General features: G+C 48.1%; 4 protein-coding genes and 1 pseudogene across 8 annotated transcripts; 4 read left to right on the forward strand and 1 right to left on the reverse strand.

The window, feature by feature from the left end:
- The first annotated feature begins 1,426 nt into the window (after positions 1–1,426).
- PSMD9 (proteasome 26S subunit, non-ATPase 9) lies at positions 1,427–23,591 on the forward strand. 3 transcript variants are annotated; one of them, XM_032603016.1, is made up of 6 exons: positions 1,427–1,686; positions 5,753–5,855; positions 8,241–8,452; positions 10,520–10,621; positions 21,990–22,078; positions 22,394–23,591. In XM_032603016.1, exons 1-6 carry the CDS (start codon positions 1,549–1,551, stop codon positions 22,419–22,421), a joined length of 672 nt encoding a protein of 223 aa, XP_032458907.1. In that variant the 5' UTR covers positions 1,427–1,548; the 3' UTR covers positions 22,422–23,591. The 3 variants fall into 3 exon arrangements, with proteins under 3 accessions (XP_032458907.1, XP_032458909.1, XP_032458908.1); XM_032603018.1 differs by having other exon boundaries at positions 1,444–1,686; positions 21,993–22,078; XM_032603017.1 differs by having other exon boundaries at positions 1,450–1,686; positions 5,756–5,855.
- LOC116738993 (60S ribosomal protein L6-like) lies at positions 13,372–14,232 on the reverse strand. Its single transcript, XM_032603015.1, has one exon. The coding sequence runs from the start codon at positions 13,998–14,000 to the stop codon at positions 13,407–13,409; it is 594 nt and encodes a 197-aa protein (XP_032458906.1). The 5' UTR covers positions 14,001–14,232; the 3' UTR covers positions 13,372–13,406.
- A 782-nt stretch (positions 23,592–24,373) lies between the features above and the next one.
- Positions 24,374–92,714, forward strand: WDR66 (WD repeat domain 66). Of its 2 annotated transcripts, none has more exons than XM_032603013.1 (22): positions 24,374–24,474; positions 25,416–25,789; positions 26,443–26,856; positions 32,269–32,409; positions 34,783–34,892; positions 39,920–40,031; positions 40,289–40,369; positions 48,713–48,790; positions 50,094–50,144; positions 53,305–53,519; positions 56,261–56,455; positions 57,180–57,430; positions 57,766–57,917; positions 58,984–59,157; positions 60,170–60,354; positions 67,744–67,858; positions 68,473–68,636; positions 73,337–73,427; positions 73,638–73,781; positions 88,768–88,996; positions 90,077–90,178; positions 91,366–92,714. In XM_032603013.1, exons 2-22 carry the CDS (start codon positions 25,436–25,438, stop codon positions 91,500–91,502), a joined length of 3,495 nt encoding a protein of 1,164 aa, XP_032458904.1. In that variant the 5' UTR covers positions 24,374–24,474; positions 25,416–25,435; the 3' UTR covers positions 91,503–92,714. The 2 variants fall into 2 exon arrangements, with proteins under 2 accessions (XP_032458904.1, XP_032458905.1); XM_032603014.1 differs by lacking the exon at positions 24,374–24,474 and adding an exon at positions 25,020–25,104.
- An 11,008-nt stretch (positions 92,715–103,722) lies between these two features.
- BCL7A (BAF chromatin remodeling complex subunit BCL7A) lies at positions 103,723–134,606 on the forward strand. 2 transcript variants are annotated; one of them, XM_032603603.1, is made up of 7 exons: positions 103,723–105,120; positions 105,562–105,657; positions 112,823–112,904; positions 116,366–116,462; positions 121,035–121,202; positions 128,321–128,505; positions 131,713–134,606. In XM_032603603.1, the coding sequence occupies exons 2-7, from the start codon at positions 105,566–105,568 to the stop codon at positions 131,782–131,784; spliced, it is 696 nt and encodes a 231-aa protein (XP_032459494.1). In that variant the 5' UTR covers positions 103,723–105,120; positions 105,562–105,565; the 3' UTR covers positions 131,785–134,606. The 2 variants fall into 2 exon arrangements, with proteins under 2 accessions (XP_032459494.1, XP_032459495.1); XM_032603604.1 differs by lacking the exon at positions 103,723–105,120 and having other exon boundaries at positions 105,295–105,657; positions 128,321–128,442.
- On the forward strand, positions 119,269–119,471 carry LOC116739381 (annotated as a pseudogene).
- Positions 134,607–141,351: the final 6,745 nt, after the last annotated feature.

The following is a 141,351-nucleotide window of genomic DNA, read 5'->3' on the forward strand; positions in this document are numbered from 1 at the left end:
ATAATTTCAAAGTTACATAAAAGTTTCAGTGATAGTACAAAGAATGTTCCTACATGTTTCACCCGAGTCACCAATGATTTACACTTTGTCACATTTACCTTTTCATTCTCTTGTCTACAAATCTATCTACATATATAGAGAGATTTTTTTCTGGACCATTTGAAAGTAAGTTGCTTCTCTTGCCTCTAAATACTACAGGGTGCATTTTCTACGGACATTGTCTTAAATAACCCAATAGGAGTATCAAAATCAGGGAATTTAACATTGGTACTATATTCAAATTTCCCCAGTTGTCTCAAGGATGTTCTGTATAGTTTTTTTTGTTTGTTTCTTTTTTTTTTTTAAGGGAACCAGGATCCAATCAAGGATCACATATTGCATTTAATTGTCGTGTCTCTTTAGTCCTTAATCTAAGTGATTGCCTAGTTTCTGTGTGGATATTTCACAATAATGACCTTTTTGAAGGGTTCAGGACAGTTGTTTTGAAGAATGTCCCTCAATTTGGGTTTGTCTGCTTGTTTTTCATGACCGGATTCAGGGCAAACATGTTTGACTACGACATAGGTGATGGTGTATCCTTTTCAGTGCAAAATCTTAGGGGGGACATGTTAAGATGTTAAGTGTCACCATTGGGTTAAGCTGGGTTCAAATTTGGGCTGTTTATTTTTCTAGTTGGGCAAGTGGATTATTGAAATGGTTTTCTCAGCTGTCAAATGAGGGTAATAATAATCCTCATTTATGAGGTTGTTGAATTCATACACATAGGGCCCTCAGAACAGTGTGATGCACTGAATTTGATAAATTATTAGTATTACTATTACTGTCATCATCAATACTATTTGTACTAAAATTTATAGAGACCTTAATATGAGACAGGCACTGAGTCCACTGCTCAATACTTTACCCCTCCAGTACCTAGGACAGTGTATGGTACAAAGGAGGCATTCAATAAATATTTGTTGGCAAAATGTCAGCACTATGAGATAGATTGCTATCAATACCCAACCAACTCACAGATGAGGAAACTGAGGCTCAGAGGAGTGAAGTAGTTTACCTAGGTCACTACTGGCAGTAAGAGGCAAGAGCCCAGATTTGAACCCAAGCTTGTAGGCTTTGTGAAACAGGGCATGAGGAATCTATTTTGTAAACCCTCAAGCGCTGTGTAGATGCAGAGCTGAAATGGAGCACCATGCACAGTGCTCAGGTACATACATGCAGTAGGCGCTCAATACATAGCTGAATGAATGAGGAAAGAAAATGAATTAACTAGGAAGAGTTCATCATGTCCTGGTCGCGGCCAGCGCTTGGGTGGGACAGGGAATCCTTCCGTCTTTACACCTCCCCTCCACGAGTCACCACAGGACCGCGTGTTCCCGCATTGTGGGGCTTCCGGTGACCACGCCCCGCCGACAAACCACGCCCCTCGCTTTTCCAGGCTCCGGCGAAAGGCCGCGGTGTTTTGGCCCGCGGGCGGAGCCGTAGGCACAGTCTCCTCGGGCGTCCGCGGTCGGGAAACCCGCAGTCAGGGCTCCCGGGCCGAGGTTCACGATGTCGGAGAAGGAAACGAGGGAGAGCGGAGGCTCCCCGGAGGCCAGCGGGGTGACTGTCAGCGACATACAGGAACTGATACGGCGCAAGGAGGAGATCGAGGCGCAAATCAAAGCCAATTATGACTTGCTGGAGAGCGTGAGTGTGGGCACGGGGCTCCCGGGCGGGCGTGGGAGGCGCCCGGAGGCCTTCCCAACCCGGCCCCCAGACCCGGGGCGGGGACTGAGAGACCAGGGCGGCCTCCGCTTGAGCTCTCAGCTGTGGATCTCTCCCTCCCTGGGAGGCCCAAGGCGCAGCAATTGCGGCCTCTGTGGGCAGCAGACAGTGAGGCAAATAACGTGAATAACTAGGAACAGTTAGAATTGATGTTCTAGCAGGTATTTGTGGAATTCTTGTTGGGTGCTGGGCGCAGTTGTTAAGCGCTTGACATTGGTTAACTCGTTTAATCCTCCCAACAACATTTTGAGGTGAGCTCTGTCATTTCCCCCATTTTAGGGATGAGGCAACAGAGGCATTACTTAAACCTGCCTCAAGTCACAGGGCCAATAAGTTTGCAGAGGCAGGGTGATAATCACCTCTATCATCAGTCCTTGTTGAACGGTTACCAGATGTCCTGTGCTTTACTAACCACTTTACCTCAGAGCTTCTTAAGATTTAGTGTGTATTCGAATCACCTGGAGAGCTTGTTAAAATTCAGATTCTGTTGGCGGACAGATGTGTGGGAGCAGCTACTGCATTTCTAGCTAATTCCCAGCGATGCTGATGGCACTGGTCTAAGAACCCAGCTTTGAATGACAGGAAAGGCTCGGCGTGGGGAAAATCCTTGCCTAGGGTCAGGTAGGTTGGAAGTGGCAGTGGTGGGGCTAGTACTTAGCCACACCCCACTGGCTCCAAAACGGATAGTTTTTCTTAAGCCACCTAGTATAAAACCGCAAATCACTTTGCCGGGGAAGAGTAAATGAATTACATTCTATGTAGGGCGGATGGAATTCATATTAGGTGATGGGAGTAAGATGAAGTATCATATGGAGGTCAGGGTACCATTTTACTGGGCGCTGACTATGTGCCTGAAGGGGGCCGGTTTATGTATGTGTTATGTCGTGGAATCCTCTCAACTACTCTGTGAAGTTGGTTTGTTACCCTGAGGTTCAGAAAGGGGAAGTCACTTGTTCAGAGTCACAAAGTGGGATTCAGATTTTATGCCTGTTGAACCCAGAATCTGTGCTTTCAAGTGTTGTGCCAGCAATTTCTCACACCTTAGTTACTTTGCTACTGCAGGCAGGATATGCTCTATCTGTATACCTCCTGTACTGTTACTCCCTTGATATTTTTCTTTAAGTTGCCTCACTTTTTTACTTAGTTTTATTTTTAAAGGAAATCTTATAACTTCACAGCATATGAAAAAATGAGACTCTCTTTCCTTAAATATAAAAGTGTATATCAAGGTGATCCATCCAACTCTCTGTCACCTGATAAATGGATAGCTGAAATGTGGTCTATCCATACAACGGGATATTAGCCAATAAAAAGGAATGAAGTGCTGGCACACGGCTACAAAAGTGCGTGAATCTTGAAAACGTTATGCTAAGTGAATGAAGTGCATCACAAAAAAACCACACATTTTATAATTCCATTTATATAAAATATCCAGAATAGGTAAATCCATAGACGGAAGATAGATTAGTAGTTGCTAGGGGCTGAGGGGAGGGGGGAGTGGGAGTGACTGCTAGTGGGCCTTGGGTTTCTTTTTGGATGGTGATGGAAATGTTCTAAAATTGATTGTGGTGAGGGTTTCATAACTCTGTGAATATTCTAAAAACCATTAAATTGTACACTTTAAATGAGTGGGTTGTATGGTGTGTGAATTATATCTTGATAAAGCTGTTAAAAACAAAATGGAGAGGGCCAGAGATAACAAGTGATCTGGAGGTGATATAAAGACCAGCACCAAATGGAGACTTTCTCCCTGATTATTGAAGGGTTGAAGATAATTAGAAAGGGAATGGGTTATTTAATGCCCTGTGTGTGAGTTGCCAGTGGTGTGGGTCCCAACTTTGGAAAGCAGTGTCTGATGTGGTATTGACTTGGAGAGGCCAGTCAACTCTTAGTCATCATGGGCAGGCATGAGGCAGATACAGATATTTAGCCCCTGGCACATTTATGCTGTATCTATAGAGAGTCCTGCGCTAAGAGAGTATACGAGACCCCCTTCCCTGCGAACAGGAAACAGTAGGTGTAACCCAGAGGCTTTCAGAGAGAAGGGGACAGACATGAATGGAATCCTTCCCCCGTGTACACTTTCAGAGAGAAAGGTACAGACACGAATGGACTCCCTCCCGCTAGCACGTGTGTACACTAGGCAGCTGGTCTCCGTGCTGATAATTACAGCCATCACCTATTACTTTCTATGTATATTAATTTCCTAGGGCCATCATAAGGAATTACCACAGCTTGGTGGCTTAAAACAACAGAAATTTATTCTCTCACAGTTGTGGAGTCCAGAAGTGTGACATCAAGTGTGACATCAAGTGTTGGCAGGTTTGATTTTTTCTGGGCGCTCTGAGGGAGAATCCGTTCCATGCCTCTCTCCTAGATTCTGGTGGCTGCTGGCCATCCTTGGCTTGTAGCTGCATCACTGCAGTCCCTGCCTCTGTCTTCACATGGCCTTCTCTCTGTGTCTCTGTGTTCCAAATCTCCCCCTCCTTTCTTTTTTTATTTTTATTTTTTTCCCCCTCCTTTCTTTTATCAGGATACCCGTCATTGGATTTAGGGGCAACCTTAAATCTAGGATGATCTCTTCTGGCTGATCCTTCACTTAATTATATCTGCAAAGATCCTTTTTCCAAATAAGGTCACATTCACAGGTTCTGGGGTTTAGGACTTGGGCATATCTTTTGGGGGCCGCTGTTCACCACTCTGTGAATGTGCCTGGCGCTGTGCTAAGCACCCTACATAGGTCAGCTCGTTAATTCTCAGAGCAGGTGGGAAGGGAGGTAAGTGCCGTTATTCCCATTTTATAATTGAAGAAGCTGAGGCCCAGAGAGGTGAACCTCTTAACCAAGGTCACCCAGATTGTATGTGGCAGAATTGAGCTTGAAATCAAAGTCTGACTGAAAATCCCTGAAACATGTCATATAACATGTTTCATTGCTTTTGTGCACCATGCTCTGACTTATGTAGGAAAAGACTTTAAAACATTAAAACAAGGGAATTCTCTGGCGGTCCAGTGGTTAGGACTCTGCGCTTTCACTGCCAAGGGCCCAGGTTCAGTCTCTGATCAGGGAACTAAGATTCCACAAGCTGCGTGGCACAGCCGAAACAACAAACAAACAAACATTAAAATAAATGTATTGTTTTCCATAGGGAATACATTGCCGTGGTCAAAATTCAAAATCTACAAAAGGATACATAATAGAAAGTCTCTCTCCCTCTGCTGTCCCCTAGCCTCCCCGTTCCTCTCCCCAGATGGCAACTGGGGTTCCAGTTCAGTGTTCCTTCCAGGGATGAAAAGCCTGTTTGAAGGCACCTTTACATCTCTTTTTATTTTCAGAAGAACCAAAGTCCTGCCTCAGCTGGGTGCTCTTTGAGGTTTTTACTCCCCTCCAGCTTCCAAGGCCACCAGCCAGGTGTCAGCTGCCCATAGGAAGGAGGGTTTGGAGGAGTGGAGGAAGAGGCTGGCCTTGGGGGTGATGCTCAAAGGAGTCTTTAGTTTTATCTGCACTGCTCTAACTTCAAAAAAGGAGAATGGATTCGTGCATTACTGGTGTTATTAAAAGTCAGTTAAGGGCTTCCCTGGTGGCAACAGTGGTTGAGAGTCCGCCTGCCGATGCAGGGGACACGGGTTTGTGCCCCGGTTCGGGAAAATCCCACATGCCGCAGAGCGGCTGGGCCCATGAGCCATGGCCGCTGAGGCTGCGCGTCCGGAGCCTGTGCTCCGCAACGGGAGAGGCCACAACAGTGAGAGGCCCGCGTACCGCAAAAAAAAAAAAAAAAAAAAAAAAAAAGTCAGTTAAAAAATGGTGCCCACCACAGAGAGCAGTCATGAGAGGATGTGGGAAAGGACCTGGTCTGTGCCAAGTGATCAATATATGGCCTCTCTCGTTACTGTCACCTTTATTATGACTGCAGAGGACGAGAGTCTGGGGAAAGAGGCCCGAGGACTTCATACCTGTGAAATCTTTTTGACCTCATTTCTTCCCTCCAGCAGAAAGGCATCGGGATGAACGAGCCACTGGTGGACTGCGAGGGCTACCCCCGGGCAGACGTGGACCTGTACCAGGTCCGAACCGCAAGGCACAACATCGTCTGTGAGTGACCCTCTCTGAGGATGTTCCCCCACCTTGCAGCAGGGAATGTTTAAGGCACACAGAGGAATCGCCAGTGTTCCATACTATCTGCTTCCTTGGCTTCTGCCTTGATGGGATCATCAGCAGTGGGACGTCAGCAGTCCACTTGCTCCCCAGTTAGGAGGATTCTGGGAGAAATTTGAGAAGCCCTAGCCCACAGTGTGAGGGCGGGCACCGACTTATTTTTTTCCAAATGGTTGGCCTGATGTTACAACACCATTTAGTCTGTTCTTTCTCCGTTAATTTGAAACACTAACCATATTGCGTATTAAATCTTTAGACGTGCTTATGTCTCTTTCTGGGCTTTTTGCTCTGTTCCGTTGATCTCTCTTTTTGGGTGCTAACATCATGCTATCTTAATGACTTTAATATACGTAAGAGTCTGTTTGAGCGATTCCTTATTGGTCTTCTTTTGAAAAACTATTCTCACAAGTTTATTTTATTTAAAAAATAGACTTTTTTAAAAAAAATTATTATTTATTTTTGGCTGCATTGGGTCTTTGTTGCTGCGTGTGGCTTTCTCTAGTTGCGGTGAGCAGGGCCTACTCTTCGTTGTGGTGCGCGGGCTTCCCATTGCGGTGGCTTCTCTTGTTGCAGAGCTTGGGCTTTAGGCGTGCGGGCTTCAGTAGTTGTGGCTCTCGGGCTCCAGAGCTCAGGCTCAGTAGTTGTGGCACACAGGCTTAGTTGCTCCACAGCATGTGGGATCTTCCCGGACCAGGGCTCGAATCCCTGTCCCCTGCATTGGCAGGCGGATTCTTTAAACACTGTGCCACCAGGGAAGCCCTAAAAAATAAACTTTATTTTTTAGAACAGTTTTAGATTTACAGAAAAATTGGGAAAATAACACAGAGAGGTCCCGTATACTCTGTACCTAGTTTTCCCCATTACTAGCATCTTCCCTTAATATGTTGCATTTGTTATAATTGCAAGTTTGTTTTTTGAAATGTACTTTGGAAACATTTTGTTCAAGGAAAAAATTTGTTTTGAATTCTGATTAGAATTGCAGTATATGGTGTATGAAGTCATTCATTCCTTTACTCAGCAGCAGTAGCTTGAGACTTACTGTGTGCCAGGCCTCTCTGAAGGCTCTGGGGTCCTCGTGGAGCTTATCACCTGTGGGACCTTTTCTAGTCAGAGTGACCGTGTATTATACACTGACACCATTTTAAGTGTTCCTGCCCAGGTTTATGTCTTCATTTATTCAAGTCTGGGCTCTTTCTCGTGTCTGCACCAGTGGGTTGAGTGCTAGAGGCTCGTAATGCTTGAGGGGCTTACCTGTTCTCCAAAGTGACAGTAGCAGAGGAACAAGGTCAGGTAGCCTTGCGTGCCCACAGTCCAAGGTGCCTGGAAAGTCTGAAAGTCTGTGGCCTATGGATGCTAGACGTGGATTGGCAGGCGGTGCTGGTTTGTTCAGGCCTCTGGAACTCTTCACAGGGAACTGGCTTTCTTTTCTTTTAAGTTTTTTTTTTTTTTTTTTGGATGTGGGCCATTTTTAAAAAGTCTTTATTTAATTTGTTACAATATTGCTTGTTTTATGTTTTGGTGTTTTGGCCACGAGGCATGTGGGATCTTAGCTCCCTGAGCAGGGATCAGACCTGCACCCCCTGCGTTGGAAGGTGAAGTCTTAACCACTGGACCACCAGGGATGTCCTAGGGAACTGGCTTGAATGAGGTGCCGAATCCAGAGCCGTAGAGGAAGTTGTCTTTAGGTTAAAAAAAAAGTTAACCCAGCTCCCAGCCACTCTGGTAGCCCGGCCTGCAGAGATGACTTGCTTGGCCCACACAGTCCTTCCCAACATCCTGAGTTGACCGTCAGTACTGAAAAAAATCCGAAGGTTTCATCCCCAAACTCCTAATTTCCAGCTTTGCTCTCTGTTGCCTCTCCCAGACTGAATATCACCAGTCACGTGTTGGTAGCCTTGGCATCATTTTTTCTTCTAGAGGCATTACGAGAAAAGCGAAAGCCTTCTTAGCCCAGCCTGCTTTACTCGTGTTTGCCCCTTGTGAGCGTTTGAGTTTGTGGCCATGGATTCACCTGGTCAGTTCCCTCCTTCTGCTCACCTTTCAGGTCTCAGCTGAAACGGTGCTGCCTTTGGGGAGCCTTCCCTGATCTCCTAGTCATTGAAGTCATCAGGTGTCATTGCAATCACTTGTCCCACAGCTGCTTTCCTTGCAGGACTGTAAGCTTCATGAGGGCAGCCCCTCTGTCGTGTTCACAGATAGGTCCTCAGCTTCTAGCACAACGTCTGGCATATAATAAGTGCTCGTTGAATAGTCAGTGAATGAACGTGTGGGTCTTGTGTCCTCAGCTGTCTTCTCGGCCCCTGACACGGTGCTCTCCTCCAGGCTTGCAGAACGATCACAAGGCGGTGATGAAGCAGGTGGAGGAGGCCCTGCACCAGCTGCACGCTCGTGACAAGGAGAAGCAGGCCCGGGACCTGGCCGAGGCCCGCAAGGAGGCCATGAGCCATGGCCTGGGCCAGAGCCAGGACCTCAGCCCTGCTCAGGCCTTCGCCATAGTGAACAGCATCAGCCCCGGCTCCCCTGCCAGCATCGCAGTAAGCCAGGGCCTGGCCCCCTAAATCCACACCCCGAGGGTGCCTTGGGGCAGGGTTGGGGGTGGGAGGCTGTGGACAGACAGACCCACTCTGTCACCAGTGCAGCAGATGCCGTTGAAGGCCCGCTGCAGCCCAGCAGGAGTCAGCCCCTGCTGCCCACTCAACTAGCTGCAGAGAGACCCTGGGACACAGGGTGACCCCGGAGAGGGAAAGAGGCTCTCTTCTCAGGGCCGATTTTAGCTGGGCGTTGAGTAATGGACACGAGAATGACAACAGTAGCTGCCACTTGCTGGGCCCTTGCTTAGCACCACGTATCCTGCCAAGTGAGTTATAGCTTCCCTGGTGTCTTTAGAGAAGTTTTAACAGCTTTATTGGGATATAATTCACATACCATAACTTTAACCCTTTTAAGGTACATATATGATTCAGTAGCTTTTAGTGTATTAACAGTCAATTTTAGAATATTTTCATTATCCCAAAAAGAAACCCAGTGTCAATTTGCCATTACGCCTCAACCGCCCCATCCCCCCAGCCCCTGGCAACCACCGGTCTGCTTTCTGTCTCTCTGAACTTGCTTATTTTGGACATGTCATATATATGTAAATGGAATCATATAATATGTGGTCCTCTATGACTGGCTTCTTCCTTTTAGTATCATGTTCTCAAGGTCCAGCCATGTTGGAGCACGTATCTCAACTTCATTCCTTTTTTAATTTTTAAAAAAATTTTTACTTTTTATTTAAAAAGATTTTTTTATTGGAGTATAGTTGATTTACAATGTTGTGTTAGTTTCAGGTGTACAGCAAAGTGAATCAGTTACACATATACACATGTACATATATCCACTCTTTTTTTCTTTTTTTTAAGATTCTTTTCCCATGTAGGCCATTACAGAGTATTGAGTACAGTTCCCTGTGCTTTATAGAAGTTTATTATTAGTGATCTGTTTTATATATAGTAGTGTGTATATGTCAGTCCCAGTGTCCCAACTGATCCCTCCCTCATGTTCATTCCTTTTTACTGCTGAGGTTAATGTGCTGTCTGGATAGACCACGCTTTGTTTATCCGTTCCTCAGTTTCCATTTTTTGGCCGTTATGAATAATGCTGCCGTGAACCTGATGTACAAACTTTTATGTGTACCTGCATTTTGCTGTTGTTGTTCAGCCTTAGTCTAGTCTTCTTTTGAATTTTATTTTGTTTATTTATTATTTATACAGCAGGTTCTTCTTAGTTATCCATTTTATACTTATTAGTGGATACATGTCAATCCCAATCTCCCAATTCATCGCACCATCCCCCATCACTTTCCCCCCTTGGTGTATGTGGACCTGCATGTAATATTTAATCCCACAGCCGTTCTCTGGGGTAGGTACTAATCTACCCCATTTCACCCATGAGGAAAAGCCTCAAAGACCTGAAGTACCTTGTGCCAGGACGCACAGCTTCTAGAAGGTGGACCTGGGTCCTGCCAGTCGTCTTTAGTGATCACAAGACTGCAGGTTACACACAAGCTCTGTTTTATTCACCACTGTGTGCACAGCATCTGGCACAGAGCTGGCGTCAGCCTGTGATGAGTATTTGTTGAAGGGATGGGTGAATTGTGATCTGTGCTCTTAGAGTGACAGGATCACTCTAGTCCTGGGTCAGTGTTGTGCCCGTGGCTGCTTGCCTGGGGGCTTTTAGGGCCAATGCGTCTAAATTCTGACCCCTGAACAAAATAGGCCAGATGGGCCTGCCTCTACTTGCCCCTAAACCTGGGTCAGGACCCCAGAGAGCTTTTCCCCATTTTCCTCCAGGCCTATACAACTGCCAGCTTTTCTCAGACACTGGGCAGACCTGGCCACCTTTTATTAGATCTGCCCCTGGAGGAACCCCCGGAGGAGGTGGCCCAGTTATCCACCGCCCCTCCTGCCCGAGGTGTCTAAATCCCAGCCTCTTTGCATCGTGCCTGCCGTTCTCCCCTGTAGAAAACACGCTTATTAAATTGGGAGCGTATGGGAGGGTAAAGAACACCAGAAGAACATTTAACCTCTAGCCTGATTTTCTGTTTTCCCTTCTCTCTTTAGGGTCTGCAAGTGGCTGACGAGATAGTGGAGTTTGGCTCTGTGAACACCCAAAACTTCCAGTCGCTGCAGAACATTGGCACTGTGGTCCAGCACAGTGAGGGGGTGAGTTGGAGGTATTACGTGGCATCTGACCAGTAACCCTGGAATTGCCGGGGCCAGGAAACGTGGCCGGGGCCTTTGACGGCTGCCCTCAAAGTGCCGTTTCTCAGGCACAGTCCCCGCTCGGGGCTTTCGCATTTGCTGTTCCCTCTGCCTAGAATGCTAATCTTCTTCCCTTACCCCCTCATCTTCCTTCCTTCCCTCCCTCCTCTTGTACAAATGCCACCTTCTCAGTGAGGCCTTTCCAGCCACCCTGTCTAAAATACCCCTCTCCTGCTTCCTATCCCCGTTTTCATTTAACAAGGTTTCTTAGACATCTTTTCATCTGGGCACACATCTTGCTCTTTTTCACTGCTGCATAGCACTCCATGGTATGAATGGATAGAAATTTGTCCACCCACTGCCTTATCAGTGGACGTCTTGTTCATTTCCAGTTTTATGCCAGTGTGAATAGTCGTGCATACTTGTTCACAACTGTGCACACCTGGAAGTAGAATTACAAGCTCTCAGCAAATGCACACTTAAGATTTTAATAGGTAATTTGAAGAAGTTTTATGAATTTGTACCCTGATCAACAGTATGTGAGTCCAGTCGTCCCTCAGTATCCATGGGGGATTGGTTTCAGGACTAGTGCAGATACCAGAGTCTGTAGATGCTCAAGTCCCGTGGTTGGCCCTCCGTATCCACGGATTGTGCAGTACTGTATTTATTGAAAAAAATTCACATGTAAGCGAACCTAAGCGGTTCAAACCCATGTTGTTCAAGGGTCAACTGTGTATCATATCATCAGCAGTACTCTATTACTGATCTTTTAGTAACTTTGCTAAAATGCCATCTTGTTTTAATTTGTATTTTCCTGACTACCAGTGAGATTGAGTACCATTGCTATGAATTGTCTGTTAGTCTTTTTTCCCCACTTATTGTCTATTGGGTTATTTGTCCTTTTTAAAAATGGATTTGTAGGAACTCTTTCTATATTCTGTATATTAAATCTTTGCCTGTTTATACATTGCACATGTCTCTCCTGATGAGCTCCTTTTCTTTTAACTTTATGGTAACTTTGATTACTTGAAAGTTTTTTTTTTTAATTCACTTGGATATCCATTTTGTTAAATTTATTAATATTATAGGGCTCTTTGCTGCCAAAACCATCCCTGAGGATTAAAATAAAGAAATACAGTACAGGGCATAATAGTGTAGTACTGTTCAAACAGTAGTATATTAGAGCTTGATTTGTGTGCCTTTTGATAATTTCATTCCTTAAAGATATAATAAGAGTTGAGATTCAAAACAGGCTGCAGCCTTCTAGTGTCTGGCAGAATATGCCATTAAAAAACACTTCCACGTAACCATCTCATCTTGTTTCTCAGTAATGTAACCCCAGCCAAACCTTTTTTTGGCAAAGATCCATACTTTGCAGGAGAAATATGGGGCTCAAAGTACAGAGAAATTGCTAAAGCTTTTGGTCCCCAAATGAAACCTTCAGTTCAGCCGGCAGTTCTTGGTTTGTCTTGCACCCACAGCCCCCACTTGGCCACGCTGCTCATCCATGTGTAACTCATCAGAGGGCAGGCATCGGGCCGAGAAACAGTTGGCCAGTGTTGGCGCCCTGCTAGAGGTCAGGCCCTCGTTTCTGCACCGACTGACACCTTCATCAAGTCTGTACTTACGTGGAAGTTTAGAATTTTGATTTTGTCAAATTCATCAGTTTTTTGCTTTACAGCTTTGGCATTTTGTGTCTTCTTAAAGAAATTCTTCTAGTACTTTTGTCTTTAGCTCTTCTTTAATCCGTCTGGAATGTATCTTTTATTATTATTATTATTTATTTATTATTATTTTTTTGGCCACACCGTGCAGCTTGCAGGATCTTAGTTCCCTGACCAGGGATCAAACCTGGGCCCCCTACAGTGGAAGCTTGGAGTCCTAACAACTGGACTGCCAGGGAATTCCCTATTGTTGTTTTTTATAACAGTTTAATCGACGTACAATTCACATACCTTATAGGTCACCCATTTAAAGTGCATAATCCAGTCGTTTTTAGTCTGTTCATAGAGTTATGCACCCATCACCACAGTCAATTTTAGAACATTTTCATCACCTCAAAAAGCCTTGTACCTGTTAGCAGTCACTCCCTATTCCCCCCGTATATACCAGCCCCTGGCAACCACTAAACTACTTTCTGCCTCTATGGACTTCCTTATTCTGGACATTTCATATAAATGGGATCATACAATATGTGATATTTTATGACTACTTTCACTTAGCATAGTGTTTTCAGGGTTCATCCATGTTGTAGCATGTGTCAGGAACTTATTCCTTTCTTTTAAAAATAAATTTATTATGTATTTATTTTTGGGTGCGTTGTGTCTTCCTTGCTGCGCACAGGCTTTCTCTAGTTGTGGCGAGCGAAGGCTCCTCTTCGTTGCGGTGTGCGGGCTTCTCATTGTGGTGGCTTCTCTTGTTGCAGACCATGGGCTCTAGGCGTGAAGGCTAAAGTAGTTGTGGCATGCGGGCTCAGTAGTTGTGGCTCGCGGGCTCTAGAACGCAGGCTCAGTAGTTGGGGCGCACAGGCTTAGTTGCTCCGCGGCATGTGCGATCTTCCTGGACCAGGGCTCCATCCCGTGTCCCTGCATTGGAAGGCGGATTCTTTTTTTTTTTTTTAATGGACCGAATTATTTAATTAGGTTCTTTGTAAGAAGTTTAGAACACTGCTTTGTGAGGATAAATTCCGTTTGTAAGAGCGAACACAGCGGAGGTAGCCCTGGAATTGAGGAACAGCTTTGATTCTTCACAGAATTTGTGAGTCCACAGCTTTCTGATCAACCTTCCGCTTCTCTGTAATCTCGTATTTCTCTCTCTCTGTGTCGAAGATCTCACTTTCCTGGTGCCTAGGCTTATGCAGTTTCTTCTTCTTGAAGTAAGCATCAGTGAGATGTTCTGGGATTTTCATACCACTGATATCAATTTTGGTGGAAGTGGCAATGACAGATTTCTGGTGTGTTCTCCGCAGAGGAACTCGATTGAGGGACAGAGTCCCAGTCACAAGTAGCAAGCCACTGCTCAGCTGCTTCAGGAAAATGACCCTCTTGCCTCCGTGGCGCCCAGTGAGGATAGCCAGAATGGTCCCAGGAGTGATGCTAACACGCAGTTTTCTCGCATGCTTACTGAAGGGTTTTTTGCCGTGACTCAACAGCTTTCGAGGCACATCTTCAGTAGGATGATACCTAGGCATTTTGCGAAGTTTAACCACCTGGGTACCACCATTCTTGTCACCACCAACTGGTTTTGTGACAGTAGCAAGAAGCTTCACCTTCTTTTTCTTTTCAACCTTGGATTTAGCTGCTGAATACTTCCTCTTGTACAAGGCCTTTCTGGAATACATAGCCGATAGGGAATATCTGCCAATTCCTCTGACCAGGACAGGGTTTCGGCTGCAGTGGGGCTTCCGCTTCTTAACCTGCTTCACCTTTTTAACCTTGCCACCCGCATCAGCCTTCTTGGCTTCAGGTTTTTTTCTCCTTAGTATCTGGCTTCTCAGCCTTTTCACCCACCATCTTGCAAGATGGGAAAAAAGGGCAGGCGGATTCTTAATCGCTGCGCCACCAGGGGATCCCAGGACTTCATTCTTTTTTATGACCGAATAATATCCCGTTGTATGGATAGACCATATTTTATTTATCCATTCATCAGTTGGTGAATATTTAGGTTGTTTCCACTTTTTCGCTATTGTTATAGAGTCATACTTCTGTGAACATTCTATGTAAGTTTGTGTGTGGTCATAGGTTTTCATTTCTCTTGGGTTTATAGCTTATCTGAAATTAGTTTTTCTGAATGGTGTGAGGCAGGGTGCCAAACTTAATTTTTTTCCCCAAATGGACAGTAGTTGTCCCAACACCATTTATTGAAAAGTTAGTACTTTACCCACTCATTTATATTGCCACCTCTGTTCTATAATTCTTATGTATGCGATTCTTTATTCTGTTTCTTTGATCTGTTTGTTTGGAGCCTTTCTGGGTTCCCCGGAACAAATCCATTTGTTCCTGCTCTGCTTCCCTTTAACCCCTGGCTATAAAGGGTGTATTATTTGTCTGTTGGTGAGTGAGAAATCACCCCAGAGCTTTAACAGCTTGAAGCATCAAGCGTTTATTATCTCATACAGTTTGGGCGGTCAGGCAGTGTCCAGGAGCCATGTAGCTGGGTGGTTTGGGCTCAGGGTCTCTCATGAGGTTGTGGTCAGGATATAAGCGGAGGCTGTAGTCATCTGAGGGCTTGACTGAGGTTAGAGAATCTGTTTCCAAGATCCCTCACTCACATGGCTGTTGGCAGGAGACTTCAGTTCCTCATCACAAGGGCCTCTCCACAGTGCCGCTTGAGTGCCCCACAGCGTGGTGGCTGACCTCCCCAAGAATGGGCGGTCCAAGTGAGAGCAGAGAGGAGTCAGCAGCACCTGCCCTGACTCAGTCTCTGAAGATTCACACTCTCATTCCACTTTATTCATTAGAAGCGACGAAGTCCAGCCTACACTCAAAGGGAGGGGAATTATTCTTTAGCTTTGGAAGGAAGGAATTTCAAAGAGTTTATCCTTGTGGCATGGTACCTTTGTTACCTCTTTCCTGTCCCATCATCATTTTAGTGAGATTTCTAGAGATGATGCAGATGTAGGTTCATTCTGTTATGTTTACCCAAAGTCTCAGTTTTTCTCTCCTTCCTCCCCACCCCACCCCACCCCCAGCTTGCTAGTGTGTCATAGTTTACTCACGTCTCTTGGGTACCTTGCTGCGCATACTTTTAAACTTTGTAGTTGTCTGGGCTCATTGTTAGTGGTTTGCTTTGTAAATACGTCTTTTTTTTTTTTCCTGGTAGAGGTAATACATACACATGGTAAAAACAGAACCAAAGAACATGGAATGAAAAACCTCCCTCTCCTCCAGGTGCATTTCCTGTCCTCCAAAGGCAGCCACTTTCCAACTGTGTGTCCTTCATACATCAGCACACAGAGCTACTGGTTGCTTTCATTAAGGTCTAATTGACCCACAGCAACATTCCCCCTTTTCAGTGTCCAGTACTGTGAATTTTGTCAACTGTATGTAGTTATGTAAATGTCACCACATGAAGATACAGAGCAGTTCTACAGCCCGAAATGATCTCATGCTTTTGTAGGTAAGCCCTCCCTGCACCCCCATCGCCCGGAAATCACTGATCTGTGCTCCATCCCTGTAGCTTTACCTTTTCCAGAATGTCATATAAGTGAAACTGCAGAGTATAAAGCCCTTTAAGTCTGGCTACTTTCACCCAGTGTCATGAATCTGCCGTTCTTCCACATGGTCACGTGCATCTGTAGTTCATCCCTTTTCACTGCTGAGTAGCTCCACTGTGTAATGAGCCCCAGACTCTTCATCCATTTCCCAGTGTGGGGCATTTAGGTTGTTTTCCAGTTTTTGGTGATTACTCATAATAGCCACTGGTCTTTTCCAGTTAAATATATTCTTAGGCTCTTTATAGGCCTATAAATCCTTTCTTTTTAAAAAAAAACTGAGGTATAACTGACAAATAACATGATGTTAGTTTCAGATGTACAACATAGTAATTCAATATTTGCATATATTGGGAAACGATTGCCACAGTAAGGCTAGTTAACATCTGTCACCATACATAGTTACACATTTTTTTCTTGTGTTGAAGACTTTGAAGATTTACTCTCTAGCCACTGTCAGATATGCATAGAGTATTACCGTATACCAGAATGCACAGTGTGGTGACTATAGTTAATAATACTGTATAAGGCCTTCTTTACAAAAGTAGTCATTGAATGTTTTCTTTTTTTTTTTTTTGAATGTTTTCTAACAACAGAACCTTTTCTTCAAGTGAAATTTCCTGGGGAATTCCAATATATCAAACAAATAAAAGCTGAGCTGCTGGGATAAGCTAGAGGGGGTGGGGGGACCTCACGCCCTCAGGGCCCGGGGTGCTCCTGGAACCAGAGCCCAGCTTGAGAATCAGGGGTCTGGGTTTTTATGGTCTCTGCTCTATGAATTAAAAAAAGATTTTTAAAACCCCACAGCATTCTATTGTTAGACTTTTAGGTACTTTCCAATTTTATGGGAACCTGAAAATTAACACTCTTGTAGACAAAGCTCTGTTTCCTTAGATAATTTTCTAAAGGTGAGTTTCTGGAATGCATATATTTTCAAAGGAAAAAACCCTTAAATTAAAATAATTTTTCTTTATTATAAAAATAATGTGTATTTCATTCAGCCATAAAAAGGATTGGTGTACCGATATGCTAGAACATTAATGAACCTTCAAAGGATTTCTGGTAAGTGAAAGAAGCCAAACAGAAAGGGCCACATATTTAATTAATTAATTTATTTAAATTTATTTATTTAATTTATTTATTTTTGGCTGCGTTGGGTCTTCATTGCTACACGTGGGCTTTCTCTAGTTGTGGCGAGCAGGGGCTACTCTTCGCTGTGGTGCACAGGCTACTCGTTGTGGTGGCTTCTCGTTGTGGAGCACGTGTGGGCTTCAGTAGTGTGGCATGCGGGCTCAGTAGTTGTGGCTCACGGGGTCTAGAGCGCGGGCTCAGTAGTTGTGGCGCACGGGCTTAGTTGCTCCGTGGCATGTGGGATCTTCACTGACCAGGGATTGAACCCGTGTCCCCTGCATTGGCAGGCGGATTCTTAACCACTGTGCCACCAGGGAAGTCCCAGAAAGGGCCACATATTTTAGAATTCCGAAATATCCAGAATAGGCAGATGCACAGAAAGCAGAGACAGAAAGCAGATTGGTGGTTGCCAGGGGCTGGGGGAGAAGGGAATGGGGAGTGATTGCTAATGGGTATGGGGTTTCTTTTTGGGTGATGGAAATATGCTCTGAAATTTGTTAGTGGTGATGGTTGGACAAGTCTCTGAATATATACTTTAAAATGGTGAATTTATTGTATATGAATTATATTTCAATAATAAAAATAATGTGTTTTTATTGTGAAAAAAAATCACACAATGCGAACGTATTTCAAGTAAGAATAAAAGTCCTGGATTTCTCCCTCCCTTGTAGTACCTTCCCTGCTCTGAGTCCTGGGCAAGGTGCAGGCGCTACAACAGGGAAGAAAACAGGTCAACCAAGGGTCCGTGGGAACATTTTAGTGGGGGAGATGAGCATTAATCAAATAATCACAGATGTGTAATTGTCCACTCCAGTGAGTGCTATGAAGGGACAGTTCAAGGGGGCTAGAAGAGCAAATAGTGGGGTTCTCATGTAGTTTGGGGTTGAAGGAGAGTGTTCCTGAAGACATGGCCTCTAAGTGTATTGAAGTTTATCAAGACTGGCAGGGAGAGGAGCCCACCAGCAGGGTCAAGGCCCTGAGGTGAGAGGATCAGAGAAGGCTGATTGGAACCCAGAGCAAGGAAGAGGGGGAGAGGGGAGGAGGCAGGGCCCTTCTTCATTGTTCCCGAGCAGCAGTAGAGAGCTTCTTCCAAGCTGGAGAATAACAGCTGTAAGCAGCTTCGTGCCTTGAAAAGATTTCTCCGGAGGCCAGGTAGAGAGCTGATTGGAGGGCTGACAGAGTTTTAGCAGCCAGGTCAGGAGATATGGTGTCTTTGACGAATGGGCTGGAGGTGCAGGTGGGCAAATCAGAAAGACATTTAGGATGTGCCATAGGTAGAAACCCTCTGGATTTCTAGCTCTCCCAGGGCCATCATTTCCAGAACTGGAAGCACATCAGTGAAGCTCTCACACATTTTCTGGGTGTGGGTGTGTATGTCTACAGTGATTGCTTTTTGAAAAAGAAGTCACAAAGAAGACCTACTCTATGTACTGTTCTCGATGTTTCCCCCTTTGAAGGGATTTCCATGTTGGTACACGTGTACCGGTACACATGTACCATATTCCCTGGCTTGGTTTCTCATTGTTTGTTTAACCAGCCCCCCAACCTGGATATTTAAGCCATTGCCAATATTTGGCCACCACAAATAGTGGTGTCGTGAATACTCTTATCTTGTGTGAGGGTTTCTGTCAGATTTCTAGAAGTGGAATTACTGGGTTAAAGGCAATGCACATTTACCGATTTGATAGGTGTCGTCAAGGTGTCCTCCCAGAAGCTTGCATTAGTTCATGTTCTCTCCAGTAGTGTATGTGAGTGCTTATTTCTTGACCCCTCCCCAACTGTGTTATTGTCAGTCTTTTATCCTGTGACAATCAAGGTGGAAAATGGTGTCTTTTTCTGTTTTTCATCATGCTTTATTTTTTCTGATTCAGAGATCCCATTGATAGATCTGCCTTAATTTTTTAAAATTACGGTAAAATGTACATAACATAGAATTTACCATTTTTAAGTGGCATTACATACATTCACATTGTTTGGCAGCCATCTCCACCACTGTCCCTAGAAATTTTTCATCTTCCCAAACTGAAACTCTACCCATTAAACACTAACTAGTCATTCCCATCTCCCCAAGGTTCTGGCAACCACTAATCTACTTTCTGTCTCTATGAATGTGACTGCTCTATATACAGCCCTCTAAGTGGAATCACACTATATTTGTCCTTTTGTGACTCACGTGTTTCACTTAGCATAACGTCTTCAAGGTCCATCCAGGTTGTTACATGTGTCAGAATTTCCTTTTTAAGGCTGAATAATAGGGACTTCCCTGGTGGCGCAGTGGTTGGGTATCCGCCTGCCAATGCAGGGGACATGGGTTCGAGCCCTGGTCCAGGAAGATCCCACATGCCGCGGAGCTACTGAGCCCACGTGCTACAACTACTGAAGCCCGCACACCTAGAGCCCGTGCTCCGCAACAAGAGAAGCCAACCCAATGAGAAGCCTGCACACTGCAACAAGGAGTAGCCCCCGCTCACCACAACTGGAGAAAGCCCGCATGCAGCAACGAAGACCCAATGCAACCAAAAATAAATAAATTTATATTTTAAAAAAAAGGCTGAATAATATTCTGCTGTGTGTATATACTACATTTTGTTTATCCTGTAATCCATTGATGGCCACTTGGGTTGCTTCTACCTTTTGGCCATAATGCTATTCACCATTTTGGTGAATAATGCTACTATGAAATGGGTATGCAAATTATCTGTTCAAGTCCCTGCTTTCAGTTCTTTGGTTATATACCCATATGTTTAATTGCAGGTTGATATGGTTATTCTATTTTCAATTTCTTTAAAAAATTATTTATTTATTTATTTTGGCTGTGGTGGGTCTTTGTTGCTGTGCACAGGCTTTCTCTAGTTGCAGCGAGTGGGGGCTACTCTTCATTGCAGCGTGCGGCCTTCTCATTGCGGTGGCTTCTCCTGTTGCGGAGCGCGGGCTCTAGGCGCGTGGGCTTCAGTAGTTGTGGCTCGCGGGCTCTAGAGCGCAGGCTCAGTAGTTGTGGCACATGGTCTTAGTTGCTCTGTGGCATCTTCCTGGACCAGGACTCGAACTCGTGTCCCCTGCATTGGCAGGCGGATTCTTAACCACTGCGCCACCAGGGAAGCCCTATTTTCAGTTTTTTAAGGAATAGTCATGCTGTTTTCCATAGTGGCTGCACCATTTTACACTCCCACCAGTGGTGTACAAGGGTTACGATTTCTCCACATCCTCACTGACTCCTATTATTTTCTTTCTTTTTTTTTTTTGCTGTACGCGGGCCTCTCACTGTCGCGGCCTCTCCCGTTGCGGAGCACAGGCTCCGGACGCGCAGGCTCAGCGGCCATGGCTCATGGGCCCAGCTGCTCCGCAGCACGTGGAATCTTCCCGGACCGGGGCACGAACCCGTGTCCCCTGCATCGGCAGGCGGACTCTGAACCACTGCGCCACCAGGGAAGCCCCCCTTTGTTTTTTTTGATAATAGCCATCCTAATGGGTATAAGGTGGTATCTCATTGTGGTTTTAATTTGCATTTCTCTAATGATGAGTGATGTAGGCCATCTATTCATGTGCTTATTGGCCATTTGTATATCTTTTTTGGAGAAATGTTTAAGTTCTTTGCTCATTTTTTAATTGGGTTGTTTGTTGTTGCTGTTGAATTCTTTATATATTCTGGATATTAATCCCTTATCAGATATATGATTTGCAGATATTTTCTCCCATTCTGTGGGTTGCTTTTTCACTATGTTCACAGTGTCCTTTGATGTACAGAAGTTTTTAAATTTGATGAAACTTGTTTTAACTTATAATTTTCTTTGGTATATATTGTACCTACTTTAATTTTTTTGTTAAGGTAATACATATGCATAGTAAAGAAGAAATAATGGTACAGAAAGATAGAAAAGTAAATGTCTTCTTCTCTTACTCCAAACTGCTAGTGCTTCTTTCTGGAAGTAACCACTGTTAACAGTTTATCTTCCAGAAAACTTTGTATGCACCAAGCAACACATATGTCTATTTATTTATTTAGATTAATTAATTAATTAATATTATTCTTGGCTGCGTTGGGTCTTTGTTGCTTCACGCCGGCTTCCTCTAGTTGCGGCGAATGGGGGCTACTCTTTGTTGTGGTGCGCGGGCTTCCCATTGCGTTGGCTTCTCTTGTTGCAGAGCATGGGCTCTAGGTGTGCGGGCTTCAGTAGTTTTAGCACGCAGGCTCAGTAGCTCCGCGGCATGTGGGATGTTCCCGGACCAGGGCTCGAACCCATGTCCCCTGCATTGGCAGGAGAATTCTTAACCACTGCGCCACCAGGGAAGTCCTATGTCTATTTATTTATTTATTGAATTTTTAGAGCTTTTACTATTATTTTTATTATTTATTTTTAAATTATTATTTTTAAATTGAAGTATACTTGATTTACAACACATATGACCTTTTAGGACATATATTCAAATGGATTCATACTTGGCTGGTTTTGTTTTGTTTTTACTAAACAAACTGCTATTCACTATACTGTATTTGACCAATACCTTATTGAGGGATATTTTGGGTGTTTTCAGTTTTTGAAATTTATAAACAGTCCTGGGATAAATGCTTTGTTCATATATCATCTTGTACTTTTGCAGAATATATCTTATATGCACCTTTTAAAGATGCTTTGTTGTTGCTGGGGGCAATTGTGTTCTTCCAGGAAGAGGGTACCAAATCTGTAGCCCCACTGCCTGCCCCCAGAGTGCCACGTCCTCCACATTCTCACTAGTTGTAGGAATAATGCCTAAAATAAGCATCCTTACTACCAGTCTGGTGGGTGGGACTTCCCTGGAGGTCCAGTGGTTAAGAGACTCCACGCCTGCACTGCAGGGGGTGTGGTTTTGATCCCTGGTGGGGCAACTAAGATCCCACATGTTGCGCGGCCAAAAAAAAAAAAAAAGGACAGTATCTCAGCATTCTAGCCTGAATCTCTTTGAGTTACTAAGGAGGTTGAACATAAAATGAGCTCATTTTCCTTTCAGAAGCCCCTGAATGTGACAGTGATCCGCAGAGGGGAGAAACACCAGCTTAGACTCGTGCCGACACGCTGGGCGGGAAAAGGACTGCTGGGGTAAAGTATCCGTGTCCGTTCATTCACACTGCAGCGTGCACTGCATGCTTGCTAGACACAAAGCTGCGGGCGGGAGGTGGGGTCGTTGGGAAATGAATTTCCAGACTGCCTGTAGCAACTCATGATAAATCCTTGTGGCGGGAATGAGATTCCAGGTATGGAGGTGGAGGGAGCCCTGGTCGCTCTGGTTCTTTTATTAACTGGACGTTTGCTTTGAAAGAATGAAAGCATGTAGGTGAAAAGCTCAGGACGGCTCACTTCTGATCTTCCTGAATGGAGCCACAAACTTACACTGTTCCTTTTTTTTCCTTCCAGCTGCAACATTATTCCTTTGCAAAGATGATTGTCCCTGGGGAACAGAAACAGGAAAGCATATTCCCTTGCCCCAGACTTGGGTCTAGTGGGCATTTCCTCCTTCTCTTCTCTTCCTGAAGCTCAAGGATCTGGAAGAGGCTGGGAGCCTGAACTTCTAGGTGGTGGAAACGCTGTGGCCTCCCAGTGTGATCTCTTGGGATTAACGCATTGTTAAAAACTAGATTTGTGTTTAGCATCTTTTGCAAATTAGGCCACGGCCCTACATGGGAATCCTCTGGATTGTGAGCAGGTGGGCGGGAGTTATTCTGGTAGGTGCTGATGTGACTTTATGCTTCTAGAAATTTTGTTTTTTTCCCCCAAATAAACAGTTTTACAGTGTTGATATGAACATGTTATCACCCCAGCTGAATTTCCTGTGAACTTCTCAAACCAAAGCTCAGGTGGGAGTTAGGTCAGCCTCATGAAAGTTGGGCAGAACAAACTAACAATTGTACCAAAGTCAAGATTTGACCAGCAACATCTCTGGGACGTCATCCTTTAGTGAATGGGGGTTCCAGACGCTCACGCTGCACCTGCGTTTGCACTGTGGCATTGCTGCTCTGGATACAGGATAATTGAGTCTCCTGGGCCTGCCCTCGGATCAGCACTTTTGTAGACTGCTAAGGTGTGTTGACATTGCTGATGGGAACCAGCAGTTTGTGCAGCTTCTTGCAAATGCTGATTCCTCCTTCCTTCCTTCATTTTCTCTCTTGAACATGGCAAAGTGAGTTTCAGTGATTCCTAGTGCCCCCGTGCTTTACTTTTTTTCTCTCTTCACCGTATCACAGTGTTTTATTTCCACAGTTCTTGCAGACCACCTTCTGTTTCAGAGGCCATCTGGCACATTCTACTGAGGCATGCTTGGGTTCTTCAGGCCTGGATTTGCTTGGCTTAGATGCGGATATCAGCCCGCCCTGACGGGAGTCAGTACTGGGTGGGCTTCCAGCCATGGGTACTCGTGCTCGGCTGGAAAGCCTTCCTGTTGAGTGTCTGCCCCCAAACACCATGTACTCTAGCTGAATGTCCACGTGGATTTCCCCCCGTGTAGCCACAGTCGTGCTGTGTTTACCAGTGTTTAAATTGTTTTTCTAATTCCACATGTTTCCCAATCTTGTATAAGCCCTAGACTATAATAAACACAGCTTGCCCCATCCAGCAATCCCTTTTATTTTTTTTGAGATGTATGCAAATGCAGCAACCAGCATTGGGGTACGAGGGTGGAGTGGGGATGGAGAGACTCATTCACATCCTCCTAAAATGATAGCAGCAGAGAGTCTTCTGCATCAGTGCCTTTGGCTGGTTTCCTGCAAGCCCCCCGCCCCCCCGCCCCCCCCCCCCGCTTCAGAAACCTCAGGATGGCCACGCAGGTGGGCTGCCTTTTGTGAGGTTCTAGTGGAGAGACACTTGGAGGTGGAATCATCCTAATAGATTTAACAAACTGGTTTGGCAGAAACGTTATGTGATAAGATAACGTAACCTATGAAACATTTAATCCCAGCTGGCTAAAGTTTTCTGTACAACATCTAGTGCCCGGGCGAGGAGGTGGGGAGGACAGCTGTGTGCTGCACCAGTGAGACCGGGAAATTTAGTTTGCTTTTGAGAAAGAGAATTTTATCAAACCGTTCGTACTTCTTCACATAACTTTGTCAAGTCTTCAGAAAAGTCAGAGTTGCTAGGATTGGCCGCTGCAGCTTCTCATGGGATGGCACCAAGGGAAAACATGGGGGAGAGTGGGAGGGGAGGACAGAGGTGAGAGGAAAGCCAATTTCACCTCCCAAGTCGCGGCGGCAGGGGGCGAGCTCGACCAGCTCCCCGCTCCCGCTCCCGCCGCTTTCTGGGCACGTGACCGCTGTCCAGCCTTCTTGCTTTACGGCCCGTCGCCTGCAGGCGGCAGCGATTACCATGGAGACGGGGCTTGGGTGGCGACCGTAACTAGGGAGCCCTTGGAGGAGAAAGCGGCTGCAGCTGGAGGCCGGGAGGTGGACGAGGGGTTCACGCGGCGGGAAGACCCCGGCCTTTGAGGACCAGGGTGGGCGCGCTCTGTGAGTCAGGGGCGGGGGCCCCGGCAAGGAGGGGCCTGGTGCTTCTTGGGGGGCGCTCACCCCACCTGGGCTCGGCCTGGGGCAGCTCCAGGCAGACCTGAGCTGGAGGAATGGGCCACGCCTGGGCTTTGTGCCCCCACAGACGCACACACCTGCTCCCCGCACCCCCCATGAGGAATTTGGCAAAGTTTGGCAGTCGGAAGAGGCTCTGTACTAAGGGCCCTAGACTTGAAATCTTAGCAGTTTTTCAGATGGCGGAACTGAACATTGAGAGGTCTGCTTCTTACTCGCTGTATGATCTTGAATAAGTCACTTCACCTCTCAGAGCTTCAGACTCTTAAGTTTGCTCTAAGAAATAAACGAGAGAACATGTTGGGCTTTTTAACTTTCTAGACTGCTACCATTTCTCAAGCAGTCTGTGCTGCAACTGGAGCATTTTACATGCGTCATTTCATCTAATCTTCACAACACCCCCAGAATTTAGGGTTATCATTTTAATTTTGCCTGTGAGCAGATTTAGACTCCGAGGGGTAAAGTGACTTGCCCAAGGTCACAGAGCACCTGAGTGGTGGAACTGGGATTCAATGCCAGGAGAGGCTGACTGGAAAGCCAACACTTTTAACCGCTAAGGTACCTGCTTCTTCCCCTATTCGTATTATTAGAACTGTTGCTAATGCCTGGGTTATCATTTTGCTGCCTGTGGGAATATGAGTATATATACACTGAGTTAGAGGGCTCTAAAATTATCCTCAGAAAGATGAGGCCCGGGATCAATATTTTTAAAGATTTGAGACAGGCTTTCCCAGGAGTATGGCATTCTTTTTATTCCCATGGAAAGGAACAGAGCTGGTATTGCACATTTCATTGATGGGTTTGTGGACCAGGAAATCAAAATGGAAAACAGAGGGCCCTGCTGACTTTTATGCTCAAAATTTCTCTAGAGACATCTCCAAAGAGAAGAATGTCAGATGCAGAGGAAAACCCACTGGAAGAAACAGAAGAATATGGAGAAATAGAAATGGAAGAAGGAGAAGAAGAAGAAGAAGAAAAATATCCAAATGATGAAGAGCTAGAAAATATGCAACAGGAATTAAAAGAAGATAACACATTAGCGTGGAGAGGGTCTCAGGAGGAGGGGGAAGCAGAGGGGGAGGAAGCGGAGGGGAAGGAAGAGGGGGAAGAATTTGGGAAGGAGGAGGCAGCAGGAGCACAGGAAGAAACCACAGTGAAGCCCCAAGAAATCACCAAGTCCATGATCAGTTTGGAGAGACTTACACCAACTGATTCCCAATCAGTCTTGTCAGGAACACTCCCAGTAAGTAGGAATTTTCATTCATTCAATCATTCGTTTGTTCATTCATTCATTCCTAATCATTAATTGAATGCTTGTTACCCACTTACCTGCCAGGCTCTGCGGATATAAAACCAAGTAAGACACAATCCATTCTCTTAAGGAGCTCTAGAGTATGTAGGGAGGCAAACATTATAAAACTAAGTGCAGTGATTGAGAGGTACCTAGGAGATATGTATCTATATAAAGGCTGACTTGACCCAGCTTGGAGGATGATCAGGGAAAGCTTCCTGGAGGAGGTGTGTACCAGGGCTGACTTAAAGGACAGGGCTTAGCTGGAGTGTGCTTGTCTAAACAGCCTGTGGAAATCACCTCTGGTCCAAGGAGAAGTGACTCTCTGTGGCTCTGTGGTGGTTTTGGAGGCCACCAGTGCCACTTAGAAGAATAATTTTGCTGTTATGGGTCTGCTAGTAGGCCAAGGATAAACCTGACACACCCACGATTCATGTTATTTGAGTACAGAATGTCCCAGGCTCTTTTTAAAAAGTGCTTCATAATTCCGATGTGAGGCTAACACTAAGACTGGCTGATTAGGAAGAGAAAGGAAACTAAATGAGGGCATGTAGCAGCGTGTACTGTATTTGGAATCACAATCTCCTTTCTATTTCTTTTTTAAGAAAACCTATAGTGGTAGAGAGTCAAAGCATTCATTACAATCAGAGCTTTTGGAAACACTCGAACTTCCAAGAAGCATGGCCTCACAATTAGAGTTTCTTGATTTGGATCTAACCACTTCTGCGGAACAACAGCTTAGTTCCTCTGAAAAGCAGCCTTTGGGCGAGCTTGCAGAGGGAACGGACCAGAGGCCCCAAGATGAATTGGGACAAGAAAGGAGACACTTGGAACCAGAAAGGGGAGACTTGGAGCCAGAAAAGAGAGAAGGGAGAAAAGAAAAAAGAGTATTATACGTAAATGAGAAAAAAGAAAAAGAATTCCAGCCCAAAGCAAGCATCCCTAAGGTGTCACTGGTCTCCACTGCCACCGAGGACATTTTGTTCCAAAAGGATGACGGTGCCAACGTGTATCCCTTGGTAAGTGCAACATGCTTTTAAATTTCCCCCAGTGTTTTGAGAGTATTGTGAAATAGGGGAATTTTATGCATATGGAAAAAAATACCACCAGAAAGCTCCTTTTTAAGCTAATCACAGACCTGTGTCTTTGTAAAGTTCAGTTTGGAGCTGTGGCTGGACATGTGTGACAGTATGTGGACAGGAACACTGCATCTGGGTTCAGCAGCGATGCTCTGCAGGCAGGAAATTCCACACGTGGTTTGTCCGTTGTATAGGACACTGCTTTCCTGGGGGAGACTCAGAATCGATTTCTCCCCTTTCCCCTCTCTTCTTGCTCCGTCTGTCTCTCTCCCTCCCTTTCCCTCTCTCTCTCCCACATCATAATACTCCTCCTCCGTACCACCAATTCCTTGCCTTTCCCTCCTCTCCTCGCCTCTTCTGCTGTAACTGGCTTGATCCCTTTACCAGCTCCTAAAACCACCACAGGTTCCTAAAACTATCCATCCCAAGATAGATCAGTAAGTCAAAGGTCTGGAAAAAGTGAAAGCCACCGGGAAAAGCACCAGGCGGTCCAAAGGAGTCTGCCTTTGCTGCCGCTGACAGTGTTCCAGGGAGGCGCCATCTGCGAGGGTAAAAATATTATCATTTGCCAAGAGAAGGAAGAGGAGGGTTTTTTTTTTTTTCCCCTTCTCCTTCTTTCTTCCTCCATCTGCTACTTTCTGAAAATTGTTTCCTAGGATTCATCTTTTTTTCTCCCCCCCACTGTAGATTCATGCCTTTGGAAGATTTGTAAGTGATGGACTGTGTACTTAATGCAGTTCCTAACACAGAGTGAGCACTTGACAAGTGTTAACAACTAGGTGATGGTGGTGACGGTTGTGCTGTTGGTGGTGACGGAAGGATGCCGAGGGGGAAGTGCAGAGAACTGACAGCCTCCTTTCTGTAGATTTGGCTGACTTTGAGCAATGGAGTTAAAGGTTCAAGCTTGCAATTGCTCAGTCTGAAAGAAAGAATAATTGAGTTTATTTATTTATTTGGCCACACTGAGCGGCATGTTGGATCTTAGTTCCCCAATCAGAAATTGAACCCTTGCCCTCTGCAGTGGAAGCTCAGAGTCCTAATCACTGGACTGCCAGGGAAGTCCCAAGAATAATTGAGTTTTAGAGCCCATGAAGACATTTGTCTTGTTTAGCCAACTAACCAGAAATCAGGTAACGTCACTAATTAGAGCAAGCGATCTTTTTATCCAGGCCCCAGCTACCTGGACTTGACAAAAGCCACTACACAGGTCTGGGCCCCCTGTTATCCTTGAGCTCACCGCAGAACCAAATTTTCCTAGGCCTTCCCTCTTTGCAGGTTTGCTTAGCTCTTTGGGTGTGCCGTCTTTCTTTTTCCTTTCCTTTCGCCTTTATTGTTTCTTCTTTTTGTTAAAATGAATTAGTGCTCTTTATAAAAAAAATATACAAAGGCAAAGATTCCTCTTCTCGAACACACTCCCATCCCAATCCCATTTTCCTGAGGTGACTACTGTTGCAGTTTGGTATAACTATCTCTCCAGACCTTTGTTGGTACATATATAAACACGTATCTGTGCGCACACACGCACACGATTTGTGTTTTTAGTTGTTTGTTTTTGCAGTGAGATATTCTGCATTTCTGCATGAATGTTTTTGCACTTAACATGTCTTAGAGGATTTTTGGTATCAGTGCATGTATATCCACTTCCTCATTTTAAATTCGGCTATTTCCTTATTGATGGCCATTTACGCTGTTTCTAATTTCTTGCTCTCACCAAAGGTGCTTCAGTGAGTGTGTGCCTCTCCATCTCTGTGCTCGCAGCATCCTCCTTTTCCTTTGGGCTCCCCCAGCTTATCCCAAAGGCCTGTAATAACTCGCAGTGCTCATGGTAAATAGACCTAACTGTGAATACCATCTCCAGCCAAGTAACAAGGTATCATGTGTTTATGAGAAGGAATCATATAACTATCAAATACAGTGAAATCTGATTTTGACAATAAAGTTTTGTTTTCCAGATGACCATGTTTTAGAAGAAGATTGATGTAAGAGGTGGCTGTCTCCATCATCATTCGCCATGAGTGTTAAAACTAGTGCAAAATGCGATGAGTGTTAGTACTGTGTGATTTTGGTTAACGTGAGGGCTGCTCAAGCAAGGAAGTTCTGTTACTACTGAGTGAGGTCAGCCTAGTTTTGACCTTGAAAGAGGTTTACCTGGAGACAGGAGTCCAGTTAAGAGTGTTTTCTTTTTATAACTAATCTGTTAAATCTCAAAATAAATTTCCAGGACAACTATAAGGCCTTTTAGAATTAACAGGTTTCCAAAAGAACCATCTCACTTGAAGAAATTGGCTCTTAAGAACCAGCCAGATATGAAATAGTTCCGTTCCTAGAAGTTGCAGCTTGAGGCAATTATGATTCCGTGATTCTACCACTCACACCCACACAATAAAAGACCTAAATATAAATATAAATTACAGCGAATGAGCAGATGGAATCAGGAGAGAATGGGGAATGAAGGGTGTAGGAGAGAGAAATCGGCCACGTTGCCCACTCTGTCTTGGGAGAAATATACGGTACATCAATTTAACCTTAAGTATCATTCAAAGATCAGAAAGGAAACTCACCAGATTTCATTTCTTTATTTTTTTTTTCTTTTGGCCGTGAGGCATGCAGGATCTCAGTTCCCCGACCAGGGATGGAACCCGCGCTCCCTGCAGTGGCAGCTCGGAGTCTTAACCATTGGGCCGCCAGGGAAATCCCATCACCAGATTTCATTTCTATGCTCCAATATAACCCACTGATTTTTGGTAACTAATCACTTAGCCATCACTTTAAATACTCTACCACATCAGCCTTGGTTAATTTTTTAAATAGACTTTATTATTTGGGGGCAGTTTTAGGTTTATAGAAAAATGGAATGAAAAACACAGAATTCTCACATACTCCCTTGTGCCTCCTTCCCCCCTCGTCTCCTCTATTATTACCATCTTGCATTAGTGCAGTACATTTGTCGCAATTGATGAGCCAATATGGATGAATTAGAATTACCTAAAGTCCATAGTTTACCTTAGGGTTCACTCTGTGATGTACCTTCTCTGGGCTTTGACAAATGCATAATGACATGTATCTACCATTGTTGTTTGATACAGAGTAGTTTCACTGCCCTAAAAATGTCCTGTGCCCTACCTGTTCATCTCTCCCTCCCCCTTATCCCCCCCCACAAGCCCCTGACAACCATTGATTTTTATTGTCTCCATAGTTTTGCCTTTTCCACAGTGTCATGTAGTTGGAATCATACAGTTTGTGGCCTTTTCAGGCTGGCTTCTTTCACTTAGCAACATGCATTTAAGGTTCCTCCACATCTTTTCATGGCTTGCAAGCTCATTTCTTTTTATTGCTGAATAATATTCCATTGTATGAACGTACCACAGTTTATCCGTGATTTTTGTAAGAGATGTTGAATACAAAAATATACATAAACAAACTACTTTTGAATTGGAAGCAGTAGTTGGATAGTACCTATTATTTTTCATTTCATGAAATTTTTATTTTGGACTTGTTCCTGGCAGTGTGGAATTTTTAATCCTCCTGAGGGAATTTTGTCTCTTTTATACTTTATCCTTCCAGGGAAAATCGTGTATAAGGAACAAATACCCAGGCTGAATAATTGCCTTTCTTATGAAGTTACTTAGTGACTTTATTATAACTTGTCCATTCTACGTACTCTCATTCAGTAAATTGAATTTCACGACATTAAGTGCTCACTGTGTGTCTGGTACTGAGCTGGGTCTAGGTCCTGGGGAGAAGATGAATAGGAAGTTGTTTCTATTTACTGTTGAAGACTTTCTTCTTTTAAAGGAAACGTCTTTATTGAAATATAACGTATAAACAGAAAGCGCACACGCAAGTGTAGAACTCATTGAACTCTTACACAGTAAACACGCCTGTGTAAGCACCACGTAGCTTTTCTTTTCTTTTTATATCGAGGTAGAATTCCCATCCATAAAATCCATCCTCTTAACTTTTTCTTAAAAGATTGTGGTAAAAGGCACATAACATAAAATTTACCACCTTAACCATTTTTATGTGTAAAAGCTCAATGGTATTAAACACATTCACATGGTTGTGTAGCCACCATCATCACCCATCCCCATAACCCTCTTCATCTTGTGAAACACACACTGTACCCACAAACACCAGCTCCCCAACCCCACCCCGGTCCCCGGCTAACTGCCCTTCTACTTTCTGTCTCTATGAATTTGACTACTCTAGGGACCTCATATAAGTGGAACCATTCAGTTCATATTTGTCTTTTTGTGACTGGTGTATTTTACTTGTATAATATCCTCAAGGTCCGTCCATGTCGGAGCATGTGTCAGAATCTCCATCCCTTTGGAGGCTGAATAATACTCACCTTTTGTTTATCCATTCATCTGTTGATGGACACTGGCTTCTTTTCCACCTTTTGGTTACTGTGAAATATGCTGCTATGGACACGGGTGTACACATATCTCTTTGAGACCCTGTTTCCTGTTCTTTGGGGTAGATACCCAGAAGTGTAATTGCTGGAGTATATGGTAATTGTATTTTCAGTTTTTTGAGGAGCCTCCATACTGTTTTCCACAGCAGCTGCGCCATTTCACACTCCCACCAGTAACGCACAAGGGTCCCAGTTTCTCCACATCCTTGTAAAGTTTACCCTTTAAAATTAAAAAAAGTTTTTAAAATTTATTTTTGTTGAAATATAGTTGATTTACAATGTTGTGTTAGTTTCAGGGGTACAGCAAAGTGATTCATATGTATACATATATATATTCTTTCTCAGATTCTTTTCCCTTATAGGTTATTACAAGATATTGAGTATCTGTGCTATACAGTAGGTCCTTGTTGGTTATCTATTTTATACATAGTAGTGTGTATCTGTTAATCCCCAACTCCTAATTTATCCTTCCCACCCCCCTTCCCCCTTTTGTAACCATACGTTTGTTTTCTATGTCTGAAAATTTCCCTTTTCCAGTATACAGTTGATTGGTTTGTAGCCTGTTCTCAGAACATTTCCGTCGCCCCAGAAAGAAACCCATACGCAGTAAGCAGTCGCTCCCCATTCCCGCTCCCCTCACCCCCTGCCAACCACTCATCTGCTTTCTGTCTCTATGGATCTGCGTGTTCTGGACATTTTATGTGGATGGGGTCACACAGTATGTGGTCCTTCGCATCTGGCTCCTTTCACGTAGCATCACGTTTTCAGGCGTCATCCGCGGTGTAGCGTGCTCTTGAGGACTTCTCAAGGTGATGTCTCTTCATTGGCTGATGATGTGAATCCTTCTCCTCCAGGACTCAGGCAGGGAGTACCCGGTGTCACAGCTCTGGGTTCGTGCACGGTAGTGTCTTCCCGGTTTTACCTTTGTCTTCCAGGCCATGACCTGGTCGTTCGGATGGAACAGTTCCCTTCCTGTTTACTACATTCAAGATGAAAACCAGAGAGTTCTTCTGTATGCCAGTGCTCACACTGCGGTCATCTACAATGTCTTCAAGAATAACCAGCACCATCTTCAGGTTTGCAGGTTTTCTTACTTCAAGTGAAAGAGGTGGTTTTTAACCTGAATACAGCACTTTGGTTGTTATTGTTGTTGCTTTTTAATTAGTTAATTTATTTATTTTTGGCTGCGTTGGGTCTTTGTTGCTGTGTGCAGGCTTTCTCTAGTTACGGCGAGCAGGGGCTACTTTTTGTTGTGGTGCGCAGGCTTCTCATTGCAGTGGCTTCTCTTGCTGCGGAGCACGGGCTCTAGGTGTGCAGGCTTCAGTAGTTGTGGCATGCGGGCCCTGTAGTTGTGGCTCGCGGGCTCTAGAGCACAGGCTCAGCAGTTGTGGCGCACGGGCTTAGTTGCTCCGCAGCATGTGGGATCTTCCCGGACCAGGGCTCGAACCAGTGTCCCCTGCATTGGCAGGTGGATTCTTAACCACTGTGCCACCAGGGAAGTCCAGCACTTTGGTTTTTATTTCAGGGGTCAACTTCATTCCATCTCATACACATTTTCCCTCTTCTCTTCTGAACCACAGCAAATTTTTTTTTAGGAACACATTTTATTGTGCGTTTTCTCTCTGATTCTAATCAGAATAGCAGTTGACTTTAATATTATAGTAACTAAAATCTAAAGCATCTGTATTTTTTACATTTCTGTAAAAATGTGGTCAGGAGAGACCATGTTGTCTCCACAGGACTATGGTGAGATGCAAAGGGCAGGGATTCGAACCTAATTAACACTCAGACTCCTTTCCAGGGCTCAAAGGGCTTTGATCCTCCTACTCCTGCTGAGAAATGAGTGTTAATATTCCCATTTCACAGGAGAGGAAACTGAGGCTCAGAGGGATTTAGCTGACTTGCCCAAGGCTGTGCTAGCAGATGCTGAAGCCAGGTCTTACATCCAGGTCTCCTGACTTCAAAGCATTACGTAGGTCAGTCTTTCCTCCTGTCTCCTCCCTCCAGCACTTGGCTTTATTTACACCCTGCTCTGTGCCTCCCCGAATGCCCCACATGCCTGCCTTCCCCTCACCGCTCTGCCTCCTCTGTTCCGGATGTTTTTGACCCCTTTTTCATCATTTACCTGTCCAAATGTCACGTTTTCCTGGTGTCCGACTTTCCACTAGTTAACCCAGTAAACAGTTCCATGTTACCCTTTTCAGTTGACATATAAGGACCTTCCTTAGTCAATGCCTAGATCAGAAACTTCACAAAGTATTTTCCAAGAGCTCAGCCAGTATTCAGCATCGTGCCAGGGATCCAAGACACGTGGGTGTAACTTAAGGAATTTGCTTTCTAGAAGTCCTGAAATACACACACAGTCAGCAAGCAGACCTTCTCAGAGCTTAGTTGAATGTGTAGCACTGAGCACAGAGGTAGCAGCAGGGGGAGAAAGCACAGTGTGGTGGGCAGGCTCAGAGTCAGGGGGGCGGGCGGGGCAGAGGGGCTGAGAAGTAGGGAGGCGTCCAGCCTCTGCAGAGTTGGATGGCTGGGAGTGGCCTTGGCCATTCGTTCGTTCATTCGTTCATCCCACGTGTATTTATCATAACCACTATGTTTCAGGTGATGGCTCTGTAGTCATGAACAAAATAGATCTAGTCCCCCCTCATGGAGAGACAGTCGTTAAACAAGTGAACATAGAAGCATATACCTAAAGATTTTAACAGTTGCTTGAAAGGAAACGTGAAAATGCTCTAAGAGGGAAGAATCAGGGTGAGAGGAGATTCCTCTGGATTGGGTGGGCAGGGAATAAAAAAGTGCTGTTTGTGCCAAGACCTGAAGGCTGAGCGTGAGCTAGCCCGGGGCCGTTTTGCCGGGGAACAGCATCCCAGACAGACAGAGCTCCGAGTTTTCAGGCCTCGTGCGTGAGGCCCAGAGAGAGGCCAGAGTGAGCGAGGGGTGACACGGGAGGAGGGAAACGGGTTGTTTCCCGGCTGCCATCTTGTTTGTGTTTCCAGAAGATTCCTCTGTTGTGTGGGGAAGATTGTAGGAGGATACGAGTGAAAGCAGAGGCCCGTGAGGAGGCTTTGGTTCCAGAGCTGCTCAGTGACCTGAGTGAGCAGTTTTGGGGGAGATGAGGCTGGTAGGGAGGTTCGAGGGGGGCTGGAGGTGGGGGGACCTAGACATGTATTCTCAACGTGGGTTCAGAGTCGGGTATACGCCTCGACCCCTAGGAAGCCACTGTTCTTGCAGGGAGTGCAGCTTACCCTGAGAGTGTTTTGAGGGGAAGTTTGAAAACCTCCGGCTGTAGAGAAACACCAGGGAAGGCGGGTGGGAGTAGGATTTTCAGCCAGCGGCATCTGGAAAGGGAGCTCAGGTGTGCCTCCGGGGCCCCGACTTTCCTGCTGGTGCCAGGGCTGGGCCCCCCACAACCCCTGTCTCAGAGCGACTTTTCTCCACGTCTGCAGGGCCACCTCAACGTCATCTCCTGCCTCTGCATCAGTGAAAACAGGCGCTGGGTCGCCACGGCTGACAAAGGGCCCGACTGCCTGATAATCATATGGGACTGCTTCACGGGGTAGGCATGTCGCAGCCACTTCCCCCCGCGTTTTTGTACAGTGTCTGCCACTGTGACCCGCAAAAAAAGGAGTCATGCCGGTCCAGGGATACAGAAGCTGGTGCTGGGAGGCAGGGCGAGGGGCGAGGTTCTCAGGGGAGGTTGTCTTATTGCCTCAAGGCCTGTTGGGATGACATTACTTTGGTGAATTTCCCATGGGTGATTCTTGGCTCTCTAAGCCCAGAAACTTGGTTTGTCGGTGGCCCCCAGGCAGACTGGGCTGAGGGAGGCTAACTCACACTCACCCAGCTGGGAGACCCAGAGAAATTATGTGACTTTCACCATCTGCCAAAAAAAAAAAAAGACTAATCGTACTTACTGTCTTCATTTCCCCGGGCTCTGTAAGAAATTACGCCAATCTGGGTGGCTTAAAATCACAGAAATTTATTTTCTCACTGTTCATGAGGCCAAATGTCTGAAATTGGGGAGTCTGCAGGGAGCTCCTGGGGCCCTGAGAGAGAATCTGTCCCATGCTCCCCTCCTCCTTTGGGTGGTTGCTGGCATCCTTGGTGGTCCTTGACCTGTAGACACGTCACTCCAGCCTCTGCTTCCATCTTCATGTGGCGTTTTCCCCTCTGTGTCCCTCTGTAAGGCCTTCTCTTTTATAAGGACTCCAGTCATTGGGTTTAGGGTCCACCCTAACCAGTATGACCTCATCTTAACTAATTACATCCGCAGAGACTCTCTTTCTGTATAAGCTCGCTTCTGAGGTTCTGGGTGGAATGAATTTCAAGGGGGCGCTATTTGATCTACTCTACTTACCCTATGGGATTGTTAGGAAGATCCAGAGCACAGCACCTGGCCCAGGAGAGATGCTCACAGATGTGTGTCCTTTCGTAATTCCTGGTCCTAGAGGCAGAGAGTAGTGCTAGATTCCCTGACAAGATTGTAAGGTCTTGGTTGGGTGTGTAGGGGGATGGGATGGGGGGAGGTGGGGGGTGGACGAGTCCAGGTGGAGAAGAAGTTTAGGAAGAAGTTATGTTGAATGTTCTGTGACACAGGAACTGCTGTCTCCCAGGTGACCAGTGGCCTCCATAGGGCCATATTACCTAATCATTTCCCCTGGCCCCTCTGACACCATGTCTCCTGGTCCTCATCCTGCTTGCTGTCTGTTCCCTCTCAGACTCTTTTCAGCCTCATCCTCCTCTGGCCATTCCTTAGCTGTGGCCTCAGGGCGTGAGGTCGCTGTTGGTGATGTTCTCCAGCCAGGCAGGAGCAGAGCCAGGGTTTGAAACTGCGCCATCTTACTCTCAACAGCCGTCTCAGTGTTTCCTGTCTGCTGATGGGGAAGCTGCTGGAGGACAGTCCACCTGCATGTCCCGTGGGCATCTCCTGCTAAAATGTCCAAAAGTCCTGCGCCTCCACCTCCAAATAACTTCTGAACCCACATCCACCGCCTCTGCCCACCCTCTCCTGCTTGGGCCATTGCAGTAGCCTCCTGACCGATCTCCCCCACTGCAGTTTCGCTCTTCAACCCAGCCTCCTGACACTGAACCACTTTTAAGTGTATATACAATTCACTGGCATTGATGACATTCACGGTGTTGTGCAGCCGTCACCACTATTTCCAGAACACTCGCAGCACCCAATCAGAAGATCTGAACTAATGAAGTCCTCATTCTCCCCTCCCCTCAACCTCTAATCTACTTTCTAGCTGTAAAGATTTGCCTATTCTGGACATCTCATGTCCGTGGACTCATACAATATGTGGCTTTTGTGTCTGGCTTCTTTTACTTATAATATTTTCAAAATTCTTCCATGTTGTAGCATGAATCAGTACTCCATTCCTTTTTTTAGCTGTTTAAGATTCCATTGCATGGATATAACACATTTTGTTTATCCATTCATCTGTTGATTTTTTTTTTTTTTTTTTTTGCGGTACGCAGGCCTCTCACTGTTGTGGCCTCTCCCGTTGCGGAGCACAGGCTCAGCGGCCATGGCTCACAGGCCCAGCCGCTCCACGGCACGCGGGATCCTCACGGACCGGGTCACGAACCCGCATCCCCTGCATTGGCAGGCGGACTCTCAACCACTGCGCCACCAGGGAAGCCCCCTGATGTTGTTTTAAATGCACATGTGTAAGGGGACTTCCCTGGTGGTCCAGTAGTTAAGACTCCGTGCTTCCACTGCAGGGGCCATGGGTTCGATCCCTGGTCAGGGAACTAAGATCCTGCCTGCCTCGAGGCCAAAAAAAAAATACACATGTATGGCCATCATCATATATCATCATATGGTTTTTCTCTACAACATTTTGAGCGTGATCTTTTCCCATGTGCAAAATCCTAACGGGCTCCCCTGCTGCCCGTTGTCAGCTCAGCCCTTGTTACAGGGAGTACACGCTCACATCCTAGCCATGCAAACACTTCCCCCACGAAATCAAATTCCCGTCTGCTTGCCTAGTGATCGTCTCTAGCGATTACATGCTTTTCAGCTGCAAGAAATGGCACATCCACCTGACACACACGAGGGAAAGTCGTCTCCTGCATCAGGAAGTCCTGAGGCAGGAAGGATGGGCCCCTCTGGTGCCTCTCTTCTCTCAAGCCTTTGCTGACAGCTCCCCTGCCCCAGGCAGAGCTGGCCTCCATTCAAACAGTGTTTATCCTTTGCTTTCTTCTTGTTTATAGAGCTGTCTCCCCCACTAGACCGGAGGTGACTCTGGCAGTCATTTTTTTAAATTACAAAGTGAAGTGTGTCTGTGGTTAACAATTAAAATGATATGTCGGTATGAGTTTTATGATATTGCAAATGATGACTCTGGGAACCCAGAAAGGATTCTCTGGTTTTAGAATTAATATTCACCTTATTAAAGTGATAAACGGTACTTCTTCCTTGAGATATTAGTTCAACTTAAATCTTACTCTGTAAATCTAGCGTATTTTTGCAATTGCCTATAAGGGGGCTTTGATTAATGTTTGGTCTCACAAATTTTATTAACTCCTTTTAAACATTTTAAACTGCATTTAGAAATTGAGTATATTCAGTTTCATCTTTAAGTTCTTTAGTGGTCTGATTAACAAATAAATCCTTCACCAGTACTTAAGTAATTCTTGTAAATCTAATAAATTAGACATAAATATGGCAAGTCCTAAGTTCTCTTAAGTGTTCACGTATTGTTTATAAACCTAATACAATTTGAATTTAAAATCACAAGTCTAAATCAACTACAGACTTTCAATTAGAATCACAAATTAATCTGTTAGAGACTCTAATATCTTAAATTCTCTTAAACATGACCCATCCTTAAAAAAAGGAACAAATTCTCTTATCACAAATATGTTAAGAGTACGGGTCCAACTGACTTATCTTCTCTGCATTTAATTCTAAATATCCCTGGGGATGAGATACACCTTCCCACGAAGAACGTCATTATGTCATTCCCAACAACTTTAGGACTCCCTTCCCAAGGCAATTTTTGGGGCCACGTCTCAGTGGGATGAAATATCTCAAGTGACAGAGAACCAGACAGGTCCTCAGCTAGGGCACAGACTTGGTTCCAGCCAATTGGGACACCGATGTGACATACTGAGGCCTGTGTGACATACTGAGGCCTGTGTATATTCGCTGTAACAAGGTATCCATAATGAAAAACCAACGGGGTGTCTGCATAGCCCGCGTTCCGGGATTAAGTCTTCCTACCACCCACTCTTCCAGTGGAAGTCAGGGACCCCCACCACATCACAGCTTACTTCCATCATTGCTCCAGCTATTTCTTGCATTTCTTTGGCTCTCTCAGGTATTCAGATATCATCTAATTAAATTCTGCATGTGTTAAGGCTTTGTCTGCATCTTACAGTTCTAAAGTCTTGCCAGTGACACAATACAGACGTGTAAGAAAAAAAAAAATAAGTCCCCCTTCACCCAAACCTATATCCAGAGTCACCATGTAGTTTGGAGTTCATTCCTCCAGACTTTTTTCTATACACACACACACACACACACACACACACACACTCTCTCTCTCTCTCTCTCTCTCTCTCTCTCTCTCTCTCTTTCCTCTCTCTCTCTCAGCATGATGCTACGTCTACTGTTTTGCTATTTGCTTTTTTCCACAAAACTTTGGTCACTTTCCCAAATCTGCCTCATTCATTTTGAAGGTGGCATGCTTTTTCATTATATGGTTTACCGTGATATTTTTTAAACAAATCCCATATTAATGGATATTTATGTTGTTTCCAGATTTTTGCTATTAAAGCAGTGCCGCAATAAACATGAACTGGCATTTATCTCTGTTTACTTTTGCTATTATTTCTCTAGGAAAAAAAAAGTTGTAGAAGTGGAATTGACGAGTCTTAGGGTCTGTGCATTGAGGATTTTGACAGATGCAGGGAAGTTGCTGTCGAGAAAGCCTGTGCTTGTTTACACTCCCCCTTCTGGAGGAGGACGCCGGCTTTCCTGAGAGCTAGGATGGTGTCCTAGACATCTTGTTTCATGTTCTCATCCTTCACGCCTGGCACAGAATCAGCACTCGATAATGAAGGAGAGACTAGAGCTCCAGGAGAGAACAAATAGCATGTTTACGTGCTGCCCTGAGTTAGTTTTTGTTTTAAATTTGAGTAAAATTCACATAACATAAAAGTAACCATTTTAAAGTGAACAACTCAGTGGCATTTAGTATATGCACAGTGTGGTGCAACCACCGCCTCTTATGTGGTTGCAGAACATTTTCTTCACCGCAGAAGGAAACCCTGAAACCATCAGCCTTCACATCCCGCTCCCCTACCCTCTGGAAAACACGCACCTGCTTTCCGCCTGTATGGATTTGCCTATCTTGGAGGTTTGATATAAATGGAATCATACAATCTGTAGCATTTGGTGTCTGGCTTCTTTCACTCAGCACCATGGTTTCAAGGTTCATCCGTGTTGTCGCCTGTGTCAGTGCTTCACTCCTTTTTTATGGCGGAGCAACTTTCCATCATGTGGGTGGACCACGTTTGTTTCTCCGTAGCTGTTCTGTTCCTGACCTGGGTGTCCCCCGTCCTGTCTTGCAGCATTCCTGTGCACACGATATTCGACAGCTGCCCAGAAGGTGACGGCATCAGGGCCATAGCCATCACCCGCGATGCCAAGTACCTGGCGACCATCTCAGACGCTGAGATCCAGGTACAGGGCTTGTCACGGCAGCTTCAGCGGCTGGCCCGCCCGTCACAAGTGTCCCCGCAAGCAGCTCTGCTCAGGCCGTGTGGCGTCTGTGGTTCTCTTGGTGGAGGGGGGTGACCGGTCAGGGGCTCCCTGCCTGCGGCTTAGCTCACTGTGCTTTGCTTAGTTAGCGGAGGTCACTGGCTTACCACAAGAGGTGTAGGCTCCTCCAGTAGCCTTCAGGAATCTTCTCACTCTCCTCTGTCTGCCATCACTTACAGAAAGTTTGCATCTGGAGGTGGACTTTAGCTGTGGAAACACCGGCCTGCACTCTTAACCTTCCCAAAGAGTATGGTTTTCAGGTGAGTTCATTTCGAGCCTGTAAAGATCCACCTAAAGGTACACTGAAGCCAGTTCAAAACTACTTTTTGTTTTACTGGAGCTTTGTTATGGTGTCCAAGAGCTTTTAAAAAACTCCTGTCCATGATCTCATTTTATTTTTGATGATAATAGCTAATTTTTTTTTTTTTTTCGGTACGCGGGCCTCTCACTACTGTGGCCTCTCCCGTTGCGGAGCACGGGCTCCGGACGCACATGCTCAGCGGCCATGGCTCACGGGCCCAGCCGCTCCGCGGCATGTGGAATCTTCCCGGACCGGGCACGAACCCGCGTCCCCTGCATCGGCAGGCGGACTCCCAACCACTGCGCCACCAGGGAAGCCCCGCTAATTTTTTTGATCACCTCTTATGTGCCAGATTGTGCTAAGTTCTTTGCATACAGTATCTCATGTAATCCGTGCAAACATGCTGAGAAGATGTTACTGTGGGATTCATATTACTACTATTAACTATCAAATAATTGGTCTAAAGTCACCCAGCTAGCAGCCTTTCTTATTCTAGAAGCATGTTCTGAACTGCTCTGCATATAGGGGAGTTATTCTTCTCGATTTGCGTGAGGTGACTTGCCGAGGGCACCCAGAGCATTGACTGTGCTGCTCTGCATCATCTCATTCATGCTCGCAGCCGTCATTCACCTGCATTTATTGAGTACCTACTGTGTACCAGACACTGTGGTAAGGATGTACATGGCTTGTGTGAACCAGAACCCAAGCAGGGGGTCTGGGTGACTGGACTCAGCAAGGCACACATCATTATCAGCTTTATGTCTCTCCTGCTCTCCCTCCGCCAACATTCCTTCTGCTCCCTCAAAAAAATTTCCTTCCTTGTTTTTTTTTTTTTTTGGCCATACCGCATGGCTTGTGGGACCTTAGTTCCCCGACCAGGGATCAAACCTGCACCCTTGGCAATGAAAGCGCGGAGTCCTAACCACTGAACCGCCAGGGAAGTGCCCCCCACAATTTCCTTACTTCTCAAAGCTACCAGCCATACCTGGGTATTTAGGATGGGTTTTTCTATTGCTACCAAAAATGCGTTGGGGATTTTGATAGAGATTGCATTGAATCTATAGATTGCTTTGGGTAGTCTTGTCATCTTAACAGCATTGTCTTCCAGTCCACGAGCATGGATATCTTTCTGTTTATTTTATTTGTTTCTTTTTTAATAGATTTATTTTATTTATTTATTTATGACTGTGTTGGGTCTTTGTTGCTGCATGCGGGCTTTCTCTAGTTGTGGCAAGCGGGGGCTACTCTTTGTTGCGGTGCGCGGGCTTCTCATTGTGGTGGCTTCTCTTGTTGCTGAGCACAGGCTCCAGGCGCACGGGCTTCAGTAGGTGTGGTGCACGGGCTTAGTTGCTCCGTGGCATGTGGGGTCTTCCCAGACCAGGGCTTGAACCCGTGTCCCCTGCATTGGCAGGCGGATTCTTTGGGTTTTTTTTTACATCTTTATTGGAGTATAATTGCTTTACAATGGTGTGTTAGTTTCTGCTTTATATCAAAGTGAATCAGTTATTCATATGTTCCCATATCTCTTCCCTCTTGCGTCTCCCTCCCTCCCACCCTCCCTATCCCACCCCTCCAGGCGGTCACAAAGCACCGAGCTGATCTCCCGGCAGGCGGATTCTTGACAACTGCGCCACCAGGGAAGCCCCTGTCTTTCTGTTTATTTACGTCTTCTTTAATTTCTTTCAGCAGCAGCAGCATTTTGTAGTTTTCAGCGTACAAATCTTTCACCTCCTCGGCTAAATTTATTCCTAAGTATTTTTTTTTTTTGATGCTATTATTAAGTGGAATTGTTTTCTTAATTTTCTTCTCAGAATGTTCATTGTTAGTGTATAGAACTTCAACTGATTTCTATATTGCAACTTTGCTAAATACACATGGCTATTGAAATTTCGGGAATTCCCTGGCAGTCCGGTGGTTGGGACTCCGCATTTACACTGCAGGGAGCTCAGGTTCAATCCCTGGTTGGGGAACTAAGATCTCCACAAGCCGTGTGGCGTGATCCAAACAAACAAAAATGGAAATTGATTAAAGTACAAATTCATTTCCTCGGCTTCACTAGCCACATTTCAGCCACTCATTATCCACATGCGGCTGGTGGCTACATTGTTGGCAGCACAGGTGTTAGAACACCTCCACCCTAACGGGAAGTGCTGCTGGACAGCACCACACAAGCTCCCCCAGTTCTGGGTGAGCCCCACCCTCAGCCTCCTCTGGACCTGGACCCCAGTGGGCTGAATGTAGCTGGGGAGAAGCACCCAATCCAGCAGATTCATCCTACTTGCAATTCAGTCACGAATTTCAAGACGGCTCTGGGCCTGGCTTGGCCGCTCTGGTCGGCTGTGACACTTTTCATTTCCAGAGACGACAGTTTCACACCTGCTCATCCCACCTCCCCACTCCCTGCTTCCCATGCTCAGCGGGTGACCGCCCCCAACCCTGTGTTTCATTGAGAAAATGGAAGCCATCAGATACAAACACGGGCCTGTTCTCCCTCCCCAGCCTGCAACACACCTTCAACCCCGCCATCTTCTCTTTTCCCCTCTGACTGCGGCGAAGGGCCAGCGCACTAGATACCCCCCCCCCCGCCCCCACCACCGCTGGCTGCCTCAGGGCCCTTCTCCTGCAGCTGTCAACTCTCCCTCTACTGAGAATAAACACGCTTCAGGACCACCGGTCCTGAGAGAACTCCTCCGACCCCACGTCTCCTTCCAGCTACGCCCTCTGCCCCTCTTCCCAGGGAAACTTCTCAGAAGCGCTGTCCACACTTGCTTTCTCTACTTCCTCGTCTCATTTACTTTTTTTTTTTTTTTGCAAGAAATAGTTGACTTCTTTACACTTTATTGCTAAATAAGGCATACATGCAAAATGTGTACATTTTAAGGAAGAAAATAAAATGTACCTGTGTGCTCACCACTGGATCATGAAATAGAATGTTACCGAAACCCTAGAAACCCCTGTGTTCCCCTCCCCGATCTCATCCCAAGCTTTGCTCCCGAGTTAACCATTATCCCAAATTTTGTGTTATACCTGCCTGTGCTTTTCTTTATACTTTTCCCCAGTGATGTATGTGTCCTTCAATACTGTCTTCTTTCATTTTACCTGTTCTTGACCTTTCTGTGTTTGGAATCAGACTAATTGCTTCATCTGCTCAGCATTGTTTCTGAGATTCACTGATGTCGATTCTTGAGCTGTAATTCCTATTCACTTTCACTGCTGTACAGTTTTTTTGTTCTTTGAGTGTCACACAACTTATTTATCCATCCTCTGTTGATGGACATTTCTGTTCTTTTCATCTGTCCTCCACCCACCCACAGCTCTACCAGCACTATGCTTATCACGGTCACTGGTGTTCCCAAATCAAACGGACGTTGTGGAACCCTCATCACACCCTTCCCAGTGGGGTCACAAGACGCTTCTCCTGCTGTCTCCCCGGCCATTCTTTCTCAGGTTCCTTTGAGGCTTCTTCTTTCATTTTACACCTTCTAAATCTTGGCGTTCCTCAGGGTTTGGTTCTGGGAGCTCTTCTTCTGCCTCTTCCTCTTCTTGCCATGCTTGCTTCTTGGGTATCTCATCCCAGTGGCTGTAAGTACCATTTATTTCCAAGGTCGATGCTGGACTCCTTCCTCTCCTCCCTGTCTGCACTGCCACCATCTAGTCCAGACCACAGTCACCTCTGCCTGCATGACCTCCACATCCTCCCAGCTGATCTCTGCTGCACCCTGGCCAATCTCCCCACAGCAGTCAGAGTGATATATTTTTTTTTTTTCGCGGTACGTGGGCCTCTCACTGTTGTGGCCTCTCCCGTTGCGGAGCACAGGCTCCGGACACTCAGGCTCAGCGGTCATGGCTCACGGGCCCAGCCGCTCCACGGCATGTGGGATCTTCCCGGACCGGGGCACGAACCTGTGTCCCCTGCATGAGCAGGCGGATTCTCAACCACTGCGTCACCAGGGAAGCCCCAGAGTGATATTTTTTAAATAAGCAAAACGGATTATATCATATCACTCCCTGACTCAGAATCCTTCAATGCCTTCCCTTGTCCTTAGAATAAAACCCAGACTCCTCACTATGGCCTTCAAGGTATGATCTCTTCCCTCTATCCATCTCCCAACATCGACTCTCCTGTTTATTAATGTTACTTTGCATATTTTAATGAATTTTATGAAATAGACTCTTTGTAGAGGGCTCTGGCTTCTTTCACCCAACATAATTTTTTTTAAAGATGTATTATTTATTTTTAAAATTTTTATTTATTTTTATTTTTGGCTGTGTTAGGTCTCTGTTGCTGTGCATGGGCTTTCTCTAGTTGAGGAGAGCCAGGGGCCACTCTTCGTTGCAGTGCACGGCCTTTTCATTGCGGTGACTTCTCTTGTTGTGGAGCACGGGCTCTAGGTACGTGGGCTTCAGTAGTTGTGGCTCACGGACTCTAGAGTGAAGTCTCAGTAGTTGTGCCGCACGGGCTTAGTTGCTCTGCGGCATGTGGGATCTTCCCGGACCAAGGCTCAAACCTGTGTCCCCTGCATTGGCAGGCAATCCTTAACCACTGCGCCACCAGGGAAGCCCTATTTATTTATTTTTATTATTATTTTTGGGCTGCCGTGGGTCTTCGTTGCTGTGTGCGGGCTTTCTCTAGTTGCAGCGAGTGGGTGCTAGTCTTTGTTGCGGTGCACGGGCTTCTAATCGCGGTGGCTTCTCTTGTTGCAGACTACAGGCTCTAGGCGCACAGGCTTCAGTAGTTGTGGCACGTGGGCTCAGTATTTGTGTCTTGTGGGCTATAGAGTGCAGGCTCACTGTGGTTGTGGCGCACACGCTTAGTTGCTCCACGGCATGTGTGATCTTCCTGGACCAGGGCTGGAACCTGCACTAGCAGACGGATTCTTTTCTTTTTAAATAAATTTATTTATTTTTTATTTTTATTTTATTTTTGGCTGCATTGGGTCTTCTTTGCTGTGCGTGGGCTTTCTCTAGTTGTGGCAGGCGGGGGCTACTCTGCATTGTGGTGCATGGGCTTCTCATCGCAGTGGCTTCTCTTGTTGCACAGCATGGTCTCTAGGCACGCAGGGTTCAGTAGTTGTGGCATGCGGGCTCAGTAGCTGTGGTTCGTGGGCTCTAGAGCACAGGCTCAGTAGTTGTGGCGCACGGGCTTAGTTGCTTCACGGCATGTGGGATCTTCCCAGACCAGGACTTGAACCCGTGTCCCCTGCATTGGCAGGTGGATTCTTAACCACTGTGCCACCAGGGAAGTCCTTTGTTTTTTATTCTTTATTTTTCTCCCACCCTATGCTTTATTCACTTTTTTTAATACATCTTTATTGGAGTATAATTGCTTTACAATGTTGTGTTAGTATCCCCCATCCCCTTCCTGTTGAGCCTCCCTCCCACCCTCCCTATCCCACCCCTCTAGGTCGTCGCAAAGCACCGAGCTGATCTCCCTGTGCTGTGCAGCAGCTTCCCACTAGCTATCTATTTTACATTTGGTAGTGCATATATGCCGATGCTACTCTCTCACTACGTCCCAGCTTCCTCTTCCCCCTCTGTGTTGTCAAGTCCATTGTGTACATCTACATCTTTATTCCTGCCCTGCCACTAGGTTCATCAGTACCATTTTTCTAGATTCCATATATATGCGTTAGCATACGGTATTTGTTTTTCTCTTTCTAACTTACTTCACTCTGTATGACAGACTCTAGGTCCATCCACCTCACTAAAAATAACTCAATTTCCATTTTGTGTTTTTTAAACCATTTTTTCTTCAGATCGAGAAGTTCCACTTGATTTTTTAAAAAAATAGAGTTATCTGATTGCTGATCATCAGGGAAAGGCAAATTAAAACCCCAGTGAGATATCACCTCACGCCTATCAGAATGACCACAATATAACAAATATTGGAGAGGATGTGGAGAAAAGGGAACCCTCGTGCACTGTTGGTGGGAATGTAAACTGCTGCAGCCACTGTGGAAAACAATATGGAGGTTTCCCAAAAAACTAAAAATAGAACTTCCATATGATCTAGCAATTCCACTCCTGGATATATATCTGAAAAAACCCAAAAACACTAATTCAAAAAGATACATACACCCCAGTGTTCATAGCAGCATTATTTACAATTACCAAGATATGGAAGCAACCTAAGTGTCCATCAACAGATGAATGGATAAAGAAGATGTGGTACATATATATAATGGAATACTACTCAGCCTTAAAAAAATACCTGGATCTCCTGGGGGTCTCTTTCTGTAGATTACTTTTCTCCCTTGTTTTTCAGTCATTTGGACATGTCTCTTGCCTATGCCTGGTTATTTTTCATTGAATGCTAGATGTTGTGCTTTAAAAAGCATAGGAATAGTTTGAGGCTCAGGTTGATAATAACTTGCTCCAAGGAAGACTTACTTTTGCTTCTTAGAGGCCTTTGGCAAAGTGGTCGCCTCGATCTAATCAGAGATTGAGGTGATTTGAGGCCGATTTTCAGCCTTTGTGAGGCCTCATCCACGCACTTGCTTTCACCAGTTCTTCACCCCACCCAGGCCTTTGTGTTGTCCTGAAATTGATCATCTGACATTGGCATTGGTAGTTTACATTCCTGAAATGAGGCAGCAGTCAACAGACAAGGAATAGGACATGGGGTGGGAGAGGCAGGAATGGAACTTAAAAAGCATTTCTCAGAAAGCAAATACCATATGCTAACATATATATATGGATTTAAAAAAAAATGGTTCTGAAGAACCTAGGAGCAGGACAGGAATAAAGACGCAGATGTAGAGAATGGACTTGAGGACACGGGGAGTGGAAAGGGTAAGCTGGGATGAAGTGAGAGAGTGGCATGGACATATATACACTACCAAATGTAAAATAGATAGCTAGTGGGAAGCAGCTGCATCGCACAGGGAGATCAGCTTGGTGCTTTGTGACCACCTAGAGGGGTGGGATAGGGCGGGTGGGAGGGAGACGCAAGAGGGAGGGGATATGGGGATATATGTATGCATATCATTGATTCACTTTGTTATACAGCAGAAACTAACAGGACATTGTAAAGCAATTATACTCCAATAAAGATGAAAAAAAAATCAAAGAAAAAAATATATTTCTTGGGACTTACCTGGCAGTCCAGTGGTTAAGACTTCACCTTCCAATGCAGGGAGTGCGGGTTTGGTACCTGGTTGGGGAGCTAAGATCCCACATGCCTCAGTGCCAACAAACCAGAATGTAAAACAGAAGCAATATTGTAAGAAATTCAATAAAGACTTTAAAAATGGTCCACATCCAAAAAAATCTTTAAAAACCAAACGAAGCATTTCTCCAACCCATCTCATCTGTCTCCTGCAGCCCTCCATGTCAGGCTGCAGCTGCCCGCCTCCCATGCATATATCATTTCAAGACTTATGCCTTGTCTCCCCAGGGATTTCTCACTTGTTACTTAGTTTCTGCATTTCAGGTTTCCTTCACTTCTATAGCGTCTGCAGGGTTGATTTTTGGGGAGGGAGCCAGGCAACCCATGCTACACACCATCTTGGCAGGAATCAGAACCCCCTTCCAATATTTTGCATTCATTCCAAGTTCCCTTGTGGCCCTGTTAAATTTAGAAATGAATACACAGCAGTCTTTGTCCAAAAGGACACAGAATAAAGGTTATTGGTGAATATACTAGTTTACTTTTGCTTGCTCCAATTTATAGATGATGAATTATAATAAATAAGACTAAATAAGAAAGGAAACACGTTTGAGACCATTAATTTTAACACTCAGTATTTAAATTATATTCCTATTGCTTACAAAATGCCATGTCTTTTTTTTCTTGTTTTTTTGTTTTGTTTGTTTGTTTTTGTTATTTTGACCATGCCACGAGGCATGTGGGATCTTAGTTCCCTGACCAGGGACTGAACCTGTGCTCCCTGCAGTGGAAGTGTGGAGTCTTAACCACTGGACCACCAGGGAAATCCCCCATGACTTTTCTGTTTTATATTCCTACTCAGTTATTTAATTAAAGATATTATTTAGGGCTTCCCTGGTGGCGCAGTTGTTGAGAGTCCGCCTGTCGATGCAGGGGACATGGGTTCGTGCCCCGGTCTGGGAAGATCCCACGTGCCGCGGAGCGGCTGGGCCCGTGAGCCATGGCCACTGAGCCTGCGCGTCTGGAGCCTGTGCTCTGCAACAGGAGAGGCCACAAAAGTGAGAGGCCCTCGTACTGCAAAAAATAAATAAATAAATAAATAAAATAAAATAATTTAACTTTAACATTCAGCTTAACCAGAGAGAAACAGAAAATGTATTATAATGTAACATATTTTCATACTTTATATTTCAGAGCTACCTTACTTTTAATCCAACAAATAATAAAGAATTGGTGAGCAATAGTAAAACACAAGCAATATATTATATGTGGGTAAGTAGAAATATTTTCATTTGTTTTAAATGTATAAACAAGTATGTGTTTATTCTTTAAGTACAGATCTTTTGGTAATGTAACAATATAGTATCTACTTAGAAAGCAATAAACATATATTAAAATGTTTTGATTTAATTATAGCATTTATTTTAGTCCCATTGGAAATTAGCATATTAAATCAGAAGCAGATAATTTAAATTTCATTTAAGTTTTTAAAGTAATGTGGCAAATATTTATGTGAATATATTTAAGGTCTAAAATATATTCAAGATCAAGGGTTTTTCAAGATCTTGGACTTTATTCCCTTTCAAAAAGGAATTAACAAACAGATTGGTCATATGTATACTGACACAGGGAAAAATCATGAGATTAAAAAAATATCAAAAGTTAAACATAAAATTACCATATGACCCACCAATTTCTAGGTATATACCCCAAAGAACTGAAAACAGGTGTTCAAACAAATACTTATGCACAAATGTTCATAGCAGCAGCATTATTCACAATAATCAAAAGGTAGAAACAAATCAAATGCCCATCAACTAATGAATGGATAAACCAAATGTGGTCTATCCACATTTTATCCAATAATATATATGGAATATTATTGAGCCATTAAAAGCAATGAAGTACAGACACCTGCCACACCATGGATGAACCTTTAGAACATTATGCTGAACGAAAGAAGCCAGACACAAAAAGCCACATACTCTATAATTCCATTGATATGAACTGTCCAGAATAGGTAAATTCATAGAGACAGAAATCAGGATGGTGGTTGTCAGGGGCTGGGGGGGATGGGAGGTGACTGCTTAATGGATAGAGGGTTTCCTTTTGGGCTGACGAAAGTGTCCTGGAACTAGAGGGAATGATGGCTGCACAGTATTGTTCATGTACTAAATGGCACTAAAATTTACACTTTAAAAGGGTTAATGGTTAATTTTATATTAAGTGAATTTTCCTCAATAAAAAAATGCTAAACAAAAACGCTTTGAATTGCTGATTTTCAGTGATATGCATTCCTTCAGGTATTAATTATAGCTTCAAAGCCTTATAAATGTAGAATTCAGATTTGCACCAACTACCACTTAGTCACAATCATTTGTGGCGTTTTTTCTGTATTTACTTTTTTTTCAGAATGTTTCTAGATGTCCCTAGAGACAGCAGGTTATCCTACCTGTAGAAATTGCAAAGCTCTGATGCTGTTCAGATGCATTTGTTTTGAGTTTTGCTGTTGTAGCTCTTCTTTTGGAAACCAAGTCTTTTTTTAGTAGTGATTTTTTTTTTCTGTGCTTATCAGTATGAAGAGGGAGATATACTTGTTCACAGTGCCCCACTTTTAACAGAAAAAGTGAGTATGCCTGTTGTGCTTTTTTTTACATCTGACTGTGGAGAATAAATATGTGTGTGTCAGCTTAGTCATTTTGGGCTTCTCTTTGTATGTATCTTTATATTGCAAAATAATTTGAAATTTTTACTTAGGTCCTTTACCATACTGAATGGCCAGTTAAAAATAATGGATGGATTGTTCAAAATAATATGGATAAAAATAAATGGCAGGGACTTTCCTGGTGGTCCAGTGGCTAAGACTCTGCACTCCCAATTCAGGGGACCTGGGTTCGATTCCTGGTCAGGGAACTAGATCCTGCATGCCGCAACTGAGTTTGTATGCCGCAGTTGAAGATCCTACACGCGGCAGCAAAGATCCCTCGGGCCGCAACTAAAAACCAGCACAGCCAAATAAATATTTTAAAAATAAATAAATAAGTAAATAAATGGCAAAGAAAGTTTACTACCATGAGAAAATACCCAAGAAAGTGATGATTTTTATAATGTATGTGTGCACATGACAAAAGATGAAAGTTAATTTGGGGTGAAATAAGTAGTTGAACATGAGTGGATCCCTTTAAGCTGCTCAGTTTTCAGAGCAATAAAAATGATACTGCGTGCACTTCCCTGGCGGTCCAGTGGTTAAGACTCAGCGCTCCCAATGCAGGCAGCATGGGTTCCAACCCTGGTGGGGGAACTAAGATCCTGAAAGACGCAGGGCCAAAATTAAGTCAATGGATGGATAGATAGATAGATAGGACCTTTTTTTTTTAATTTTTTGCGGTACGTGGGCCTCTCACCGCGGGGGGCCTCCCCCGTTGCGGAGCACAGGCTCCGGACACGCAGGCCCAGCGGCCATGGCTAACGGGCCCAGCAGCTCTGCGGCATGTGGGATCCTCCCGGACCGGGGCACGAACCCGTGTCCCCTGTATCGGCAGGCGGACTCTCAACCACTGTGCCACCAGGGAAGCCCGACAGGACCATTTTTAAAAGATGATGTTGGGTATTTAGATGTTTCAGAGCCAGTAGAAAGGTGGTGAGCCAGGTGTTGGGGGGAACGTTTTATCGTTCCTGCTTTCCTTGAGTGATTGCACCTGAGGTGGACCTCGAGTCCTGTCGCCTGCAGCAGTTTCTGCTTTTGATACTCACATAACCTGCTCTCTCTGTGCAGCGGACAATGATTTTTCTGCTTCCCTTCTTCACCTTTGGTTTGACCAATAAAACTTTATTTTTCAAGAGGGCAAGCCAAAAGACGATGGACACAAGGCAAGATTATCCTGTCTGCAAACTTTGCTTTTCATACATCAAAGTATCAAAAATAAAATACAGTTAGTTCTCATTATTTGCAGCAGTTATGTTCTGTAAGGTCTCTGTAGACCTGAATTAGCGGATGCTGAATCATTGCTCCTAGGAGAGATACAGGAATAGGCTCCTGCCAGCCTAGGGTCACAGTACTTTCACCGACTGACAGATGCATGACCTTGTTTTATGTATGTTTCTGTTTAAAGACACCATATTTAATATATAATGTTGGTTCCTTAATGTTGGACTCACTAGATAGAACTCCTGTCTGAATGAGGCTTATCTAACACAGGTGTATTCTCTGTAAGGCACGTCACAGCCTTCTTGGGCTTAGGAGCACTAGACAGCATTTCAGTACCATAGTCAGGAGCCAATTTAAATACCAAAATCACCAACAAGAAGCACCAAAAAAGGCTTCCCTGGTGGCGCAGTGGTTGGTAGTCCGCCTCCCGATACAGGGGACACGGGTTCGTGCCCCGGTCCAGGAAGATCCCACATGCCGGCTGGGCACGTGAGCCATGGCCGCTGAGCCTGCGCTCCTCAGCGGGAGAGGCCGCAACAGTGAGAGGCTCGTGTACCGCAAAAAAAAAAAAAAAAAAAAAAAAAAAGCACCAAAAAAGATTTAGAACATCGCATTAAACAGGCTAGGAAAAGGACACTTGTCTCTCGTTTGAGAGCTGAAACGAGAAGGCACAGAGTTGCCTTGTTTGACCTCAGCTGGGAATGTCACGTTTTTCACCACTCGGCACATGCACACATCTGCAAATGATTGTGAAAGTGCCACGAGGATTGACTTGGGGGTTACAAATAAATATCAGAAAGTAAGTCAATTCACACATACCGAATCCACAAAGAATGAGGATCGGCTGCAGTTTGAAATGATAAAAATGCCTCGTGTTGAAACAGGGCTGTTCTTAGAAAGAATGTGATGTCCTTGCTTGACCAATTGTGCTTCTACTGACCCTCTTGTGTTCAAGTCAAAGAGATCCAACTTAGGATCTTCCCTGCCTAAGCAGAGAGTCAGGCAGCAGACTTACTGTACCATATGACAGATTGCCGAGTTTCCTTCATGTATTCATTCAGTAAACATTCACTGAGGGTTCGCTCACTGCTCTGGGTTCTTTCTATACTTCATCTCTAAGACACCCTCTAAGAAAGATGGCCTAGTGCCGTATCCTACGTAGCACACATTTAATAAGAAGTCTTGGGGCATTTCTACGTACAGCACTTAAATTTCCACTGATGGGAAAATAATTTATGATCAAAAATAAACTGAGAGAATTGTTTTTTTTTTTTTTTTTTTTTTGCGGTATGCGGGCCTCTCGCTGTTGTGGCCTCTCCCGTTGCAGAGCACAGGCTCCAGACGCGCAGGCTCAGCGGCCATGGTTCATGGGCCCAGCCGCTCCGCGGCATGTGGGATCTTCCCGGACCGGGGCACGAACCCACGTCCCCTGCATCGGCAGGCGGACTCTCAACCACTGCGCCACCAGGGAAGCCCGAGAGAATTGTTTTATAATGTTTTACAGCTGGAGCATGCTTTGTCCATGACAGACATTAGTTTCTTTATCAGTCTCTGAAACCTCAGTAAGAGAAGTTGAACAGATATAAATGATGATTAATCACTCCTTCATTTGCTTTAAGCAAACAGTTTAATTAAGCCAGTATATAACCCTTCACTTGCTCTTAGCAAACCTTCAGAGGTTCAGAACTGCCTGATCATGGCAATCCATGGGGGAGGGTTTTTTTAAATGATTTTTTCTTTTTTACTTTATTTTTTTCTTACTATATTTAGGTAAAACATTATAAAATGTCGTGTTGATAAATGTTTTGTTTTATATTTACTACCAAAGGTAACTCATAACCTGTCTCTTGAAATGCAGACATTCAACAAGCTCGTGGGAAAATTTAGCCAGTCAGTCTTTCATTTGAATTTAACCCAAATACTGTCGGCGACAATGGAAGGGAAGCTGGTTGTCTGGGACGTTTACCGCCCACTGCTGTCTGCCTCCACCTCTTTGGGCTTTCCCCACATCACACCTTGTAAACTGGTTCATTTGCAGAAGGAGGGTATCACTGTGCTTACTACAGTTGACAGGTACTTAATTAATTAAAAAGTAGCTATAGATGATTATAAAATTATTTCAAAACCCTTTTGGAGGTATACACGTATGTTGTACACGCATAGATTGTTTCTGGGGAGAGCCAATTAACTGGAAACACTGGCTGCCTCTGAGGAAAAGAACTGAGAGCTAGGATCAAGGATGGGGGTGGATTTACTTCTTTTTATAGTCTCATTTGTACTGATTGGTTTGCTTTTTTAAAAAAAAAAATCATGGGCATGTATTACTTTTTTTTTATAGTAATTTAATATTTTATTTATTTATTTTATTTTTGGCTGCGTTGGGTCTTCGCTGCTGCGCGCAGGCTTTCTCTAGTTGCAGCGAGTGGGGGCTACTCTTCATTGCGGTGCACAGGCTTCTCATTGCAGTGGCTTCTCTTGTTACAGAGCATGGGCTGTAGAGCACACAGCCTTCAGTAGTTGTGGCATGCGGGCTTCAGTAGTTGTGGCTCGTGAGCTGTAGAGCGCAGGCTCAGTAGTTGTGGTGCACGGGCTTAGTTGCTCTGCGGCATATGGGATCTTCCCGGACCCGGGCTTGAACCCGTGTCCCCTGTACTGGCAGGTGGCTTCTTAACCGCTGCACCACCAGGGAAGTCCCAGGCATGTATTACTTTTAACAGTCCTTTTGTGTTGGTGAAACAAAAAGTAACTAATTTTTTTTCTTCTGCCCTAATTAGACTTATTTTGCCCATACTTTAAATTTAAGAAAAGGACATAAATAGCTATATATTTTTTTCTGATTACAGAATAACATTTACCCATCATGAAAAGATGAACCACAACATAACTTTATAAAGTTCCCTAACTCTTTGATTTTGAGAGGCTGCGGGAGCACATAGATGATCTAAGCCTTATGCCTTAGCCTCAGACATAAAGGGGTTCACATTGCCAGATGCATCCCTTCCTTGCCAAGTGACCTTGGACAAGGTACTTAAATGTGCTGAGCCTCCAGTCTTCCATCTGTAAAGTAGGCATAGGCAATACTGTCCCTCCAGAGTGATTTTGTGAGGATGGCTTGCGGAATCTTAGTTCCCTGACCAGGGATTGAACCCTGGCCCCGGCAGTGAAAGCTCTGAGTCCTAACCACTGGACCTCCAGGGAATTCCCAAGCCTTGTAAAACTCTTAGCATGTCATCTGTACAGGGGAGCTCTCGGTAAAACAGCCATTATCAGTGTGCTGGAGACGATTGCCTCGTGACAAGAACCCTGCCCACGTGGTTGGAGTCACTGTGCCATCTGCTTCCCAGAAGCCCATTGCTTTATTGACCCCTTCTTTTAATACAGAGGAACAGTGAGGTCCTGGCGTGGCTTTACAAAGACAAATGTAAATCGTCATCTTCACTCACTTGATAAGAAAAGACAGTAGTAGAATTGCAGTTGGTGTTGCAATCAACTTTTAATTGTTGGGGGTTAGGACCCAGGGAAGACCAGGCCTGGGTTTCCTTTTCTCCATGTTAAATAAAACCCAGCCAGGACCCCAGAGCCGTTGCTGGAAAAGGTCTCAGGAAACACTTAGCTTGTTTTGCCATTTCTGTCCAGCAGAGGGCTGTGAATGACATTCTCGCCAATTACTCGGCCCACCTGCCTTGCTTATTAATCAGAAACCTCATTTAATCACTTTGCGTATATAAGAGAAAATTCATCCCACACCTCCCCCCGCCCCCCATGATTAGAATTATGTCAGAGGCTTTAAAAAAAAACAAGCTCATTTGGGATGGCTCTGAGGACTGGAAATAAAAGCTGTTTTGTCACGCAGCACTGCCTTTGGCTGTGGTGACTGGACAGGGTTTTACAATCGATTGCTCTCACAGCAGTGTCCTCCTGTATCTCGTTGCCAGCCTGCGTGATTTCAGAGGAATGGCTGATGGACTCTGTTGTCATCTGTAGTCTTTCGGCAGAGGATGTAAATCACTGCCCACTGCCATTGCATGGGGCTGATCTTGCGGGGCAGGGAAGAGGAGAGCAGAGAGCATGGGCTTTGCATAAGATACACCTGGATCCCTGCATAGCCTAGCCACGTGGCCCTGATAGGGTTGCCAGGTTTATGTACGTCCCAAACGTTGCATGGGGCAACTGCATTTGGGACCATGCAATATATGGGACATACTTATTCTGAAAATTTACTCATTGTTCATCTGAAATTCAAATTTAACTGGGTATCCTGCATTTTTATTTGCTAAATCTGGCAATCTGAGGCCTTGAGCCTTAAGTTTCCTAGATGTGAACTGGGATGACAGTAAAATCAGCCACATAAGGGCAATATTTTTTTTTAATAAATGTATTTATTTTTACTTCTGGCTGTGTTGGGTCTTTGTGCTGCGTGCGGGCTTTCTCTAGCTGCAGCGAGTGGGGGCTACTCTTCATTGTGGTACGCGGACCCCTCACTGCGGCGGCTTCTCTTGTTGTGGAGCACAGGCTCCAGGCACGCGGGCTTCAGTAGTTGTGGCTTGCGGCCTCTCTAGAGCGCAGGTTCAGTAGTTGTGGCGCATGGGCTTAGTTTCTCAGCAGCATGTGGGATCTTCCCGGACCAGGGCTTGAACCCGTGCCACTGCATTGGCAGGTGGATTCTTAACCACTGCACCACCAGGGAATCCCAGGGCAGTATTAAGTGAAAGTTTTTACAATGCCCGGAGTCCAGGGGCTGACATATAATTAGGTGTTCAATAGATGGTACTCATTACCATTATTTAACAAACCGATGTTATTCTCCATTTCAGCTATATTGTCACAGGTGACATTCGGGGTAACATCAAGTTCTACGATCACACCCTGTCCATTGTGAACTGGTACAGCCACTTCAAACTGAGCTCCATAAGAAGCCTGTCCTTCTCAAAGACCCCGGCAACTCCTCCGACTGAAAATACAAACTATCCTCCAGACTGCACTTTAAAAGGTGACCGTTTTATTGTAAGGTGAGTTGTTAATGAATCTCATCATTTGCATGGTCAAAAAGTGATGTCTTCTTTTAGTTTGTGTACAGTGGGATCTTCTTCCTATTCCTGGGATGTGAACTCGAGGGTACTGGCCTCCCTAGTCAGTCCTTCACCTGCCTTGCAGACGGATCTCCCTGGCTGATCACAATCACTATTTAATCGATTTTTTAAGTGAAACATCATTCTCCTGTTAAGAATGTCTAGTGGTGGGAAGCTGGAAAGGGCTCTAATCTCTGTTGCCTCTGGAGTCCTTTGCTGTAGGTTGGTCTCCTTTCTCGAAGCTGAGTTTGTCCTAGCACTACAGTTAAAGGGATTTGATAGTTAATAGCCATAACATTTCAAGACAGAATTATCTGTGAGTCTGCTTAATTACCCTTGTGGTATTTGCAGGCACATCTGTATGTGTGCACCAAACTCCATATTTGCATACACAAATGAATATTTGCATGTGCAGATTAGCTAATTGTACAACTGACTGTCCATCTGCATACTTAATGACTCAATTTACATGTAGAAATGTGGGCTTTTTCACTTGCAAATGGAGGCTGTTGGGTATTGGTGGTATATTTTTGGAGATGTTGGGTTAATAATGTCACTAAATTACAGACGACAGAGGCGTTTCGTGTGTAATTAGCAGCAGAATAGCTGGCGTGCCCCATTCCCTGCAAACACTGATGCTGTTGGGTCTCTCCTTGGCAAACAGGAATTTTATCATTGGAACGTCGGATGCGTCAGTGTACCACTTAACAGCAGATGAGACCAAACTTGAGAAGTTATTTGTAGAGCCCAAGGATGCCATTTGTGCCATCTCCTGCCACCCGTACCAACCCCTCATTGCCATCGGGAGTTTCTGTGGGGTGATCAAAGTGTGGGATTATGAACAGAAAAAATACCTCTTCAGCAGGATCTTTGAGAAGGGGCTTGGAGTCCAGAGTCTGACCTACAACCCCGAAGGTATTTTCATTTTGTCAGCCTGTCTTAGGTTTTAAACTGAAAACAGATCCAAATGGCTAATCCCTTGGCTGTCACAGCTCCAGGAAGGTTACCTTGACCCTCTCCCCGCACCAGGCCAGATGGGATGCCTTCTCCCCCTGGACACTGCAGAGCTCCGTACCGCCTGGTCTCATCCCACGATGCCATGCTTTCCAGTTTACTTCTCCTTCTCAGGACCTTGTCTGTCGTGTTCGTTGCTGTCTCCTTGGCATGTAGAATAAGGCCTGGCGTGGAGTCGATGTTTCTTGAGTGAATGAAGTCCTTTTCGATCATTGTTCTCTGGCTTGTGATTTCAGGAGCTCTCCTCGGAGCTGGCTTCACAGAAGGGACCGTTTACATTCTTGATGCAATGTCCTTAGAAAGTGAAATCCCAGAGCCTTTCAAATATTCCAGAACCAGTGTGACTCACGTCAGCTTCTCCCATGACTCCCAGTATATGGCAACCGCTGTGAGTATTTTCACTGAGTGCCGTCCAGGGGCTCAGCAACCTTATTTAAAGCCACAAGGGAGAGGGGCTGGGAGTTAGGGGGGATGGGGAGTAGCTGCTAGAGGTTACAGGTTTCTTTTGGGGGTGATGAAAGTGTTCTAAAACTGTGATGATGGATGCACAGCTCTGTGAATATACTAAAGCCCATTGAACTGTACACTTCCAGTGGGTGAATTGTGTGGGAGGTGAATTATATCTCAATAAAGCTGTTATAAAAGGAGAAAGGGGTGGGGGAAGTTGTAGGACTTCTGCCTGAAAACAAGACCAGGGCCTCAGAACTTCCAGACTTGGATTCTGCTACTCTGACAGCTCGTTTTGGTTTGTTAGTTTTTCGGAACCCTTTCTCTGCATCCTGGGTTTTATCTTTCCCTTTGATTTTTGACGAGATGACATTCTCATTTAAGCGGAGTCTTCCACCGAGCATTTCGGATTCTGGTCCTTCCCTCTGTGAATAGGGCTCTTAATCTCAGTAAAGATTTTTCTGGGACCCCCCAACATCTCCCTTCTTGCCAGTTCTCTTGGGGGATGGGGTGGGGTGCGGGGAAGCAGCCGGCTTCACTTGAACCTCTGTCCCTTACACGCTTCCCAGCAGCACACTGACTCAGGCGCCCCAGCTCCCTTCAGGCTGCTCCCGCCCTCTCCCCAACCCCTGTCACTCTCAGCCATCATGTATATATTTTTTAATCGTACCTTTTAAAATTTTGTGAAGCCGGATAAACAGAAGGGAGGACAGAGGCAGAAAGAGTCAGGGTTTCAGTTTCCAACAGAGAATGAGTTGGGGACGAGCAAGGAGAGTAAGACCATAGTGTCAGACAAATACCATCTCTCCCTGCCCCCACCTACCTACTTTGAACCTTGATTTTCTCATCTGCAAAATGGGCATTATTTTACTACTTGCTCCAATAGACAAAGGTTTTCCTTTTGCATAAAATTTCTAAAAGCAAAGTTAGTATGAAAAACATAGTGATGATTCTTAAGTTAACAAAATCTAAAAAGGAGCAACTTCTGCTCTTTTGCTCATACTCAGGATGTAAGTTTCACCGTGGCTGTTTACGTGGTGAGAGTCAAAAATGGACGAAGGGTCTGGGAGTATTTGGCAAGACTTCGTTCTCATCGCAAGAGCATTCGAAGTGTCCTGTTCGGGGTTCATCTGGACAGCAATGAGCCGAGACTGCTGAGCCTTGGGAGAGACAGACTCTTGGTGCGCTGTTTCATTTTCCTTTGCCTGGTCACCAGGAACATGTCTCGTTATCGTTACCTCCCTGGCTTCTGGCACAGAACCAGACCCACAGTACTTGTGTTTGTTTGAGAAAATGAATGTATGACAAAGTAGCGAAAACCTTTCTGAGTTGGCACTTGGCCTTCACACGGCTCTGACACCACACAGGGACCTGTGTCCTGAGTAAGGAGGCTCCTGGGAAGTGGCACGTTGACGGTGGGGTGGGGGTACTCCCCACAGCACCGACAGCTCAGCCACCCTCGCCTCTCAGTGTATGTTTCGAAGCCAACACTTACACTTTCTGTGTGTGTAGGGGGCAGGGCCAGGCTTTCACCTCAATGTGACAACTCAGAGAATATCAGAGGGAAAGGTAGAGACAGCGGCAAATGCAATATTACATGATCGAGCCAAAAGATTCAAAATCAATCGATCTATCTGTGCATCCATCTTAACTTCCTTCCTTCCCTCCCCCCGTTACTTCCTTTATTCTATCCATCCTTCCTTCTGTCCATCCATGCTGGTCTGGCCACCAAAGCCTACATATGTGTGAAATTCAGCAGGCTGCTAATTTATGACTGTCAAGTGCTGAGACTTAGATATGAATTAGTTCCTACCCTCAAAAACTTCCCAAGATAATGATAAGTGAAGCAGTACAACATAACTGTAAGAGTTCAGGTTTTGGAGTTAGTTGGACCTAGATTTGAATTCTCATCCTCCCACTTCTTAGCTATGTGACCTTGGGGAAACCACTGAACCTCTCTGAACATCTGTTTTCTCATCTGCAAAATGGGCACAACAGTACTGCTTTGCTGGGGAGTCGTGAGTATTAAATGGCATCATCTTGCTCATAATGGATACTCCGTATTGGTAGCTTATTAGAAGTTTGGGCAAGTCTTCTCCTAGAAGTCCTGATGCTGTCTTTCCGCAGAAAAGGACTGTTGACTGACTTCGTTCACCTCAGTCCTCATGCGTATTCATCTGGGCTTCTCTGTAGATCGAGTATAATCTACTCAAGAGCTACAAAGACCACCTGGAAGTCCTGGACATTCAGCGAACTGACCAGAGCAGCTACCCCACCTGTATGGTCTGGTACCCGCCACTTACCAAGGAGCTCTTCCTCCTCATTTGCAACAGTGGCTACAAAGTGAAGCTTTTCAATTCAACCACAAAAATGTGCAGGTAAGCACGGGAGCTTCCCGCTAATGGCACGTAAATCAGTTTCTCAGCGCCTGGCTTATTTCAAGTCCCACCTTAAGGACCGGCAAGCAGCTTGGCTACCATCACAACCCTCCTCCCTTTGCAGAGGAGGAAACTGAGGCACAGATAAGGGGGGAAGTTCTCACCAAAGGTCACATGGTTAGGAAGTGCCAGAGTCAGGATTCAAACCCAGAGCCCTTGTTTCTGAGCCCAGCACTGCACAGGGATAAGGTACCCAGAGCTCAGTGCCTGAGGCTAAGGGAAGGAACTGGACTCCGAGGCTCCGGAGAAGTTGCTGATGTGTGATAAAATCTTCTGTTCTTCCCTTGTGGATAAAAACAGATAGTTTCAGAATGGACTTGAGGACATGGGGAGGGGGAAGGGTGAGCTGGGACAAAGTGAGACAGTGGCGTGGACATATATATACTACCAAATGTAAAATAGATAGCTAGTGGAAAGCAGCCGCATAGCACAGGGAGATCAGCTTGGTGTTTTGCGACCACCTAGAGGGGTGGGGTAGGGAGGGTGGGAGGGAGACGCAAGAGGAAGGAGATATGGGGACATATGTATATGTATAGCTGATTCACTTTGTTATAAAGCAGAAACTAACACACCATTGTAAAGCAATTATACTTCAATAAAGATGTTAAAGAAAAAACGACAGATAGTTTCACCTGAATACTATCAGTTGTTTAATTTTTCTTATTCTTCGTTCTTAAAGGAGTTTTAAGTTCAACTAATAGCATTCTTTGTTCTCTCAGCAACTATTTACTGGGCCCCTACCTGAGCCAGGTGCTGTTCTAGGTGCTGAAGATGGAGATGAAAACAAAACAATGTTTCTGTCACCATGAAATTTGCATTTTATTGGGGAAGTGGAGTTCATGTTAGAAGCTGGGCTGGAGACCCATGTTTGAGGTCAGCACACCTGGTGGTTTAAAGCCATGAGATGAGAGAAGATTCCAGAGGGGAACGGTAGATGGAGAAGCGGTCAAAGGACCAAGCCCAGGGCATCCAAAGCTTAGCATCCTAGAGCAGTGGTGCCTCCCTCCCGAAGTAGGTCTGCATCTATGGCTGGCCTCTTGTGCTGCTAGGCCTGTGGGTCCAGGCTTTGCCTCTCGTGATCAGCACTGATTATGGTGCACGATCCCTGTGTCGGGGCCCTGCATTTGTCATCCCGTTTCATCTGCAAGAACCCTGCAAAGGATTGTGTCACTGGGGATCAGAGAGGTGATAAAACTTGCCCCAGGTCAAGCTGCTGGTCAGGGCAGGACTTGACCCTTGAACCAAGCTGTGACTTTGTCGTCTCCTGGGCATCACTGGGCCCTGCTGCAGCCCTGGCTTTGGAATCCTAGCTAGTCAGCCCTGGCAGGCAGCCTCTTTCTGCCTGTGGTTTGGCTGCCTCGTGGGTATGGCTAGGAAGAGCAGAGTCAGGAGAAACTGGAGGTCAGAATGCTTTAGTGACCCCACCGAGGAGGCGGAAGTTGAAAAACACCAACAGCAGCTGACCCCATGCTTGAGGAGGACCTTTTCTTGGAAATGTATCTCAGATAAGATAGGTCCTCAAAAGGCCAGGATCACCCAGGATCTTTTTTTTTTTTTTTTTCCCCAATAACCCTTTTTAATGTGACAGGGACAGGAGAGAAATCCAGCACAATTTTTTTTTTTAACTATTAAAACACTGGGAAGGAGACATTTGAAAGAAATATGTAAAAAGGAGTTTTAGGAAGATTTCAGAGTCTTTGTACATCATCTTTAACGGACACAAACTTTTTGGACAAAGAATATCCCACAGATGTGCCCAGTTCTGAGAACCTCTGCATTGGCTGAGCAGGTGGCTGGGGGATGCGGGACGGAGCGGCCCAGGCTTGGAGTTGCTGCTAACAGTAACAGCCACAGAGCCAAGCGGTGAGGAGCTTCTGCCACTGAAGATCAAGGGGAAATTAGCATAAAGCAAATTTCTTTCCTTTTTTTTTTTGTGGTACGTGGGCCTCTCACTGATGTGGCCTCTCCCGTTGCGGAGCACAGGCTCCGGACGCGCAGGCTCAGCAGCCATGGCTCACGGGCCCAGCCGCTCCGCGGCATGTGGGATCTTCCCAGACCAGGGCACGAACCCGTGTCCCCTGCATCGGCAGGTGGACTCTCAACCACTGCGCCAGCAGGGAAGCCCCTTTTTTTTTGTTTTGTTTAAATGTTTCCATCCATTGCATTTTTTGTTGCTATTATTTTTTTCTTCCAGTTTTATTGAGATATAATTAACATACAGCACTATATAAGTTGAAGGTATACAGCATAATGATTTGACTTACATACATCGTGAAGTGATATCACAGTACGTTTAGTGAACATCCATCAGCTCCTATGGGTACAAAATTAAAGAAATAGAAAAACTTTTTTTGTATAACTTTTTATAACAGTTCTTTTTTAAAAACTTTATTATTTATTTATCTTAATTTTTGGCTACGTCAGGTCTTAGTTGCGGCACGCGGGCTCCTCTCTAGTTCTGGTGCGTGGTTTTAGTTGCCCCGTGCGGCATGTGAGATGTTAGTCCCCCGACCAGGGCTTGAACCTGCGTCCCTTGCCTTGCAAGATGGGTTCTCAACCACTGGACCATCGGGGAGGTCCCTAGAAAAACATCTTTTTCTGTGAGATGAGAACTCCTAGGATTTACGCTCTTAACAGTTCTCATATGTGACACACAGCAGGGCTCCTTCTATTTATCATGTGGTACATCACGTCCCTAGGACTTATTTATCCTGTAACTGGAAGTTTGTGCCTTTTGCCTGCCTTCATCCGGTTCCCCCTTCCCCCAACCCCTCCCTTCCGGTAACCACAAATCTGATCTCTTTTTCTATGAGTTTCTTTGCTTCTGAAGTATAATTGACCTATGACACTGTATTAGTTCTCGTTACACAACATAGTGATTCTGTACATTTATGCATACTTCCATTCATTTCAACATGATCACTACAATATGTCACTGTACAAAGATATTACGTAGTTATTGACTATATTCTCCACGCTGTACATTTCATACCTGTGACTCATTTACTTTGTAACTGAAAGTTTGTACCACTTAATCTCCCTCACCTATTTCTTTCCTCCCCCCATGCCTCCTCCCCTCAGGCAGCCACCGGTTTGTTCTCTGTATCTGTAATTCTGTTTCTATTTTGTTACATTTGTTCATTCGTTTTGTTTTTTAGTTTCCACATATAAGTGAAATCATACAGTATTTGTCTTTCTCTGTCTGACTTATTTCACTTAGCATAATACCCTCTAGGTCCATCCATGCTGTCACAAATGACAAGATTTTTATTCCATTGTGTATCTTCTTTATCCATTCATCTTTTGATGGACATGTAGGTTTCTTCCATATATTAGCTATTGTAAGTAAAGCTGCAATGAACATAGGGATGTGTATATCTTTTCGAATTAGTGCTTTCATTTAGAGCCATGAAGTTAGGAGTTTCTGCCGTTGAAGATCAATTGGAAATTAGTATAAAGCATCTTTCTTAAAAAAATAGTTTATTGAAGTGAAATTCACATAACATAAAACCAGCCATTTTAAAGTGAACAAATCACTGGCATTTAGTCCATTCACACTGTTGTGCTACTACCACCTCTATCTAGTTAAACATTCTCATAGTTCCAAAGTAAAAACACCTTTGCATAAAGCATCTTTTAAGTTGTAGGAACAATAAAGCCCTGTAACCACAACTTAATTGGGAAGGAATTGCCTTTTGATGATACATCCAAAATGATTAAAAAACGCATTTAAAAGCATTTGGAAGAACGTGAAGAGGCAGTTCACAGACAAAGACCAATAAAACCTATGAGCAGATGCTCACCAGTACATCAAAGATGCAAATGAAAACAAGACATCATTTTTCACAAATCAGATTAGCAAAGATAAAAATGATGGATAGCGCCCAGCGTTGGCAAGGGTGTAAGGGAGCCAACCGGCTGTTGGCGGACAGGGTTGGGAGGTGTGGGGACAGCAGTTTGTTACCCTCTATTAAATTATAGCCTCTCTTCTGACTTCTAGGAATGTAGCCCGCAGAAGTACTCGCACAGGATGCCAAGACATAAGTAAAAGGATGTCTTGTTTGAAAATATTTTTAAAAATGGAAACAATCCAAATGTCCATTAATAGGGAATTAGTTAAATGATGGCTCGTCAGTACACTGAAACATGATGCTGCTTTTAGAAAAGGAGAAAAAGAAAAAAGAGATGATAGCTCTCTGCATAGTAACACGGAAATATCTCCAAGGCACAATATGAGATACAGCAAATTGCCAAACATGCATGAATATATTTTCATCTAAAATTATAATTATATGGGCTAGACTATATATAAAAGAAATTCTCGAGTCGTATACACCAAACTATTACCCATGATTATCTTGGGATAAAGGGTGCAGCCATGTAGAGTTACGGGTAGATTTTCTACTTCATGTCTCAATACTTGAAAGTTTTCACAATGAATATGTAAAATGTTTTCAATCAGAAGAAAAAGATATTAATTTTATGAAATTGTTAGAAATTTTGACAGTACTAGGTAGCAGTTATATAGCTCCTACTATGTGCCAGGAACCGTTCTGAGTGCTTTATATATATTAACTTATTTAGTGCTCACTACAGTCTTATGGGGTAAATACTGTCATTATCCCTATTTTACCAGTGAGGGACCTGAGGCCCAGAGGGGTTGACTAGCTTGACTTTTTTTTCTTTTGCTTATTTATAATTTAAATTAAGGTATAGTTCATATACCATAACATTTACCATTTTCAGTGGCTTTTTACTATATTCACAAAGTTGTGTAACCATCATCGCTATTTAATTCAAGAACATTTTCATTACCCCCCAAAAGATACCCCAAACCCATTAGCAGTCGCTCCCCATTCACGTCCTTTCCCCACTGATCCCCCACTGCTCCACCCCTGGCAACACCAGTCTACTTTCTGTCTGTATGGATTTGTCTGTTCTGGACATTTCATGTAAATGGGATCATATAATATGTGACTTTTGGTGTCTTGTGTCTTAGCATCATGTTTTCAAGGTTCATCCATGGTGTAGCCTGTGTCAGTTCTTCATTCCTTTTAACGGCTGAATAGTACTCCATTGTATCCGCAGACCACATTTTGTCTATTCATCCATCAGTTGTCAGTTGGGTTGTCTCTACTTTTTGGCTATTATGAACATTTGTGTATCAGTTTCTGTGTAGACATCTGTTTCATTCCTCTTGGATGTAGACCTAGAGGTAGAATTGCTGGATCATATGATAACTATATTTAACCATTTGAGGAACCGCCAGACTGTCTTCCAAAGTAGCTGCACCACTTTACATTCCTGCCAGCAATATGTGAAGGTTCCAGTTTCTCCACAACTTGCCCCTAATTTTTAAGGGTCAGAGCTGGGATTCAAACCAGAGCCTGTGCTCTTAACCATCCTCTTCCCTGCCTCTACCCACTCAATGATATTGGAGGAAAGTCCTTAAACATTTCTACTCAAACGACTAGAAAAGGGTGACCTATAATTTGCCGATGCATTGTTTACCAGCTGGTCGTTTTAGTGTTTTTAACATTTCACCTAATCCTCTGTGCACGTAAACCTGATGCTGGGTCGTCCAGCCTGATACTCTCCTGCGTCCTGCAGCCCAGTGGTCACGGTCAAGTCCGCCTTCAGAGTTCACCTCTGCTCACCTCTTCGGTTTTACCTCCCTCCACCACCAGCCTTCTTTCTCCTTTACTGTTTCTGCAGTTTTCAAGCAATAGTCCACGTCCCATACCTTTGACCTCCTGTGCCCACTGCCTGTTTTTCCGTTACCTCCGTATTTTCTCTGCCTTTCCAATTCACCTTCCCAAACTCAGCTCAGATGTCTCCTCACAGATGTCCCATCACTCCTTCCTCAGTGCAGGCTCCGTGCCGGGAATTTGCCTGTCATCCCACTTCTCCCCTCATGGTGCTTCCATGTCTGTTGTTCCTGCAAGGCTGTGAGGTTAGCAACCAAATCTCACTCATTTCCGAGTCCCGACCTCCCGTCACGGTGCCTGGCACAGAGAGGTGCTCAAGAGAGACATACAAGGAGCATCTCCTGTTCCCACCAGACACGGGCTGGGTGCAGGGGACACGGGGAGAAAACACATCCAAACGATGAGGGGCTTAAAATATAATAAGATGAAATAGCTACCGTCCTTACCCTGGGGCAGACCCAAGTTTTGTGGGGTGTGAAGTGTATTTGGCTTTGTGGGTCCTCTTTTAAAATATATATATATATAATTAAGAATAAAAAGTGGGGACTTCCCTGGTGGCGCAGTGGTTAAGAATCCACCTGCCAATACAGGGGACAAGGGTTTGATCCCTGGTCCGGGAAGATCCCACATGCCATGGAGCAGTTAAGCCCGTGTGCCACAACTACTAAGCCTGCATTCTAGAGCCGCGAGCCACAACTACTGAGCCCGCAGGCCACAGCTACTGAAGCCCGCACGCCTAGAGCCTGTGCTCTGCAATAAGAGAAGCCACCGCAGTGAGAAGCCCACGCACCGCAGCGGAGTAGCCCCCGCTCGCGGCAACTAGAGAAAGACCGCGTGTGGCAGCAAAGACCCAACACAGCCAAAATAAATTAATTAATTAATTAATTAAAATAAGCTACAAGGATATACTGTAAAAAATACATATTAAAAAAAAAAAAGAATAAAAAATGGCTAGTGCCCCTCCCAGGCCTCAGGAGATATGTGTGCAAGGAAGGGGTCCTGATGCTCAAGTCTGGCCAGCTTCAGGGAAAATCCACCTCTGGGCTTGAGGTCCTGTCCGGGAGCCTCCCTTCAGATCAGATTCCTAATTAGCGTAAGAGTGTCTGAATTCAGAAGTCGGACTCCTGTGAGGGTGCGATTCATTACAGTTTGATGCGCAGATGGATTTTTGGGGATCCGCGCGTTGCCTGTAGACCTGCTGTCAGCTGTCTGGACACCAGGCTGAGGTCTTGGCCCTGCTGTGGGGATGGGGGTGTTTCCTCGCACCCTGCTGACTTTCCTCCCGTCCTTGCAGCGTTTTTCCCATCCCTCGTTCGCATGCACGTTCTCGAGGCATAATGTTCCCTTCACTCAGCTGTCAAGGAGGAAAGTCAGAGCCGCGGCTGTGAAGAGCATCCTTCACAAGCAGAGTTTCCCCAGAGCGTTTGCCGTTTGGAGCTGTTGCCCCTTATTTATGGCCGCTGTTAGCAGTTGAGGGAGAGGTTCTTACAATGAGCTTAGCTAAGCAGCAAGACAGGAAATTCAGAATTTAAAAAGTATAGGGCAACGTGAAAGGGAGTGAGTTATAAAACCTGCATTGGGATTTGTGGAATTTAGAAAGCGTTCCTTTTTTCTCTTGCAGAAAGACACTCCTCGGGCCAGTTTACGGATCTCCCATCGAGCAGATACAAATCCTCCCAGTGAAAACCCCTCTGGAACTTCAGAAGCGCTACATGGTGTTTATTAACAGGGACAAGGTACCAGCCCTTTGCTCTCTGCCCCGTAAGGTGACCGTGTACTTGGAGCCGGAGGCAGTCTCAGGTATTTCAAGACTCAAGAACGCCAGCTTTCACAGCCAAGCCCACGACTCCCATCCTGCTTCACAGTGAAAATGGCCATGAATGAGCAGGAATGACTCTCAGAAGAGTCACCTCATTTTCTCTGCTCCCAAAAGTACAAGACACATGGTCCACCAAGGGGTTCTTCTTTTCTGATTTCTTTACAAGGAAAAATCTTATAAAGACATACAAGTTGGTTACACTTAGTTGTATATTTGATGACTAATCTATATGGGAAGGCGCCAGAATTGTCCTGGAAAAGCCTGGACATGTGACCATGAAGATAGGAGGGAAGCTTCCTTTCTGTGTCCCTGGTGGAACCTGCGTCTCTTCTCCCAAGGGACCACCGTGCAGGGCACAGTGTGTGCTAAGCCCCAGTCATGGGAAATGCAGCTCTCACACACTGAGATGGCTGGTTCTAGATACACAGGTCCTTCCCTTAAACAGATCTGGAGGTTACAGGTGACCCTGCCAGGCCCGGCCTGGGGCCCGGTTATCTGAGTCTGAGTATCTAGTTACATCTTCCTTTCTAGGTTGGACTTCAGATCTTACCAGTTGATGGCAACCCACATAAGACATCTGCTCTTATATGCCACCCCAGCGGGGTGGCTGGGATGGACGTTTCCTATGATGGCCGCTACGCCTTCACAGCAGGAGGGCAGGACCGGTCGGTGGTGCAGTGGGAAATCAATTTAAGGTACGTGATGCGGCGAGAAGCTTGGCCCCATAAGAAGGGTGTCAAGTGGAGACCCCTTCTTTTCACTCAGGAACAGCAGACAGGTATTAAACCCCTACGACATGCCAGGCACTGTGCTAGGCCTGAGGGTACAAAGACAGCCAAGACTCAGGCATTGCCTTTGGGGTGCTCCCCGCGACACCCGCTCACATTAATGTGCAGACAAAAGGTTACTGTTCTGTCCCAGGGACCCATGGTATTTGCAGGTGAGGCCATGTGATTCCACCTTGTTCAGCCGGGCCCCATGAGTTACTTCTCACCCTGTCGCCACCTGCAAATTCACACCAGTTAGAGAGATCTAGCCTGAATCTCCAAAGAGTGTGTTACAGAAATAGTAAGAGTATCATTTGAAATGTGTATTTTCAGTCTACTCTTCTCACCCCCCTGCCCTGAGCTGAGAATCTCTGCCTAGGGCGAGGCTGGAGAATTGCATGGTTGAGCATCAGAGAGACACGGACTTTGAAGTCAAAGAGACAAGGGTTCAAATCTGAAGCCTACTCTCTGCTAGCTGTGGGCCTGAGGGCAGGTTTCTTAGCAGCTCTGATCTTTGGATTCCTTGTCTGTGAAATGGGGTACATGGGGGTAAAAATAGGGACTTTTACAGGATCCTTGTAAGGATCAGGTAGGCTGATATATGTAAAGCACACAGCACAGAGATAAGGACTCAGCAAATTAATCATTTCCTTTTGTCTCTTCTTCCTTATAAAGGCATTGGCTTATGAGCTCAGGATCTTTGTTACTAAAAAAGGGGGCAACCACTGTGGTGATCCTCTCATCTCCCCAAATTCAGCGAGCAGCCCCAGGGCAGAGCCAGTTCCTTGCCTGACCACCTTCTCCAAGCCCCTGCCTCTCAGCCAGGGTCCCATTGAGGAGCTGGGTAAAAGCAGCTCGGAGGCACCAAGCTCCCTAAAAGAACAAACCTGATTCATGGCTCCCAGTAAAAGCACACCCCTTACTGTCTGCCACGTGCACATCTTTCTTCTGTGCAGACATCGCCCCTTAACCTGAATAGGAGCAAGAACAGCCAGGTTAATCCGCTTTGGAACCGCGGGGGTTTCAGTTTGCATTTGCAGCTCTGACCTTCACCTCTGCCTTCACCTAAGAGGGCAGATCTTGGGAATTTAGAAGCTGGAGGTGAGCTCTCCCCTTGAAAAGAACCTCCTGATCACATCCCCAGAATGAGCTGCTTAATTCTTGGACACTAACCTGTTACCTGGACTGATGGGGCAAGCAACACCCTGGTGAGAGAACAGTCTTCCTTTTTTCGTTTTTGTCCTCTTCTCAATCATCTTGGGATCTGCACTAGTAGAGATTTAAAAAAAAAAAAAAGCACCCACTTTCCAGTAGCTTTCCTGTGCATGGCCAGAGTCCAGGCTTCTGAGAATTTCAATTTAATCTGTTTCAGGGACAAAAGATCATTATAAACTAATTAGCACTTCATTGCTGCTTCTGGTGTTTTAATATGTTCGGTGCTTCACTAATGGGAAGAAATATAAAAACCCTAAACAAGTAAACAAACAAAATTCCCTACCAGATCTACCGGTGGTGAGCCGTAGGGTGAAATGAAGATGATAAGTCCTCTCACGTTCACATTATTTTAACCAGTGCACTCCTAGGCCCCCAAACTATCGTTGCAGCATCTCAAACTTCCCCTGGGAGACCCCTTCCCTCATCTTTCCCCCTGTCTTGTCTGGCAGGCCACCCTCTTTCTCTCCTTGTCTGGCATCTGTTTTAAAGTCCCCCATTTTGTGCTCAACCTCATACCCCCCTGTAATCCTGCTGCCTTGCTCAGACAAGAGCAGAAAGACCTGGATTCAAATCCCACCTCCCCTACTACTTGCTGTATGACCTGAGGCAAGTCCCTTCCCTTCCCTGAGTCTCAGTTTCTCCGTCTGTTAAATGGGGATATTATCACCATGTTCAGAGCTGTTTTGAGGGTGGTGATTTCTACCATTGCTATTCCCCCCTCCTCTCCCCCTCCTCTCCCCCTCCTCTCCCCCTCCCTCCCCTCCCCCCCCCCCCTTTTTTTTTTTGCGGTATGCGGGCCTCTGACTGTTGTGGCCTCTCCCGTTGCGGAGCACAGGCTCCGGACGCGCAAGCTCAGCGGCCACGGCTCACGGGCCCAGCTGCTCCGCAGCACGTGGGATCTTCCGGGACCGGGGCATGAACCTGTGTCCCCTGCATCGGCAGGCGGACTCTCAACCACTGCGCCACCAGGGAAGCCCCCCCCCGCTTTTTTTGTTGTTGTTGTTGCTAACATGAAAGCCTTTGTTTTTAATTTGGTTGATACACATTTGACAAAATATTTTAGAATAAAATAATCCATGAACAGGCATAAGGTATTTACAGTAACAACTGTGAAAAACATAAAACTGATGTATTCTTAAACAGTAAAGTCTATTTATAAATTTTTTTGTCGTGAATCCGGAAGACTTTCAGTTCTGCTCATTACCCTGGTCTGAAGCCCCGACAGATGGTGTGTAAGGCCCAGGAGTAGGAGGTGCAACTCTAACACATTTGGCAAGTAAGGACCATCTGTTGGTTTGAGCTCACGGGGAAGTGAAGGGCCAGATCTTGGGGTTAGGTGCCCTTTCTCCTCCCCCTGCTTTCCCTCCTCCCCCTCCCCCTCCCCCCCTAGGGAGCGTTTACTGGGCTCTTGCTATGTGCTGGTTGCTGTGCTCACTGTTTCTTGGGCTTTAGCTCATTCCCCACAGCACTGAGTATATTTCTGGGCACACACACAGTAGGTTTTCAATAAATGTACCTCCATCTTGTGCCCCAATGACCTCTTTTTTTGTGGCAAGCATTAGAACCCAACTTAGGCAGAAAGGGGAAGTTACAAGCGGGTCCTGGGGTCTCGGGTCACCGCACTGCGGGGAGAGCAGGCCAGCCCACCCTCAGCGTTTGCTCTCAGCTCGCCTCTGCTGTTGCTGTCACTCTCTGCAGAGCTGAATTTCGTCACTCAGTGGGAACTTGGCCACTGACAGTCCCCAGATTTCACACCAGAGAGAGGGAGTCTCTTGCCCCAGCTCTGGTGGGACAAGCCCAGCCCTGTCCCTCTGGCTCTCAGGTCAGCTGAGCTGACAGTGGCCAGGAAGCAGGGGACATGGTGTAGTCCTGACTGCTGGAGGGCCGTTCCCAGAGAATCCAGAGCTCTGTGAGCCTGTCCCCTGGGGCCTTCCAGGTGGTGACAGGCTCCTCCATGTCACTTGGGCCTTTACCTGGCCCTGCTTCAGAATCAAATGGCCAATAGTGGCCTCACTGCCCTCAGAGCCTGTTGGGATTGGGCCTGGGCCTGGCCTGGAGGCCACAGAGCGGGAGCCCTCTCAGCTGGACACCTGCCTCGATGGGTAATATCAGAGTCAAGAGCCAGGTGAAGACTGAGCCCTACTGGAGACGGTCCTCAGGCCCGCCTGGACCCCAGGCCCACCTGGAGAGTACACCAGCTCCATGGACCTCACGCAGCCTGCTTGGGTGGGGCTCGTGCGGGGCTGTGACAAGAGGACCGAGGACTGTTCTGTGGCTGACTCTTGCAGGAGAGCTGTAGGTGCACCTCAACACCCAGTTCAACAGTAATCAGTCCTGAGCCAGGCCCTGGGCTTTCCATGTATTGTCTGATGTGTCCCCACAGCCATCCTGTGCCGTAGGCACTGTTGGTATTCCTGTTGTACAGATCTGGGAACTAGCTCAAGGGGTTCAGTGATCTGCCCAGGCAATGGAGTAATGTGCTGGGGCTGGGATTCGCATCAACCCCACACCTCAACAAAGATTCATCACAGGAGAAAAATAAAGGGCTTCACGTGGAATCCTCTCTGTGCACTCACTTTAATTCTCACAACAGTCCCCTGAGGCAGACCCTGTAATTATTTCCATTTTACAGAATAGGAAGCTGAGGCCCTGAGTGGCTAAGTCACTTGCTCATGGTCACACTGCTTGCAAGTGGCAGAGCCAGGGCTCACAGGCATGTCCCTTTGACTCCAGCTTCTGTATACATAACCACTTCCCCGCCATGGTCTGCACAAAGTCTGTCTTAATAACCCTACAAAGCGGCTAATGGTCTGATTAGCAAAAATCCAGTTAGTGGATTATTAAGATGATTTCATATTATTATTAGCATTTTGTATGAGGTAAAGTCAGCCTCATACAAAAAGTAGGTTTTCTTACCACTTAAAGGGCCTATTTTTGGAAAAATCTGACCCTGTGTTAGAGAGCAGAGGGCTATTTTTATCTGACTGGCGTGGGTCCCTTGCGGCCTCCAGAGTTTTTATGGAAGCAATTAGCGACCGCCACCCACCTGTGCCACGTCCCATTCTTCTGGCTCTGGTCACATGCAGATCTAAAGTTACCGGAGGGCCACTGGGGAGACTGTGGACTCACCACCCTCCCTCCCTCCCTCCCCCCAGAGATTGCAGACAAATTGCCAGGCGTCTGCCCTGTCATCCACGAGAGAATATCATCGTCATTAAGGCGGGTGCCACACTTGAAATTGAATTTTCCATTTGCAGCTTCATTTTGGAGGGAATTTACTTAACAAGTTTACAGAGACCCTAGCTGTATCCTCGCTGTAATACCCTCCGGAGGTCCACAGCTGGGCAGCCTTGCAGTGCGTTGTGTTCCTGACTGACTGCTGGCTAATAATGATGTTTCTCTCGTTGTTCTAGTGCCCTGGAGGCAGCAGTTTCTCTTGGGGGCGAAGACCTGACCCCATTCTATGGTCTGGTGTCTGGTGGCAGGGAAGGAAGATTCTACAGGGTAACTATCCTCAGAGTAAACACTTCCTGGTAACATCTAGTTAAGTCTGTAAAACAGATGTGCCCGGGGTTAGCCTTCTTGCTTTTTGCCAAAGCTGTTTTCCCTACTGAGCTTAAAATGTACTTTCTAGAAAATGTCCTTGAAGTCTAAATGGCTGCTTCAGACTTAAGCCAAAAATGCATGTTGTGTTTCCACTTCATTTCCACATAGGAGCTGGAAGACTATTTTTACTATTCTCAGCTCCGTAGTCAAGGTATTGATACAATGGAGACCAGAAAGGTGTCGGAACACATCTGCCTGTCGGAGCTTCCTTTTGTCATGAGAGCAATTGGCTTTTACCCATCAGAAGAGAAGGTAGGTAGAATGAAAACAAGAACAGCCGTGTGATGTGTTATTTATAAAAACGACCTCGGGGGGCTTCCCTGGTGGCGCAGTGGTTGAGAGTCCGCCTGCCGATGCAGGGGACACGGGTTCGTGCCCCGGTCTGGGAGGATCCCACATGCCGCGGAGCGGCTGGGCCCGTGAGCCATGGCCGCTGAGCCTGCGCGTCCGGAGCCTGTGCTCCGCAACGGGAGAGGCCACAACAGTGAGAGGCCCGCGTAACGAATAAAAAAAAAAACAAAAAAAAAAAACGACCTCGGGGAGCAATCATTATAGGTCAAAGTAAAAATTTAACACTATTCTTACATAAATGGATCAGAAAGGAGGTCCTGGGCATAGCAGATGCACTGCTTAGAAACAGACTTGCCATAAAGATATTCTTGTAAGGCGGATTCCTTACCGGAGTTTGATGTTGGTAAGAGCACGGGCTTTGGAATTAGACAGAAGGCCCCTAGCTGCATGAGGACCAGCCTCATCCAGTTCAAAGAGTTGATGCCCGCACAGCACTTGGCACAGAGTAGGCTACGTAGGAAGAGCTCAGTAAATGCTCGCTGTTGTGATCCTTTCCCTGTAGTTGCCATTCACCTGGCCTGTGTGAATGGGCTGCTCCTGCGAGGTGGGTGCTCATCCCGGGCTGCGGATGGAGCTCAGGAGATGCAGCTGCTCCTCAGAGCCTCGTAGCACACCCCAGCTGTAAGGGGCTCCCAACAGGGACCAGAGGAAATGGTCCTCGTGGAAACTGTGGCTTAAAATGCAACTGATTGGGTTCTCTTACTGGAAATGCTAACACATTCTCATCGTAGAAAGTTTGGAAAAGATACACAAGTGGAATGAAGAAAATAATTACCTATAATCCCAGTACACAGAGACAACAGTTATTGGTATCTTCCTGGATTGATTTATATATAATGTATATATATATATATATATATATATATACACACACACACACATAATTTTAAAAAAACTAATGGGGGACTTCCCTGGTGGCGCAGTGGTTGGGAGTCCGCCTGCCGATGCAGGGGACATGGGTTCGTGTCCCGGTCCGGGAGGATCCCACATGCCGCGGTAGCGGCTGGGCCCGTGAGCCATGGCCGCTGAGCCTGCGCGTCCGGAGCCTGTGCTCCACAATGGGAGAGGCCACGGCAGTGAGAGGCCCGCATATCGCAAAAAAAAAAAAAAAAAAAAAAAAAAAAAAAAAAACTAATGGGTACCATATTGAATATATATTTTTATCCTATATTTTCACTTGATATTATGTAATACGCATTTCCCATTTCATTAACAATTCTCTGAAAACTTGATTTATAAAGGGTATAGCTTAATTTTAAAATTTTGTCTGATTTAGAAAATAGACCTGTAAAGAAGAAAATAGAAATGACTCAGAGGTGATCATTATTAACATTGTGGTGGACTTCCTTCTATTGTTTTATGTTTAGATGTAGATAAACAAAGAATTGTCATTATATGGGGTATATAGGTATATATGTCAACATTTTGCAGAGTACGTTTTTATGTATATGTATACGTGTATAGCAACATTCTCAGTAACTGTTGTTTTGTGAGCATGTGGTGAAAATTCCTCGATAATATGCTTTTTACCCCCGGCTTTATTAAGATATAATTGACATATAACGTTGTATGCATTTAAGATATTCAGTATAGTGATTTTATATACGTATAGATTAAAAAATTATTACCACGGTGTGGTTAGTTAACACATCCATCCCCTTGCATAGTTACAATTTTTTGTGTGTGATGAGAACTTGAAAAATCTACTCTGTTTGCAACTTGCAAATATACTGTACTGTATTGTTAACTAGAGCCCCCATGCTGTACCTTACATCCCCAGGATATGTGTATCTTATAATTGGGAGTTTGTACCCTTTGACCACTTTTCACCCATTTCTCCCACTCCCCACCCCCTGCCCCTGGCAACCACCAATCTGTTTCTTTGAGTTTGTTTGTTTTTTTTTTTTTTTTTTGCGGTACGCGGGCCTCTCACTGCTGTGGCCTCTCCCGTTGCGGAGCACAGGCTCCAGACGCACAGGCTCAGCGGCCATGGCTCACGGGCCCAGCTGCTCCGCGGCATGTGGGATCTTCCCGGACCGGGGCACGAACCCGTGTCCCCTGCATCGGCAGGCGGACTCTCAACCACTGTGCCACCAGGGAAGCCCTCTTGTTTTCTTGATAAAAGCCATTCTGACAGGTGTGAGGTGATAGCTCATTGTGGTTTTGATTTGCATTTCCCTTATGGTTAGTGATGTGAGCACCTTTTCATGTACTTATTGATCATTTGAATATCTTCTTTAGAAAAATGTCTATTCAGGTCTTCTGCCCATTTTTTAAGTGGGTTATTTGGCTTTTCGCTATTAGTTGTGAGTCCCTTATGTATTTTAGATATCAACCCCTTATCAGATATGTGGTTTGCAAATATTTCCTCCCATTCTGTAGGTTGCTTTTTCATTTTGTCGATCGTTTCTTTTGCTGTTTAGAAGCTTTTTTTTTTTTTTTTTTTTTGCGGTACGCAGGCCTCTCACTGCTGCGGCCTCTCCCGTTGCGGAGCACAGACCCCGGATGCACAGGCTCAGCGGCCATGGCCCACGGGCCCAGCCGCTCCACGGCATGTGGGATCCTCCCGGACCGGGGCACGACCCTGCGTCCCCTGCATCGGCAGGCGGACTCTCAACCACTGCGCCACCAGGGAAGCCCTGTGCAGAAGCTTTTTGGTTTGCTGTAGACAACATGCTTTCGAAAGGCTGTATACTCAGTTGATCCATTCCCCAGTTGACAGACACATAGGTTGTCTGAAGTATTTTGGCTGTCAGAGACATGGCTGTGATGCACATCTCTGTGTATGGTTTTTGCATACTTCTCTCATTATTTTCCTGGGTCAGAGTCCTAGAAATAGAATTACTGGGTCAGAGAATATGAACTTTAAGGCCCATTGCCAAATAGTTTTCCAGAAATGTAGCATTTTGCAGCTCACCATCAAACATACATAACTCCTGAAACCCAGCTAAGACTCAATGTTCACATTAGGTGTCCGAGCACATTTTAGTGATGTGAGCTGTGGTCCCAGTCATTTCCCTTGGCTTCAGTGGCCTACCCAGAATCACCTTTTTCTGGGTGCTCCAAGTATGACTGGAAGGTGACTTTTATTCTCCAAGTAGCATCTGGAGAAATGAGTTTTCAGAGCCCATAAACCCAGCTGAGTCTTGAATGAGTACCTTAAAAACATCAGGGGGACTTCCCTGGTGGCGCAGTGGTTAAGAAGCCACCTGCCAGTGCAGGGAACACGGGTTCGAGCCCTGGTCCGGGAAGATCCCACATGCCACAGAGCAACTAAGCCCGTGCACCACAACTACTGAGCCTGTGCTCTACAGCCCACAAGCCAAAACTGCTGAGCCCCTGTACCACAACTACTGAAGGCCACACGCTCTAGAGCCCGTGCTCTGCAACAAGAGAAGCCACAGCAAAGAGAAGCCCGCGTACCACAACAAAGAGTAACCCCTGCTCGCTGCAACTAGAGAAAGCCTGCGTGCAGCAGCAAAGACGCAACGCAGCCAAAAAAAAAAAAGTCAGGGATTCTTTAAGCTCCTCAAAAGGTCTTTTGACCAGTGTTCATTTTGTAAAAGTATATGGTCAGAAACAGAAGCAACTACCCGTAAAGTTTGTGCAACCCACATAAAAGTGTTCCCTAGAGCTGTGTTTCTAAAGCATGTTCCTTAGAACATTGTTTCCCAAACTGGCAACCTGCAACAGAATTACCTGGAGCATTTATTTAAAAATCAGATTCCTGGGCCCCATCCCAGATCTAGCCAATCAGAATCTCAGTGTATGGGACCTGGGAGTCTGCATTTTACACTTTGCCCCTTACCTGGTAGTCCAGCCGGGAAGAGGCCCTCCTCCACAGTGCCGCACAGACTCAGTTGCTACCTGCAGTGTCTAAGGATCATATTCATATGAAACTCACCAAAATGCCATCATGGGGGCTTCCCTGGTGGCGCAGTGGTTGAGAGTCTGCCTGCCGATGTAGGGGACACGGGTTCATGCCCTGGTCCGGGAAGATCCCACGTGCCATGGAGCGGCTGGGCCCGTGAGCCGTGGCCGCTGAGCCTGCGCGTCCGGAGCCTGTGCTCCGCAACAGGAGAGGCCACAACGGTGAGAGGCCCGCGTACCGCAAAAAAAAAAAAAAAAAAAAAAAAAAAAATGCCATCATGAGCCATATGTCTCACATTTCCTGTAAGCACTCAGGAGCCTCTCTCTGATGGCTGCAGATCCAAGCCTTCCTACTAGGGAAGCAGCACAGGGTAGCGGCTGGGAGCACAGGCTCCTGGGTCAGGTGGCTCTGGGTTTGACTCCTGACTATAACCACTCGCCAGCTGTGAGACTTGGTCAAGTTTCTGAACCTCTCTAAGCCTCAGTTTCCTCATCTGTAGAATGGGGCTAATAGTAGTACCCAGCCCCTGGAATTATTGTGACGATTAAATGAGTATCTGTTTAGTACAGTACAGGGCACATGTTAAATGTTTGAAAAAACGCCATCCAGTATTATTACCTCCACCATCCATCCTATCCTCGTCTCTGGATGTGTGATTATAAAAGGCCTTTAGATGAATGTCTCTCTGACCCTGTGGATCTTTGTTTACAATACCCTCTCTAAAATCAGTTTTTTATTTTCTTGATTTGTCTGGTAAAGAGACTTTATGTAAATGGCCGAAAGTCATCAAACTGATGGCAGCCTTCTCACTCAGGATTCTTGATTTTAAACCCTGGGCGCGTGTAAATGTGTCCTCTGCAGTCCTGCTTTGTCGATAAGGGAATTCTGGGTGTTTATCCTTTGTGACTGTCACCCACCTGCCACACGAATCGCTGAAGGAGGAGGGTGGCACAGAGTGGCTGTGTTTTTTCTGCTTCCTCAAGAAGTGTAATTACCAAGGGCTCACTCCGTTGTCCTATCATTGGCCAAAAATAATAAAGCTTAACAACCTATCGAAATCTTGCTGATGAGTAAAAAGTACCCAGAGGGACTTCCCTGGTGGTCCAGTGGTTAGGTCTCGCTGCTTTCACTGCCAAGGGCCCCGGTTCAATCCCTGGTTGGGGAACTAAGATCCCACAAGCCACGCAGCGTGGCAAAAAAAAAAGTACCCAGAAAAAAAGGTTAGTCTGCAACAAATGTTATAAAGTGACATGGAATATTATTTTACCCACATTAAAATGGTCATTGCAAGGTTGTCACTGACTGTTGTGTCACTGACTGTTGTGTCTCCCCCCACATCAGCTGCTAAAAAGGGGTTTCAGTGCCCCACTCAGTGTCTTCATAAGTCCCCTGGAGTCCAGGGTTTTTAATCCACTTAAAAAATAAATTTACTCTTTGGAGATGTTTTCTGAAGGCCCCCGATCCAGATGTGGCCACATCTGAGTGCAAACACTGTTTGCTGATGAATTAGTTTATATCTGAAGCTCCGAGGGGAGAGCTTTTTGATCTCTAGTTTCCATCAGATTTATAGCGATTTTAATAAAAATGTTTTCGGGGCTTTGAAACTTTTAAACCCAGGCTTCGTCATGGTTAATGAAACATTTCCTCTTAAGATGCAGCTGTTCCCCCTCCCCCGAGAAGTGGCATGAAGAAGTATGTGCCGCTGATAAGAGTATTTTCACACTTGGTTACTTGAAAGACTTAGAAACACAGACTCAAGCCAGCCCCCCAAGGCTCTACATTATTTATATTTTTTCTTACGTCATTTTAACTGCCTTGGGGATTTGAATCTAGTCAGTCTGGTAGATTGAAGCCAAATTATACAAGAATATAACCCTCCCCAAAGAATCCCTAACCATTCCCATCTTCTGCAGAACACAGCCAAAGAGGTGAGGTGGGCTGCTCTTACAAATCTTCATTTTTTTTAAAAAGAAAGATCTGCAATGTTTATGATGTTATAAACCCTAAGTTTGGGTTCCTAAGTTAGGGCTCTTCACAGTTTTATAGCTGATTTCACATATGAGAAAGTGTCGTCTTCCATCTCTACAGATATATTTTCCCCCCCGGGACTTTGGAATATCGTGTTGGGGCCTGTGCGTCACGTGTGTCCCCTGGTCACTTGTGGCTATGTTTCTATTTAGCTTGCAGAGCGTTATAGATTCTTGATAGGTTTTTGCGATGAATTAACAGCAGTTCGACCACTTAGTTCTATAAATTGAGGCCAATCCTGGCAGAGAGGTGTGTGCCCAGCAAGAGCTCACATCGTGGAGGCTCAGCAGATCTTGGTCGGACGAGTACACACATGAACGATATGCTCACCAGTCATGTTTGACTGCAAAAACAATAAGGAAGACAGAATCCCTGACATTATTGTTTGATCTCAGAGTAACGAATAGTAGCCCTAACTATTCGGTATACTCAGCAGCTTTAGCCTCGTTTAGGAGGGTTTGGAGAGGAAATAATCACTTAACTTTTTAAATGTGCTTACCTTTGGACCCAACAATTCTGCTTGTAGGAGTATATCCCGCAGGAAAACTCAGGCAAGTGTAACAGTGATGTACTGCGGGATAGTTTGTAATAGTGAAAAATTAAAATGACCTTAAGGTCCGTTGATAGGAGATGGGGTGAATCAAGTAAGGCACACCTACACTCAGTAGTTATTAAACAGTGAAATGGACCGATGATTCTTTTCTTTCTGTTCTCTTCTTTTTTTTATTTTTTCATTTTATTTATTTGGCTGCCTCGGGTCTTAGCTGCAGTGCACGGGCTCTTTGTTGCCGTGCGCGGGCTTCTCTCTAGCTGTGGCACGCGGGCTCCAGAGCACGTGGGCTCAGTAGTTGCGGCGCATGGACTTAGCTGTCCCGTAGCATGTGGGATCTTAGTTCCCCGACCAGGGATCGAACCCACGTCCCCCGTATTGGAAGGTGGACTCTTAACCACTGGACCACCAGGGAAGTCCCTGACCTATGATTCTTGACTCAGAAAGAATGTGCTGGTTTTGTTGTTAAAGGACAAAAGGAAAGTTGCAAAACAGTATGTAAAGCATGACCTCATTTCATTAACAATAATATATAGATCTCATATATGCCTAGCAAAACTGAAAGAACTTCTTCCAAACCTTTAACGACACTGACCTCTGAGGCACGGGATCCGTGAGAGCTTTTACTCTCTACTTTCTACATATCACCCCCGTCAGCTGGGGCCTCTGGTACCAGCTGGAACCCAGCCCTGGCTCCCACCCATAGTCTGAGTTCGGGGCTGCCCTGGGGGCTCGCGCTCTCCTGGCCTCGGGGCTCCCCCGTGTGCGTGTGCACACTCCAGGTCATTCCAGACGTGACGCTCAGCATCTTCCTCCTTTTCCACAAAAACAGAAAGCCCATCCACACAAGACAACTTCCCTGGAACACGGAATCACCAGAAGGATTCACGCATAACCGCATTCCGCAGCGGTTTACCTAAAACTCCTCATTAGACCTTCTCCCCCGTGCCGATGACCACCCCCAGGGGGGCTTCCTTGCTGGTCTTGACCCCCCCACCGAGCTCTGCTCCCCCTCTTCCTTCCCTGTGGAGCACCCCCTCCCGTCCCTCTGCTGGCCGAGCCAGTTCAGCCCTTGGCTTCTATTTCCAAATCTGCAGTATAAGCCCATCTCTGGGGTTTACAAATGAAAAAACTTCCCATTTAGACGCATCCACTCTCCTTAGAAGACCATCGTGGCTGTAAATTGCCGGGGAGAGGGGAGGCTCATGCATACATTTCTGTAGAATTTAATTTTTCTTAACTACAAGCAGTAGCTTGTATTGCTTTTGTATTCAGAACAAAACCCAGAAAGATAAACGAACAAATCCTCCCCAAGCCTTGTGTACTAATCTTTGTGGCTAAACCGCAGTCCCAGCTGGGATGGAGGGAGCGTAGCCAGGTGGCACAGCTGCCCACCGTAGGAGGAGGAGAAATTTGAGCCAACGGTCATGGGCACAGTTTCCGCTCTGATGAAGACCCCAGGGGAATTGGGAAATTTGCACTTTGAAGAAAGGTCCTCAGTGGGTTGGATTTGTTCTGAAGCATAAATATCACGAGGTGTTTCCATCCTGAAAGTGAGAGAAATGGCCCACTGCTGTCGGGAGGCCTTCCTGGTCCACTGAGAACCCTACTCCAGGGAGCACTGCCGTTGTCACACTTACAGCATCTAAAGAAAGAAATACTAAAATGCTGCGCGGCCACTAAAAAAGAATGCAGCTGATGATATCAATAACACCAACAGCGGCAACAGCAGACCAGCCCTTCTTGCTTGAGCGCTCGCTGAGAGCCAAGGACCGTGCCAGACCCCCTGGCGTTTAGTCCTCACAGCAAGAAGATGCTTTTATCATCTCCATTTTACCAACCAGGACAGTGAGGCTTAGGGGGATGAGGAAGCGTGCACGGCCTCTCCGGGCCGCGGTCTGTACCCCAGCTGGCTGGTCTTAGTGCAAACAAAAGTCAGGACATCAAGCACTGGCTATTGCTGAGGGATGGGGAATGGTAGAGCACTTTACTTCTATTCTTTACATCTCCAGTGTTTGCATTTTTTATAACAAGCACATATTTATATTTACTGGTTTTATGATGGTAAAAGAATAGATCATAGTCATGGTGAAAATTACATTTTTAAAAACTGATGGCATTTGCTTTGTTACGTGCCTTTGCCATTGCTTCACCTCTGTATTATATTTCTTTTTTTTTTTGGCCTCACCGTGAAGCATGTGGGATCTTAGTTCCCCGACCAAGGATCAAACCTGCACCCCCTGCATTAGAGGTGCGGAGTCTTAACCGCCGGACCGCCAAGGAAGTCCCTATTTTTCTTCCTTTTGTTATTATTATTATTATTTTTGGCCACGCCTCATGGCTTGCGGGATCTCCCCTGACCAAGGCAGTGAAAACGCAGAATCCTAGCCACTAGACCACCGGGGAACTCCCTATTTTTTTTCCTTTTAATCAACTTTATTGAGATATATCACATATCATACAATTTACCTATTTAAAGTGAGTCAATGGCTTTTAGTATGTTCACAGGGTTGTGCAACCATCACCACTATCGAATCCTAGAACATGTTTATCACCCTAAAAAGAAACCCTGTACCCATTAGCCGTCACTTCCCATCCCCCCTCCTCAGCCCCTGGCATCCACTAGTCTACTTCCCATCTCCGGATTTGCCTCTTCTGGACATTTCATATAGATGGAATCATGTGATGTGCGACTGTTTGTGTCTGCCTTCTTTCACTGTTTTCAAGGTACATCCATGTTGTAGCATAATCAGTACTTCACTCCTTTTTCTAGAGGAGTAAAGAAAAAAGAAGCCACTGCAGTGGCTTCTCTTGTTGCGGAGCTCGGGCTCTAGGCGCATGGGCTTCAGTAGTTGAGGCTCGCGGGCTCCAGAACGCAGGCTCAGTAGTTGTGGCTCGCGGGCTTAGCTGTTCCGCGGCATGTGGGATCTTCCTGGACCAGGGCTCGAACCCATGTCCCCTGCATTGGCAGGCGGCTTCTTAACCACTGCGCCACGAGGGAATTCTGTCATTCAGATTTTAAAACCTTTAAAAACATTCACCTGGGGTGGGGAAGAATCCCCGGAAGTGCTTGCAGCCTGGGCCCCATGAGGGGCTGGGCAGAGGTCACCATAAAAGGCGCTGGGAATGGTGGTGTGGTCATCTCTGAGTCTCCCCCCGGCCAGCAGACAGCAGGGAGAGAGCGCTGTGGCCCAGCACCAATGGCTGGCCTTCTCCTGGGTCGGTGTCCAGTGGGCAGGACCTGACGGGAGGCAGCTGTTGTGCCGATAGTTACTGGAGAGGGGGCAGTTGTGAGTGACAGAGTGATGCGCCAACAGCAGAGGCATCTCCAGCCCTGGAAGCTGCTGCCCAGACCCTCCTTCCCTGCACCAGGTCAGTGCGAAACGCCGCCGCGATGGGCCACACGGAGGGGGTGGGAGGCGAAGAGGATGCTGTGAGGAAAGACTGTCTCCTCGTTTGCCAGGGACGGTCTAGAGAGCACTAGGTGTGTCTAAGGAGGAGGGAGAGTCCTTCCAGCCTGCGAGTCTATGAAACTATCACAGAATAAACCGACCCGCACCAGGAGCCCGTTTATAAAGACGAGGAATGGCGCCAGTTCAAGTGTATCATGTTCCTCTCCGTTTAACAGGGAGGTTATAAAACTTAATTATAAGACACAATTCTAAGGCCATCAGTGGCTTCCTGTGGCTGACAACAGGATCGCAAACCCAAAGGCCTATGGGGAGAATGACAGCGGCAGGAGTAAAGCAGTCCTGGGCCAGGGGACCCCGGCCCTCCAAGGACAGGCCACCCTCACGTCTCGGGGCCTGGGCAATGGTACCAGCAGAGGTCCAGGGGCCGACTGTGTAAATGTTTAAAAGTTATAAATCAGGAATTCCCTGGTGGTCCAGTGGTTAGGGCTCTGCGCTTTCACTGCCGAGGGCCCAGGTTCAGTCCCTGGTTGGGGACCTAGGATCCTACAAGTTGCATGGCACGTGGCCAAAAAAAAAAAGTTATAACTCAAATGACAAGCTGTTGAATAGATACTAGACCTCGACAGTTCTACCTTTTTAAAAAATTTTTAATTAATTAATTAATTAAATTAATTAATTAATTAATGTTGGGTCTCGTTGTTGTGCACAAGCTTTCTCTAGTTGTGGCGAGCGGGGGCTACTCTTCGTTGCGGTTCACGGGCTTCTCACTGCGGTGGCTTCTCTTGTTGCAGAGCACGGGCTCTACGCGTGCGCGGGCTTCAGTAGTTGTGGCTCGCGGGCTCAGTAGTTGTGGCTCACAGGCTCTAGAGCGCAGGCTCGGTAGTTGTGGCGCCCAGGCTTAGTTGCTTTGCGGAATGTGGGATCTTCCCGGACCAGGGCTCGAACCCGTGTCCCCTGCCTTGGCAGGAGGATTCCTAACCACTGCGCCACCAGGGAAGCCCCCCTTTTTTGAGTTTTAAGAGAACTTCTTCCATGGCCTCATTGTGCCCACGGTGTTTCATTCATGCAGTAAACGTTTCTCTGGGCCCCCACGATGTGCCGGGCTCTGAGCAAGGCTGCTGTGGAAATAGAGATGAACACTATTGCTACAGCTTAATGGAGGAGACAGATGTGGGCCTGAAGAATTAGAATATGCCTCACAGCTGCCACCCACCGTTGCTCTGTGATGAAAGTCACAGGCCGGGTGCTGGTTCTTTTTGGCATGAGCATCACCTCCGCTAGCCGCTGTGGTGTAAGAGCTGGTTCTCAAAGCTGTGGCCCCCAGACCAGCAGTCTGTGTTTTTTTTTTTTTTTGCGTTACGTGGGCCTCTCACTGCTGTGGCCTCTCCCGTTGCGGAGCACAGGCTCCGGACGCACAGGCTCAGCGGTCATGGCTCACGGGCCCAGCCGCTCCGCGGCATGTGGGATCTTCCCGGGCTGGGGCACGAACCCGTGTCCCCTGCATCGGCAGGCGGACTCCCAACCACTGCGCCACCAGGGAAGCCCCAGCAGTCTGTGTTTTAAGGGGCCCTCCTGCTCATGTTGATGCCTGATAAAGTTTGAGATCCCCTGCCTTAAAGCCATACTTCTCAACCTTGGCCACACATTCATATCCCCTGGGGAGCTTTTAAAAACTCTGACTGCTTATACTCCACCCCAGAACAATTAAATCAGGGTCTCTGGGAATGGGGCTGAGGCCTTAGAATGTTTAAAGCTCCCTGGGTGAATCAAATGAACCACTGCCTTCGTGGATGACAGGCCGGCGTGAGAATGCCAATAAGAGGCCGGGCTGAGCCAGCCAGAGCGCTCTGGGCGACCGCGGGGCCTGGGAGGGCTCTGGGCGTTCCATTCGGGCTCCGAGGTTCCTCTCCCAAGCACGAACCTCGTTTAGATACGTAGCAGCACCTGCCTCTTCAACTAACCCAGAGTAGGCTCGGGAAAGAAACGTCATGACGCTGAAGCTGCCAGCTCCCTGCCTGTTGAGCAGTGATCTTTGGTCAGTCATTTGGGGAAAGAGAGTAAGAGGTGAGTCACCTACAGAGTGGTTTGTGCCAAGAATGTTCCCTGAGATCTTTGGAATGCTCCGGGTGTGAGTAACTCCAGGCACGTTTGGATTCCTTCTTTGTCCTCTTTGGGTTAGTCTCCTATTTCTGAATTGAGTTTGAATCGTATATTACGTTTGTAAAGTACACGTGTCATTTACGTTATAATTTATGTATTTATAAATTATAATTTGTGTTATAATTACATGCATTGTAATTAGCAAGGGCATAGGAAGTATAAGAATCACAAGAACAGTTACTGCCGGTTGAGTGCTGACTGTGTTAGGCCCTGTGTCAGCACTTTAGATACATTGTCACAGTAAGCCTCAGATCAGCCCACTGCAAATGGTTTACCATATTACTCCCTTTTTCAGGACAGGAAACTGAGGATAAGGAATGTTAAGTTACTAACCCAAAGTCATATAGAAAATGGCAGAACCAGGCTTTGAACCTAGGTCTGCCATCAAAGATCATAGTGTTAGCCCCAGTCTCCCTTGGCTCATAGTAGGTGGTAGCACATGCATATACCAATAGTATTAAAATCATATAGTAGAATCTGTAAATAATACATGCTACTGGATAGTTTTATTTATACACAAAATTGTACATAATTTAACATGCAGTTGTACATAATATAAACTCAACAAATGCTGTATATGAAAATGTTACCAATTAGAACTGCTTGCATAGTACCAATTATGGTTCGTTTGTATCCATAACCAATGATGTTACATCTAAAGACCATTCCTGGAATGTTGCATTGAAGATATATGGCTTCTTTGAAAATATTAGGCGATTACTAAGATACAGTGTAAAAAGGGGAAAAGCAGGATACAAAAAAGGATATATACACGTACCAGTTTTGCAAAAAAAAATAGACACATGTGTTTTATATGCATGGGAAAAAGTGGAAGGAAGGTACCCCAGATCTTTCACAGAAATGATGGCTGGACTGCAAGAGGTTTGTATTTTCTTCTTGATACTTGGGGCAAGACCAAGACACTAGGATGTTCCAGACAGGCTGATATTTGGCGTTGCTTCAAACTGGTGCTCTTTCCATTTTTGTTCTACATTTATTTAGTGGACAGGGAGAAATTGGCTATCTATTGATAAATATTGTGTACAAATATAGATTCTCTTCCTGATTCATTCCTACAGACCAAAAAAGTTCAGGTTCTGGGGGAAAAAATTATTTCCCACTTTTCTGTGGCTCTTATTCTCTCTCTCTCTCTCTCTCTCTCTCCCTCTCTCTCTAAAATTCAAAACCCTGCAATTTGGAGGGACACATATTAGTTTCAAATGTAGACACTAAAATACTCATTTCTAGCCCTTTGTCAGGCACAGTTCAGGTTTCTGAATTTTAGCCGGCTGCAGTGTGCGTGGTACAAAAATACTGCACAGAGAAGGCTGATGGGAGTGGGGTGTGGTTTTGTTTGTTTCTGTGTTCTATTTCTCTCCTCCTTGCATTTTGCCAGTTACGCAAGGAGCCCTGTGTGGAGACCTGCATTAACTGGCACCACATTTCCATTTGAATCCGCAGACATGTCAGCACTCTGCTCATTCTAGGAAATTTGGAAAATACGCAAAGAATGACTTTCCAAATCAGAAAGCAGCCCTCACAGAATGAGTTGGGAATTGTTCCCTTTTCTTATGTTTTTGGGAGAGTTTGTGGGGGATTGGTATTCTTTAAATATTTGGTAGAATTCACCAATGAAGCCATTTGGTCCTTGGTTTTTCTTTGCGGAAGCTGTAAAGTTGCTAATTCAATCTATTTACTTGTTATAGGTCTGTTTAGATTTTCTCTTTCTTCTTGAGTCAGTTTTGGTCATTTGTATCTTTCTAGGAATTTGTCCATTTCACCTAAGTTATCTGATTTGTTGGCATATTATTGCTCATACTTTTTTTAATCTCTGTAAGATTGGTACTGGTATTCCCTCTTTCATTCCTGATTTTAATAATTTGAGTCTTTTCTCTTCTTTTTCTTGGTTAGTCTCGCTTAAGACTTGCCAACTGTGTTGATATTTTCAATGAATGATGGCTTCTTAGGTCTTCATTTTAAAAATTATATCACATAAGTTGTATGTATGTTACATAGAATCTTTTGAGTATATAAAACATTGCAGGATAAAGATGGAAAAGAAAGAAAGGAAAAAAGAATCGTGGTGCAGTTAGTTGCCTTAAGAAACTTACCACAGCCTTAGGTCCTGTATTTGAGTTTCACACTGAATTATTTGCTCGTTCATCTAAACTAATTTCTAAATTCTTCAGGATTCCATCTTTTAAATGAAACTAATATCTTCTTCACAAAGCAAGGATGTAGTAGATACACTGTGAGATACTTAGGTGAAAAGTGAAGAAATGAAACACTGTTCATGCCAATGCTAATAGTATTGACCAGTTGGACAGTGGATCAAAGCTGCTGTAAAATTTAGTACCACAAAGTGGGTGGCTTCACACAACAGGAATTTATTCTCTCATGGAACTCTGAAATCAAGGTGTCAGCAGGGTCATGCTCTCTATGAAACATGTAGGGGATAATGTGTGTCCTTGCCTCTTCTAGCTTCTGCAGTTACCATCAATCCTTGATGTTCCTTGGCTTAAGGTGTATCCCTCCAACCACTGCCTCGGCCATCACATGTCCGTCTTGGCCCTGAGTGTCTCTTTCCTCTTTTTATGAGGACACCAGTCATATTGTATGGAAGGCCCACCCTCCTCCAGTACAACCTCATCTTAACTAATGACATCTGCCCTGAGGGACTGAGGGACTGGGGGTTAGGACTTCAACCTATCTTTCTTTGGAGGGGGGATACAGTCAACTAATAACATACATGTTCTAAGCTAATGGTGAACATTTGTCTGTTACTCTCCAATTCTTAGACGTCTATCAAAGCGTCTTTTCTGCTTACCATGGTCTTTTTTTTTTCCCCCTAAACCTCTTTCCTAGATTGAAGATATGTTTAACGAAATCAGATTTAGTGAGTATGTGGACACTGGAAAACTAATTGACAAAATCAACCTACCAGATTTCTTCAAAGTTTACCTTAATCACAGGCCACCCTTCGGTAACACCATGAGTGGCATCCAGCGGAGCTTTGACATTCTTGGTTTTACCAATTCAAACGGAAAGAAAGCTATTCGAAGAGAGGATTTTCTGAAACTGCTTCAAACCAAAGGTAAATACCTAAATAGGTATATCTCGTAACACCCTTGAGCCATTCCCACTGGAGAGAACTGAGCTGGGAGACAGACCACCCCCCGGCATCTCTGATTTGACTGGACTTCAGCCACGAGGATGCCGCTTACTGACCCACGTGGCTGGCAAACACGGGGTAAAGGGAAGGATGCCGGGAACCAGAAGGATGCAGTTTATGTTCCAGCTTCCTGGAGTTGCAAGATTCAGGGCCTTCACTCATAAAGCAGGAATACAAGTGTCAGCCATCAAACTCACAGAGCTACTACGAGACTGGGTTGCATTTGTGAAATAAAACCACACCAAAGTAAAACTTTTCATTTTTACCTATTCTTTTCCTCATCGTACTTTTTAAAAAAATACATTTATTTATTTATTTTTGGCTGCGTTGGGTCTTTGTTGCTGCGCTTGGGCTTTCTCTAGTTGCAGCAAGCGGGGGCTTCTCTCTTCGTTGCAGTGCGTGGGCTTCTCATCGCAGTGGCTTCTCGTTGCGGAGCACGGGCTCTAGGCGTGTGGGCTTCTGTAGTTGTGGCACACGGGCTCAGCAGTTGTGGCTTATGGCCTCTAGAGCGCAGGCTCAGTAGTTGTGGCGCACAGGCTTAGTTGCTCCGCAGCATGTGGGATCTTCCCGGATCAGGGCTCAAACCCATGTCCCCTGCATTGGCAGGCGGATTCTTAGCCACTGCGCCACCAGGGAAGTCCTTCCTCATCGTTTTTTGTGAGGAAGTCAAGTAGCCCTTTTCTCTGGGCGATCATTTCATCTTAGCCAAACTGCTGCTTCTAATGTGAGGGAAGTTGAAATGAAGCTAAGCACAGTCTTTATCAGAGTGCTGTCTTCTTTCTCTGCACAAGCCCCAACACAGTCCCCTGGGTTGGAGTCCCATTTTTAGCACCATATAAGGAAGTCTATGTGACAGTAACATGGGACTCCCTAGAATGTTTTTGTGTCTCAAGGAAACAGTGGAATCATTCTCTTGAAGACCCCAGAATGATGATGTTAAACTCTGACGTGAGGCTCAGTCCCATGAGCTGAACAGCCTCCTTTTCCCTTTGTGATGCCCAGGTGAGCACATGACGGAAGAGGAGATGTCTGACTGCTTTGCTACACTGTTCGGACTGAATCCTGAGGGCTGGAAATCCGAGCCCGCAGCCTCTTCTCTCAAAGGTACTACAGTGGGCTCTGTCTGGACACGTAGCTGAGCTGCACTAATTTGTTGGCGACTTAAGTGCATTTAAGTCTTCTAACTGGTGCAAGCCACTCTCCTTCATACCATGCACACAACAAAGCAAGTCTGTTGGGAATGCAACATGAATAAGTTATAAAAGGACCAGGGAGTGGTGGTCATGTCTAAGAGATGAAAGCATTTGTTCTTGTGCTCCGTCCTTCCTTCGTGTCTCCCAGCCTTGTTTCTTCCCTTTATTCCCCCGATTCAGTCCTCATCTTTCCAGCTTGGGTAGGCGAATCTTGGCCACTAGTAGAGGATACAGTTCAGAAGCTCTTTCAGAAGAGGTATCGTCAGGAGAGCCTTGGATGAGGAGAGGGTAGGGACTCGGCAGGCAGGCACGAGCCCGACTTCACGCTGCCAGAGCTTGAACATCTTTAAAGATCATCCTGGGACTCCCCTAGCAGTCCAGTGGTTAGGACTCCACGCTTCCACTGCAGGGGGCGTGGGTTCGATCCCTGGTCGGGGAACTAAGATCCCGCATGCTGTGCAGTGCGGCCAAAAAAAAAAAATCCTCCTCTCCTTTCCTGTCTGAGGATTTCCCACCTCCTTCTTTTAGCTCACTGACGCCCTTGTGCTGGAACGTGTCCATGGACAACCCCGAGTGCTGCCCTGCTGCCCCCATGGGGTCGGGAACAAAGACTCCTCACCAGGCTTCCTTCTCCCTCTCCTTCTGTTGTCTGTTCCCAATTTCAAATTGAACAGAGTTCCTAACACAGATGGTTCTAGACTCCAGGATCTGATTGGTCATTTCCAACCTGCAAGCTCCTCTACGCCATTCCTTGTGTATCTGGGATCTCAGAATGTAACTTTCCCAATTGTTTTATATACACACACATGTATACAGTGTTCCTAAGTGTCTCAAAACAGTAAAATCAATGATGCCTTGTAGTTGAGGCTTTCCAGTGAAGTGTGCAGAGTTTTGGGTAACAGTGCTCCAAACCCAAACCACAAAGGAGGGATTTTAACCAGTTTCCACCCAAAGGTTTTCACGGAATCAGGGCCAAATCCCAGCACAAAGCTCCTCTCACTTTTGTTTAGTATCATTTCCTCATATTTTTGGAAAATGCTTCTGAGTTAGAAACCTAATTGTTATGAAGGCATTTGCTTTCTTTTCTTGTCTGGTTAGGTTCAGAAATTTGCTTTGAAGAAGAACTTCCAGACGAAATCACTGCAGAAATATTCACGACTCAAATTCTTGGCCTAACCATTTCCCAAGATTCTGGACAAGATCCTACGGTCAGTGAAGTTGAAAGGAGTGCCTGAAGCACAAAGGACTTTGTGTGTGTGTGTGTTTTCCACAAGGCACTGCTTTCCCCGCATTTCCCTACCCCTGCTCTAATCTTCAGAACGTTTAGACATTAAAAGCAAATTTCTGTTAAGCAATGGAAGTCACAAAGTTGGACATTCCACTGTTTCTGAAATAGAAAAGTGGGTGGAGGCAAGAAAAACGATGGCAGCTGGATGGAAAGGGTGTCTGGAGACCCCGGCCGCCATTCTCGCGCCTAATCCACGGCAGTGCTGCCTGGAGGGGGTTTGGACAGGACGAGAAGGTGGCGTGGTCCCCGGGGGCAGGGGGCGCCTCAGCCAGCAGCAGGCCTTCCTCGTGGCAAGTGTGGCCTTATTTCTATCCCCTCAAGTGGCACCTGGACCCTTAGCCTAATGTGGCCTGATATGGGTCATCCCAGCCTGCTATTAGGCTGGGGCGGGGGCGTTGGGTGCTCTGGGCTCCCGAGAGCCCCGGCTTGTGGCTTCTTATGAGCAAAACCCCTGAGCAATTGTGTGCAACCGTTATGAAGAGCATCCCTGGCCATGCTTAACGCCGGTGGCACCTGCCAAAGAGAATGCAGAACAGCAGCCCCTGAGCCCTGTGTGTACCGCAGCTGGACCAGAAACGGCCGGCCGGCCTCCCCGGGGCAGAGCTCAGCAGACGGGAGCCGCCCCCTCACACAGCGCACGCGCTGCATAGGCCAGTGTGGTTGATTCGCAGCCTTGAACTCTGCTGGGCTGCAGAACTCGTAGCAGGCGAAAGCAGTTACCCGGCGCGGCTCGGGATGTTGAGGGAACGTGACTCAGGCTTCAGCAGCATTCTGACCTTGAATATAGGCTACCCTCGTCATATAAACAGGTGGAAGTTATGGTCTGATTTTAAGAGTTTTGTCCTCAGTTATGAGGTCTTACTCAGGCAAATGGGCCAAAGGTTATTCTCCACACGTGCTTAGTCCGACACACCCGCCGGCCAGTACCAGCTCCTACCCCGGAGAAACCAGCCTTTGAGATGATGTTTCTGACCCCCGGAGCAGGGGTCTGTGTGAGAGAAACAGAACAGCTGCAGCTCCCTCCTCCAGGCACAGAGCCCCCTGCGTGGCGGCCGTTTGGAAACCTAGCGCTGTGGGTCCTTGGGACAGCCTGGAACACAGAACAGAGCCGTATCCCCCACCCCGGCTGTGTCACCACCGCCTCGGGACAGCCGGTGCCCGCTCGTCACACTGTATACCTCCAGGGCTTTGCAACCTGGTTTACATTTGTTTCTTTTTGAAAAACACAAAAAGAAAAACAAGCTTTGTGAATCAGTTTTGCAGCTGCTAAGGGCTTAGGAGAGACAGACCACCAAGCCAGTTAAAAAGTTCCCGGGGACATTTTAGGGAACAGAAAACTCTCAAGTGACTTGTTCTCTTCAGAAAATAACTCAGAATTGGATGCACTCTGGACACCCACCAGGGGCTTCTTTCGTCAGGTCCGGCTCCCTCTTTCTGGTTCTTGTTGACGACATATATTGGAGTCATCGTCTGGAGCAGAACCGGCCCGTGAGCAGTTGGACCCGCGGCGGCGGGGCTGGTGAGCGGGAACTGCCATCAGGCCCAGGCTGAGCCGCTCGCTCTGCTCTGAGTCGATACGGGAAGGGTGAGGGTCAGTGCGGCCGTCCATCCGGGAAGGCCCAAATAGCAGGGGACAGCAGCATCCGTGTCAGCGGCGTTCCCACCCTGCTCCCAGCCCAGCCAGGCCACGGGCGCCCCTTCTCACCCTTTCTGCTGGTGCTTTTCTTGGGGTATCTCTCAGCTTGTCCGACCAGGGTGAAGAGCAGCTTATGTGCACCTTCCATCCCTGGCGGGGCGTCTTCACCTGCTGGCCACGCAAGCGGTGGCGAGGCCGGGCCCCAGCACCCGGGTCCAGGGCAGGAAGAGGAGGGCTGCCTTCCTGCCCAGAGGGCAGAGAGCTCAGACTCTCCCAGCCATGTGGGTAGCAGAGCAGCGACACCAGAAGTGGAGGGAGCAGAGACCCAAGACGGACGGTCTCGCTGGGCTTGTACATCGGACGTAGGGGCGAGACACTGGACCCCAAAAAGCACCATGTGATGTTCTTTTGAAAAAATAATACTGTTTCAGATGGGGCCTCTGGCTACTGACCTCTGCATCCTGGCCTGTTGCTTCCAGAGTTCAGGAGCCCGTGGAAAAGCCATGATCGTCCAGGAACCACCCAAAGCTTCCCCCACCCCCCACTCTCTCCTCCAGACCCCCAGGCCCCTCCTGGGCAGGACGAGTGTCTTGTTTGCACAGCACCAGCCCAAGGGCCGGGCCGGCCTGGGCTTGCATCCTGCCTCTGCCATTTAGTAGCACCCTGTGTGCCCTTGGGTGTGGCTAATCTCTTAAACCTCAGTTTCCCCCTGGAACAACTCCTGGGGTGGTGGTGAGGATTAAAAGAGATATTGCAGGTAAGCGTTCCTGGTATAACGTAGTGCTCAAAGTAGGACAGCAGCTATTATCACTGCAGGCAGAAACTGTGCCCGAGACTGGGGAAGACATTTGATGAGAATTAATCTCTCCCAACTCCAGGGTTTTAGCATCTGTGAACACTTGCTCAAATAGGGGTCTCTGCAAGCTTTGACAAAGGACCCTTGATAAATATTTGTGGAACAACTGAATGAATGAACGTGATGCTTCAGTGCTCTTTTAATAGCTGACTTAGCTTTTGAATCAAAGTGAATCCGGCCCCCACAGGCCGTCTGCATCAGGGTCAGCAGACTCTCTGGAAAGGGCCAGAGGGTAAACAGTGGGGATCTGTGGGCCGAGTGGGCTGGTGGATGCCTCACCTCGGCCGCTGGCGCACAAACGCAGCCACACAGACTCTGGTCCAGGAAAGAACGAACGTGGCCCCCTTCCAATCAAACTTAATTTGTGGACACTGAAACTAATTTGGATTTTGTGAGAATTTCCACATACCGTGAAATCTTCTTCTTCTGAGATTTTTTTCAACCACTCAAAAATGTGAAAGCCATTCTTAGCTTGTGGACCACACGGACACAGCAGCCCGGATCTGTCCTGCAGGTTGGAGTTTGCTCCACCTTCTAGGCCAGGATGACTCTTTCCAACGGAGTTTTACAAATACGACGAATGTGTAAAACACCTGACTAGTACTCTGCAAAATAGCCCAGGTCATGACAAACAAGAAAAGGCTGAGAAACTGTCCCAGGTCGGGGGAGACTAAGGCGACACGATGACTAAATGTGAAGCAGGATCCTGGGTTTCTGGAACGGAAAAAGGACATTAGGAAGAACCCGGTGAAACCCAGAGGAAGTCTGTGGTTCAATTGATAGCATTGGGCCAAACTTAATTTCTTAGTTTCGATCAATGTATCTTGGTTGCCTAAAAGTGCACACGAGGGAAGCTGGGCGAAGGGTCTGTGTTAACTCTCCATACTACCTTTGCAAATCTAAAATATTTCAAAATCAAAACTGTATTTAAAAATGAGGGAATTCCCTGGCAGTCCAGTGGTTAAGACTCTGTGCTTTCACTGCCGGGGCCCAGATTCGATCCCTGGTCCGGAAACTAGGATCCCACATGCCTCGCAGCACGGCCCAAAAAAAATCCTGTACCACCTTTCTGCCTCAGCCACCCCTGAGTTGTTTCCACGAGCTGCCCTGTGCCCCGCAGCTCTCAAGCCAATGCTCTTGAAGCCAGTCCGGGCCCCTGCTCGTGGGTTGCCTCATGTGCCAGCTGTCCTCTGTGAACCCGATGTGCTTCGCGACAGTGCAGACAAAAAGGGGCTTTTTTTTTTCAGAAAGATCTGTGTCCTAAAGCCATGGCTGCCCTAGACCCTGGGGGTTTTGGCCTGACCACGTTCTTGAGAGATCTGGATGACAGAGGTTCCCCTGCAGGCAGTGGCTCAAAACTGACTATAATAAATAGACACAGGACACTGGGACTCAACAGTAAGTTGCCACCCTATTCATATGTCATATAACATCCTCTGCTAGCTTAGCTTAAAGGAATATCTCACACACACATGCACACGCACACAACCCGAGTTGATGCAACATTCTTCCAGGGCAGTGTGATGCTGAGTGTAGGGCCCAAGCTCGTGGGACAGTAAACCTGTCGCGGGGTTCTTTACCGTGTTTCCTGAGCTGCTGATGCCCGAGGCAGGCCTCTCGCCCCCGCCGATAACCATGGGTATTTATCAGTGCCCAGGTGAGAGGCATCGGGCCCCGAAGATCACTCTCCACTGTTGGCAACCCTGCCTTTTTCTCCATAGTTTGAAATCACCAGCTGTGAGTGGGGAAGTTCAATACCAAGGTCGCCCCCATGGAAGGGAACGAGCCATTGTGTTCGGCCCTGCACCCCCTCTTGTTCTCTCCTTATTTGTTGATGGGAAGTCACAAAACACTTCAATGTAAACATGGTATTTATTTTTTTAGATCTTAGTCGTTAAAGCAAGTGGGTTTTTTCCTTTGGGCGGGGGCGAGTTTAGTTCCAACAACCACTACAAGCTCTTTGCCAGCACTTCAGACAACACACAGCGTGTGCTGTGAAGGGTAGTTCCCACAGCGTGTCTGTCCTGGCGGAGGGAGCAGTGGGCGGTATTGTGGACCCTGGTTCTGATGCAGAGAGAGCACATCAGGTGTAGGCGCTGTCTAAAGTGCTGGCCACCACCCAGCTTCTCCTCCGTGTGCGTCTGACTGCTTCGGAGATGGACTTCATCCATCCATTCATTCATGAATTCAGCAAAGGGTGAGTGTGCGCCCGCACTGCGGTAGGGCTGGGGGTACAGGGGTGGACAAGATGGGCATGGCCCTTGTCTTCGGGGATCTCTGATTAAACAAACACATAACTATGTCGTTGCAAACTGCGGTCACAGAGGAAGAGCCAGGGGCCTATGAGATAGAATAACATGAGGGAAATGTACTTTAGTTAAGTGATCGGGGCCAGTCTCTCCAAAGACGAGGCTTGTAAGTTAAGAGACAGTCATGGAAAGAGTGGGGAGAACCTTCCAGACCGAGGGGACAGTGCCACCAAGGCCAGAAGCATTCAGTGAACCAGAGGTTTGTGTGGTCAGACCCTAGAGAGGGACGTAGGCTCAAGGTGGGGTCCTCAGGAGTCTAGAACGACCTCTGGCATTCCTTCAGCACTGCCATTGCATGGTGCTTCCTCTCGAGTCCGAAGAGGAATGTTTTCACGTGGGCGATGGGCAGGAGGAATGGAGGGAGGCCAAGTCTTCAAGAAGACGATCTGGCCTTTCTCATTCCTTCACTTTCAAAGAGTCTTGATATGGGACTTCCCTGGTGGTGCAGTGGTTAAGAATCCACCTGCCAATGCAGGGGACACGGGTTCGAGCCCCGGTCCGGGAAGACCCCACATGCCACAGAGCAACTAAGCCCGTGCGCCACAACTCCTGAAGCTCGCGCGCCTAGAGCCCGTGCTCCGCGACAAGAGAAGCCACCGCAGTGGGAAGCCCCACACCACAGCAAAGAGTAGCCCCTGCTCGCCTCAAGTAGAGAAAGCCCGTATGCAGCAACAAAGACCCAATGCAGCCAAAAGTAAATACATAAATGAAATTTTTAAAAAATTTAATTACAAAACCTCGGAGAAGCTTTTAAAAACAAAACAAAACAAAGAGTCTTGATATGGGGTATGCTGCCGCTCAGAGGATCCCAGGAAAGACTATAAATAAGTCTTGTGAGGAACCAGCTCTGAAGCTGGTGTGTTCTCTCACGTGACACTGGACAAAGGTGGGAAAGCTCCCAGTGGGTTTCAGCCCCATAAACCTTAAACCCTGAGTCGGCATCAATACATCCTTCTTAGTTTTCCAGGGATTTCGACATTTTAAAAAGATGTAACCACAATCTTCTCCGTGATCTTGTCCCTTTGTGCACAACTGTGTTTAACTACACAGTCCCCTGAGTCGCCGGTGGTATCCCAAAGGCAGCCAGGTGTACAGCAAAGCTCCACCAGAGCTCGCCACTTACCCCTCCCTCAGTGTGCTGTCCGTCACCTCTGCCTTTCACTAGGATAGATGCGAGAACAGCAGTAACTTGTGCCAGACCCTCTAACAGTGACCTCAGTTGAGCTGCGTGCCCTGGTGCTAAGGCCTAAGATAAAGTGTGGCGGGAAGCATGTTTCTTTCCCTTTAGGAGGTTATATTGTAGCGAGGGAAACAGACCTGTCAATAATAATACAGTATTTTGTGATATGACATAGGGGCGTCCAGAGCAGATGGGGCGGGAAGGAGGAGGCAATCAGGGTGGGTGGAGGAGACATTACATGAATGAGGCGCTCTAAGCCCATCTGAGCAGTGCCGGGGGGAAGTGGCAGGAGAGCAGCCCAGAGAAGTCAGTGATCACATTATGGCTGGCCTTGTGTGCTGAATCAGGGAGGTTAGGCTTGATACGAAAGGGAAGGGGGAGAAGTGGATCAAACTTGGATCTCAGAGGCGTAGGGCTGGGTGATGGGCAAGAGGGATTGGCTGGGGAAAGGGCCCACAGTAAGGGGATTGTTATAGTAGTTTGGGGAGAAGTGAAAGATTGCAACAAGAGAAAAGACATTCAGGGAGGATAAGTATACAGACTGAGAGGCAGCTTAAATAGGGTATCAGCCATGATCTTTGGTTTGGAGCAATAGAAATTGGCTCTGGTTAGCTTCGGGGAAAGGGACTTCATGTGAAGACCAGCAGGTAACTCATAGGCTCAATGGAGCGACTGAAGAAGCAAGCTCTGAAAATGACCAGGAACCAACGGCAGCCAGGATGCCCATGGCGCTGCCACCACTGGGAGCTCAGCGCCTCCGCTACTTAGGCTCTCCAAGGGCCACTTCTGCTGGAAGTCATTTCTCCGCTGCCCCTACACACCCTCAAACATCAAAGTCAAAATCAAAACCACAATGAGATACCCCTTTACCGCCACAAGACTAATATGAAAAAGACAGACGATAACAAGTGTGGGTGAGGATGTGGAGAAATTGGAACCCTCGTACATTGCTGGTGGGAATGTAAGATGGTGCAGCTGCTTTGGAAAACAGTCTGGCAGTTTTTCAACACGTTAAATACAGAGTTACCATATGACCCAGCAATTCCCCTACTGGGTATGTAGCCAAGAGAACTGAAAATACACATCTGCACAAAATCCTGTACACGTATCATCATAGCAACGTTATTCATAATAGCCAAAAAGTGGAAACAACCCAATGTCCATCGATGAATGAATGGATGAGCAAAATGTGGTAAATGCATGTCATGGAATATCATTCAGCCATAAAAAGAATGAAGTATTAATACACGGGATGAACCTTGAAAATATGCTAAATAAAAGAAGCTAGGGGGCTTCCCTGGTGGCGCAGTGGTTGAGAGTCCACCTGCCGATGCAGGGGACACGGGTTCGTGCCCCAGTCCAGGAAGATCCCACATGCCGCGGAGCGGCTGGGCCCGTGAGCCATGGCCACTGAGCCTGCGCGTCCGGAGCCTGTGCTCCGCAACGGGAGGGGCCACAGCAGTGAGAGGCCTGCGTACCGCCAAAAAAAAAAAAAAAAAAAAAGCTAGGCACAAAAGGACATATATTGTATGATTCCATTCATGTGAAGTGTCCAGAATAGGCAAATCCATCGAAACAGGAAATAGACTCTTGGTTGCCTAAGGCTGGGGGGAGAAAGAATGACAGCAAATGGGTAGAGGGTTTCTTTTTCAGATGACAAGAATGTTCTAACATTGATTGTGGTGATGGTTTCACAGCTCTGCGACTATACTAAAAAACACCTTGGGCTTCCCTAGTGGCACAGCGGTTGAGAGTCCGCCTGCCGATGCAGGGGACACGGGTTCATGCCCCAGTCCGGGAAGATTCCACATGCCATGGAGCGGCTGGACCCGTGAGCCATGGCCACTGAGCCTGCGCGTCCGGAGCCTGTGCTCCGCAGCGGGAGAGGCCACAACAGTGAGAGGCCCGCACACCACAAACACACACACACACACACACACACACACACACACACAAAAACACCTTAAAAGGGTGAATTTTGGGACTTACCTGGCTGTCCAGTGGTTGGGACTTTGCCTTCCAATGCAGGAAGTGCGGGTTCAGTCCCTGGTTGGGGAGTTGGGATCCCACATACCTTGGGGCCAAAAAAAAAAGGCCAAGACATAAAACAGAAGCAATATTCTGGTGGGTTCAGTGGAGACATTAGAAATGGTCCACATCAAAAAAAAAAAAAAAAAACAACCAAAAAAAGGGTGAATTTTATGGTATGTTAATTATATCTCAATAAAGCTATTATTTAAAAATAATCGACTGGCAACCCAATTAAAGAAATGGGCAGAAGACCTGAATAGACGTTTTCTAAAGAAGATGTACAGGTGGCCAACAGGCACATGAAAAGATGCTCAACATTGCTAATCATCAGGGAAATGCAAATCCAAACCACAAAGAGACATCACCTCACATCTGTCAGAATGGCTGTCATCAAAAAGACCACAAATAACAAATGTTGGCGAAGATGCGGAGAAAAAGGAACCAGTCACTATATTATATTCCTCAAACATATTATATTGTAAATCAACTATACCTCAATAAAAAAGAAAATCAACCTACTAGACCATCCACCTGGGTAAGGTTGGGACCCATGCCCAGGACCTAACCCCCTGGGAAAAAGAGGGACAAGCCGCCTCTAGCTTCTGTAGTGGGGGGCAGCCTCCATCCACAAAGGCTCACCCAGAACTAGGAAGGGTATTCAGATGCTGGGCGGCCAAAATGACTGCACACGTGGGAGCGAGAGAAGACATTCGGGCAGCCTCCTGGATTTCTGACCTAAGAGCTCACCAAGCACATTGGTAGATGCATTCCAACTCTGCTCCAGGTCACTGGGTCATGACCGCACTTCTGTGTTTAATCATTCATTGTTGGAAGAGCCTGTGTTACACCGTCTCACCTCTGAACACATCTGTCTCTTGAAGCACTTTATATCTACTATCTCTTTGTTTCTATATGGCCTCAAGTGGCCCAACTTTTAGGCAAGCCAGTGGCTGCATGCATGGATATACAACTTGCTAGTCTATTAGTATTTGAGCTGGTGACCATTTTTAGAGCTGTAATTATAGGCAAGAAAAAGTAGGCAGAGAAGCAAATTGGAGTATTTGATTTATCAAAGAAAATTTTTTTAATGGCTCCCCAGTCTATCTGAAATTCATCATCAGGCCCACATTGTGGGGGAGACGTTCCCTACGATAATTCGGGATCCCGTTGGGCTCCACCAGTGGCGTGCTGGTATAGATTTACCCGTCCTCTCTGGGTGGGGGAGGGACAGGAGGGTCCTGAGAGCACTCCCACAGGGCTGATTTACAACTCTCCACATCCTGATGACTGTGGAGTGGGGAGCACCGGTCCAGAGACACAGTCAGGAGAGCGGGGCTCTGGCCAGAACTCTTCTAACTGGCTGTGTGACCGGATGGTAGCGTCCCTTTTTTTTTTTTTTTTATATTTTATTTATTTTTTTATTTATTTTTTTAGGCTGCACTGGGTCTTAGTTGCAGCATGTGGTTCTTCGTTGCGGCATGTGGCATCTTTGTTGCGGCATGCAGACTTCTTAGTTGTGGCACGCATGCGGGATCTAGTTCCCTGAACAAGGATCGAACCTGGGCCCCCTGCATTGGGAGCGCAGAGTCTTACCCACTGGGCCACCAGGGAAGTCCCAGTAGCATCCTTTTCTGTGAAAGGAGGGAGGCTTCAGCCTCCACAGCTCATCCTTTCTGTTCCTGTCTCCGAGTAAGGGACTGTATTTCATTCTGTGGTTGGAGTGTGCCCTTCATAGTTTTCCCTCTTGGCTGGGCCTTGCTAACGACCTGCTCCCCAAACACCAAAGCACCTCTGTTTATGAAAACAGCGCTCGGTCACAAGTTGCTAGGCAAGGACCAAGGTGCCCAGAAGCGCCAGGGCCGGGCCTGCATTTTCCTCACAATCACCCATCTCCATCTCTGTTCCAGAGTTATCCTTCCCCTCCCCACACCTCCCACCCCGTGGTGAATGAGCCTTCATCCCGGAGGAGGAGTGACGTAAGGGTTGAATTTACCAGCCTAGAAGAGTAGTTTGACTTCAGACCCCAGTGTGGGGCATACTGATGCAAAGATCGTCCAGGTCTGTTATTTAACAAATGCTTTCTGGTATCTAGCAGTTACTGTGTGCCAAGTGCTGTTCTAAATTCTTGACAAATACTGTCTTGTTTTTTGTTATTGTTGTTGTTGGTGGTGGGGTTTTTTTTGGTACGTGGGCCCCTCACTGTCGTGGCTTCTCCCGCTGCGGAGCACAGGCTCCGGACACGCAGGCTCAGCGGCCATGGCTCACGGACCCAGCCCCTCCGCGGCAGGTGGGATCTTTCCGGACCGGGGCACGAACCCGTGTCCCCTGCACCGGCAGGTGGACTCTCAACCACTGAGCCACCAGGGAAGCCCTGTTGTTGTTGTTTTTAATTGAAGTATAGTTGATTGACAATGTCGCGTTAGTTTCAGGTGTACAGCAAAGTGATTCAGTTATACATATATATGTATTCTTTTTCAGATTCTTTTCCCTTATAGGTTATTACAAAATATTGAGTATAGTTCCCTGTGCTATACAGTAGGTACTTGTTGGTTATCTATTTTATATATAGTAGTGTGTATATGTTAATCCCAAACTCCTAATGTATCCCTCCCCCCACTTTCCCTGACAAATACTGTTTTTAATTCACATAACTGTGAGGCAGGTCTTATTTTCATCCCCATTTTACAGATGAGGCACAGTTAGGTCAAGGCACAAGCCATGACTAAGTAACTCACCTCTGGAACCCCACGATCACTCCTTTAACACGTCTAAGATTATCACAAACATTCAGAGAGAGCTTGACTTCCAGTCTCTGGTAACTAGTTATTCAGACCAACGCTCAAGCTGAAAGCAACTAAAAATGCTAGAACATATGCTAGAAAACGTATTTTAAAAAATCCTAAAACCCACCACATGCTGACAAGATAGTAAGGAATAGGTGAAACTGAAGGAAAAAGAGAACCCTGACAGCTAATCCAGCAAGGAAGCCACTCGAACCCTGTAGATATTTGCCAAGTCTGGCATATTTGAACTTCAGTGTGAATGGTTTTCTTGAGGCAGGAGGTCGGAAATCAAAGTCCAGGGTCCACGCAGGGTGGGAGATGAGACCTCGCCCAGTGGTGTGCTGGTAAATGCTTATCACCAGCCCTTGGTGAGGTTGGGAAAGGGTCCTGATGTATTATAGCATTTGCCGATTTCCACAGTGTAAATGCTCCGCCGTGGCTGATTTAGAACTATTGATAGGAGGTCACTGAAGAGAGTTGGGAAGCACAGCCTTGCCGGTCAGCTGCAGCACATCACTGACCCCACCCTGGGTACAATAAGCAGATCGGTCTCACTCACTTAGGCAACCTGTATTGGCATCACCTGGGGGTCCAGGGACCCACGAGCCCTGAACTTGGATGTCGGTCATCCTGCACTAGCAGTGCCCTCAGGAGTCTGGCAGAGCAAATGTAAAGCAACTCGAGAGGAAGGTAACTTCACTCTAGGCCTCAGATTATCCCTATAAATAAATTTTAAAATACAATGTCCAGCAAGGTCAAGGAGAACCAGACAGATCACAAAGAAATAGGACACCATGAGTAAGAGCCAGCAGAAACAGAGTCTCAGATACTTCAAATATCAGAATGATCAGACACAGACCGTAAAACAAGTGTGCTTTGTTGAAAGAAAGAAGTGTAAAACTATCTGCAGGGGACAGGAAACTATAAAAAGTGCCATACTACATTTATAAAGAACATTTGGAGAGAGCCTTCTAGTTTAACCGGAGATCAAACACACAGACACCTTCAGGGGCCACGTGGTAACACAAATGAGCACAGTGACTGGGTGGCACATTGGTGACCCAGTGAGCTCTATCTGAGGGGCACAGGGCGTCTCGGCTCCGGCTGACTGTTGCCGTGTGGCACGTGGGGCCCGGTTTGCAGGTCTTCTGCTATCTCTAGATCTTTTTACTGTGGCAAAATACACATCATGTAACTGACCACTGCAACAACGTTAAAGTGTGCGATTCAGCGACAGAAAGCACATTCACAATGCTGCACGACCATCGCCACTGCCTACGTTCAGAACTTTTTTACCACCCCCAAAGGAACACCTGTACCCATTTGAAGTCACTCCCCGTTCCCCCCCTCCCCACGGTCCCTCCGGTTTCTGTCTCTAGGGATTTGCCTAGTCTGGATAACTCGTATAAGTGGAATCATACAATATGTGTCTTTTTGTGACTGGCTTCTTTTACTTAGGATGTTTTCAAAGTTCATCCATGCCGTGGCATGTATCAGTACTTTATTCCTTTTTAATGGCTGAATAATATTGTATTGTATAGATATGCCCATTTGTCCATTCATCATTCAGTACTTGGATTTTTAAATATATGTTCCCATTTTTCATTCAAATATATGCTTTAAAAAGTTCTGTGTAACCTTAAGCATGTATCTGCTGGCCAGGTAAGTCAGAGGGCCAAGGGTATGAGACTGCTGCCTTATGACCCACTGTTACATGTTTTCCCATATAATCCTCACATCAGGAACTTGGGGTTTGGTATGGTAAAAGGACATGCATAGGAAAAGGCCTGCAGTGCAGCTTCCACTCCGTATCGCCAGAAGCTTTTCTCCCCCAAACCAAAACCTCAGGGGAAAGGGCTTGATTTTAGAATGAGCGGAAGACAAACATCTAGCTCATGGCTGTGTCCTTGAACTTCCCTGGGACTCAGTTTCCCTCCATGTAAAATGACTGATGTTGGGTTAGTTGATCTCCAAGGCACTGGGCTTGCTAACGGGGTCATTCTTTTTCCCCAGCATCCACCTGGGCACGAATTGGCTCTGGTCAAGATAATTTAGCTGCAGCTGAACATAAGGTTGAGGCCCCTGGCTTATCCTGGTAATTGCAGATTCGTGCGGAGCTGTCGTAAGGCACCACGGGGAAGAAACCAGCCCAGAAGTCCTCCTTGTCGCTGGCCAGTCCATTTTACCTGCCAGGGTCATTTGTGAGGTGGCAGCACCTGGGCTGAGCCTGGGACTTACATCAGGAGTGACTTAAACTCAACTCGTGGTTCTCGAACAGAAACCCCAGCGTGGGCTCCCTGACCTTTTTTTATGGCCAGGGCAACTTATCACTAGGAGGAAAGGTCCAAGAGCCCCTGTTGAAACGCTGATAAATAATCATCGAGCTTTTCCTGCGCCGAAAGCTCTTTCATAAGCAAGGTCGGATGTCTCTAGTGGTCACCCCAGGCACCTTTCCTCCCACCCTCGTTTTCCAAAAGGACGAAGGATAGGGAAGCGACGTCCTAGCTCGCGTATTTAAACCGGGCAGAGGGGTCAGCAGAGGTCCGCGTTTCTCAACTCTTTCCAAGAGCACCTCGCGTCCCGAATCGGCGCCTTCAACTCGGAGAAGTCGGGAGCCCAACAGGAAACTTCCATTACTGCAGACGCTGCCACACACCCGGGGCAGCGGATGGGCTGCCGCGCTGGCTCCCCAGGAATGCGCTCCCTCCACGGCCGGCCGCCCCGCCGGCCCGCCCTCTCCCGGGGACCCCCCGGCACCTGCGGCCTCCGAGTAAGTGTCCGCGCGCACGTCCGCTGGCCCGCCTCCCCTCCGCGTGCCCGGAGCCGGGGGTCGCCGGGTACCCCTCGTCGCCTCCCCGGGGAGCGGGGGGTCGCGGGCGCCTCCCCCGGGTGGGCGGAGAGGCTCGCGGCGCTGCCCCGCGGCGGCAGCGGCGCCCGGAGGCCGCACTACCGGCGGCCGCGGCGGCGCTGCTCCCCCAGCTCGGTGCAGCTGCCGCCCGGCGCTTGCGCACTGGGCCCTGGGCGCGCGGCGGCACTAGGCTTTGTGTGTGTGTGTGTGTGTATGTGTGCGAGTGTGTGTGTGTCTGTGTGTGTGTGTGTCTGTGTGTGTGTCTCTGTGTGAGTGAGCGGGCGGGCGGGCGCGAGTGTGGCCGCCGCGGAGCGCGAGCAGGACCCGGCGGGCGCGCTCCCCCAGCCTCTCTCTCCCCGCCAGAACCATGTCGGGCAGGTCGGTTCGAGCCGAGACCAGGAGCCGGGCCAAAGATGATATCAAGAGGGTCATGGCGGCTATCGAGAAAGTGCGCAAATGGTAAGCGGAGGCGCCGGCTTGTTCTCTCGTTCGGTTGCAGGCTCGCGCCGCGGCCGCCCCGAACCCCGAGACCAGATACAAAAAGCCGGCGGGGCGCAGCGCCCCGGGCCGCCCGCGGGCCCAGGAGTTGGAGAGGGCGGGCGGCGCGCGAGCCGGGTCACCTGCGCGCGGCGGGGGCCGCGGCCGCTGCCCAGGTGCGCTCGCGCCTGTCGCCCACCTGGCGCGGCGGCGGCAGCCTGGAGGCGGCGGGCGCCCCGGGCCGGGCGGTGGAGCGGCGGGCAGTCCCCGGCGCGGCGCTCGGCTCCCGGGAGGGGGGCTCGGGGCCGGCCCCAGAAGCCATTTCGTTTTGTGCAAGTCACATGAAAGCGGCTTCCCGCGCGCCGGGGCCGCGATGCCGGCGGCAGAGGGGAGAGCGCGAGCTCCATTGTGCAGGCACCGAGCGGGCCGCCGCCGCTGTCTCCGTCTCCTACCCGCGCGCCCCGGGCGGCGCAGCGCCGGCCCCCGCGCCCTTGCCCGCGCCGGGCCTCCCTCGCTCCCTCCCTCCCTCCCCGGCCGGCTGGCTGGCTGGCTGGCTGGCTCGCTCGCTCCCCGCCTCCCAGGCCCGGCGCCCTCGAGTCTGCGGAGTTTGCAGAGCGCGAGCCGTTTAAATTTAGCGCTTTGGGCTGCCTGGAGCGAGGGCTCTTGGCGAGGAAGAAAGATGGGGGCGAGTGCGAGGAGGAAACGCCGGCGGCGGCCGCGGGGCCCGGGGCTCCGGGCTCCCCCCTCCCGCCCCGCTGTGCCCGGACCCGGGCGCGGGGGTCTGGGCAAGCGAATGTTGGGGGCCAGACCCCGGTCCTGGGCCGCGTCTGCCTGTCCGAACCCGGCAGCTCGCGTTTGTTTTGCGGAGAGAGCCGTTGTTTTTGTTCTCTGCGCGGGGGGCGAGGGGGACTCGGTGTCGGCCGTGCGGTTTCTCCAGCTCACGTGAGATTCCGTCCGGCGTGGCCTGGTTGTAATTAATACGACTGAACGTTTCCCCGGCCTCGTCCGGGTCTGTCTCGGAATCGGCCCGAGGGCCAGGCCCGAGGCGCGAGCCGATCGCCAGGTTGGGGTGGACTTGTTGAAAACTCCCAGCTCCCGGATTTCAACTTTATTATTTTTTTCCCACGGCCTCACCAGGGTCAGGGAGGGAGGGGAGCCGCAGCGCCGTTCGAGTGTCAGCGCCCGCGGGCTCGTCCTGACCCTTTATTTAAAGCCTGCAAACCCCCGCAGGCCCCGTGGCAGGCTCTGTTTATGTTTAGGGGTGTCATTTCTTGAGTAACGCCTCGCCTCGGTCCCTCAAAACCACTGGGGGCTAGCCTCCAGTCTAGCCGTGTCACAAGTTAGCTGTCCTTTCTGAGTCAAACCCAACAAAAAAGGCAAGAGGAAAATCAATAAAGTCCACGTGCTCCCGGGCCTCCTATGGAAAGGGCTGTCTGCAGATGGCCGGATGCCCGGCCGAGGGCTGGGTTTGGCTCTAGTGGGACAAAGAATTTTCAGAACCGTGAGAAGGGAAGGCCTTCCAAAGTTGAGATCCAAGTCTTCCCTGCCGTGGGAGCTCCCCTGGTGCGCAGGGCGCCCAGTGCCCGGACTGGAGCCATTTAAAAATGGCAGAAACAGCTGCAGGCCAAAACGCACAGGGGAAAACAAGCCCACCACCCCCTCTCCTGCGGGATTCCCAGAGGGAAGGCTGGAGTGGTCCCCTGCCTGAACGCCTGTGCAAAGAAAGAGCTGTTGTCTGGGCCTGAGTCCCTTCTGTCAGCAGCCTGGAGGTGAGAAAGGGGTGGGGGCCAGCTGCCTTTCCGTGCTGCGGGAGGCTTGGCGGGGCCTTGCGCTCCAGGTTCCCAGCCTGGCGGAGGCTCCTGCACCCTGACAGCTGCTCTGCTGGGAGGGCAGATGGAGCTGTGTGGGGTTTTCCACCCTGCCGGCCCCAGAGCAGCCGGCCTGGTGGCCCTCAGTGTTGCTTAGCCCGCTGCCGGCGAGGCCTGTGTTTGGGGGGACAAGAGGAGAACGTGTCTCCCTTCCTTTTTTGTGTCTTGGGAAACTACGAGTCAAGTCCTCTAGAAGACCTCAGGCTTTGGGATCTCATGGCTGGGCTTCCAGTGTGACCTTGGGCTAACCACATAACTTCTCTAACCACGACCAGAGGTTCCTGTGCTACCTTCTCCCCTTCTGGAATAGCACCATGTCTCGAAAAGCACTTATCCTACACACAGGAGCAGTCATTAAATGCGGTCCTTACTGTGGGGTAGAAACTTGCATTTTGCTGATTTTTCTTTTTCTTTCTTTTTCTTTTTCTCCTGCTCATTCTAAGTAAAAAAAAAAAAAAAGCCTTTGCCTTGTTTCCTGGGTTTCCCCAGCCCCGAGAAGCCAAATCTCACCCTCGCTGTGCCTTCAGAATGCGTTTTCCAGTCAGCCCTTGTGGTTTGGGGTTGTTTATTAACTGTGTAGCCACCAACCGTGCATTTCACCACTGGCTGGGACACTGGGTTGCCAGATTGAGCAAATAAAATTATGGGGCACCCAGTTAAATTTGAATTTCAGGTAAACAAAGAAATAATATTTTTAAATACTTCCTTTTTTTTTTTTAGTGTAAGTATGTCCCATGCACTAATTGAGACATACTTATACTAAAAAAATTATTCGTCATTTATCTGAAATTCCAATTTAACTCTGCATCCTGTTTTGTTTTGTTTTTTTTTTTTTTTTTGTTGTTGTTTTTTTTTTTTTTTAGAGGTACGCGGGCCTCTCACTGCTGTGGCCTCTCCCGTTGCGGAGCACAGGCTCCGGACGCGCAGGCTCAGCGGCCATGGCTCACGCGCAGCCGCTCCGCGGCATGTGGGATTTTTCCGGACCGGGGCACGAACCCGTGTCCCCTGCATCGGCAGGCGGACTCTCAACCACTGCGCCACCAGGGAAGCCCCTGTTTTGTTTTTTTAAATCCAGAATGGAGGTGCCTGGCATACCACTTAGCCTGTAAGCCTAAGGTGGTATTTCTCCTCAGTCCCAGGGACCCCTAAAAATTCCCCCTTCTGCCAGCCCTACCCTTCCCCTGCTGTGGAAAAAGCCAACAGCCAGCCGTGGCCACCCTGTCGGTAGCTGCCGGCCGTTTCTCCTCTCCTTTCTGTGTCCCAGCAAGGCAGGTTGGTGGAGTGAGAGGCAGCTAGAACAAGAAGGAAGAACGAAATGGTGGGCTCCTTTTGGGGAAGCTGGGGCAGGGTTAGGAGGCCCCGTGTGGGCGGAGAAAAGCAGGGCAGGGGGAGTCCCTGGGCGGGAGGCAAAGCCTTGAGCCTCGAAGTAGGCTTAGGCCTTGGACCCCTGGATCCGTGGTCTGAAGGGTAGCTTGTGAAGACAGAGAGAGGCCTGTTCCCCGAGACTTCCTGCCCGTCTCTGGGGGCGAGGGGAGGTTTGACTGTGCCTAAACCCTCACCTTGGTACTTCCAGGGGCACCCTTCTACCAGGCACAGGACAGGTCAAGCGGGCCTGAGCCTAGTTAGGATGAGGCCAGCTGTAGCCAGGCCTCCTACGGCGCCAAGGACTAGCCCTGAGAAGTGGATCAGGAGTGAGGGGTTCGGAGCCCTCTTTGAGGGAGTCAGGTCACCCTGGCTGGCTAGCCCTTCCTTGGACCTGACCTTGGGGGAACATTAGACATTGCCCTCGGCCTAGAGAATCTGGGGAGAAGGGTGCACATAGTTTACACAGGAGCCCGTGCTGGGGAGGGGTGTTTGGGTCTCTATTCCTGCAGCTGGGACCTCATTTGCTGCTTTTGTCCAGGAGCCCAAGCCTGGTGGGGAAGAGAGAGGCACTTAAGCCTGGCTGGTTACCAGGGGCCAGCAAGGCAGGAGGGCTCAGGCCGTGCCCAGGGCAGCTTCGTGGCAAGGTTGGGCTGCGGCCTGGTGGTTGTGGTGAATCCGAGCCCAGTGCCTGCAGGTGGCGAGACCTGGGGGATCCGAGGGAGCCCCAGGGCCCCATCTGGAGAGAGTCAGTGCTCCTCGGGGCATGTGGGCCCCTCGTGGCCAGAACGTGTTTTTGAGAGTGGCCAGGAATCTGCATTTTAATGTGGGGCCTGGCTTCTTTTTTTTTTTTTTTAAGTCTGGTAATTGATTCAAATTTTTAAAAGTACCGTGCAGGCCAGACAAAACACACCCGTTGGCTACTTGTTTGCTACTGCGGATGTAATTAAGTACAGCTTAATACCTTTCTTTGGGCTTGGGGGGCTGTGTGTTCTAGGGTGATGGGTTTGGAGGTGGTAGTGGGAACTCTCAGCTGCTCTCTGGAGTTCCTGTGTCATTTCCCGAGGCGCTGCCAGGCCGCTGGCTTGATGACACACCCGGCGCTCTCTGGATGTGTCTCCGAAGTACCGGCTACTCACTCAGTGACTCGCCCCTGAGCTCTGGGGCCTGTGTCTCCCTGGGTGGCTGCTGGCCGGATACCAGGCTGAGGTCGGGTTCTCAATGCTCTTCCCTCTGTCCCATGGCCCCTCAATGCCCACACCTAGAAATGCAGCTGGAGAACGGTTTCTAATCCCTGGGGTGAGTTGGGAACCCGGACCAAGGGAGGCACCAGAACCTACATGTGTTCAGGTCCGAACCTGCAGGGCCTGTAACCTCTCTGGGAAGCTACCTGCCACTTGATACATTCATCTTGGCTCAGGTGTGGCCTGCGAAGCCCAGATCTGGCACCTGAGAGGTGTCCTGTCTATTGCAAGTCAATTACTTTTTTTTTTTTTAATAACACAATCAAGCCTTGGATTTGCTGACCTACTGGGGCCCGGACCAAAGAAGCCAGTTGAGGGGCTTGTGAGTAGTGAGTGCCTTTGGCCATTTGCATGGGATTTGGGCGATTTGTCCAGCTTCTGTCACCGATGTGCTCTGTGGAGTCATTTCTTAGTAGTGTTTCACAGGAGACAGAATAGCAGGGGTCAGAGCCCGTGTCCAGTCCTGGTTCTGCCGTTGACTAGCTGTGTGACCATGAGCTACTGGTATAACTTCTCTGGGCCTCCCATTTCCCCATCTATAAAGTGGGGTGACAGTAGTCTCCCTCTCACAGGTCTGTTGGCAATTGTCGGGAGAGAGGGCATGTAAGTAAAGTGCTTGGCATGGAAGCCCTCAGCGCACAATGGCCATCATCATTGTTGCTTTGTCACCAAGGTTGTTTCTTGGAACGTCTCTGTCCCTTCCAGGCACCTGTTGATTATTCAGCACGAAGGTGGGGAAAGACTGGGGTTGTGGATCGTCCATCCTGCCTCTGAGAGGCTGGGGACAGGTGGGTGGTGACTTAGGTGCCTGACTTTGTTTAATTCTCTCAGGGCTAAACGGGGCAGGGATGGGGCAGGGGAGGCTGCTCCAAAAAACAGTGTGGCATGGAGGTTTGAACACTGGTTCTAGGGAGAATGACTCCACCTCCCCCTGCCTCAGTTTCTTTATCTGTCAAACAGGAAAGGTGACAGTTGCTGCCACGAGAGCTTATGGGATGATTAGAGTGTGTGCTCAGCACACAGAAGGCACTAGAAATGGTCATAGTAGAATAAGGAAAAGCCAGGCCCTAGCTTCCGCCAGCCGGGGACTTTGGGACGGACCCGCACAGGCACAGTTTGGGGTATGGAAGTGTCCGTGGTTTGGGTCAGCTGGTTTTGAGTGTGCTTGGGCACCTGGAACCCCCAGTGGTGAATGGGTGCCAGGTGGTGGTAATGTGTCCCACCAGCTTGGGAGGGCTACTTGCCCATGGAGGAGAGGACCCAAGGCCAAGGTCTTGGTGGGGAGGCTGGACGAGGCGCCCACAGCCACACGTAATTCTCGGCTCTGGTGGAACCCGTGTCGCTAACGTTGCTGAGGGCTCCCGGCCGCTATGCCACCTACAGCAGGTGTACGTCTGGCTGTCCCATCAAATTGTGGACTCCAGAGCCCAGCTCCCTGGTTGAAACCCCAGCTTTCCTTCTGAGGGGGGCTCTCCCTTAGCCATGGTGTCCTCAGGCACGTGGCCTCTGGCTGTCACTCCTAGTGTTAGGGGCAGGAGGTGACAGGACCTGACTCGTAGGCTGCCAGAGGTCGAGGACCGAAGTTGGGAGGCTGGGGTGATATAGCTAGAGAAGGACGATGCTCGAAGCAGAGAGGTAGGAGGAGAGAGTGGTAATTACCATCATTACCCTTAGTGGAAAGCAGTCACCCCCTTTCCTTCTCGTGGCTTGTGATTTGCTTCTCACCATCAACCTGCCTTTGGCAGCTGGGGGCCCCTGGGCACTGTGCCCCAGGAGTTTAGGATGTGGCTGGGGGTGGATCGGGGGCAGCTGTGCAGACGTTAGGAGCTGAGACCCTGGAACTGAAGCCTGTCTCCGAACTGACGTATAGGGTCTCGGGGCAGGCAACCTCCCGGCCGTGGCTGCCCGCAGACGGGGCTGTGCTTCCCTGCCGCAGCCCCTCGGTTTCAGCATCTGGGGACTGCCCTTGGGGCCGAGGCCACTGGGCATCCAGGTTCCCCCCTGCTCTCCATTCCCCGGGGCTGATCTAACTGGCGTTTGCCCGGAAGAGCCTGGGGTGGTTACTCATGCTGTCAGCGCCTGCTTCCCTTCCCACGACCTCTGAGGCAGGGTGCAGGGTGAGGGGGGCAGGGTGAGCCCCTGGGTGCCCTTGGGGAAGACCCTCCCACCCCCGCGGAGGAAATGCCCTGTTCTGAAGCCCTCTCTGCTGCCCAGAGGGGCTCGGGTGGCCCAGTTCGCCGGCTCTGGGGGGGGTGAAGGCTGGAGGAACCGGGGCTGATTCCCTCCATCCAGAGGAATCATCCCAGTGGCAGCCCCGCCCTCCCCTCCGGTCTCACGAGGCACTCTTCCAGGCACAGGAAGCAGTCGACATGCGACATGCTTTGTCTCACTCGCGGAAGCCTGGAGAGACTGACGACCCCATGTGGTCTAGCAGATGGGGAAACTGAGGCTCAGGCTGGCGAAGTGACTTGCCCAGGGGCCCCCAGCCAGCGAGCGGCGGAGCTGGGATTCAAGCCCTCGTCTGTGTGATCCGGAGATGTTCTCTCAGCCCTGCCTGGAGCTGTCACCGCGTCACAGCTGCTCCAAGGGAGTGCGGCCTGTGCCCCCCGCCGGCGTGAGCAAGGGCCTGCCCCCGAAGCCCCCCGGTAATGGGTTCTTCCTCGTCCTCTGCAGGGAGAAGAAGTGGGTGACTGTGGGTGACACATCCCTGCGAATCTACAAGTGGGTCCCTGTGACGGAGCCAAAGGTTGACGATGTGAGTATGTGGGGCCGGTCCCCTGGGGTGGGGCTGTCCATCCACACTCTCTCCCATCACAGGGAGAGGGGGCTGTCCACTGCCACCCACCATGCGGGGACCCTGGGGCCAAGGCCATTTGGGCAGCAGAAGGACCCAGCTTAGGGCTGGAGAGGCTGCTGAACCTGTGTCTACCCCTCCCCCCATCATCCAGCCCCAGAGTTTGGCCCTCAGAGAGGTGGGGAATGTCCCCTGTAAGTCGCCTCTTCGGGGCTGACAGCCCCATGGTTTGCCAGTGGGCACACTGCTTAGTGCAGAGTTATCCTCTCCCTGAGGCCCTGGGCACCATGGCTTTGCGGTGGGCGTGGCGGTACCTGCAGACAGGTACCTCCCCCATCGTTGTGGTGTCATTCTTGGCACCTGACCATCTGCCAGGCACTACTTTGTGGAGTGAGCTCTTTATCCACTCTGGACAAGGGAAGACACAGGCTCAGAGAGGCAAAGCCATTTCCCCAGAGTCACACAGCAAATGTCAGGTCTTTTGACTCCAAAGCACATACTCTCCACTCTTGGAGAGCCTTCTGGTGGTTGGAGCTGCTGGTGAAGGGTGACCCCAGCGTGAAAGTTTGGTGCGGAGAAGCAGGGACCATTGACAGGGGAGGGTTCCAGGAGGGGCGGCGACTGTGACCTCTAGAGGAAGGCCTCGTGGCTGCGCTTGCTCTCAGGGAGGCATTGATGACAGACTTGCCCCGCATCACGGATAGTTTTTCAGCCTGGTGGGTCCCAGGCCAGTTACCCTCAAAGACCCACAGGTCAGCTGCTCTCATTTCCAGTCAAAATCCAGAATGGTCCCACTGACAGGCCTTTGCATGGGCTGTTCGTCCTGCCTGAGTGCCTTCCCTACTATGCAAGGATGGCTCAGCTCACACTGACCACATGCCTCCAGTCGTGACAGTGGGCACGATTGGTAGGTTTCTAGGGGCCATAAAGCGGGGCAGAGACTTCCCTGGCGGTCCAGTGGTTAAGATTCCACAATACCACTGCAGAGGGCACGGGTTCAATCCCTGGTCAGGGAACTAAGATCCTGCCTGCCGTGTGGCGTGGCCAAGAATAAAAAAAGAACCGCGGGATAAAGCCTCTCTCCACAGTCTCCAGTGACCTGCCCCACGAGTCTTGGGTCTCCTGGCAGGGCTGAGGCTCCATTCTTGACCCTTTGATCACATGCAGCCCCTGGGTGGGTCGGTGCTGGGCTGAGAACGTGGGGGCTTGTCATCCCCTCTGGTCCTCGCCTGGGCTGGTTCGTGGAGCCACCAGGGCTGCTTCCCCCAGAGGCACCGACATAGACTGTCCTGGCCTTTGGTGCCAGCCGTTCCAGAGGGAGAGCAGAGTGCAGCCAGCCTCCTCGAAGGCAGCTCCTGGCTCTTGCCCACGTCTGCGCCTTGCACATCATTAGGTGTTGTATAAACGCCGGTTGCATTTGAGAAGATGTGGTCCCAGCTCTCAAGGAATTTATAATCTTGTTGGGGGAAGATAATTATAGAATAGCATGAAACAGACATCAGGGAAGTGCCAAATGGATTGTGACGAAGGAGAGAATGTAATATATGGGCTATCAGGAAGGACAGGGCAGCCTGGGGCTGGGCAAAGACCTCAAGGTTTGGATTTGGACAGACTACCCCCAATTAGCCTGTGATACCAGACGGGTGACCCCACCTCGCTGGGTTAGTTCCCTCTTTTGTGCTGTAGAACAGTAACATCCAGCTCCTGGGGTTTCTGCGACAGAGCAAAGGCAGTATATCATATGGGAAGAATTTAGCTCAGCACAGCTGCGCAGACAGTGCTCAGATGCTAATTCGCCGTCATCTCTGAGCCAAGATGTACAATACTCCTCCCCCCTTTCTCTAGGGTGGTGGGTCCCACGCCTGGCTGAGCATTAGATCCCCTGGGAGTCTCAACAAAATGCAGGTTCCTGGGCCTCACCCTGGATAGCTGGATCCGAATCCCTGATGGTTGTGGCCGGTAATCTTCAGCGGGAAGGGGTAGCTTTCCATGTTTTTGTTTTTGGTTGGGTTTTTTTGACCGCGCGGCATGTGGGATCTTAGTTCCCTGACCAGGGATCAAACTTTCCACGTCCCCTGCATTGGAAGCGCGGAGGCTTAACTACCTGACCGCCAACAGAAGTCCCTCTTTTCTTGTTTTCAAACACCCAGTAATGACGTGGTTACATCATTTTTTTTTTTTTTCTTCAGAACTCTTGAAAATTGTCTTCTCTTAAATAGGTAAAACACGTTACAAAATTCAATTGTTACTTTAAAACTCTTTTTTAAAACTAAAACGATTCACATGCCATAAAGTTCACTCTTTTAAAGTGTGCCAGTGAGTGTTGGTATATTTACAGCTGTGCAACCATCACCGCTGTAATTCCAGAACGTTTTTCATTACCCCGAAAACAAAACGCATACCCTCCCCAAGATCCTGGAAACCACCAGTCTACTTTCTGTTTCTATAGGTTTGCATATTCTTCACATGTTACTTTTTTTTTACAGTCTTATCTTTTTATACATCTGCTTCCCATCCCGGCTGAACACCTCCAACCCCATCCAGCTCTTTTCCTTGGAGACAACCAGTATTTGTTTATCCTTCCAGAGAGCTTGTGCACGCAAAACTACAAACACACGCTCATTTATGCTCTTCCTTTACCACCAGTGGCAGCATCCTGTTCACATGTTCTGCACCTTTCTTTAATACATCTTGGAGATACTGAAATATTTTAATATGTGAATATTTCTGCGGATCCTTCCATATTAGTACAGGAAGAGCTTGTACTTGGACTCTGTGATTGTCACATCCCAGTGCGTTGAGTGAATGTACTGTAATGTGTCTAACAAGTCTTTTACCAATGGACACAGTTAGGTTGTTTCCACAAAATTCCATTCCATCCGTAAAAAATGGAACCACGTACAAAAGCATCCCCTTGACCTTTCCCTCCTCCCCTGGGCTTTCCCTCCTCACCTGGTCCCCAGTGTCGGGCCGGAAGTCAGCTGACTGTCTTTGAGGAAGGCAGTCCCAGGGGCCTGAAGATGGTGGAAATGTGTGAGCTGTCTTTTCCATCCCTTACCTGGCATCCCTGTACTGTACCTGCTTCGGGCAGGGTGACCATGGCCTTTTCCCCAGAGGAAATTCCCACCAGCCAGGGTGTTTGCATACCTGTGGGGCTGGCCCCAGAAGCAAGGCAGCCTTACCCCCAGCCCCCCATCGCAGCCCCGGAAGCCTCCCCTCCACAGGGCTCCTTGATTCCAAAGCAGGTGAGGCTCCTCCTGGGACGTGTTCAAATGCGGGCCAGTGGAGCCCTCCAGAGCCCTGGGGGCTCCAGGATGAGTCAGCGGAATAAAATATTCATCTCGCTCCCCAGGGTCTCACTCGCGCGTGCACACACACACACAATTTGATGACTCGGTTTCTGCATCATTTTTCTCCTCCAGAAAAACAAGAACAAGAAAAAGGGCAAAGATGAGAAGTGTGGCTCAGAGGTGACCACCCCGGAGAACAGCTCCTCCCCGGGAATGATGGACATGCATGGTGAGCTCCCCGCAGCCAGCCAGCCAGCCGGGCCCCTCTCCTGCCCGCAGCACTTGGTTGTGTTTTTGTTTTACCAGCAGGTTTGTTCACATTCCAGTCGAGGGGTAGGAGGGCTGGGCAGGACCGGGAGGCTTCTGTGCCAAGGAGGAGGCTCAGCAGAGGAGAAGAAGCTGCTTTTCCTAGAGCAGCAAAGCCGAGAGTCATTAAATGAGCCAGAGACACAAATGTCACAGGACGTGTTCTGTTAGCCCCATGTGCCCAGGAAGTTTTTTGGGGGAATCTTATCTTTTTCCCTCCTGGGCCTGACGTATCATATGAATGATTCTTATTTCCTATTTCACTTGGGCTACTGGGAAGCTCTAACTGGATTTCTGACTTCATGTGAATCAGTCTGGGACCCTAGGACCTTCCCTTCTACATCGACTGCCTAACTTCCTTTGCTGTCTTGTTTCAAAAGTTGTAACCAGTGTCCCACTGATCAGATCCAGGCTGTTGACATGCTTTAGCCAGTCTGCAGTTCTGATGCTGCTGGTGGGTTTTTTTTTTACCTTTTTATCTGAGAGGAAAGGCACAAATCCTAAGTGTGTGGCTCCATGAGATGTTCACAAACTGCACACACCTTTGTCACCAGCCCAAATCAGGACAGAATGTTCCCGGCAATCCCCGTGTTGTCCCCTCCCGGTCATTCCCCAACCCACCATGGAAAACCACTACCTGACTTCTAACCTCAGAGAGTTGAACCAGAAGTTTCTAAAAAATTGAGTTTCTGATATTTATAAATCAGAAAATTTGCATTTCTCCCATCCTTTGAGAAATCAGATCTGCCAGCCCTTGGGCATGTTCTTCCTCGAGGCCACAGCCCACTGCAACAGGAGCAGCTGCCCCTGCGGGGAGAGCGTGGCCTCTCCAGGCCCACCAGGCTCACCTCCTGTTTTGTCCGCAGCCTGGCCCTGCCGGTCTAGGAGCTCCCAGCACTTGCCTTTCTCTGTCTTGATCCCAGCTTCAGTGTCTTTGTACTTCTGACCACCCAAGCCTTTTTGCGCAACAAGGTGATGTTAGATAAATAAACAAGTAAGTCAAGAGGGAATAGTGGTTGGATCTAGTTTGTAACCCTCCAGATCCAGGCTGTCTTACTCTGGGGGAAGGGAGGCCAGCAAACTTCCCCATTTGCCCAAACTGACTAGTCTGGAAAACAGTCACAAGCTCCAAGGGCAAGGAGTCTTGCTTTTTGCTGAATTGGCTTCAGAGAAGCACGGGGGGGGGTGTTCGCTGACAGTTAACGTGTCAAGAAAGTGTCTTACACACACACACACACACACACACCAACAACTGGCCGTATAATTTTAGTCGGGATGCATTTCATTTTCAGAAATAGGTATTTGAGTTGGGACGCACCCTGTCCCTCTGTCGCTGGTTAGCATCCCCACTCTCTGGGGACCGAGGAGGCCCCTGGCCTGGCTCAGTTTCAGTTAATTCATAGAATTACAGGTGAGAACCTTTTCGAGCAGAGGGCAGGATCCCACCTGGATTCTAATGTGACTCTCCTAGGATCTACCCATCATGGCGTGATCCTGGGCTAGGTACTGAACACGTAGCCTTGGGGTGGTAATGCCTACTTCACAAGGTCGTTATGAATATTGAATAAGATAATCCCTTAAAGGCCTTGGCGTATCAGTAGCTAACATCTAAGAAGCTGTCACAGTGTGCCAAGCATCTTGCTCAGCCCATTTTGGGCATTACCTCATTTAATCCTGGTGATGAGCCACCTTTGTACAGATGGTGAAGCTAAGGCTCGAGGAGGCGAAGTAACTTGTGCAGAGTTAGGAAGTTCATAAATGCCAGTGCGGGCATCTGCAGTCCTTTGGAGGAGGCAGAATTCAAGTTCACGGCCACTAGCCCAGAAAAATCTAGAATACTGAGCAACCCAGGTCCCCGACTCAGGAACCTTGCTCACCTTCCATTTTAGTACATGTGCAGCCAAGAAAGACCAAGTCCGCCTGCAGGGAGTGAAAGCTCAGGGAAAGCTATGGGCCTGGTTAGAGTTATCTGGAAGGCTACAGGCGGGAGGATGGCCACAGGAGGACATGAAGGGACAGGGCATCTGTCTCCAGGATCCACCTGAGGTCAGCCCAAGCATCAGGGTCACGCCGTTACCAGGTTACCAGGCAAGGCTCAGGGCAGCTGACTTGTTAAACATTAGTGCTTACTGTCTTTAATTAGCATGACCTAACGCTGGGACCCAGAGGTTGAGCCTCCGCCTTCTGTGCTTCCAACACACACGGCCATGTATCTTGGCATAGGAAGGAGGCTGAGATTTTCTCGAAAGGTAAATCGAGGGTGTTTATATCTTTTTTTTTTTAAGTCCCAGAATTCACGAGAGGATGCTTTTGTGTAATGAGCGCCCCAGAGTACACTTAAAATAAGATGCAATTTACCAAGTCAGGGCTGCAGGGCTGCCTGGCGCTTCCTCACCAGGTTGAGGTAGAGGAAAGACTCGGGGTTTGGGGCTGGGCAGACCAGCCCGACCCCGGGGCTCTGCTGCTGGGACTCAGTCTCCCCATCTGGGAGGTTGTTGATATTAAACGAGGTGACTGTAAATGCCCTGGCCTGGTGCCCGGCATGTAGTTAGGTGCCCTGGATGTGTCGATGTGCTTCTCGTTTTCTCTCCTCTCCTTCCTTCCCTGTCTGTTTCTTTCTTTCTCTCTCTCTCATTTTTACAAAAATGGCCTTGGTCCCAGGTGCACAGCATGGCCCAGGAAAGCAGGGTAACACCACATGGGTATCTGTAGTTTAAAATGACTCTTTGCTCGCTTCTCGGCCTTTCGGCTAAGGTCAAGTGTAGTATCTGTTCTTATCAGTTTAATATCTGATACGTCCTCCATCCAAGGACAATATATTGAATGGATTTTTGGAGCAGGCGGTTGGAATAGGAGCTTGCTATGTGTGGATGTGTGTCCCCTCCACACATCGACCTGGTATTGCAGTACCCCCAGGAATGGTGCACCCCCTTGGGGAATAACTCAGTGTCAAAAAGCAAACTGTGGGGCCTTCCCTGGCGGTCCAGTGGTTAGGACTCAGCACTTTCACTGCTGAAGGCCTGGGTTTGATTCCTGGTCTGAGAACTAAGATCCCACAAGCCTCACGGTGCGGCCAAAAAAATAATAAAATAAAATGACTCTTTGTGCCCAAGAAAGGGTGTCCAGGGCAAGGGGGGGATGTGCCCCAGGATCCCCAGCTTGGCCCCCCAGCTTAACCCCTAATGCCCTTGCCCAGCTAACTTTCTTCCCCTTTTCCTTTTTATTATGAAAAAATGTCATAATAGAGAATAGTAGAGAGAATAGTATGATGAAACCCATATGCCTACCCACCTAGGTTTTCATAACATTATGCTACATTTGCCTCATCTGTTTTTTTGAATGTGTTAAGTTTTTTAATTGAACTACGATTTACAAGTAAAAAAATGCACAGCTCTCGAGTGTAAAATTCAGGGAATTCTGACAATTGTATGCAACCCATGCCAGAAGATTTTAAAGTACATTTCCCCACGTCATGATTCTTAAGTCTGTACCTAAACACTTCAGCACGCATCACTGATAAATGACATTTCTATCTACCCACTGTACCATTATCACTCCTAAAAAAATTAATTCCTTACTTTTAAACTCCAGACTGTATTCAGATTCCCCATTTGTCCCAATATGTCTCTCAGAGCTGGCACATTCAAAACAGGGTACAGATAAATTCCATACGTCATGCTTAGTTGTTAGGTCTCTTAAATTTCTTTAATCTGTAATACGACCGTAATCTTCTCTGCTTCTCCTTTTATTTTTTTTCCTTTAGTTGCGTTGACTTGTTGGAAAGCCTGGGCCGGTTGTCCTGTAGAATATCCACTTTCTGTTGTGAACTTGTTGCCGTTTCTCTGCCTTTTATTTTGTATCAAGTGGAATTGGTCCACAGCTGGATCAGATCCGATGAAACGGTTTGACAATGCTGCCTTGTGGGACCACTTTGGCCTTTGCAGTGCTTCAGAGCCAGGCCCACAAGATGTCTGGTTTCTTCACCCAGAACAAGACCTCACGTGACCCCCAAAGATTTTGTTTTATTTATTTATTTTTGGCCACACTGCGTGGCATGTAGGATCTTAGTTCCCCGACCAGGGATCAAACCCAAACCTGTGTTGTGGGAGCTCGCATTCTTAACCACTGGACTGCCAGGGAAGTCCCCCTTTTTTTTTTTTTTTTTTGGCCCAAAGATTTTCAACGTGCCGGGCCACCGTCTGCGGTCGGCTGCCGCTAACACAGGAGTCCCCTCAGTGAGTCGGGGAGGGGGAGCTCAGATGAGCTTCCACCCTGCGCAGAACGTGTGGGGCGGCCCTGGGTGGGCAGCTCAGCGGCCTCAGGAGGAAGAGGTGTCTCCTCCCCCGGGAGAGCGTCCTGTAGGGCTGCGGGCAGCAAGGCCGGGGGGGGGGGGGGGGGGGGGGGGGACTGAGCCCCCCCCCACGCCTTGAGTCAGCAGCCGCGGCATTTCACGCTGTGGTTCTGTCGTGTCCCCCCACCCCCCCACCCCGTGCAGATGATAACAGCAACCAGAGCTCCATTGCAGACGCCTCCCCCATCAAACAGGAGAACAGCAGCAACTCCAGCCCCGCCCCCGAGCCCACCTCGGCCGCGCCCGGTGATGGCACCGACGCCAAGGCGGATGAGGCCCAGGCCGACAGGAAGGAGCTCCCTGGGGCCGAAGGTATGTGCCCTCAGGGGCTGGGCTCAGAGGGGGCCTCTCTCCCGCCAGCCTTCAGCCAGGCAGTTGGAAGGGTCTTTAAGGAGGTCCTGCCAAGTGCTGGCCCCCAGAAGGTGACGGTAGAAGAAAGGTAATGCCTGGAGCTCATATTCTTGAGGGGCAATTAAAAAGAATCATACAATGTAATATTTGGAAAATAAGTGCTTTGGAGAATTATAAAGTAAAAAAGGGGAGTGGGTTAGGGTTGCATTTTAAATAGGATGGTCAGGGAAGGCCTCACTGAGAAGTTGACATGAGAGCAAACGAGGCTCAGGTTAGGGGAGGGAGCAAGCCAGGTGGGAGAAGAACATTGTGGGCGGTGCAAAGGCCCTGTGGCAGGAGCGTGCTCAGCGTGGCTGGAGAAGAAGGCATGAGGGTCTCAACAAGCGAGATGAGGTCAGAGAGGAGGCGGGACCTCGAGTTTTGGGGCTCATAGGCCACTTCACAGACCCAGGTCTTTATGCTGAGTGAGACAGGAGCCCTTGGGAGTTTGAATGCCGTGATATGAAGGATCACCTTGGTTGCTGTGATTGAGGTCAGACGATGGGGAGGCCAGGGCGGAGGCAGGGAGACCAGCGAGGGGGCTACTGTAGTTGTCCAGATGGGAGAGGATGGTGGCTGATGAGGTGGTAAGAAGGGGTCTGACTGTGGAGGACGTGTGTATACGTGTATATGTGTATTTATAGGTTGGTTTATTTTGAGGCTTCTGGCTTCTTTTTATTTATTTGTTTAATCTTGAGTCTTCTATTTATTTATTTATTTTAATGTTTATTTATTTGGCTGCACTGGGTCTTGGTTGCAGCGCGCAAACTCTTATTAGTGGCACGTGGGATCTGGTTCCTCAACCAGGGATCGAACCCGGGGCCCCGTACGTTGGGAGCACAGAGTCTTAGCCACTGGACCACCAGGGAAGTCCCTCTGGATTCTCTTTAAATGAAAAAGTTTCCAGTATACAGAAAAATTGACCGAATAGTATAATACTCTCCTGTATGCCCACCAGCCAAACTCGTCAGTTGTTAATGTTTAATGTTTTGGGGTTTTTGGTTTTTGTTGGAGGGGGGTTGTGGTTTGGTTTGGTTTTTTTGTGTATTTTTGCTTTGCTTAAAAGTATTTTTTTCTGAGGCCATTTGACATTGAGTTGTAGACCTTATGACGTTTTGTCTCTAAACACTTCAGCATGCATCTTTTAAAAATAAGGACATTCTCTTACGTAGTCACGATGACCATTATTGCACCTAAGAAATTGAACAGTAGTCCCTGATTGTCTAATATCGAGGTGTGTTTTGGGGGCAGAGGTGAGAGTGTGTTCGATGGGCGGTGTGTGGGCTGTGAGAGAGGGGACTGGAGAGTGACTCTCGGCACCTGGAGGGACAGCCTTGCCCCCACCTGTGATGGGAGAGGTGGAAGGGCTGGGCCAGTGGGGTGTGGAGTGTGGAGGGGCAGGGCCAGGGCCATCTGGAGTGCCTGCAGATGCCCGAGTGCAGAGTTGGGGGTTCCAGGGAGAGGTCCGGGCCGATATGCTCTTACCTGGTGGGGCAAGGCAGCTGGCCTGGAGTCCGGGCTTCCAGATGCTTGGGGAGGGCGTGCATCTCCTTGGGAGAAGGCCGTCCTGTGTTGCGGAGTTCATTCACATCCCCTTCCGTTCTGTTCCACACACTTCACCCACGTCAGCCCCATGCAAAACTCCATGCCAGTCCTGGGTGACAGTCAGCTGAGTCCCACTCCTGACTCCCAAGAACTCATGGGCAAGACAAGCACTGAAGCTGAGAATTACAGTCTACAGAGGTCGCAGACAGACGAGATCGAGCATGTGGTGTGCGGGTGTGACCGTGGAGCCCAGTGGTGTTTTTATTTTTAATTGGAACTCGATGCCGAAATTTTTTTTTTTATTGGAGTAAAATTGCTTTACAATGTTGTGTTAGTTTCTGCTGTACGGTGAAGTGAGTCAGCTATATGTATACCTATATCCCCTCCTTGGACCTCCTTCCCCCCCATCTAGGTCATCACAGAGCACTGAGCTGAGCTCCCTGTGCTTTACAGCAGGTTGTCGATGCCGAAATCGAAAAGTTGAGCGATTTCACTTAAAATAAGATCGATTTCCAGCCTCTCTTAAAAAGTGGGAAGATCTGGCAATACTGGACCTGCATTTCCATTGAGCAGCAACCAGCTAGAGCAGAGATGTGGCTGCCTCTCCAGAGAGGGCCAAGAGGACCTACATTCACCAGTTACCACACTCCCCACCACGCCCTATTGTCTCCCTGACGCTGAGGCCAAAGGCAGTTGCCATGTATTACACCGTGAGATCACTGTTGTTTTCTGTTTTTGTTTGTTTGTTTTTTTGGCTATGTGGCTTGTGGGATCTTAGTTCCCCGGCCAGGGATTGAACCCAGGCAATTGGCAGAGAAAGCGCAGAGTCCTAACCACTGGACTGCCAGGGAATTCCCTGTTTTTCTCATTGTTGATTTAAAAGGAAAGTTAATATGTTTCTTGAACCTTTTTCTCTAGTAAGAGTGGAAAAGTAAAAGGCTGAGAGGTTGGGGGAATGCACATTTCTTTGAGGAAGAAGAGAATATTCCTTTAGATTTTCTTTACAAAGCTTATTTGTGTCGGAATTAAATATTTGTCTCATTCATGGCACTGCCTGGCCCCTAAGGGGGCTTTTGAGCTCACAGTGAGATGCAGTAAGGAGGTGCTGTCTGACTTAGTCTTAAAGGATGAGCAGAGATAGGAGGGAACTGAGCAACCCAGGCAGAAGGGACTGCAGGGCAGTGCCTGGGGACCTGCGGGGGAAGATGCCCATGTGCCAGGAGCACCTCTGTGAAGGGGGTGCAGGTAACCCTACACAGGGGAAACAACCATGAATTAGGATGCAGACTGAAGTGCGCCCCCAGCTCTCCAGGGTCGTCCCCCTCCTCAGGGCGGACCACTGCTGAGTCTGTTTTGTAGCCTTCCAGAGATAGTCTGCCCCTAGAAGCATCTGTATAAGATGATAACCTTTCTCTTTAGAACGCTTTCACTTAGCCATCACCATGGAGATAATTCCACGTTAGGACACACGGATTTGTCTTATTTTCTTTACCAGCCTATCATTGAATGACGTGAATGTGCCATGATTTATTTAAATAGTCCCCGCGTTGGTGGTCATTTGGGTTGTTTCTGTCTTTTTCCTACACCGACAGTGCTGGAGGGAGTCTTGTGTGCACGCCTCTTTGCTTCTTTGCTCAGGTGTGAGTGGGTGTGCAGGACGCGGCCCTGGAAGGGGGCTGTGGAGACGAAGGGCACGCCCTCTGTAGGCCCTGCGGGGTCGTCCTCCAGCGAGCCGGTGGGCGGAACGGCAGAGCAGGGCCTTTCAGCCTGGGCACTGTGGGCATGTGAGGCCGGATGAGTCTTTGCTGTGGGGAGTCCTGTGCATGGCGGGGTATTAAGAAGCACCTCTGTCGCTAGATGCCAGTAGCATGCCCCACCCCCAGTCGTGACACCAAAAATGTTTCTAGATGGGGCCAAATGTCCCCTGGGGGAGCAGGGGACAGAATCGTCCCCAGTTGAGAACTCTGTCCCAGGGACTTTGGCGCCGCCTTCTCCCGTGTACAGCACGTGGGCATCCCCTCTCGTTCCCATGGGGCCCCCCGCCCAGGCCTGGCGGGGGGGAGGTGCTGGGACGGGGCCATGGACACAGGACAGCTCGTCACATCTGAGCCGACCCTTGCTGGCCGAGTGGCCTGAGGCCAGCGGCATCACCTCCTGCGTGCCTTCCTGCTTCCTTGTTCATAAGATGAGACCAATAAAAGTTGCCTCTCCTCAGGAGGCTGGAAAGGAGGCGGGGCTCGCGGGGGTGGGGCAGCGGGAGGGCGGAGCGTTCCTGGGGGAGCTGGGGGCGGGGCCTGCGGGGCCAGGTGCGGACCACTCCTGGCTTCTTGCTTGCTGGGTTTGTTTGCTTGTTTGTTTTTGCATTGGGAGTCTTAACCACTGGACCGCCAGGAAGTCCCAGTGGCTTCTTACTTTCTGGCCATAGCCTCGTTTCTCCCATGTTTGGGGTGTGCGGCTGCTTTGCCCTAAAGGGTCCAGTAGAGCTCGGCAGCGGAATTACGTCTGGGGTCGGTGCTTCCATAACCTCTCCCTACCACCCACAGCCCCACGCCCCATCACAGGTGCAGGTGGGAGCCACACCGGGGTCCCTCCTGGCCGGGCCAGGCCTCTGGGCCGGCACAGTTGACCAGCTTTGACCAGGCGGGACCGCACTGGCGGTCAGGCCTGCCTGCCCACAGCCCGGGGCTGCCGAGCTCCTGCGGGAAGGACAAGAGGCGGACCCTCGGGCCTTCCCAGGTTGGGGCCTACTGCCTGCGGGACAGGGCGGGTTGGTCGCCAGCTGTTGACCTTGCTTTGAACTTGTTTACTGCTGAGTGAGTTCAGGGAATGACATAATGTCCAAACTCCCTGGACTAAATTTAGGCCCTCGGAAAATAATTTCCCCTGAGCTGGTTCCAGTGCTGTTGGGTTAAGAGAGTCAGGCCGCTGCAGCGAGGCCTGGAACGCTCCGCCAGCTCTAAGGCAAGTTCCCACTGCGCTCTTGGGCCGGTCAAGGGATTAGTGTGCCTTTCTGGGTGACCGGCCACCTTCATGATTTCTAAGCCTGCAACGGGGCCCTTACCTTCCTCTCCACTCTGCAAAGCCCACCGGGTAGGGCAGAAAAGGATCTGTAGTCACAGAGAAGGAGGACGATAACTGCAAAGGTTTGTTAAAGCAAACATATATTACGAACTAGAATATAAGGTTAACATGGATATTTTGTTTTTTTTAAATTGAGATGAAATTCCCGTAGCATAAAAGGAAGCATTTTAAAGTGAGCAGTTCAGTACCATTTAGCACATTTTAATGCTGTGCAGTCATCACCTCTGTCTGGTTCCAAACTGTGCTCATCACTCTAAAAGGAAACCCTGTATCTTTTGGCTGTCACTCCCCATTCCCCCCAGCCCCTAGCAACCACCAACCTGGTTTCCATCTCTGTGGACAGAGACAGAAACATTATCTGGACATTTCATATATATAAAGGGAGTCATGGAATATGTGACTTTTGGCGGACTTCTTTCATTCAGCGTCATGTTTTCAAGGTTCATCCACATTGTAGCCTGTGTCAGCGCTTCATTCCTTTTTATGGCTGAATAATATTCCATTGTGTGGATGGACCACATTTTGTTTATCCGTTCTTCCGTTAATTGACATTTGGGCCGTTTCCACCTTTTGGCCGTCGTGAATAGTGTCGCTGTGAGTATTTGTGTACAGGTGTCAGTTTGAGGACCTGTTTTCAGTTCTTGTGGGTCTATCCTACAAGTGGAATTGCTGAGTCGTACAGGAATTCTATTTTTAAATTTTTGAGGAACTGCTGTTACATGGATTTTAAAGGTAAAACTAAAAATATCAAAGATATGTCAGGTTTATGGGGAGTTTGTTTCTCTGCCCTAGATAATCCCTCATTTACTCCCACCTGGGATTATTTTGCTGCTTGGATACTTCTGTCTTTCCATTTAATCCTCACAGCGGCTCAACGGGGCAGCTACTGTCAACCTTGACTTTACGGAGGGTGAGGGATCTGAGACCCAGGAACAAGTGGCAGAGGCAGTATTAGAACCCAGGTCGGTTTCTAGACCCTGTGTCCCCCTCCCCAGACACCAGCTTGTAGGTGTAGCCCAGGGGCCTCAGTGAGGTGGACCCCTGACCCTCCCCATGGTGGCAGGAGAACCCAGCTCAGACCCTGGTGGAGTGTCAGGTTTCCTGGCACTGCCCTGAGCGATCAGGACTGCTGGTTTAGGGGAAGTGAGAGCGTGTGTTAACCGAAGCTCCCCTGGGCTCCCCTGGGATGGATGGGCTGAGGGTCAGCCTCCTTGGGAGGAGGGCTGCAGCTCCTTCCCGCCCTGTCCCCAGCCCTGTGTGCCCTGCTGTCCTCAAGCCCTGGAGTGCTGCCTGCTTTCCCCCATTTCCCCATATTGCTTGCCTGCTTTAGAACTTAAGCCTGGAATTTTTTTTCCCCTTTGTTATGCCTCTGCCTCAGAAACCCCAGAAAGTAAGGCGTTCTTGAGTATTTTAGCGCACTTTTTACACATTAGGGTGACATATGTCGTTGGTGTCTTGAATGCAAGCAGAGCTGAGCCCTGGGCGTGATGTGGCTGCTCCCTCCCTGCGCTCTGTGCCCCAAATAAACTTCAGGTACGCGGGCCGTTCCCCCTTCTTCCAAAGCCGCATCACCTCACACAGCCCGCTAAGGCCTGCACCTTCCTTCTGCTGAAGGAACATGGTGGGGGGAGCAGGGAGACCAATGCACGAGAAACAGCTCAAACGACTGGCGAAACGGGACTCATTAAATAAGTGATTGCTTGATGGAATGCTGTGCGGCCATTTTGGAGGCTCTTGTATTTACGGAATTTTTGAGGACATGTATTTTGGAGAAAGTCTTCCAAAATACTATGAGATCCCTAGCTGGGGAGAGTGTAGAACTGTATGCATGTAGGGAGAAAACATCTGGAAAGATGCCTCCTCTAAATCCTCTAAAATGTTAGTGGCGTGGTAGCTGTGGATGACAAGATAGTTGGTGATTTAATTTTTTTCTGTATTTTCTGTTTCTTGCAATGACAATCCGAAAAATATCCATATTATGAAGAGAAATGTTTACAAAGGGGCAAGTTACCTCTGTGGATTCCCCAGCTGGAGAAGGCAGGCTCCCTAAAGGAAGAGGGAGGAGTCAGCAGCCATGTTGGTTGGAGCGTGCTGTGTCCACCAGAGGGCGCCAGGTGCACGCAGCACAAAGCATCCTGTAGCATCCTTTAGGGGGCCTCTCAGGGCATTTGGTAGGTAATAGGTGTACAAGGGGAAGGGTCAGAGGCCACAGGGCTAGAGTGGGGCCTGGCTGCTTAAAATGAGATCCCTAAGAATAAGCAAGACACTTCCCAAGCCCCCCAGCCTCCTTGCCGTCCTGACAGACTGCCTGGCCGCAAAACTACCCAATTCCAGGTATTTTTAGTAGTTGGTCCATCTGGCTCCGCATCTCCCGTGTCTGAAAACAGCTTCTGTCGTCTTGCTTTTTCCCTCAGATGCTTCTGACGAGCAGAATTCACAGTCTTCAATGGAAAACTCGATGAACAGTTCAGAGCAAGTAGAGCGGCAGCCATCTGGAGATGTGGGTCTGGCCGCAGAGACATCCACAATCTCTCAGGTACCTCGGTCGAGGTCTCAGAGGGGCAGCCAGATCGGCCAGGAGCCCGCTGGGGTGTCGGGGGTACGTCAAAAGGCGTTTTGCTGTTCTGTTTCGTTGTTTGCTCTTTGGACGATTGGAACTGTCTGGTATTCATTGAGCAGGATGTGTGAGCATCCTTCTGTGTCTGAGCTGGTCACTGGGGCCCATGGGGAAGGAGGAGACACACGGGTCTGGCCCTTGGGGTGCGTTCTTTATCCCAGCCCCAGCCTCACCACTTTGTTTATTCGGGTCCACAAAAGCACTGCCCGGTCTCAGTGACCCAAAGTCAACTTCCCTTAGAGCTGGGAAGATAAGACTTCAAAATCCTAAATGCCCGATGAATCATCCTTTGGAATTTCACGGCTGACAACACTCCCCCTGCTCGGACCCCTTTCTGGGTCATCACCGTTTGCCACAATCTGGTCTGAATCAGACAGTGCAGACTCAGGTGGCTTTGTGGACAGGAGGAAATGTCCCGGGTTCGAATCCCAGATCCTTCACTTGGCACACATGAGCCTCAGTATCTCCAGCTGCTAAAATGGGATCACGGAACTGTCTTTTACCATCAGCCCTCTGTGCTTATCTAAGAGGTCTGAGGACTCAGGTATCAAAACTTCAACTAATAAAACTGTTTCCACTTTGCTGAGTATTTTCATACCTGGGGAGAAATTGACAAGTAGCAGAAAGAAGTCTATACTTCTGTTTGTCTGTACTCTGGGGAGCCTTCAACCAGGCCTTCCACAAAGGAAAGTGCCTCTCAGATTTTCACGTCTCCATACCCTTGGATCTGCAGCCCCCTTTCAGCCTATAGAACACCCTTCCAAAGGCCCAAAGACCCAGAGGTGGTGTTGATGAAAGATGTCTTTGCAGTGGCAGAAAATCGGCCACAACCTAAGTGTATTGGAAGGCTTAAATAAATCTGGGGTCATGGATAAAACAGCCTGCTATGCAGCTGTTAAAAAGAGTGTGTTGACCCAGGTACAGATAGAGAACAAAGAAATATTCTCACAATGTGAAACGAAAAACACAAGACAGAGCCTCGAGCATAGCACGAGCCCATTTGATTAAAACTACGATACAAGTCAAAGCCTCATGTAGATAGAGCTGGTAAAACCAAGAAGCAGCTGGGGTCTCCTGGCCTCTTGAACTCAGTGGAGGAAAGATAGCTTGAAACCTTGATCCACACCCTGGGGGCATGTAATGCTTTCCACTGACATCTGAAAAGTCCAGGGGTCTTCCATTCTAACACGCCTCCCCCACTCCCATTTCCGGGGACCCAGACCTGAAATGGGATCTCTTCTGCCGTTTTCCTGCTCACATAGACATGCCACCTGTCTCCAGAGCTGCGAGGTTTGTGAGCAAGGCGAAGGGTGCGCCGCACTAAAGCAAACAGCTTGGCATTGGTGTTCAGCCATTCCTGTTTAAAAAAAGATAAAAGCCTCCCCGTCCCCTTTCTCAGCCCTTCCCTCCTGCCCTCTCCCTTACGCAGGACAGTTGTCCTGTCTCCGGAGTCCACTCCCAAACTCACATACTGTCCCCCACCGCGCCCCCCATGCAAGTGCTCTGCAGACACTTCACCTGAACGGGATCCACCTTCCCCAGAAGGCACGAGCTTTTAGCACTTTCATAAGGAAAAGGGAGGGGTGCCTCCCTGCCGTACCTGCTCTCAGGGTTTTCCTCAAGAAACTCATACACATCCTACATCAAGGCCCAGGGCTCTCTCTGTTTCACATTTATTGGGTACCCACTGTGTGTCAGGCAGTAAGCTGGGTACGAGGTAGCCCGGGTGAGCCAGCAGACATGGTCCCCCAGCCCTCGCGGGGCTCACGATGGGTTCGGCGGGTGGGGGGGGCGGCGAGACACAGCCGGGAGACAGCAGACACAGGTGGGCCACGGTTCATGCCGCAGGAGGACGGGAGCGGGTTGGTGAGGAGATGCTTAAGAGGAGCAGAGTGCCCCCCTGGACGGCGTAAGCGGGGGGCCGTGGAGGGCTGAGAAGTTAGGGAGGCGAGGGCAGGCTTTCTAGGCAGAGGGGACCGAGGGTGCACAGGCCCGGAGACAGGAGCCGTCCTGAGGAGCGGAAGGGGAGGCTGGACGAGGAGGGCGGGACGGAGGGGAGAGCGGGAGGCCGCCTCTGCCTGGCGAGGAGCTGGGCTTCTGTTCTGAGGCCAGTGGGACAGCAGTCTATGTAGGATCGCTACTTTAAGAAGCTCTCTTGGGCTCTGCTCAAGGCCGGGTAGGGCGGCCGTGGAGCGGCTGCTGCACCAGCCAGATGAGGGTTGGAGGCTCAGGTGTGGACAGGGTGGCAGGCAGAGGGCAGAGGGGGTGGGCCGAGGGTCTCTGGAGTTGGAGTTGGGCGTGCGGGCATGGGGAGGAGGGAGGGCTCCAGGGTCCACTGTATCCCAGGCAGACAGTGGTGCTGTCGCCAGCTGTGGGAGCACCGGTTAGGATGGGCGAAGTCAGGAGCTGGATTCAGGTGGTGCGTCAGGTTGGAGCTGCCTGGGATGGTGGCGTGAGAAGGTCGAGGGAGAGGCAGACGAGTGAGCGTTGAACTTTTTTTTTTTTTTTTGCGGTACACGGGACTCTCACTGTTGTGGCCTCTTCCGTTGCGGAGCACAGACTCCGGACGCGCAGGCTCAGCGGTCATGGCTCACGAGCCCAGCCGCTCCATGGCCTGTGGGATCCTCCTGGACCGGGGCATGAACCCACATCCCCTGCATCGGCAGGCGGACTCTCAACCACTGTGCCACCAGGGAAGCCCTGAACTTTCTTTTTTTTGAGTCCTGGGACTTCTTGGGAATTTGGTGGCAACTGTGGACCCTTCCCCCAGAATAACAGACTTGTGTACATTCCACAGTGCTGAGTGTCTGCCCCGGGCCGGGCACCTGTGCTGAGCCCTGGCTGAGCAGTTGTTAACTGAGCCCTGGATGAGCAGTTGTAAACACGGCCAGGTTGGTCTAGGCTTCGAGCTTGCAGAGGTAAACCTGAAACTGCGGATATAATTACCCTGCAGCTAATGAGAGATTGGAAGACATGAGTGACATGGGCTTGGCGGACACAGGAGCAGCTTGGGTGTGAGGCTCCCCGTGGGTCCATGAACCTTTTTAAGTCCACGAAAGGGTCACAGGGTCAGAACCGCGGACACCCGCCCTTGGGTCCTTCCTGGGCTGATCTGCAACCTCCCGGCTGACCTGAGTCGCTTTCCTGGGGTCTCAACCTGTGTTTCTCTTTTCTTCTTCTTCCCCCAAGGATCTGGAAGGAGTGCCACCCTCCAAAAAGATGAAACTGGAGGCGTCGCAACAAAACTCCGAGGAGATGTAGACACCGAGTTCAGTTCTCTGATCCACTTCTCACGGGAGATGCATCAGCGGGCCTAATTCTAGAACAACCTCACCCGAGCAGATCCCTGTTGGGTGCGAAGGGAACTACTAACTTTTCAAGTTTACCAAGTGCAAATCCAAGAAAACCTAGAATGGCGTAACTTCTCAGACACTGAAGAACTTCTTGCTGTGAAGCAAAACACTCGAATCTTGAAGTGACTGTCCTGGGGAAGGCGGGGTCGACAGCTCAGGAGCGTCTGCACACTGTCTCTGAAGCCAAGATTACATTTGTGTTGCTGCTGTATTTTTTTTTTTTTTTTCCACTTCTCTATATAAGGATGTAAGCTATCTGAGGGTGGTACCGATCAGGAATTCACTTTTTCATCGGGGCTTTTCACTGTTCAACTGATTCCTTCCACTTTCTTTTTTTGTGCCTTGTGCCCTTGAGGTGACCTCTGGCATGTTTTCCTGGTTGTTTTGCATCTCCCCTTGCAAGTGCCCTCTTGGTTCAGTTCAGGCAGCCATTGCCCTGGTCCTCACATCTCTCTCCTCCCTGCCCCAGGACTTCAGCTGGAGCGGACCAGGCAGGGACAAGGAGAGCCCGAGGCTGCAGAAGAGCAGGACCTCCCCGGCAGCCTGACTTCCCGGTCCAGGGGGCTGAGGGACACACCCTGAGCCCCAGTTGGGGACAGCACCGGTCTCCAGGGTCCGAGGAGTCTCCGATGTCTGGGCACCATCCCCAAGGGCTTCCACAGAGCCCTTCGATTGTCTGGCACTTCTCCCTCTGCCGCCACCACACCGCGTCCTCCTGCACCTCCGAGGACGGACTGGCTTCTGCCGCTGACTGCAGGGTTGTCTCCTTAAGACGATAAAGGGGCAGAGGAGGCTGGGAGCAGAAGGGAGGAATAGCTGGTGCTGAACTTTCTCTCATAGGATGTTGCTTGGATTTCAAATCCACAGTCACCTGCTGCCCTCTGCTCGCCGCCCTCCCCCCCAGCTCCACCCGTCCCCACCTGCAGAGGAGGCGAGGTTGCAGTCGGCCAAAATCCAAAATCCATCCGCTTGCTTCTACATACGGTTCCGACTCCCAGAGCCAATAGTTGGATCGTGTCTCATTCCTGGATGCGCCGACGCTCCCAGACGCTGCCACGGGGGAGCGGGCCTTGAGGGTTGGACCTCGAAGGCCAGAAACGAGGCACCGAGGACCTGGAGAGCTTTGCACTCCTCCAGAAAGGGGCAACCGGGTCCCTCCCCTGCCTCCATCCCCTGCCTGCACTGGGACAGCTTCATCTCACTAAAATGGAGATGCCCCCCCCCACCCCCGCCCCTTGGACAAACTGCCTAATTGTTTGGTTCTGAGGCCTGGTTTGCTCTTAATTCCTACACGGACTCCTCAGACCTTAACCCTTTTCCTGAGCTTTCTTTACTGCACTGGAGTTCCAACTCCCTTTGAGTTGTATGGCGGGGAGGGAGGGGGGTTTGTTGGTGGTTTTATTCTTTTTTTCTGTTTGTTTGTTTTTGTTTTGGCTAATTGGTGCATATTCAGGTACCACCTTGTTCCCATGTGGATCTCTCTCCTGACCACCATGGGGAGTGTCTGCCAGATTCCATTTTCTAAGAGTGTCTGAGGGTGAGGCTCTTATTTGCTTTTTAAGGGAGCCAATCTATTTCCTGCACTTCAAGAAGAATCAAAATGTTCCTGAATTTCAAATACCTCATGCAAAAATGTCTCCTGAAACAAGGGAAGAAAAAAAAAAACGAACTTTGAAAATCTTAATGTTGAAGTTAGCGATGCCGAAAGGTTTCTGTCTTAAAAAAAAAAATCCTTATCAATTTCACCCCTCAGGCAGGCAGTTCTGCGGAGAACTGTGTCCTGCGTTACCTCTCAGCGTATCTCAAGGCGGCTTTACCTCCAGACCCTATAGAGTTAGAGTTAACTTTTTCCTTTGCAGCAAAACTCCATTTGGATGAAAGATGAATTTGGATATTTATTTCCTCTTCTTTTTTGGGAAACGAGAGGTTACAAGCAAGACAGCTGAAGGAGAATCACACACACATCCGTGGAAACAGCAGGGTCCTCTCGACAGGCAAGGGGAGTGGACACGGTTAAGGATGAACGATTAGGACACCCAGGATACGAGGCTGTCATTAGTTTTTCTCTGAAGTGCCTGAAGGTAGGAATGGGCCGGGGGTCGGGACCGACGGGGCCCCTCCACGGCCATGCCAGGCAGAGCGCCAGTGGCCCTGCACTCCATCCACGCCGGCCGGGAAGGCCTTCCACGCGGGATGATGAGACTGCAAAAATCCAGACGTGCTTCCTTCCCCGACGCGGCTCGCTCCTCAGCCGCCGTTCCCCACCCCTCGCCCCCAGTCCCACCACAGAATCTAAGACCTTTCAGCCGGCGAGCCAGAGGCGGGGGTCCTAAGCGAATGCCTTCCGCGGACACCAGGCCCCGCGGCCTAAAGGGCTCCCGGGGCAAACTTACTCCCCGAAAAACTTGAAGTTGGGGATGCTGCAGCTACACATTCCACAGAGTGCTGGCACTTACCCCCATAACCCGAAGGCAGTAGACTGACTCAAAGGGTGGTGACCTCCCATTACCAACGATGTCATGGTTTGGAATGTTCGTTATCAGCCAAGGACCTGCTTAGAGGTATAAAGACCTTTTTTCACTGTTACCTAATTTTTTTTTCTTAAGATTTTTTTTTTGGTGTGTTGTACAGCAGTATAATTTTTCACTTATTTATTCCATCAGTAGATATGGTTTGTACAATGTACAGTGGTTCCATTTCAGAAAATAAAAACTCAGATCATGAACACGATGCGATTTTTGTAGCATCATGATCCAGTGGATGGTGAGAAGGTCCCCCACCGGCTGGCGTCTCCTGCACGGCCACGTGGCCCTGACTTTGTACACAGCTTGCACACAGGCACTGTGGCCTCCGCCTCCCGTGGTCGGTCGTGATAGCTGCCATCATTAAGCACCAGCTGGATGCTGTGGGCGGGTGTTGTTTGCCATCTTATGCAGACAGCCTCTTGCCGAGTCAGAGCCCCGGTGTAGATTACAGCCACGCTTGGCCCCCCAGCCTGGATCCTGGCCCAGGACACAAGTTTGCTGCGTCCCTGACTTTGGGAGGCTCTGGCCCATGGCAGGGACTCTGAGGTGTCAGTTCACAAGCGGCTTTGTCTTGACTTGTCTTAACTCGTGGTCAGGCTGGAGGCAGAGCTGCCCCAGGGCCCTTCTCCCACACCCCACTGCCCACCCCCAGCAACTCAGGCCCTTTCTCCCACTCAGCTCAGACTCCCTCCCCCAGTGGACTTTTTCCTTTCTTCTCTGTGCAGTCTCTCCTCTTCCAACTCTCGCACCTGAAACCGGGCCCTGGGGGTGGGACGATTGTTCTAGTGGAGGCCTGTGCTAAGTCACCCATGTTGACCATTGACCGACCTGCGGGCAGATGTTCTCTCCTTTTTGTTTTGTCTGACTCTCTTCCCCACCCCATTCCTTTTTAACATGTTCCAGTGTTTTTACCGGGATTGGTTCCTCAGCAAAATAAACTGATACAGAAAGTTCAGCCTGACAAAACACAAATTATAGGGGCCTTGTTTGCTTAACAACAAAAAAAAGTACCTTAGCGGGCACACTTTCACTCTCTGCTCCTGTGCTCTGTTCCCTGAGTCTCAGTCTCTGGATGAAGGTCCCTTCCTTCCAGACTTGTCTCTCTGGATCTCCCCCCTTCTCTCTGCCACTCTTGTCTCTACCCCCCTGGGTCTCTGTCTCAGGCATTCAGCTTTACCTTCTCTGTCTCAGCTCCCTGTCTGTCTCTGTGGAGGTGTCTGACTTCTCATCTCCCTCAAGGAGCAGTTGTGCCCAAGGGCGGGAAATTTAGGCTTTACAGGCCTTCGTTGAGCACCATCTGTGTACTGGGCCCTGGGCAGCAGTGACTCAAACTTGACCCTTTCTCTCTAGGCAGTTAAGCTGGTGCATTAGGATGCCCAGCACAGTTTGGAATTGGGGGGGGGAGGTGCATTTTGATGGCAGGGATCAGGGAGGCTCCTAGGATGGTGAGGAAATCCAGGCATGGAGCTAAGAAGCTCATTTTTCCTTGTGGACGCTAAGGAGTGGTTGGAGGTTTCTGAGCCAGGGCTCTGCTAGACTGGGGGCAGTGTTGCTAGTGAATGGCATGGATTGGAAAAAGCCAGGCTGGAGGTGGGGGCAGGGCAGCTATGGAACTGGACAGTAGGTCAAGCAGGAGGTCAGGAGTTGGCAAGAGGGCCCGTGTGCCCGCAGGTGATGTGAAGGCAGTCAGCACTGCAGCCAGGTAGGGTGGGGACAGGTTGGGGAGGAGGCAGGCAGAGAAAGCTCTAGTCCAGGTCCAAGACTGGACCAAGATAAGTGTCATAGAAGTCCATGGTTGAGCTGAGGAGGGATTATAATCCCTGAAGACCAAGTCTACCCCCCACACCTGTCTGGTGAGGAATGCATATTTTCCTCCAGAGGATCATAGTAGACACTGGTTGTCTTTGCCAGTTGCATTCCCTTCTTCCAGTAGGGGTCTCCCTCACGTACTCTCAGTCTCAAGTCTGGCCAAGTGACCCAGGCCCCTCCCCCTGGCAACAGCAGTTGGGTCAAGGATGATCACATGACCTAAAGTGGCCCAATGAGAGTCAGCCCTGGGATTTTTGTGGGAACTGTTGGGAAAGAGTTCTGCTAGAGTGTTGGCTGGAGTTGTTAAATGGAGCCGCTGGGGCCACCTTCGCTCCAAGGTGGGGAGAAGCCTGCCTGAGAATGAAGCCAACACAGGAGAGTGTTGAAAGATGGTGAGTGTGAGCCTCCTGAGAGCAGCATTTGAGCACTGGGACCCAGCCAGCCCTGAAGCCAGCCTTCCTCCTGAACTTTTCTATTTTGTGAGCCAATAAATGCCCATGATAGTTTAGGTCAGTTTTCACTGGGCCTTTCCCCACCTGAGCCCCCACCCCTCTACCCAAGGGCTTGGAGAGTCTCCTGGACAAATCCAGAAAGAGGGATGGTTGCTAAGATGGTAGCTCTGACTCCTGACTGGGTGTCATTTTCTTGGAGGGAGTGTCTCTTTCCTCCAAACTTTGCCCTTTCAATGCTCCCATATGAGAAGAACTTGGAAGTTTCACAGCTGATGACAAACAAGGAAATAAGCAGAGACTAACATGGACCTGTTTTGGACTTCTGAAGCAGCCCCTTCTAGAATCCTCAGAACTCCAGCACTTCAGAGCTGTGTGACCTCAGGTAAGTATCTTAACCTGTCTAGGCCCCAGCTTCCTCATCTGTAAAATGGAAAGAATAATTGTGCCTACTCAGGTTGCTGTGAGGATTAATACATGTAAATTAATAAGTACATGTAAAGTGCTCGGGACAAGCCCTGGCACATAGTAAATCTCAGTGTTAGCTGCTGTTGTTATTACCATTGTAGTTATTATCCTCAGGCACATCTAGACTCCAGAAACCCAGCTGCTAGCAAATGAAGCACAGGGACAGGCATAATCGCCCACTCCCAGCTGCTTTGGGCTTGCGCTCTGAGTTACACTTTGCTCCCTGAAGACTCACCTCTCCCCCAAATGATTGACACTGGAGTTATCCACCAAGCTCGCCCCCTGTGATCCAGAGCCTGAGTGGTGCCTTGTGGGATGACTAGAAGCCCACCAGGAAACAGGCAGAAGGGAAGACATTCCTGGTCGAGGGAAAGGCTTGAGCGAAGGGCTGGAGATTTGACAACACATCCCCGCTGCAGGCACTGGCTGCTCTATAAGACACGCCCAAGCAAGGAACTTCAGGCCCGGGTCTCAGAGGAACAGCTCACTGGGGACTCATTTTTCCAGCCTCTCTCCTTTACCATTGCTCTCCCTCCATAGGCTCTGGGGGGGAAAGGCCTCTGGAAGGCAAGGACCAGATGTGGTGCCAGGCCCGTGGATCCTGTCTCCTTCTGGGGTACCGCTGGGTACACTGGTGCCCGTGGATGCACTGGATGACTTGGAGTCAGTGGCTTGATCCCTTTAGACTTGGCCAGAGATAACAATCTGCTTTGCATCAAAGAATCTCAAGAGACTCTTAAATCCCGCTTTTCTCCCTCGGGGCTCTCTCAGTCATGAGCTCATTTGACCTCCTTGTCACCCTGGATAGTAGTTTAGAGCAGGGATCAGCCTCCCCATTATACAGATAAGAAAACTGAGGCCAGGGAAGTGACTGAACAAAGGTCCTGCAGGGACTCAGTGAAGAAGGCTTTGGAACCCAGCCTGTCTTCCACTAGACCAGGGGTCAGCAGATCCGGCCTGCCAGCTGTTTTTGTAAATAAAGTTTTATTGGCACACAGCCATGCTCATTCACTTACATATTGTCCCTGACTGCTTCGATGATACAACAGCAGAATTGAGTAGTTGCTACAGAGATTGGCTTGCAGAGTCGAAACTATTTACCACCTGGCCCTTTGCAGAAAAAGTCTGCCAACCCCTGCACTTGACCACAGTTTCCTGTTGAAACATTGTGTGGCTGAAAGAATATGATAATAATAGTGATATTAATGATAATAATAATTACCTACTATGTGCCAGGCACCATGCAAGACTTTCCTGAATTTTTTATTGATATGAAAGGGCATAGCTCAATGAATTTTCACTGAGTACACCTGCAAAACCAGCACCTGGATCAAGAAACAATATTACTAACCCCCTGGATGGCCCCTCCTACCGCTTCTAGTCACTACCCCTTGAAGGGTAATCACTAACCCGACGTTTTTCTTCACAGATGTTTTCTAAACTTTAACATTTTCTGAACTTTCTATTCATGGAATCGTACAGAATGTGCTCTTTTTTTTTTTTTTTTGCGGTACGCGGGCCTCTCACCCCTGCGGCCTCTCCCATTGCAGAGCACAGCACAGGCTCCGGACGCGCAGGCTCAGCGGCCATGGGTCACGGGTTCAGCCGCTCCGCGGCATGTGGGATCCTCCGGGACCGGGGCACGAACCCGTGTCCCCTGCATCGGCAGGCGGACTCTCAACCACTGCGCCACCAGGGAAGCCCCAGAATGTGCTCTTTTGTGTCTGGCTTCTTTCACTCAACAAGGTGTTTGTGAGATTCATCCATATTGTTGCATGTCATTGGAGTCATGACACGCCTGCTGATGGGCATTTGGCCTGTTTCCAGTCTCCATGGAGTATTATGAATATGCAAGATATTGGACCTCATTTCACCCCGGCTTCAACATGAGAAGGGGGACCAGTTAGCCTCATTGTGCAGATGTGAAGACTGACGTTAGAGACCATGGTGCCCGTGAGGTGACACAGCAGGTAGGAAAAGCCCTTGGCGCAGGAGTCCCTGCCGTCCTGGCTCTCTGCCTTCCTCGTTAGATTCTGGCTTGGAATCCCGCTGTGACTACAAACTGTTAGATCCCATTTATAAGAAATTTCTAGAAAAAGCAAAACTATGGAAACAGAAGGTAGAGGTTGAGTTGTTTGGGGCTGGGAGCAAAAGACTGACCACAAAGAGGCAGGAGGGAATGATTTGGGGCAACTGAATTGTGAGAATAATTACACAACTGTATCAACTTATTAAAGCTCGTTGAATTGTACACTTAAAATTGGTGACGTTTATGGGATGTAAATTACACCTCAATAAAGCTCAAAAAAGAAAAAATCCCAAACCCACAGCCATCTATTTCTTCACCCCCCTACTCACCCCCGTGCCTGAATTTTCCCTAGAGGTGTGAGGATGGCTGTGCAAACTGTCCAGAGCTGTTGAGCCGTGGAACTCTTGTCACTCCCCACCAGTCTGACCTCTCCCTGCAAAGGCACGGGGGTCTCCCTCGCAGAGGTTTCATCTGAAGCAGTGGGGATCCTGTTTGGCTTTGCTATATCCGACCTGCGCCCGGCGGGGGTCAGAGAGCCACGCGCAGCGGATGCACCGGCCCCAAACTGTTTCTCCAAGTAGTCCCCAGAGATGGACGCTGCCTTTCAGTTTCTGCACTTGTTTATTTTCAAAGGGACGTTGCCAGACCGCTAGGCCCCCCCTGCCCTTTCATGGTTTGTTTTATGCAAGAGATTTCAGGAAGAAAGAGGAGGTAAAGTGACCTGAGACCAATTATTCTGCCGGCAGAGAACGGCAGCAGGCCCCAGCTGATAGGTTTGAAGGTTGTGTGGGGTCAGAATGCTCCCTTGTTGCCCCCAGAACAGGAATCCTGATAGTGTTAATAATCATTGCAAGGAATTCCCTGGTGGTCCAGTGGTTAGGGCTCCACACTTCCACTGCAGGGGCACGGGTTCCATCCTTGGTCGGGTAACTAAGATCCCACATGCTGCACAGCCATAAAAAGAAAAAGAAAAAAAGAAAGAAAGAAAAGAAAAGAAGAAAAAAGAAATCACTGCAAATATTCAACAATGGACACTGGAATAGTTGGACATGCATGTGCAAAAGGAATGACTCTTAGCCCATTCCTTACATCTTATTGCAAAATTCACTCCAAATGGCTCATAGACCAAAATGTCACTCTAAAAATTCTAGAGGAAAACACATGAGAGGATCTTTGTGATCTTGGGTTAGGCAAAGCTTTTTTAGACATGATATCAAAGGGCTAACTATAAAAAAAAGAATTGATAAATTGGATTTCATCAAAATATAAAACTTATGCTCTGCTAAAGACACTGTTAAGAGAATGAAAAAGAAAAAACACGGACTGGCAGATAATCTTTGCAAAACGCTTATCTGATAAAGGACTTGTATCTAGAATATATAAAGAACTCTCAAAGCTCAGTAATAAAATAGCAACCCCCCTGCTCCCACCCCTCCCCCCAAAAAACTAGCAAAATATTTGCATAGACATTTCATCACAGAAAATATACGGGGACTTCCCTGATGGCGCAGTGGTTAAGAATCTGCCTGCCAGTGCAGGGGACGTGGGTTCAATCCCTGGTCCAGGAGGATCCCACATGCCACAGAGCAGCTAAGCCCGTGCACCACGACTACTGAGCCTGAGTTCTAAAGCCGGCAAGCCACAACTACTGAGCCCACACGCCACAACTACTGAAGCCCGTGCGCCTAGAGCCTGTGCTCCGCAACAAGAGAAGCCACTGTGATGAGAAGCATGTGCACTGCAAGGAAGAGTGGCCCCCGCTTGCCGCAACTAGAGAAAGCCCGCGTGCTGCAACGAAGACCCAATGCAACCAAACATAAATAAAATTAAATTTAAGAAAATATATATACGGAAGGCAAATGAGCACATGAAAGATGCTGAACATCATTAATTATTAGGGAAATGCAAATTAAAACCACAGCAAGATACCATTATACTCCCACTAGAATAGCTGAAAAGACCAGAATACCAAGTGCTGGGGACGATGCAGAGCAATGAGAACTCTCCTCCACTGCTGGTGGGATGGTAAAATAGTACCGCCATCTGGAAAATCATTTGGCAGATCCTTATAAAGTTAAGCCTAAACTTACCCTACAATCTGGCCATCCAACTCCTAGGTACTTACCTAAGAGAAATTAAAATGTACAAAAGCCTGTTTTCGTAATCACCAAAAACTGGAAACAACTAAATTGGCC

The sequence above is a fragment of the Phocoena sinus genome, chromosome 14 (genome assembly GCF_008692025.1).
Source record: "Phocoena sinus isolate mPhoSin1 chromosome 14, mPhoSin1.pri, whole genome shotgun sequence".
Classification (NCBI taxonomy): Eukaryota; Metazoa; Chordata; class Mammalia; order Artiodactyla; family Phocoenidae; genus Phocoena; species Phocoena sinus.

Bases quoted from the DNA above. Each gene is read 5' to 3' on its own strand.
- PSMD9 (XM_032603016.1), top strand. From the start codon at position 1,549: ATGTCGGAGAAGGAAACGAGGGAGAGCGGAGGCTCCCCGGAGGCCAGC. The intron at 1,687-5,752 runs GTGAGTGTGGGC...TCTTCCCTCCAG, and splicing joins ATTATGACTTGCTGGAGAGC to CAGAAAGGCATCGGGATGAA. The intron at 10,622-21,989 runs GTGAGTTGGAGG...TTTTCCTTTCAG, and splicing joins TGGTCCAGCACAGTGAGGGG to AAGCCCCTGAATGTGACAGT.
- LOC116738993 (XM_032603015.1), bottom strand. From the start codon at position 14,000: ATGTATTCCAGAAAGGCCTTGTACAAGAGGAAGTATTCAGCAGCTAAA.
- WDR66 (XM_032603013.1), top strand. From the start codon at position 25,436: ATGTCAGATGCAGAGGAAAACCCACTGGAAGAAACAGAAGAATATGGA. The intron at 73,428-73,637 runs GTAACTATCCTC...ATTTCCACATAG, and splicing joins GGGAAGGAAGATTCTACAGG to GAGCTGGAAGACTATTTTTA. The intron at 90,179-91,365 runs GTACTACAGTGG...TTGTCTGGTTAG, and splicing joins CGCAGCCTCTTCTCTCAAAG to GTTCAGAAATTTGCTTTGAA.
- BCL7A (XM_032603603.1), top strand. From the start codon at position 105,566: ATGTCGGGCAGGTCGGTTCGAGCCGAGACCAGGAGCCGGGCCAAAGAT. The intron at 105,658-112,822 runs GTAAGCGGAGGC...CGTCCTCTGCAG, and splicing joins ATCGAGAAAGTGCGCAAATG to GGAGAAGAAGTGGGTGACTG. The intron at 121,203-128,320 runs GTATGTGCCCTC...TTTTTCCCTCAG, and splicing joins GGAGCTCCCTGGGGCCGAAG to ATGCTTCTGACGAGCAGAAT.